The following is a 144,179-nucleotide window of genomic DNA, read 5'->3' as shown; positions in this document are numbered from 1 at the left end:
CAAATAAACAAACCAACCAAGCAGCAAACATCAGCAGTGACTTAGACTTTAATCCACTAGAGACACAAATCAACCAATTAAAACTCAACGTGCCTGAAACAGCAGTTTGACAAGTAGAAGATCGATATCTCTCATTTCCTGTGGTAAATATGAACAGATCTGCAAGATGTGATGGTTTCAGTGTTAATCTCAAAGACGTCTATAATCTAATTTTGTGATATTCTCTGTCCGGACTACACTGACAGGATGGATCCACGCTGCAAACAGCAGAGGTTCTGCACCGTCAGACATTACCTAAAGCAAAGTTATCTGTTAATGCATTCGTTGGCCAAAGGGAACACAACAGAGAAGTGTGTGAGTCAGAAACACATCTTCAACTTGCTGTTTCCTGCTTGTTGAAGCTGAGCATGTTCAGATCAATCTGCTCATGGAACTCTGCTACTTGCTGATTGGTTTCTCATGAACAGAAACATTAACCTGGATCCCGGGTCACTGATCTATATGCAGGGCTGCCCTTGTTCTTCACTTCATACTCAGTCCTTCCTATGTGAACTGAACTTAGTCGACATCACAACATGACCGAATGTTTTCTCAACACAAGCCTGTGGTGTCACAAGTGAGGACGGCTCAGAGGCTCAATAGAGATTCATCAGGGAGGCGATAGTCTTCCCACCATGCATGAACACGGCCGGGGCTTTTTACGCGTTGAGCTGATTGGACTTGACAGTTGCCTCTCGACAGCACAAATATCACATGAGCGAATCTTAAGGCGAGTGATAGCGGCTGAGAGTTCACATCCTCCACGGAGGCTGCAGCCGCTCGCTGCTGTCCCAACTTATGGCTTCTGCTTTGAAACCAGATATTATAAATATAGTAATAAGAAAAACTAGGGTCGATCTGCATTTTCCTCTCGACTAAACCTGAATGAAAATGTATTCCATGTGTTCCTGAGGCTTTTTGAGATGTCTTTGATTTGGGTCCAGAGTCATAACGACAACAAAGCCTGTAATCGTGTCTCGTCGTTAATAAGAATATCACTGGAACAACAAGAATTTGCAGGGATTGAAAATGGACTCATTCACCTCCAGGGATGATTTTAGATTGGTTACTAATACTCAATAGTTGTTTACACCAATTATCCATCTGCTGCCTCGTCACATGAGCAGATTTTATCCGTTCTGAAACAGCTTAAGAAGAATTATTGTCTTTGTCAGACACATGGCGCCTGGAAGGAAGCACGGCTGCAGTTTAAATCCCTGCAGTAATGATATTATTCAGAATTAAAAACTCAAATGTGAAGCTTCCAACTTACTGTGCTTCCTCATGTGGAAGCGTTGGGTCTGTTTCAATCAATCAATCAATAAAATGATATTTGTATAGATCTTAACGAGGTGCGACATCCTCTGTCCTTATTAATACGGTAATGAGCCCAGGTCCTGACCTGCTCTATATAAAAAAATGCCTTCAGATAACGTGGTTGTATTTGTCGCTGTATAAAAGAAAACTGACTGCACTTGGAAGTTGTGGAACTAGTCACAGAGGTGGACGGGGATAGAAAACGTTTTCACAACATGAACTAATGATATAAAGTGTTTTATCACAAAAGGCTTCGTGCACATATGAAGCACTTTCAAGTTTTCAAGAGAGTAGCAGTTCTACATAGTTTTAACACCAGGAAGTGTTCAGCCCGTAGCCTCGACTGTCTGCTAAATGAAATGATTTTCAGTTTCCTCTAAACTGTGTTGAGCTCTATAGTCAATTCCCCTTAAACTCACCTGCCTCAGATCGGTGGGAAGGACCCAGCGGAGCCGGAGCCTTCCCACCGACCGTCAGCAGGAAGCAGAGCTGAGAACTTTCTTCTGCAGCACCGGGCTTGTTCCTCAGCACTAAAGGCTTTATCAGACAGAAGTGTACATTTTTAATTAGGCTTGATCCACTGTGAGATGTTGAATAGGGTTATAAGCTGCATGCTGGCAGCCGGTATCACGCCGTTTTAATTACTCTATCTCTTGTTTACAAAGCTCAACAGATAAGCTAATTAGAAACCGTTTCTTTCTACAGTAGCATCGCTGCCAAACAACGAGGGACCACATCATTAAAACCAACGCAAATCATTTAAATTAAAGTTTGTGTTTCCCTCCTGCAAAACAACGGGAGTGTACAAATTAAAGAAAACGGTAGATTTGAAAATGAGCACAGGTTTCCAGATTCACACTCGCTGGTGGCCGGGAGCGGCTCACCTATAATTACAGGGTGTAAACCTATAGACACATAAAGATCATGAGGTAGAGACGTCCCCAGCAGTTGACGCTACAGAAGCATCGACCCCGCGAGGTGCAAGAACACGAGCTTGTGTCGTGAGACAAGTTCAACCCATTAATGTCTGTGGGTTTTTATAAATTTAGTGACAAAATCTGATATTCAAACCAGCATTTAAATATTTGATCAAATAATGATGCGATATAATTCAGTTTTCAGCTCCTTTAAGCGCCTCATGTGCAACACAGAACAGGCTTTCAGTTTCTCATTGGAGTCGTTCTTTCAGATTTAATGAAATCTGGCTCCTGTTTCATGCACTTATTCTACGTTGCTAAGGACAAAAGCGTCTTCATGCAGCAAATTACATCGCATCACGTCACATTCATTTTGCAGAAGGGGAGGGAAGTAGGAAAAGTTTCTCCGTGCTCTCACGAGAAGTTTTCTCAGGGCATCTCGCAACCGGTCTGGATGTGAATCACAATCTGCATTATGCAACGGACACAAGTGTGATGTGGAAATCTCCAGCACGCAGCTCACTCTGAGTGAGGAACACAAATGGCTCCATTAGTAAAACCTACCATTTTCTGCTGCGGTGGGGACGATAACAATTCGACAGTTCAGCGATGTCAACAAATGGAAAAAGGTATCTTCAACACTGATGCAATCAGAAATCCCTCCAGGGTTCTGTTGTTCTGGAGCTTTTAATCATGTGAAGGGCTTTCCCTCGAGCCAGTGTTTAGTTTGACCTTTCCCGGCTTCTGTCAAAACACGGAGGGGCAACATGGTGGGGCCCCTTTCGAAAGAGAAGCACTTACATTCCACATAATGGGAACAAGACCCACCCCTACCCTGCCTCTGATTGGCTTACCCTGGTGTCCTTCCCTAACCCATCATCACTCCTCATTCCTGTGGAGATACGAAAGGTTCATTCCAGTTCTAATCTGATTATACCAGTTCCAGGTGAATATACGCCAATGAATACATACGTAAGAATATTACATTGTATTTATGGCAATTGATGGACACTGGTCCTTTAACTGGGAGCTACAAGCACGACAGTCACAGCAGCACTTGTCAAATCTGAGCCGAGAACCAGAGACTCCGGGGAATCAGGGCGGAGGCGAGAGAGGCTGCAGCACAACGCGCCGCATGAAAGACTCCAACAGGAGAAAAAAGACCTGCTGGTGTCACATGAAATCAAAATTGAACTCACTCAGCTGTAACGCAAAAACCACTGCGTCTTTCATAAACAGGGCCACGCTCGTCTGTGAATGAGCCTCTTTCTATGCAGCGCTCGTCCGTGGCGGCGTCGGGAACATTTGACCGGGGGGGGAGATGCTGGTGATTGGATGCAAGTCACAGGGACAAGCGTTTGTTCATTATTGGTTTTCAGTGTCTGGAAGAAAAGGTGATTTAACTGACATTTCTTTTAGGGATAGAACGCACCACTGGTTCTTAATTAAAGAACATGTACAGTGAGCGCAGCCTAAACGCTCTGCAATCAATGAGATGATGGTAGAGTCATCCGTGCTCAGCCATGGTCACATCCCATTACCATCATCTCTGTTGGCTGGCTGGTTTGGTCAGAACACCCACTAACGTCTTATTTCTCCGATGGGAATAGACACAGTAATCGGTCCCTCCCGGTACAAATGACTCGCTCCAGTAGACGGTTATCAGCTCCTGCTCCGATCGGCAGTAATGGACATGACGCCGGGCAGAGGGGGACAATTTCAGTCTGCAGCCACGAAGCTGATGCGACACGTTTACCAAAGTTGAGACACACATTTAACTCTTGGGCGTAGGTGTGTAGAAAGCCAGGATCGTTTGTGCACTTAGGAACCATGTCTAACAACGATTTTTAGCGAGACAGCGAGGTGAGAGAGCTTCTCAGATTCCAGTGTGGTCTCGATGAAGACCAGGGGGAAAATAACAGACTCCTCTACTGGCAACGGGTAAAAGGAGTCTATCACCTTTAATTAGGGAGTTTTAAAAACCTGCGTATGCCTGCTCAGTTTGGTGTAGACGTGCAGTCTACTGAGGTCTATCCTAGTTTCTTATTGTCCAGTGTGACGGAAGGAGTTGGCCTGATTCACTCGGATAGTCACCACAGCCCCGAGCAGCACAGATGGAGAAGATGGCAGCTCTGCTAATGACTGACAGCTCTTCACCAATAATGAGAAATCCACACGCAGCCCCGTGTGGCCGTGTGACTCGAGCCTCTCGTCGGTGTGGACGACTGGAATCTGACACGGCCTCAGAGGAAGCTTTCATCTCCTGCTCCATTAGGATGTTGACGGCCCTTCAGTCAACAAGGCTTTAGATGAGGGAGCTTTTCCTGGGCGCTGGTAATTTGTGAATCCAGTGACAGATGCATCACAACGAGGAGATGAAAGTGTCATCAAACCATCTTGTCTGCATCTGTCTAACAATGTTTATTATCAAGATAATGTCGGTAACAGCAGCTACACTACATCATTATTATTAGTATTATAGTAATTAGTGTGGTCTGGTCCCTATGAAGATATTTCTCAAAGTCCCTCTTCTCTTTTTGTAGGTTTCAGTTTTAACAAAGCTGTTTCCCTTCCAACACCAGTGCACATAAAGGAGGAAAGTGTGTTGACAGGAAACAAAATGTTAGAAGAGAAAGTGTAAAATGAGTGGTTTGAAAAGGAGCAGCTGACATTTGAGTTTACTGTCACTGTCACCGTGCTTTTGTGAAGTGCATTCATTATTTCCACTCAACAGAACCAAGATCACAGCTGTTTTTTCGCAGCCTTCGCGAGGCTTCACCTGAGAAATTCTTCCTTCTGAAGGTCACACAGAGTTTCAACAACTGAGTGAACACACCACACAGAGCCCCTGAAGTCCCAAAAGAGGATTTCTTTCTAATCTTGTGCTCACAAGATATTTATTTTAAGATGTTTGTGTTTTAAATCACTCAGATGAACACACATTTGTTCCATAATATTATTCTCACAATGTCTCACAATGAAATTATTGTTGCTCGTTGTAATTTGCCTGCTGTCTCAGATCAGTGCTCAGTTTGAATGTCCATCTTGACGACTTCCAGCGAATTCTATTGCTTCCCAGAAAGTGACATCATAGACGTGGTCGGTCTCTGTCCTCTCAAGACGATGAGTCAAAGCTCTGATGTTGTCAACATGCGAACACAGCTGGTTGGAGAAGAGCTTTATGATCTGAAGCGCTTTTACTTTTCATCGACCTCTATAAGCAGCAGCTGGGGTCCACGGACTGTGAAGTCTTGCTGCGTCTTTCCGTCCTCGCTGCATGAATGCCGTCTTTGGAACGTCTCTGTAACTTGACGGCTGAGAAGTGACTCATCGCGCTCTGTGCTCTGGCGTTAGATATCCTTGAAACCTCGACATTTCCATTTAAAAAGACCAACCTTCAAAGTTTGGAGTCACCTCATTGGCTCTTTGGATCGGCACTTGTAGAGACATCAAATAATTAGAACAGATGATGTCTGATCTGAGGCCAGTTGATGGAGAACCTTTATAGCAAAGCTCAGGACTGATCATTAAGTAGAAAACCTACAACAGATTATTAACTGAAAGGAAAAGGTATTCACATGCAGGAGCTCTGCACACACGCAAACTAGGTTTTAACTTTAATTAGTGAAGCCAAATCACAAGTTTACTAGAAATTAGTTCGAGGTAAACATCTTTCTTTTGTGTTGCTTCAGGCCACCGACCAAAATATTATATCACCACAAAAAGGCAGAAACACGGAGCATTTTTACATTTGATTGTTTATCACCGTACGTCAGCCCTGCTGCGTTAAACCCCGCCTCCCGCCCGATGTCAGCTGTGATTGGCTAACAGGATAGACAGTGTAGAGAACGGATGAATGGATTTTAACGTTAATAAAACTAGATGACGTAAAATAATCCAGCAGAAAGAACTTGTTTCTGCAGTTCTGCTGGAGAGTCCCAGACGTTTAACTTATTACAGGGTCTTTAACACCAGTTCCTCTTACGAACTTTAAAAAGCTCCCTTGAGTTGTTCCCACGCTGAGACAAACTCTTACCTAAAGTACAAATACGTTTTGTCTCGGTGACAATTAAAACTCACAGCTAGGAACTCCAGAAAGCTTCTTATTCTCACTCAACCTTTACTTCACAGGCTATGACAATTAAGCAGAAGTACAGATGGTGGAAGCGGGGGGGTTTACACCGAGGACAGCCTGCAGACAGTCACAATATGACACCTACACTCGCCCTGCAGCCCTGATTAAGCACTGCTAAAGAAGGGATTATTCCCTTTTAAGACACTCGGATACGACACTATTGCAAATCCCTTTAGCTGCGCCGCTGCCTCTCTCCGTGCACGCAGAGATATCGAATCCAACTTGTTTGTACTGTGTGTTTATCATGCTGTCTGTGTGAAGTGTCTCCGTCGTAAAATCAGCCCAATGCGTCTCTCCTGTCCAACAGGATGGCCCTTCGGAAGCCTGGTCTGCAAGATGAGTGGCATGGTTCAGGGGATCTCTGTGTCAGCATCCGTCTTCACCCTGGTGGCCATCGCTGTGGACAGGTACAGTGGCTGCGTTTTACCATCACTGCTGCATTAAACCTATTCTGTCCTTTTCCAATCTTTTCTCCTTGAACTGCAGCTGAAAGCACAGATTAATCAAGACAGAACTTTTAATTCATGTGATAAAATGCTGTTTAATTAAATGGTAAAAAGGTTCAGTTTCTGCCCTTTGCTAAGAGCTCTCCTCTGTTTCTCAGCCGTTTTCCGCAGCTGTCGAGATCCAATAACCTTTGTTCGTATTAATAGAATATGAAACACATACACTCATCCTAAGATGTTAATTGTCAGTGAGCCTGTAGCTAAACTGCATCTCTCTAATCACCAGCCGGAGGCGACGCCACTCGTTTTAGATTTAGACGTCTGTGAGAAAATTACTTCTCACTTGATTTATAACGAGTTTATGTCTCAATCTCTAGTTACAAAAAATAATTCTTCAATACAGCAGATTTAGTTCATTATGGTCAAATAGACCATAAAGCACTGTATGCATTGGGGCGTGGCTTCTTATATGATTGACAGCTGGTACTGTCCAATGGGTGCAGTTCACAGATGAAGGTAGATGCCCGACCAGAGGTCATCAGGACACTATAAGGTCGGATTTGGACAAACATATCTAAATGATAGTCAGCCCAGCCAGCGTCTCCTGACCGGAGCCTGACCGGAATCTGCTTCATCATTTACACTGCACTTTCTTGTAATAGGTGAAACACCAGGCTCCAAGATGTCTCTGGATAAACTGGAGGCTTCAGAACAACAGTTTGACTTGAATGAGTCCAATACAACAGTCCTGAAGGAGTTTGTTATTCAGCCTCCCCTCTCTGGTGGAGGCCTGTGGAGGACGTGAGGGAGGACAGGAGGGGGGGGCAGCTCTTCAAGCAGTAAAACCGACACTAGACGCACGGTGACGTCACCCTGTGGCCATTTGAAAATCCCTGGAGGGCGTCCGTGCCTCTGGAAAGGACAGATGGAGTTTGAAATGCTTTGACATCAGAAAGTCACCGCACTTATCCATCAGCCTCTTGATTAGAACCAGTGTGGAATGGGAGAGGAGATGGAGAGCTCTGTATCCCAGTGAGAGCCTGATGCCACCACACCATTCTCCTTTTAAAACCATTCAAAACACTGCGGCGTGGTGGGGAGACCTTTTAAAAACTATTGATTCAGGAGTAAACGATTGTTTGGCTCTTTGCTCCTCTGCAGTGAAACTAAGTGAGAGTTTGAATCGACCCTCTGTTGTCTGAGCTGTAATCACTTCTATCTGTTCTCTCCAGTGTTTCTGCTAATTCACATCACGCCACTTCAATGGAGCTCTGGAGTTTTCTTAGAGACGAGTGTTCACATTTCAAAAAGATATTGCACGAATCCTCGAGGTGGATCCACTGGTTTTCCTTCAGTGTTTCATAAAATATCTGCTGTATTTGCATGAATGTTTACCTGCTGCCACTCTATCAATTTTTACTTATGCACACAGTCTCCTTTACGCTGATCAGAACAACAAGGCCAATCAATTCATCTGTTTTTATTGGAAAACAGAGCAAAACCAATATTGATTTTTTGGGGCTGATACTGATATTAGAAGGTATTTCACATTTGGTACATGTATATGATAATTGGTCATGATTCCTAGGATGTTGGTGTTAAACCTTTACAACAAAGAAATGTCACTAAGGCTTGTTATTTTAAGATTTAACCATAAACCATATTATAAAATGAAGGCAGCTTTGTGCACAGTTTGCTGTGAACATTCAATCTTTTATAACTCACCACCCGTGGTCATTAATCAGTAGAATGTGATAAAGGGAGCTGGGTTAATTGGCTCTATCGTACATGTTGCTCTGTACAGCTGAGAAAGTGCAATGTTCAGACACCTAACACGCACATCAATCTTTCTTTATGGATTTGACCTTTTGTAAATTGCATTGCCTCCCATTATATAATGTGGCATTTAAATTAAATGTTCTAAATGAAATCAGGCTACATTCAAAACCCTCATTCCGTCTTTTTAAATCCTCCTCACAGGTTCCGATGCATCGTCTACCCGTTCAAGCAGAAGCTGACCATATCCACAGCCACCTTGATAATAGTCGTCATCTGGGTTCTGGCCATATCCATCATGTGTCCCTCTGGGGTGATGCTACAGGTGACCAGGGAGCAAACCATCCGGGTGCTGCTGGGCTACGACAACAAGACCAGTCCGTTCTATTGGTGCAGAGAGAACTGGCCCAACCAGGAGATGAGGAAGATTTACACCACCGTCCTGTTTGCAAACATCTACCTTGCTCCTCTTTCCCTCATCGTGATCATGTACGCCCGGATCGGCATCACGCTTTTCAAAACGGCGGTCACCTCGGAGGGGAAGCCGGGGCACAACAACCGCCACACCGTGTCCAAGAAAAAGCAGCGGGTGATTAAAATGCTTTTGATAGTTGCTCTGCTCTTCATCCTCTCCTGGCTGCCTCTGTGGACCCTCATGATGCTGAGCGACTACGCCAGCCTGACCGAGCAGCAGTACAGGATCATCAACATTTACATTTACCCCTTTGCCCACTGGCTGGCCTTCTTCAACAGCAGCGTCAATCCGATCATCTACGGTTTCTTCAACGAGAATTTCCGCAGCGGATTTCAAGCTGTGTTCAAGTTCAGCCTGTGCACGGCGGACGGACAGCTGAGGAAGACCTACTCGCACAGGCTGCAGGGGAACTCTGTGCTCCCAGCCAACAACGCACAATCCTCTCTGGAGCCTATCTCGCTCAACAGCCTGGACAAGAGCACCTCCAGGCGGCTCAACCACATCAACGAGCAGGACTTGGTCATGGAGGATCTGGAAAAGGCGTCTTGCAGCAGCGGGGGTGTGACTGCGGTGTCCATTTGAGCAGACACAGACTGTCTTAAAAAAGGTGAGGAGCAAAGTCCCCTGAGTGGACGTCGACTGCAGGTCTCCACTCGAAAGGTTTTAGAAACACACGTTTACATGTAACTTGTGCAAGGCTATTTTAATACTGTCAAGAAAAGCAGGAAGAACGCAAGAAAAAACATTTACGTCTAATTATTTTGACCGCTCTGCGCCACGTAGACAATTAACACAGCAGCGGGACTTCAGTGTTTGTCCCTGAAATACAGACAAAACATTTCTATCTGAAAGAAAAACACTGTATTAGTTTATTTGAGGCACAAAATGTGCCCAACTTTCAAAGCTCCAGTTGTTCAGTACATAATCAGTTAGGACTGGTGAACACGGCATTGATAAGCTACTGTCGGGCTCTTATGAAAACTCTTATGAAAACTCTTATGAAAACTTGTTTGTATAAATGTATAAAGATGCATCAAACACACGGATGTACTGAGACGTTTGCAGGGCAGATTTCAAAAGTAAAGTAACTCCTCTAATATTATTCTATGGATTAATTTCCTTGTATATTCGCACAATTGATGGAACAAAGAATATATTTTTAAACAAGGCTACAAGTCAAAAAGGGCTCAAACATCAAATCACAGCAAGAGATTGAGGTAAAACAAACCTTCAGGTAACTTTTATCGAGGCCGTTCAGAACAATGACTTTCAGCTGAAACTTTATTTCAAGAGATAGAACCTGAGGAGGATGCTGAACCAACCAAGTCTTTTGTTTTGGTGTTACATCTTTGTTGTTCTCCCTGATTCCAGAGGAGCAGCAGCTCGGCACCCCCCCAATCAACACAATGGAGCCTGATTACTTCACATTATTTCCTCTTCATTACTTTAGTGTGACCTTGGGTTTAAGTTTGCAGCTCTGTGGTTAACGGGGGGGATTCATTTGTTTTGATGATCGGTGAATAGGGACGAATCTGTCCTGCCAACATAGTTTTCAGTCGAGAGAGGAGCAGTTAACGTCACATTTGTGATGTCGCTTGAAGAAATGAGAGTTATTAGAAGTTATTTCTACAGCTACGTTAGACTCACAACAGCTCAGATCGGCTCAACTGGGATTTCAACCAATATCAACCTTTATTACAATGTTTGAGAAAAATGAAATCCTGAATCCAAACCTTGATCCGCAACGACCATTAAATGACTCAAATCCTTTTTAGTAGTTTCTGCGTACTCTTGATTACAAACCATGAAAAGATTTAATTAAAAAACAGTAACCCAGAGTCAATTAGTTGTTATCTCTGAGTTAAAATACTTGACTTTAAAACTGCAGTTTATTTAATAATAGAACACGCACAGCCTATATCAACTCAGAAACCAGATGAACTCAAAGGGTCAATTCTGCTGTGACACTACTCATTAGTATGTTTTTGTCTTTTTTTAAATCAGGCCTCAGAGACACGGAGACGAGACAGTGATTGTATGTGAATCCCTCCAGGCTTTTATTCTGAAATCTGCACTGTAAACTCGTACATAAAAAAGGTGTAACGATGCAGGAGTTAAACTTTTGTCTCTTCATGAATATGTCATGAGCTATGAATGTGCCACGTGCATCTCAGATGAACTGTTTCTGTTATCTTGTGTTTCTCTATGAACGGTGTCGTGCTGTCGACACAGGGTCCGCGTGTCGTCTGCTGTAAATATGTTCTACTGAGTCTCAAGCTTAGATTACAAGTGATGATGTGAATCTCTGTGTCTGTGTAACTATTTGGTAAATTCTGCCGTGTGTTCAAAGGAGTTTTACATTCTTTAAGTCTCTGCTGTTGGCGGCGTCTTACTTTTTATTTTGTTTTTTTTTAAAAAAGGTGCACGTGTTAAAAAACGTGCGTCGAAAAGACGTAAGAAAAAAGAAACGTGAGCAACATTATCGGCTAAATGTTTCAAACCACACTTTGGTACCTTGACAGATCGAAGGGGTGCAACGTCAGGAACACCCTGGACTCTGGACTGGATTAGTTATTGATTCATATTTAGGTTCTGATCGATCTGTACTGCTTCGTAAGGAAGAGGCCTTATATTAGGAAAATGAGTTGCACAGAATGAGGTCGTATTCAGTGACAAGAAGCAACAGGGCGATGACTTCAGTGGAGAGCTGCTCCAAAAAGAGCAAATAGACTCGGGGATGCAAGAATATAAAAAAATGTATATCAACACAAACAGATTTGAGTCAGATTTTGTTTGCCAAACTGTGGGAGTGCTAAATAATGTGTCATGCATCATGAATGATCCCCAAACATCCAGCTGGAAGTTGACTGCTGCCATATGGTTGCTGTACAGTTATCACATATTAATCTCAAGTCCACTTTTCCACGAGTCAGCTTGAAATGACCAACAGGAACATCCAGTCATACACAAAGGATTCTTTACCTCGTACCACAAAGTACCGACACTGTGCCAAACTACGTAGCATGTATTTTAAAAGTGGCGTTCTGGAAACTAAAAAGGCAGTGAAGCCTTTTCTACACCGCTGGATATTTCTGAAACCCATAATTTAAAAAAAAAAATCTCAATATCAACGACAACGATCTGTCAAACAGGCCCGAAGGTAGATACCAGAACATCAGCGAGGCCTGTGAATGTCAGTGACGCTTCATCTAGCTTCTAACTTGTAATCAGACACGGCAGTGGAGAAACAGATATGTTATCGTCGTAGTTACCGATCAGCAGCAAATGTTAGAAAAACCCATTGAAGCGTTTTGTGGTCCAGCAGCAGATTGTATCTGTGTGAGTTGCTGAGAGAAGTTCTGCTCTGAACTCACAAGCCGAGTCTGGAAAATACTCCACAACCGGCACTAGAGATGTGTCACCAGCATCAGTTTGTGACAAGGTGTCTCCAAAGTGTCTCCACGTCCAGGTCAGTGGACACACCTACACCTGGTCTGTCAAATCAAGTGGACTTCATATTTTGTCGTTGCACAAAAAAAACAAAACAATTTCCCACTTTTTCCAAATGGCTACTTCCTTTCTGCTGACTGGTGCAGAGCCGCAGGCGTTTCAATCCCGCTGAGATTCATGTTCTCTGGAATGAGTCACAAAACAGTCGCAGTAGTTTGAATTTAAAGCACCGCACGGATCACACAGCACATTTCCATCCGGGGACCTCCAAGATATTTACAGTTTCCCCAACACCCACCGCTCTTCACTCACACCCTTGTTCTTTGTGCTCAGAACTCATTCTGCTATGCAACGTCTCTGCGTCCGCCAACAGGGCCGTGACCTCCGCGGAGACGAGGGTTCGTGTCCCCAATTCGAGTGCAGCTATGTGACGTGTTAACATTTTCGGCAGCGACTCTGATTTGATCCCTTTCTGCAGAGTTCACGTCCTCTGAATACCGCTGCTCACTCAGGCTCGGAGTGTTGTAGTCTATTATTCGGGCAGAATTTACCATCCTGTGAATTTCTGGTTGACTGACCATCTGGAGACCTCGTTTACATATCCAGTTATAATTGGATTTAATTCCCCCTCCTGCCTCCGAACATACTGAGTGCATCTGTGAGGGTTGTGACGTCAGGCTGCAGAGCTGCGGGCCGCGGCTTATCGCTGGGGTTTGATGGCGTTTCACTGTAATCTGCATCGCTTCTGAATATTAAATCTAATGAACGCATAAACAGACCCCTGACGAGAACACGATTTAATCCCCTGGATCTGGACTTTTGTTTGGATCTGCACCAAATTACACACAATTATAAAAATCACTCGCACAATAAATACGCCTCATATTTGGCATCAAGATCCATGAATTATGTAAATCTGTTTTTTGTTTTTTGTGTTATCCTGCAAACAAACAAACAACAAACCGGATTAGATGGATAAATCGACCATTTGGCGTAAAAAATATCCGGTTATTTTACCAACTTCCTCATTCCATCAAATGTGTCAAACTGCATAATTCAGTCTTTTAGTCTCAAAGCAACACTTTGCAACTTTTACTTTCCACAAGTGGTGATTGATTCTGTTGGTCTCTCACGGAACGCTGGATATTACCCATGATCCTCTGCTTCCTGACCCAGAAGAGCTGCAGCTGTAACAAATCCACCAAACTCTGTTCAGAATTCTTCATGTTTTAACAGTTTCCTGCTGAATATTGGAGATAAACTCTGGTTTTTTAATAACGTCTGAGTCTTTTTAACTGATCGACAGTTCAGCTCCACTCTTCGACTTGCTGGAGCTGATTGTGACAGTTGAAGCTGTGACTCTCACGCTGCTTCCAGACACGACCTGAACTCCTGCAGAGCCTGTATGTGAGAACACAAATCTCCGAGTCAGTTGCTCAGTTGACATCTTTCTGACAGCCCCTTGGTCAAACGTCAGAATGAGCCCATTTGAGAATACAGCAGGAAGTCGTCTGGAAAATTCACAGCGAGCGAGTGGGCGTAAAGCTTTTTTACGTCCACATTGTCCTGTTGCAGCGTCTGACCCAGACTTTCTCCTGCTGCGTTTATGCAAAAGGCAAAATCACCGAGCAGACGCTCAGGGTGAGGAGTGGGAAAGAAAGAGGAAACATTCTCCATATTCACAGTCACTCAACCATCAGACTCGTTTTAATCGAGCTGCTGTTTCAGGTCAGAAGGTTGCATAGTGTTGCTTTAATGCTCAAGACATGTGCGTCGGTACTCGTCTAGTTTAAAAGGTTCAGGTCTGAGCTCTTCTCCCGACATCAGCATTTCCTACAACACAACTTCTAAAGCAAAGAGGAATAAAAGTGACGATAAGCAAAAGGTTCATTTTCACGACAAACGTTTGAACATCTTCACCCGTGTTCTCTTCATTCTCTCACCGGGCTCTCGACGACCTTCTCAGAAGTGCTTGTGACCTTCACCACCACAACAGAGACACTCAGCACAAACCACATGTTTAGCTGTGACACTTCAGTATTGAATGTAATGAATTTGTACTTTTTGTGCCTGTGGTGAAAAACACTTTTTGCTTCGTTCTTTTTTTATTTATTTTCTGAAGTATGACTGACGTATACTGTGAACTTTCCTTTCAGGGCCTCGAGACTCTCGGCACCTTTGTGTCGTCTGCATGTGAATAGCTCGTGTAACAGCATGTCTGGTTTTGGTGTCTGCACCTATATGTTCTTAAATGATGTTAAATGACGAGTTCAAAGATTTATTTGCTGGGACACAGATTACAGATAGTTTTTTTTATGGAAAATAACGACGTTAGCAGTGTCCTATTTAATTGTGAAGGGCTATTCATCACATTAAATCTATTACCTCCGTGATTGTCTGCACAAAATACATCTGCAAGGTTCATAGAAAAGGTTCTGAGCCACTGCTTTGTGGCTTTACTGGTATAAAGACTTTCCTGTGCACATGATGTCAAGTCATTAATTTGTACAAAAAGAGTGGATGAGAGTTTAATTAGATTTTAAAATGATGAAAGCTGAGCCTCCTATTTATTAAATCATTTTTCCAAAAGCTTTTGCACCAAATCTCTGATACACTGTGGGAAAAAAAAACTTTGCCTGATGGAAATAATTGGTACATGAATTATAATATTATATTCACCTGATAGAGGAAACACAAGTTTCTGACTTTATTGATATTATACATGTAAATCTGACTGCACGTCAACACATGTCCTGCCTCATTGGAGAAAGCAGCCCTCTGTTTAACATATTCATTTTAATATAATATGTCGAATTATATTAACATTCATAATTTTTAACGCCACAAAACTTTGCAATACAAACAAGATTTAATAACGTTAATGAACTTTTTACTCTGAACACAAGGCAAAACCCAGCTTTCATCTGTTACAGGAATCTAACCAGTGATGTGCAACAACAGTTTGTTAACCCGGTGTTGTGTTGAAGCCGTCTGCACTAAAGTGCGTCGACGAACTCGCTCCACAAATTAATAAGAGGGCTGCGTTTGTCTCATAGGACCGTAAATAAAAGATGGACGACGTGGTCGCCACCATCCTGGATACGAACGCTGCCGTCTTGGGCCAATGGTGACGCAGAACCGATCGGGGGATAGCGTCGCAATACCGTGAACACGCTTATACACGTTTGGCCCATGTCCCGTCCACCAACATGGAGGAGGTGGGATTATTGAGATGCTTTGGCTTTCACGTCGTCCATCTTGATTCACAGTCTGTTTTTTCTACACATTCAGAACGTGGCCTTGCTGTGTTTACTGACTTCAAAATAAAAAATAAAAAACGCCATAAAAAAAGTCGTTACAACGAGCAGAGAACATTTGGAGGAAGCCGTGACTTTGCGATGAAATGTAGACGTAACCATGACGTCAGCAACACACAGCGACGTGTTGTTATTCACGTGTAATAAAATAAAACTGAGAGGGGGGGGGGGCGACGCAGAGCGAAGCCGTTTCCTCCAACAGGCTCGTTGGGTTCCAGAGCAGGTCGGAGTCGATTTTCATACCTTAACTGGATTTTTTTTAAAGTGTGTTAGTACTTTCATTTTTTTGCTGGTGTTGCCATTTAGATAATAATATAATAACTTAGTCTTGGCATTTTCAGCTTAATGTTTCCTGCAAACTGATTTAAAACAGCTCAATAATCCAATTTCAATTAAAAATATGAATAGGAAACTAACCACAAACGAGTTTCTTCCACGGTCACAGTAATAATACTTATTAAAATCATGTACACTGGAATGTTAATGGGACGATTCAACAACAGCTTCATATAAATGTTTTATTAAGAATAAAGGTCACCGCTCCGATAATCACATCCATCTTAATGTCAGTGAATAATTCACCTGGGTCATGTGGAGGCGGAATAAAACATAATGTGCCCAGAGGAAACGCATTCAAGCCAGATCCTCTGTCGACCAAGTAGGAGGAGGACGACCCTGGAAATGGAGAATCTATTAATATCTGGTTGCGACTTTGAGGATGAGCAACTCTATAAAACATCTATTCTTCATTGAAATGTCCTTCAGCGATCACAAGTTTTACTCTTTAGCTTATTGTGACGCTCAAGACGAGGACAAACATGTTGTTTGGTGATGATGTGGATGGTGACAGTTGTCCTGACGTGCGCTTTCCTTTCCTAAAAGTTACTTCTCTCAAGATCTGTGAACCACTGAACTCCATCTTGCTTGTTTTAAACTAATACAGGGTTATTCTGAGACACTTTTCTGAATATTTTATGGATGAGAAAAGATGGGAATTTGTCATTTACCTCCACAGGGAGCAGAGGTAACAACGAGGCTGCGTCGGATTCAACATAGTCCAATAAAAAACGTAATTTCAACTCCAATCATGCACTGGGAATTACCTTATCTTATTTATAGTAAATTGATTATTTCTTATCAAAGCACAAACTGCCAAAACAGACCAGACGAGCAGTACAACCAAGAAACGTGTTTATTTAGTTTTATGGATTTAGTGATTTATACTCTGGAGGAGCCAAACTGCCAAAACCAACCAATCCATTAAACAGGCCCACCTTACTGACTTATGTTAAAGAGAAATGAATGAATGTAGAAATACATAAACATTTCAAAACCAGAGTTACAGCGCGAGTCACAAGAATAAATGCAATTTATCAAATCTTAAATCTGATAATTCTCAGCAATGTAATTAAGAGAAAAGAGCCAAAAATCAATAAAAGCCCCTTTATCACCAAACTCTATTCAAGTCTTTTATTCATATATTTAAATATTTATTTCTGCATCCATTTATGGATTTTATTGGGTCGGTGATAATACACTTTGGCAGTTTCGGTCCTCGACACCACACAGCCTGCACCGTAAGTGGAGAATCTGTGGTTTCTGACGCCATGTTTCATGTTCTCTGACTTCCTAACTGCTTCATTCTCCGTCTAACTGCAAAAGCTTGACGCTTGCCTTCCGTCTGTCTGCTCCGTGCACATTCAGTGACCAGAAGAAGAGAGCCAGACTCTGCTTAGTGTCACATTGAACCAAGTCTAACCCTCACAGACCTTGATTCTTTTTACATGAATACTCTTTGTACTGTGACAGGATTCATTGTTTTCTAGAAGAAGAGGTGACATCTCTTTTCGTTGCAAGTTAAACTCACGGCCGGATGTGTTAAAGCTGAATTCTGTGCCACTTTGTTTGAGTCCCGTGTGTGTTTCTATGTTTCTGTTCCGAGGGGCCTTGACGCCAGATTCCAACAGAGGCGTTAATTCTTTGTGGAAGTCTTTCATTCCTTCGGTGAACCACTCGTCCTTTGAGGCTGGCGGGGAGTCTGCAACATTTATTCATGATGTCGCACAATTCTAATGAGAAATTGAACTCTGGCACCGCCGGGCATTATGGGTATAAAAGTCACGCTCTGGCACATTCATCTACCAACTGCTCCCTAACACTCACACTTCAAATATTCATCTGTTCAGTAATTGGGTTTGTGTTTTTGCAGGAGCAGAGGCTGAGTATCGTCTGGTCACTGAGTGTACACGTTCTGAAAAATACCTTTTGTTTGGATATTGTGCAGAAAGTATCGGCTCTAAAAGCTGTGGTTGTGTTTATGCCTTTTGAAAAACTGTCGAGCTCATTTCTGTCTTGATATTTCAATGTGCCCAAACTGTGAGAGGGCGCGTTTGTGTCATTGTGAACAGCAAAAATGTCCGAACGGTCATTAATAAAGATATGGGTCTTAACTCATTAACAATAAAGTACTAAAATCTCTCTGTGGCCCAGTTATTGATTGAGAGAGAATGATTCCCCCCAAAAAAACAAATCCACGGAACAGGCTGAGTTCGGTGAAATGCAGTGTCCCGATGAACCTCCGGCAGCTGATGGAATCTGCAGATGAATCTTTGTTAAGCTCTTAAGTCCTGGAGTGTTTCCAGCGTTCGGCTCGGGGGGGATTTAAAGACAAGTGTGGTACCGACTGCAGACCTGCCAATCACCAGGAAAGACTTTGAGCTGAAGACTGTTCAGCCTATGAACATGCGTGGGGGTTATTTATTAAATGACAGCATACATCTTTCAATGAAATGACTTTCATATATTTTATTAATTACCAAATCTCAGAACATCTAACATTATGAGAGACAATACTGATGTAAAGGGCCACGGTGGATCCAGGACCCCCCACTGTTCCAAACGCCTGTGAACCAGGGATTAATTGCTCGATTTACATATTACTGTAAAGTACTGTCACCATCATTAATACTACAAGTCAATTTCAACCCAGAGCTGCAGGGAAATCAAAGCAGTTGTGTGCTCACGTGAGTTGTGTGTCGTGAGTTGTGTGTTGTGAGTTGTGTGTCGTGTGAGCTGGACATGTTTAAAGCAGTTGACTGTGAAAAGCCTCCAGCCTCATCTCAGCTTCCCTGTTAATGACGTAAAACCACAGACACGCTGTGGACACGGTGTAGACGCGCTTTCGACACGCTGTGGACACGGTGTGGACACGGTGTGGACACGGTGTGGACACGGTGCGGAGGATTTGACGATGATAACACATCCAGCCACACGGTCAAAGCCACGTCAGCCTCGTTTAACCGCAGCAGGATCAGCACCGAAGACCAGTGTTCCCCACAGAAATGATTCCATCTGTGGCCGGACCTCAGGTGCACGTCCATCAGAATCTGAATGACAGGTACACAGAGGAGAGAGCGAAACAAGTTCTGGCGTGTGAGAGAACAGCTGAAACTATCACCCCCGACGATAGCAACTTTAACCAAGAAATCTCGTATTCTGCGAGTTTCTTTGGTTCGTTAAGAAACAGCCGATCAACCGTGAGTTGTGTAATCGCTCGGAGACAAAACCTGAAAGATGTACTTGACAGAACCTGTGAGATGTTCAGATCGTGTCTGACGGCTCCCAATGGGTTGGGTTTAAATTACTGTTGGTTGAGTGTGAATGAAGAGGATCCTGAAGAGTTGTCATTTAAACTGAATGATCCTCTGAGTCATTTCATTCATCAAGGTTTTCTTTTTTAATTTCAATATTCATTTTTCCCCATTTCTATCCTAAGACCACTTCAAAACTCCCTGAGGCTGTTTTTTAAAAAAAAAAAACTGTGCTGAAAATGAAAGGTCATAAAAATATGAGGGTTATTGCATTTGTAAGCAGCAGTTTCTCTTTTATCCTCCAATAAAAAACACTGTAATAGTGTTTTTAGGCGAAAAAACTGTTTTTTTCTATAAAAGACCATTTCAATGTAGACAGGAAGGATTCTGCAGAAGTACTGAAATGTTTTGTTGTCAGAGACATTTTTATATAATGTCATTAAGGTGGTGGTCAGGTAGGATGACAATGTTCAAGAACAGAGAAAAGGCTTCAACCCTCTCACTGGCTGATAATGTGATATCAATATGTCAAATGTTGAAATCTGCATCGCACAATTTACAGGATTGAGACTCCATCTCTGTGTGTTCAATCTGTTCATTATGATGCCAAAGAAGCTTTTGTCCACGTCGTGTGGGAGGCTATGAAAACATCTTCCAATTTGGCATTTTATTACTTATTCCCTTTAAAGAAAAAGCTTCTCTGCAACATCTAAAACCCAAAAAATGAATCCCAACGGTCAATAAAAGGATCATTTCCTTTTTCATCTACTTTAAAAGTGTAAAGAAACATTTGCAGCCTCTCTCACTGATCACGATTTGTAAAAGGCAAAGAATAAAGAGCTGAATCCAACGTCTTCACTTGAAAAGACTTCATATCCAAAGATTAAAAAGAAACACGATGACGACACTGGATCATAATCTGGTCTCAACAGCTAACTGCAAAATAAGAAAACACCCCTCCCACCAACGGAGCTTTCACACGTTCATGATCTAGATTTCAGATTCTATCATTTTAAGGACCAGTGTGAAGCATTTAAAGAAATATTATGTTTTCATTATGTTTTCATTAGTGGAAAAGCACCTGAAAATAGAATCATTGGGTTTTAGAGATTAGATAAATGGGCTGAGAGGAACGGGTTCAGTTGGTTGCAATCTGCAGCCTGGCCCCTAGAGGCCACTAAAACCTGCACACTGGTCATTTGATCCCATAAGAGGCATCGACTTCAGTGATCTAGTTTATCACTTAGTTAATTAATCAATACACTGTTTATAATTGACAATATGTTTTGTTAATAATCATGTAAACCTTCTTTGTCAGTCGTCAGTCCATGCCCACAGTCCAGAGCGATGCTAGCGGCTTCGTTAGGCTGCAGCGTGAAACTGTCTTCATGCTAACATACTCAAAACGACGATGCTAACAAGCAGGTACAACTTTTTACCACGTTATCGATCTAAATTTAGCTTCAGTGTAATTAGCACGAAACACACAATAGAGCCGGGGCTAACGAGGATATCGTCTGACCTGAGGAAGGAGCTGTTTTGTTATTTCAGTCTGGATCAAATACCCTGTTGCCATGGTTACAGACAGCCAGTATTTGACACTTCCAGCTTTTAAATGTGAGCGTTTTAAATCACTAGGTGCTGACTTCAATCTGAGTTGGTGTATTGTAGAGAAAGACGCAGACATCTCACTGGTGCTCATCAATTTCACACAGTTTCTAAAACACAATGACTGTAATATGGGAAGATGGAACAAATGACACTAATTACCTCAGATGATTGTGACCGTTTGTCAGGAGCAGAGAAGGGAAATCAATTTGAATCTGTGTCGGGTTAAACCGTCCACATGTGTGAGAGAGACTGAACTGTGACGGTGAACTGTCCCAAGCTTTCACTGAGCAACGCTAAAGGGTGGAGCCCAGGAAAGCTGGTTTGGGTTTTTAGTCTCAAACTCCTGGACGCGTTAAAGGAGACATATCAAGCTTTTTCAGTGAGTCTGTCGTTTGGTGCGTTAGAGTTTTTTTGGAAATATAAAATGTCTGCAAGGTTGAAAAGTCCAACATTCACTCAGCAATATTCGTTTTGCATTGACACATAAAACCAGGTGTGATTGGTTTACGTAAGTAATATATTACACAAACGTTTGGAGCGTGATTACAAAAATAAAAGAGATGAGGCAAACCACAGAGGAAAGGATGCTGCTCAAATCACAGAAATAAATATAACAAAAAGAGGAGTTAACTAGGTTCAGAGGAACAAAAGGAATATATGATGTTGAATCTCTCAGTGGATACTGGTAAAGCCCCTTGACGTAAACCACCAATAAACCCAACGAAGAAGAAGAAGAAGAAGAAGAAGAAGAAGAGAGAAGAAGAAGAAGAAGAAGAAGAAATAACTAGTTACTAACAAAAAACAAATGGTTTGACTCTGCAGCCCCCAGCCACTTTTCTTGGTTGTTTTTTCATTAGTATATTTTTGTGCTCTGAGTAACTTCCGGCCTGAATAGTCTAAATAACAACACTTGTTAATTAATAGACCTGATGACAACTCCAGCGGGTAAACGCACAACACGGCTTTGCATTTTCAAAGGCAGCAAAGCAACAGATAACTAATTGCCAGTTCTTTAGGCGGACATTGAAGAGGCTGTGACTTCAAATGGAAGCTGAGGAGTGTGAAGGGAGTTTTGTTTGTTGGATCCACATCTCGGCTTTATTCTTTCTTGTTTTACGAGACTGAGGCTCAGGACTGAGGCACAGAAGACCATCACAGCCACTTAGTTCACGAGTCACAGAACAGCTTCAGCGAACACGTCTGCACGGAGCCTCAAAACACAACTGCCAAGAGATATGTCAGAGACATTTGGCCAGTCAGCCGTTGTGGTGCTGCTGTGGAGGAGAGAAAGCTGCTGCCTCGAGCCGACCGGGTTCCCGGGGGGGGGGACGTCGGGACAGAGCGGGAGCAGCTCATTGCTCTGGCAGATATTACTCAGCCAGAACCACAGACGCTGCACTGAGATGCCACAACAAAAAGGCATCATGCATCAACTACGGCACATCGAGTACAGAAATCACTATTTTACTCTGGAGAATAGTAAAATAACATTTTTTTCTGCAGAACTAACAATAAGGAATTGATTTTAAAAAACCCTGAGCTGGGATAAGAAAGCAAATATGTTCTTCTTTCTACAGTTGGATTTAAGGTAAAGATGAAAATTGGGCAGACTTTTCACAACTCGAATCTAAACTAACAACTCTCACAATTACCTGCAAGAAATTATCCGCATCTGAACATCTGAGTAATTTTCTGCAAATTATAAAGTTGAGGTACAAATAGTGGCTCCTTTAGCAGCTTGCTTATTAAATCTGACTGTTTGCAGCGGATAAATGACGGATGGTGGAGAACTGACTTCGTCGCTCACACAAATGAATGCAAAGCAAATATCGCAGCACATTGTTTGATCGGCGAATCAAATCAGCATGTGTGACCAGAGCGTTGAGCCATTTAGCCTGCGCCTCATCCCTCCGAGCCTGTGAAGAGATAAACTGAGCTCCAGTTTGCTCTGGTCACAAGAGGCTGGTTATAAGACCAGTGGGTTCCCCTTCAGGCATTCAGGGAGCACGAGTGTTAGCGGTGGAATCCCACAGACCGTTTGAAGACCACCCTGTAGCAGCAGATTCACCATTATCCTCAACTCAGAGACCAGTGTGCTTCCTCAGAGCTCGTAGGAAAGGAGACTTCCAGTTAGATGCTACAACTCGTCCCTGGTCTGGTCTTGATGCTGCAGCACCACAGAAAGCTTCTTCACCATTTGTTTAATGTCTGAAAGTGGCTTTGACCTTTGTTATTCAAATGTTAGCATTTACATTTAACACATGCATTTGTGTTTGAACTGAAACTCCCTTACTACAAACAGACTGTAATTATCTAGTTTAACGTTTCATATTATAATGGGAAAATTACAAATTGAAGCTTTGCCTCCGCTGTACTGAAGTATACTTCAACCAGGTTCCAGTCAGACACAGGCAACGCACAGAGCAGCACAATTAAAGAGGAGCGCTGCGATGCTTCAAAGAAAAATACTGACATTAACATTTCATTCAAGTGGAAGAGCGAGCGTGTTTCCATTATGCACCAGGAGTCCACATGTAAATATATAGACTCTGCAGGAGAGGGACAAGACATAATGTCTGGAATCAGGGCTGAGCAATAAGACTTCAAATCAATATCACGATTAATTCAAAGTTCGTTGTGGTCACTCGAACCCGGACGTCCTGGCTGCGCGTCACGTTACGTCTCGTGTTGTGATGTAAACTGACAAAATGTTAGGAGCGAATCAGACAAACAAAGTAAACATCCGTCCTGTACGTGTTCTAATTACTTCTGATTAGCGTTGGCGTTAATTGTTGAAGTGTAGAGCGAGCGCAGCGTCTTGGCTCGGAAGCTCCAGCATATTGGTTGTTGTCCCCAGAGGATAATTCATCGTCACATGACACTCAGTGATATGGAGATTCTGCTCCATATCACTAATGTGTCAAATATCCAGATGTGCAAGACACTGTTCACTGAACCCTAAACCTCAATTACTCTCAGCTGCCGTATCTGACAAGCTGTGAATACAATCCAGGGTTTCATCTGAACAATGTGCTTCTATATATATATATATATATAAATATTAATGATCTCTATTCTAACAGATAGAATTACAGTATGGTAGTTTCACAGGTTGTAAGTAGCATCGTTATTCTATCCATCACAGCACGGCTAACCTCTGGAGCGGTCACCTGCCGATTGGTCGGCCTGCCACGATGCATTATGGGTCCAAACACAAAAGCAAAACCAATTTTCACATAATCTCTCGCCTGTGAAGGACATTGACTCACGCAGCGATTTATTGAGAACACAACACCCACACTGGGAAGGTCGTCCGTTAACTTTGAAACTGGCCTCGGTTCCTCACACAGTCTTTATATAAAGATGGATGACGTGACAGCTCCCCACAAGTGAAGCTGAATCATCATGATCGCCCCCTGTAGGCCATAAAGCCCACCTCCTCCATGTTAGCAGATGGGACATGGACCAAACCATAAAGTCAAAGTACATCGTGAATAACTGTGCTCAAAGACGGTTTCTGTCCTTTTAGGTCGTTCTTATCTCACTGATGTTTGTTCAAGTGTTTCTGATCAGTTTGGTTTTAATTAGTTGCGACTTGAGACTTCATGATTGACGGACGTGACTCCTGATTGGTCGAGCACGAGCACCGGTGGGAACTCGCTAACGCAGCTTCACGATCGCTGCTGCACAGACTCTGGCTCCGAGCGGCATCAGAAGCACAAGATGACAGCACCGGCCTCCGAACAGAGGGAAGTGAAGAAACGTCCCTCACAGCTCTTCATGGTCAAAGATTCCACAAGATGTAAACCCTCTGGAGACTCTGCTCCATGTTGACTGTGGTTGCATCACATCTTCTCTGCAGATCCTCATCGAAAAAGACATTTCCACAGAACTGCTGCTCACTGGGTGTTTGTTGCATCATTCTGAATAAACCCTGTCATCATCAGCAGCAGCTTCAGATCAAACCGTCTCACAGCCACGATCACGCCACCTCCAGCGTCCCTGCAGCTCGCTGAGAACACCGACTGAAGCTGCTGACCTGTAATCAGCAGGAATCCTTTGTGCAGTGCGCTGCTGCAACACGGCCCGATGACTGGATAACTGCACCAATAAGCATTTGCTCAGGTGTTGGTAATAAAGTGCTCGGCGAGTGCACATTATCAATTCACCTCGTAGATTGCCACGGGAGCCGCACTGAACTGCTCTGACCAGTTGTGACGGTGAAAACCAATTTCACAGCAGAGAAATGGGATTTTTTTTCCTCTCTTTATTTCTTATTTATATCTTCAGTGTGGTCTTTCCATTTTAGAGCGGGAGTTACTGATTAAACGTTCAGATTATGTAAAATTGCTTTAACTCAAAACCCTGCGCTCACACCCTGAGACTTCCTGCGCTCGCGTGCCTGCCTGCACTCAGTTTGCCCGACCAATAGAACGCCAGCGTAATGAGGACAAGTGAAATGGTCCCTCCCTCGTTCTGTTGACGCTGTATTTAAAATAGAGGAGAAACAGGGCGACGTTTATTATGGACTCCTGCTCCTTGAAGGTGCTGTTTGTCCGGGGAGCAGGTGTAATAATAAAGTTTATGGGACCGTCGAAAACATAAAGCTAACACACTCAGAACAAGGGCAGGACAATTTGGCTCGTCATCACCACACCTGGCGTTCTATTGGTTGAGGAATCCTTACAAACTTGATGAACATTAAAAAAGAAGAATCTCAGAAGAGCTGAGGAGAAATCTGTGAACGTAGAGAAGAGCTGAAGATCAGGAAATCCAAGCACAAGCAGAGTCTATTTGAGTGTGAGCTCAGGGTTTGAGTCAAAGCATTACAAGATCTGAACGTTGAAATCCATAAATCCTCTAAAACCACGTCCTTAAATGAGGGGGAAAACATAGACGGCAGTGAATCTGTACATTTGCAGCAGAGAAGAGAATTAGAGTCGGTGAAACTTCTTCAACTTTAAATAAGATTCATTTAAAACCCAGGCACGCACTCAGGGGTTTCTACTACTGCTGTGATGAGCTTGTAATCTCAGCTCAGTCAGGATGATGTATTACACGACCATGTAGGAGAAGTAGCTGCAGTGAGAGATAATTAGCTCCAGTTTGCCCAGATGTTCACTTCACTACAACCTGTGGAGCAGATGCATTAGTGTCATGCAGCTCCAGAGCCTGTGACGTGTCGTCTTCTCTCGTTCGGGGCATAAATCTCCTCTCTTCTGTTTGTCAGGTTGGTTTTTTTTTCCTCTTTCCATTTTGCATTTGTATTCTCCGCAGCCTCAGTCGCCCCCGCCCCCCCGCCCCCCCGCCTTATTGAATTCCGAGCTATGAGTGTGATGAATTATAAATGGATTGCTCTCTTATTAGATGCCATTCTGAATATACCGATTTGCAGCTACTTAGCAATGACCTCAGGAGGAGTAAAACAACATCAGACCCACTTCCTGGCGACGCTGCAGAGTTTTACAACAAATGATGAAATTCTAAGAGACGACGTCCTGATCGCCCCGAGACATCGAGTAACCCCATTCCATAAAATGGTTGTAATATTTCATGTTTCATTTCATAATTCTGCATTAGCGACAGTCTGTTAATGATCAAACCTCTTCCAGTAGAAATAAACAAACCAAACCTACACACTAACTGGAACTCACACAGCTAAGCCTCTAATCCATAGGAATTTCTATTGTGCAAACTTTTTGTCAGATTTACTGTGGCTTCCTTCAGATTCATTTTCACTTGATTCACAAAGACATACAAAGAGGAGAGGCTGTAGAATGAAGGCATCAGAATGTGCTCAGGGCAGAGGAGAGATTTTTACAAAAGACGATAAGGAAATTTAAATGAGGAAGCTACACATTTTGTGGGAAGAGACCTTTGATGACGAAAATCTGAAAAGTTCATCCTCGAGTCAAAGAACAAGAAGAGGACAGAAAAACAGTTCGCCACGATTTCCATCACACAAATTGTTTGTTTTTCTCTATTCACCAAGCACATGATTATTCTATCCATCAAATAATTCACACAACAACAACCAAGAGTAAACCTCTTCTCTCCCTCAGTGTTTGTAGAGTAAACTCCTCAACGTAGATTAGTGGAAACAGGATCCAGAACAGCAGCAGAACAGTGATATTACACCAGGTTTGTAAACGAATGTGCCTCCACAAGCAGCCACGGACCGAACTGAAACAAAACCACCAGACAGACAAACACACCCAGAAAGATAAAACGAGAAAGATGCAAAATGAGGGGAAATTAAATGGAGAAATTAAGAAGAGCTCCGAATCCACTGCAGATGTGTCAAACTGCATCGACTGACTCCATCTATAACGTGAGGAACCTGCACCCAGCTTCACCACAGACACAAGTAACCAGACAGGTTTGGAACAGACGCTGCACTTTGTGTCTGGAGTTCACCAAACCTTCGAGTCACTGATGTTTCAGTCAAACTCAAGCTACATTTATTCAAACCTCATGGAACGATCGGTCTTTAGTCGACTTCTGGAGCTGCAGAGGAACCGGATCAGGTCAGAGGAGCGGACAGTCACCTGCAAACACACAACTAGTCAGTCTAAGAACACACATCACAACCTGTGTCTGTACAAAGTGCCTGATGAGGGAAGACGGCCGCGCTGTGAACGGACTGACAGTGAAGCTAACGAGCTGCACCGGGGCCAACGGGAGGAAGTGCAGATTCCCTCGAGTGAGGCAGACACGACTTCTTCTTCTTCTTCTTCTTCTTCTTCTTCTTCTGTCAGCGAGTTCTGTGTCAGACACGTTCACTGGAATCGTTTTCTTGTTCAGGGACAAGGCAGGAAACAGAACGAGAGGCTAAACGGTTCGCTGGGAGTTCAGAGACGGTTCAAATCGATCTTGATTCAGTTTCAGGAATAAATGTCACAGAGTGAATAATGAGTCTAAATTCCATTTGCTGTCAACTATTGAAAAGTAATAACCATCCTGAATCATGTGTGTGTATATTTGATCTGCAGATCAAGCTGAGTGGACTTTTAGTTTTTACATTAAAACCTTTTGTAAAACATTTTATTCTTTGAGTTTTATTTAGTTTTTCTTACTCTGTGACGTGTCCACAGGAGCTGGAGACACGTTATAGAAACTACTACTACCACTAATAGTAATAATAATTTAAGATTTCTCAATATACATACCTTCTCATATAAAATAATATATATATATATATAAATTAATTAATAAATGTACATATACATAATCATAATAATGAACCATGACCCAGAAGCTGAACTTACCAGTGATGATCCAGGGTCAGTGAAGGCTTCTCCTCCATGTTGGACACATGAATAAACCTCAGGTGTTAACTCAGTCTCTTCAGTCATGAACCAGGTTAACTAACAGCTGACTTGAGTTAGCATCACACACTCACATGCTAACAAGCTACACTAAACTAATTAGCTCAACACCTGCACTAAATGATCTTTAACTAAAAACCAGTATCAACTTCCTGATGAAGACAAATGACATCTGTTAACTGAACCTCTTCTTCTCAAAGGAATCAATGATTGTTGAATAAGCTTGAAAACACTGAAATGATCAAGAACAGGTGAGATCATCCACCTGTTCTTCTTCTTCTTCTTCTTCTTCTTCTTCTTCTTCTTCTTCTTCTTCTTCTTCTTCTTCTAACCTTTGGAGCACTACTGCCACCAGCTTCTATGGAGTGAGTCCTGCATTATAGACACACACACACACACACACACACACACACACACACACACACACACACACACACACACACGTATATAGGTAAATATTGTGTATAAAATATATATTTTTATTTTGTTGAAGGACGTTATATCCATGGCCTTGAAACTATATTAAAAAATCAGTATTCATAAGATTATCATTTGTATTAAAAAGATTAAGCAAATACAGTTGTCTGATATATGTAAGGAAGTATAAAGTACAACATCTCTCTCTTAAAGTTGTAAAAAGTCACATGAAGTACAAGTGAGTAAAGTTGTAAACTCTTTAACTTGAACCATCTCAGCATTAAGTCAAGTACAATGTGGGGGCACTTTTCTCAAGTATAATAAATTATACACTTCATAATCCTTCCGCATTTCTTTGACAGCGTCACTTACGAGTTACGGTTTCTCTGAGTCTCCTTCAATCAAACGATGAATTCATTAATAATATTATGATTTCGACTCTCGCTGCAGATCCTGGTTCCAACAGAAGAACCACGTCTGCAGAACCAAGTCGTTTCCTCAGCGAGCGAGCGGAGCTTCATCACACACAGGGTTCAGTGGCACGGCTCCCTGCAGTTTGTCTAATAAAGCAGATTAAAGAGGGGGCAGGTGAGGCAGAATTAATAAACCCAGTGAATAAGCACCAGCTCCAGTGGCGTGGAGTCAGAGCAGCCGTGCACACAGACTCCACAACAACACAGCTGATACTCCAGAACATGGACTGTGTCATTCAGGCCCAGTGGAGCTTCACGTCCCCGAAATGGAACCAGAGAGAAATGGCAGCAGTGGTTAAAAAAATCTTATCTTATCTTATCTTAGATAGTATTTAAATATCCACACTAAGCCTCATCGAGGTGCTGTTGCAGCAACATTTGCTAGTTTTCAAATCTCCTTTATTTCCAACCAAAACAAGTCAGTGTTTTTCAGTTTTTTAAGGTCTTGAAATGTCCTTTAATCGTCTTTTAAGTGGAAGAGATTGGATGAAGTGAGATAATGAGTCAGGATTCTGATAAGAGCAGGAAACAACACCACAAACGCATGGTACGATTTTCACCAAACTCGGTGTGAGTATTACATCTTCAGATGATTATCTCTTGTAGCTGATTGGTTGGCGACAGTAGAGAATTGTTTTCTCGTTGTAACAGCTCCACAGGTTTATGCTGGATCGTGCCTGCGTGCCTGCCAGGGACTTTCTCACATACATGGATGTTATAACCTTTGCTGCAGATGGGTAATGTGTCTGTGGTGGAGAGAAGCAAAGAGTCCTGATGCCGTTCGGTTTCAACTCCGAAAGATAAACTGTGGATCCTGTGATTTAGTCGGATGCTCATCTGTGGATGATTCTCTTCCTGCTCATGCTCAGCTCTCTCTCTCTCTCGGGAGGATGGCTGAGAGAGAATTGGCAGGTTATCGAGGGGGGGATTATTTTTGTTCAAAGGGGACAGCTTCCCCCTACAAATCATCCATGTCTACAAACACAGTGAAATGTAGTGACAACAGACCCGAACCACCAAACCACAGCAGAGTCCAGCGAGGGGGAGTCCAGGTTTTACAGGGAATCCAGGTCACAGAGGATCTGAGGGAGCCGAGAGTCACAGACTGCAGAGGAGACAAAGTAGAGCAGGAGGTTCAAAAGACAGATTCAACACTCGCATGAGCGTTTGATTGAAGCCACAGAACAAGAAGGTCAAGCAGGGACGGGAGTTAATGTGCTGGAGCAGGTGATTGGATGATCTGTGGAGTAATTGGCAGAGCAGCTCACCCACTGGCAGAGAATGGTCCTCACTCATCCTCATCATGATTCCACCACAGTCACTGATTTCCCTTCCCACTGAATGGATGATATGACTGGTTATTGACCGGTGAGGTGTGTGCGGCTGCAGCCGGGCCGCGGTGAACTGGGACGACTCTCTGGAGAGTTTCACACGTCTGCACGGGAGATTTCTCTCTGTGAGACGGCTGGAAATGCAAAGTGGCTGCAAAGCGGTTCACAGAAGTCATCATCACCACGGTGATACACACAGAAATTCATTTTCAGCTTCTGTGAAATGTCTTTTATTAGCATCCCAAACATGTCCTGTGGTGCGTGGGGAGGATCCCAGATTAAATCCAGGGCTGGGAGACGATTGCTTTAGCGTGGTGAGGCAGAGAGAAAACGTTTAAAAATGTTTTGTAATGTTGGATTGCCAAAGTTCTGTGAGTTTAATATAAGTTCAGGTGAGTAAACACATTCAAAAGAGTAAACTGTAAATTTGTTTGGACGCATTACAAACCCTTGTCACTGCTCTTTCCAGCACACAAAGAAGAAAACAGTCAGATGTGCACAGATAACCACAGTTTCACCTCAGGTCAAACCAGTGCACGTCGTCCCAGTCGATCATCAGGAACATCTGTGACAAACTGATTCAGATGAACTCACACAATCGAAGACACTGTCATGCAGAGGTCCACAGGGACTGAGCCCGTCCCTCGGCAGCCGGCCACTGGGACGGATTCCTGCTTCGGGCTGAACACGCGGCAAATTCTGTCGATAGAAACAGTCACTGATTCCGCCCGACTGGACACAGAGTCGCCACGTCGATGAAATATGAAATCAGCCATAAAAGCTTCTTCTCTTTGTCAGGAGACAGCTGCTGTGTCGTGTTGCTGGTTCCAGAGCTTCATTTAATTATATTCATAAAAAGCTGTAACGTGTATTTAGATCCGTCAGGTCAGGTCGAACGTTCAGGACAGATTGGATGTGTGGTGAGTTCAGGGTTGAGTCCTGGATCTCCTCCCTGGTGGACGCACCCAGTAAACCTCCAGTTGAAGATGGGAGAGGACTCAGAGTCCGTCTGGCAACCAAACCCTCTTCTGAAAACCAGCAGGAACTCTTTGTGCAGCTCAACCCTGTGTCGCTGCCTGCTGCTGGATTCATAGTGTTTTATGTTGTAGCTTGTTTTTATCATTATCTGTTTTCATGGTGTATTTTTCTCTTCTCTTTACTCTACTGGTTGTTTGTCTCCGTATGTCGGGCCCTGTGATGCGAATGGATCATACTCTTTTAAAGTATAATATTTATAGTGGTGTATAAATATAAATTGGCTGAAGTGAGAATCACTCAGGTAAAGTGCGAGCTCTTCAAACCAGCACTTGATGAGAGTAAATGTGTTTCCCTCTCGTCACTGGTGTGGACGGAGCCACGAGACACGGAGTCGTTTGTCACAAAGTTCTTCCTCACGAGCTCTGTGTTGGTTCACAGCCCTGAACTCCAGCATCTGTAGATAGGTCAGGTGGTTCTGCAGCAGGTGGATCTACAGACTCATGGACTGAGACGTTGGATCTGACGGTCGGAGTCGTCACGTTTCTGCAGCGTCGCTGGAAGCCGCCACCCAAGTGCAGAGCAGTTTACAGTTCGTCAGCTCACAGGATGAAAGCTCATCAGTCACGCACAGCGGCTTCTGGCTGCGAGCGTCGTGAGCAACACAATGAGACCAATCTGACCTGTGGCTCTGACGTCACACTGCTGCTCCTCGTGTTCAGCTCCTCATGCACTGCTCCTCAGTTTAACTTGGTCAAGCTGCCGTCAGACCAATTAACGTCCACGTGGCTTTAATGAGACTGGACCCTGTCTGCCACTTCCTGGTTTCATCACGGAGCGTGGAGAGTCTCCGCTTGCGTTGGCGCTGTCTCGTGATATCTCCCGGAAGACGTCCGAGGCTCACATGAGCTGAAGTCTGCAGCCGTGGGACTTTCTCTGAGACGTCATGATTATCTGTGGAGAAGTTGCTGCTCCTGCTGCTGCTCTCGTCTCCTCGGTGAAGAGAAGCCCTGAGCGGGAATCAGAATCATTTCTGGAACAAAGTCGGCTTATAGCACAAATATTTGGGATTTTCTTTCCCCGTCACAATCGTCTCTGGTAGAAATCCGTTTTCCATCTAATCCCATTGAACTGAGAGAAAAGAGACTGCAGCAATAAAAAGGAAGAATTAAATGTCAGTGGCACATAATCTGGATCCTTATTGAGATTAGAGAAGCAAACGAGACTAATCCAGTATGAGTTATTGTTGTAGATATCATTTGTGCTGGTTTTATAACAGTTTGATGAGCTGTCGTTAACCCTGTAACAGACAGGGATCATGTGATCAGTCTCCACATGTCAGGGTTTGGTTGATTCTCTCACTCGACGTGTTTTAACTTTGTGTTTGTTGTGTGACTTCGTGGATTTTTGTCACTCATCAGTTTCACTCGCCACTTGGTTGACTCTCCAACAGGAAGTGTTGTTGCTGCCGTTTGTCTGAACTGTTCAAACGTTACGGAGGAAGCTTCTGGTGAAAGCTTGTAAATCCTCCTCTTCATCGTCACCATCTCCGGCCGACACGGAGGTGTCACATCCAGCCCCGGTGTTCGATTCCCTCCCTGATGTGTTGGACCTGAGCCTCATTATTGTTCCTGTTTCCAGTTTGTCTCGATCTCTTGTGACCAGCGCTCTTCCCTCATGTTGGTTTCTTTGTGAAAGAAGCTTCTCTCTGTTTCTGTTTGATGTATTTTTTTGACCTGAGGTTAAATCCTCCGTCAGTTTCCGACCCTCTGGTCCGGCAGGTCGATGCCGGACCACAGCCGCACGCCTCTGTTTGACCTCTTAGTGGCAGCTAGTGGATTAGAATTCAGACTGAGTCAAATTCCATTTCTGGATGATTAAGAAAGTAATAAGAGACGTTACTGAAGTGATTAGTTTAAATGTGGCTTCTCGTTGAAGCGGCTGCAGGGATTCACTCTGAGTGTCTTAACAGGAAGAATCACTGACGTAACCTCCGTGTCTCCGACTCTCCTCCTCACCCATCTGCCTTTCATTCATCCTTACGAGGACGTTTCATTATGTCTTATTGTGTTTCCTATATTCTGATGTATATTTGTACGAGGGTTTAACTCGTGCTATAATTATCGTAGCGTGTCATCGATGCCCGTGTGAGCAGCTGCATTTTCATTCACTGCAGTTTCACCTAATTGGAACAGGAAGACCTTACAGCTTTGAATCCATAAAGCCTGTTAATAACATGTAATAATGTGCGTGTGAGCCACAGAGGCTCAAACCCTGCGTCACAGTCCAGATGTTAATAAACGTGACTGAAGCTGTTTGGTCGGAGATGTGATTATTTCAGAAAAACCTCATTTATTGCAATCATGTGTAATATCTCAGGTTTCATTATTGTAATTAAATAACTTCACTACACACGTAAAACCCACTGTATTGATTATTATTAATCAATACGGCATCTTGTTAAATAGATCACACACGGCCTCCGCTGTAATAACATGGTGCTAAAGTGGATTAGAGATAATATCTATAAAACAGCTCAAAGGTCAGTCCACTTACATTCATAACAGCGACATCAGATTTCACACACTCATAAATACAAATACCTGAAATAAACCTGGTTTTCTCATCGAGACAGTGAAGAAAATTCTCCTTGTTTTGGATTAAATATCGTTTTTCTTCCCTGACGCCTCCTCCCGACGTCTTTCACCTGCGATGTGTCCTGGACCTGAAGGAAGGACGTTCTTTACTCAGCTGACGACCTCTGACCTGCTTCAGCTTCACAATAAAACTAAACGCTGTGTGTGAAGTACTTTCATTGTGAAGCTCCACACATTAATTCACTCAGCTCCTCCTCTCGCTCCGTCTCTTCACAACACACTCGTGACCTCAGGCTGAAAACAACATCATTCGCTCTTTGTGAACACAAATGAGGTTTATTGGTGCAATGAGCAGGAAACAGAGACATGCAAACACAAGTGGTCACTTCCAGGTCACTTCCAGGTCACTTCCAGGTCACTTCCAGGTCACTTCCAGGACACCACACATTGTGCATTGGCGTGGTTTGGTTTGATGTCCGATCAGCAGCGATGTGTATAAATGTTAAAGTTCTCCACAGATGTGGCAGCTGCAGTTTGGTGTGTGTGCAGCTGAAGATGTTGGAAGCAGCTGTTCCCTTTGAATATAAAGTATTTAAACTCGTGTCATCTGCTTTTTGAGTTTTCTTTTCACTAAAACCACCAAAGTTCATCCCGGTTTAAACCCAAATCTGTTGCAGACAACACAAAAACCTTGTCTAAAAAGCATCACGTCTCCTTTAAGGCGTCGGGACTGAACCTCCCCGACGCTGCAGATGGAATCAGGACAGAACTCCGAGTAGTTGATCATATCTTTTATTGCTATGTGCTCCCCATTACAACAAACAGTATCAGTAGTGTACACTTCAATCTACACAAATACATGGAAAAGCAGATAGAGCAGAGAGTGTGTGACAGTCGGGTTACATGGGCAGTACAGGGGGTATCGGTACAGTACATGGAGAATCCTATGCAGTAATATCTGTCTGAGGCTCAGGGATTGTCAATGAAACACCTACAACGATCCTACGTCTCCGCACAAGCGCTCTACGACGTCGGCACGTTGCAGAGGCAGCGAGTAACGGACGTGAAACTGGGGAGGGGAAATGTCCAACGGTTAGAAAAACTACACACAGCATAAAAAACAACTTCACTGCTTCTACACTAGTTATGTTTTACTGGTTATAATAAAGCACTCGTCTCGGTACGTGTCGCTGCGATGCGACAGCTGCGTTCACTTCTTCCTACGAAACAGCTGTGAGAAAACAGCTTTCTGACAAAAACATCTCAACGTTGAGCTTGTAAATTTACATCTAATTCTTTGCAGAAAAAACAATGTCATCTAGTCTATCGCGTGTTTTATTTAAAAAAAAAGAAATCCAGTTAAAATGAGAAAGTGTGGATGAAAAACAAGTCGATCAGGTTTCAATGGTTCATCGGCTGCAGCTTATTGATCAGTTCCTCACATGCTGTAAAAACAAAGCAGGACCTTTTCACTTTCAATAAATATTCATGTACTCAATGCTATATACATGTACTATACATTGGCACACAGGAGTGAGTGTGAGTAGTTGCGAAACTATTTCTGAAAACACAAATCTGTGTTTTGTTTTGCTATTGCAGTCAGATGCATGGTGGTTGTGAGGAAATCCTTTAAATAAATAGCTTTTCTCTTCGGAACCTTTCACCATTAAAAAAAGCCATTCAGTAAATACTTTGAAGAAAAACAACGTTCCACATACAGTAAAAAGTCTTGAAAGTCCAGCTTCTTGTCCCGGAAAACACAAAACGTACAACAGAGCCTTGTTCAGCCTGAGGACTGGAACAGGCCCAAAGCTCCATTAAGCAGATTTTTGATGTATAAATTATTTAAATAGGTGTGTGATGTGAAAATGTCTGAACCCCGGAGTTAAACAATCCACCTCTGCAGATCCACACGGCTTTTAACATTATTATAACATAGAACAGGTAACTGGTGAAAAAAACGGTGGAAAAATCCAGCAGCTGAAAAGCCGCAGATTCTTCCGAGCAGCTGGTGGAGACCAACTCCGGAGCTAAAAGTGAAACAAGTATCTGACAGAGATGTGAAATAGTGGGAAGTGCTTGTTTCCTCTGAGCAGGAAACAAGCAGATGCTTTCAGGTCTGTTTCCTTAGTGGTCAAAAATGGCTTAATGCAGCTTTATTGTGTGTTTGAATGTGTCGCTGTAGAAAATCCCATTTCAGGGATGTGTGTGTGTGTGTTTCCAGGTCACATCATGTGAAAGAGAAGCACACGTTAGATGAATGGGTAAATTCTCAGCTGAACAAGAGTCTACTGTAAGAAACATATAGCATTGAGAACAGTTCCCTAACGTAGTTCCCTTCTTTAACTCGACAGCTTCAGACCCTCTCAGCGAGAAGCAGGTCGACGACTGAAGCACCGAACTCCTCCGGTCGAAACGAGGCGAAGGCTCATCGGAAGCTTCGAAAAGGAAAAGTTCCACGTGTTCTGAAACCCTCATGTTGATATTCTGAATGTGAAGCTACAATCTTTGGAGTTTTTTTACTAATAAGTAAAACAAGAGGCATCAAACTTCAGTCGTCGTCTTTATGCTGATCTAGTCTTTAGCTTCATATTTAGTTTGCCCACACGAGTGGATTCGATCTTCTGCTCTGACTCTTCGTTAGTTAAAGAGAATATTTCCCAAAATGTTTTAAATATTCAGTCAAACAGCAGATTCGATTCATTCATCGTTTTGCTGCTGAAACATTCAGAAGAATTTCTGTTATTCTTGATTTAAAAAAAAAAACGGGTGTTTGAAAGTATCCTTAGCTTCTTTTTTTTTTTTTAAATAATACTGATATTTTCATGTACAGTATTTACAGGAACCTTTATAAATACCCATTTCCATAGAACATAAAGAGTGCCACTCAACAGACATCGCTGGATATAAAAACAACTATACAACTAAAGCCATTGTCCTACTGGTCTTCACTGGTGCATTCTGACGTCTGACTCTGGATGTGCAGCGACCACAGCAACGACTGGATCTGTGTATTTTGGCAAGAAAATGGCTGTTGCATTAGAGTGAAAGGGGATTTTCAGCTGTATCAGATGATTTGTTCTGGATCTTTGAGAAGAGAAATCACAGCGATGCAAATCCTGTCTTCGTCTCCCGGGTTGTGATCCACAGAGGGAATTCATCACTTTAGACAAAGTGTGCAGGGTGTTATTAAAAAGCTCTAAATGTGGGATTTAGCTTAAGAACCTGTCGAACGTAAGAATTAATGTTGTGTTGGGATTCGTTTTTACAAGAAGACAAGTGCGACACTTCACGCTCTGGTTCCCGAGTCTATTTCTGTCCTGGATTTTCTTTTTTGTGGTCGAGTCATTTTCCAAAAAGTGAATCTGCACCGACACCCGGGGGGGCTTCAATTTATAAAACGACAAGACCAGAGAAGAGGCCAATCAGAGAGTGACATTAAAAGGTGTCATGAAGGAAATCTTCATCACTCGTCGAGAGTCTGACCGGAATTAAGATTTTCATTATGATATAACGTGTGAGAGAGTTTGTAGCAGATTCAGGCGTCTTGTGAATATTAAACTGTCCTTTGGTTATTTTGTTTCCCTGCTTTCTCCTTCAGTTTTTCATCTGACACAGCGGAAAATTCCCTCCAGTCCTCGTGCCCCTTCACCTGAAATGATCTAAATATTTAGCGTGAGGGCGAAGTGACACACCAGCTTTGGTTCGAACCCTGTGGGAGCTCAGGGGTTCGGGGGCAGAAATGGAAAACTGTTAACAAAGTGAACCAGCACTTTTCTCTGTGGTGTTTTTGGCTTGAGAAGACTCAGGATGGAGCCGGAGGATCTTCTGTGCATAAGGAGTCCTGAGGGGAAGGTGTCACTTTCATCTCTCCACTTCAGAATACGCTGTTGGCCACCGGCGATCTGTGGAGCTGCTCAACCTTTGACCCTCGCCGAGATCTGCCAGGGGAGAGGGCGCCATGGCGGCCAGCTTCCTGCCGGTGAGGGCCATGTGTCGCGGGGCCCGTCTCAGCGCCGTGGTGATCTTTGACGGGGGTTTCTTGAGCGGAGCAGGGGTGGTGGTGTGTTTCGCAGCAGACGTGACGGATCCTTTGCCCTGTTTCCCGCTGCGAGTGGCGTTGGCTGCGACTGACGCTGTCAACGTCTCCAGCAGCTGGGAGGCCGATCCGAAGCGGACGTGCTCCTCCGTCTCTGTCGACATGGTCAGGGATCCGCTGCGCCTGCTGCAGGAGTCGCAGCACAGCTTGTTGTAGCCCGGAATCGAGCAGTAGCGTGCCAGGACCTCCATCTGGCAGAAGATGGACTTGTCCCCATTACACGGCTCATCTGAAAGTTGAAGAGCAAACAGTGTGAGCTGAGTGTGAGAAACGTCTGTGGACCTGGACACAGATCTAAGCGGAGGACGACAGCTGCTCTCCTCTCATCCCCAGAACCAGAAAACTCTGATCATAAAATGTGTTCGGCTGCTCAACTGAACCCAGTTTCAACCTGTTTCAACACGACTGTGTTCAGAATCTTAAAATGACAGCTGCTACTCTCCAACTGATTTCAACTCCACTGTAATGCTACAGATCTTTCGTCTGAAATTGTCAGACTTTAAATATTGAATACGAGCTCACGTTGTGTCACTTTAACATCGTCAATAGAGTTTTCAGAGCAGGTTTGATTTGTTGTTTGAGCTCTCAGAGCCACCGGACTTACAAACGTCTTCAAACTGCCCTTCGAGGAGATGGACTCGTCTCGCGGCACAAAGCTCCGTGTGAAGACAACACGGCTGCAGAGTGTTTCTAGCTAACCGACGTCCTGAAATAGACTCGGGAGCGATCAGGATAATTTCACAGCTCCTTTGATTTTCTTTTTTTAAAGAGCCTCACGTCGTCTTTCTCCTGCTGCCAAGCTTCAGATCGCACAGAATAATAAAAACACATCAGTGTGCAAGGAAAAATGTAAATGGTAAAGAGTGACTTGGTGACCACTGACACATGAGAGGCTCAGACTGGGAGCAGCTCTGAATGTGTGGCTCCGTCACAGTGGGACAGAGTCCAGGTTACATCAGGCAGTGTTCCAACCCACAGACACTTTGGTATCAAAGCCGTGGACAACAGAGAGACGCTTTCACGGGTCCAAAATAAAACCCTTTAAAGATCTGCTATTTGTCATTTGAGGAAAACTTACTAACAAACATACACTTATTCATTTCTCTTTGATAAGTTCCGTGGCTCAGCCTGATCCAATACAACACTAATGCACTTCTGAGTGCCTTCCTTTTAGCACAAGTGCTTTTACTCTGGAGGAGAAAAGAAACTGGAGAATGCATTTCTCCTGCTTCGGTTCTGACGTCCTCACCGTGACAGGGTCCAGGTCTGCAGGATCTCACGTTCTCAGGCTTCTCTCCGTTGCACTGGTCTCCGATCCGGCAGGTGACCAGACGCCTCTCCATCCCCTCGCCACAGGTCACGGAGCACTGAGGACGACAGCGGACACAGACTCACTCACGAGCATCAGGACAGAGGGAGGACCCAGAGGACATGATGCAGGCAGCTCACACAGGAAGGAGGGAATGTAACGTCACTGAATAAAGTCACTTTCTAACAGAACGTCTGGAGAACGTGGAGAAAACTCTGCTGTTGGTTCCTGACCTAAAACTGTGTTTGCTGCATCTGGTGCAAAGATTTCTGGACATTATCTACATCCTGTCTTTTGGGCTTTTGGCCGAACTTCTCCCCAATTTTCAACAAATTACAATCAGAGTTTCTACTAAAATAAAATCACAGACTTTTCACATGGATTTGTGAACTGTATCCAACAGTTTGAGTAAGTTTTTAATCAATCACATCCACTTTGTGCTGAGCAGGTCTGTGGAAGTGGAAAAGTTGTTTCTTATTAACGGGACTTGTGTTTTTATTTTGGGCACAAACATCTTGTATTTCTTGTTTAATTGCATCTCTCCGTGACAGCAGCCTTTTTAAGTGTGAGCCTTTGATAACAGGTGCAGTAGGAATATGTCTTTCCTCCAGACGTGACGGGACACTTTATACAAACTAGTCTGAAACAAGCTCAGCCTGGCCTCATTTAGAAATAGAAAAAAGATTAAATAAAACTTTGAATCGTGGGCGTTTGTGATGTGCAAACCCTGCAGCAACAATCACAGGATGGATGCTTTGGTGGAGCTGATACGTCCCAGACTGTTTTTAGACTCCGATCCCGGTGAATTTAAATATGGAGGGAAATCTGTTTCCTCCTGAACGGGACCACGTCGAGAGCTGAGGCCCAAACGCTCTCAGGGAAAACGTTCATCACGTCAACAGAAATTAAAAGTGTGAACCTAAAGTAAATATAATATAATATATATGTGGATACTGAACCTCAGACCAGGCGCCGCTCCTCCACTGCGCCGGACACGGGACCCGGTTGCACGGCCTCCGGCTCTCGGGCTTCTCGCCGCTGCAGTATTTGCTGTGCACTGAGCGGTTGGTGCTGTCGTGGAGCAGCTGCACGCAGCGGACGGTCCGGATCTGAAAACCCAGGCTGCTGCAGGTTTTGGTACAATACTCCCAGTCGTCTGAGTTCCACCTGCACACACATGAGGAGATCACTGAGGAGCCACAGGAAGTGATGCAAAGTGTGAATATTGTTATTGAGAAGAGCAGAAGAGGAAATACTCAAGAAGAAAGTACCAACAAAATCAAAATGAAGGCTACAGGAAGTTTTTCATACAAAAATACTCATTCTGCAGTCAGTAGGATCCAGTGGCTTCAGAATGTAAAGATGTGTTTCTTTTGATTTGACTTTTAAACAATCGCTCTTCTCTGGATGACGTCATCTGTCGTGAAGTATTCAAGAGGCTGCTGTCGACCAATCAGAGTCAAGTATCGTGATGACGACAGGACGTGCGTATGTCAGACAAAGTTCTTTAAACCCTAAATTACAAAGTGAAACCAAAACTAACAGATCAAATGAAACATGGGAACAAACACACGCAGCTCGTGAGTTCGTCTCTTCAGATCCAGTCTCTTCAGATCCAGTCTCTTCAGGTCCAGTCTCTTCAGGTCCAGTCTCTTCAGGTCCAGTCTCTTCAGGTCCAGTCTCTTCAGGTCCAGTCTCTTCAGTTCCAGTCTCTTCAGTTCCAGTCTCTTCAGGTCCAGTCTCTTCAGTTCCAGTCTCTTCAGTTCCAGTCTCTTCAGGTCCAGTCTCTTCAGATCCAGTCTCTTCAGGTCCAGTCTCTTCAGGTCCAGTCTCTTCAGTTCCAGTCTCTCCTTGTTCCAGTCTCTTCAGGTCCAGTCTCTTCAGTTCCAGTCTCTTCAGTTCCAGTCTCTTCAGGTCCAGTCTCTCCTTGTTCCAGTCTCTTCAGTTCAGTCTCTTCAGGTCCAGTCTCTCTTCAGTTCCAGTCTCTTCAGTTCCAGTCTCTTCAGTTCCAGTCTCTTCAGTTCCAGTCTCTTCAGTTCCAGTCTCTTCAGGTCCAGTCTCTTCAGTTCCAGTCTCTTCAGGTCCAGTCTCTTCAGTTCCAGTCTCTTCAGTTCCAGTCTCTTCAGTTCCAGTCTCTTCAGGTCCAGTCTCTTCAGATCCAGTCTCTTCAGTTCCAGTCTCTTCAGTTCCAGTCTCTCTTCAGTTCCAGTCTCTTCAGTTCCAGTCTCTTCAGTTCCAGTCTCTTCAGATCCAGTCTCTTCAGTTCCAGTCTCTCCTTGTTTCTTGTTCCTGACGTTTTCCTACATTCTGTTGCCTGAACTCTGAGTTTGGACTTTTCTTCACGCCTGTCCACCTTGGTTCCGTCAGCCTGTCTTTAGGATTAACTTCTCTGTTCTGCACCACCTCCCTTCCCCCGAGTTCTGTAATTCAGGTTCTGTGAAGCACACTCCCAGCAGCGAGGTCTAATCACTGAAGTTGGCCGCTCGCCTCCTGCAGCCGCCTCCTGCACATTTGAGATTTGGGGCGGAGGGTTCTGAACTCCCCTCTCATCTTCGGTGGTTTATATCCTCCACCTCTAATCAGCTTATATTCATCCATCTCCATTTCTCTCGCCCGCAGGTCTTTTCTGTCATGACCCTGCACTCAGGCTCCATCACCTCCGCCGACACGTTGATCTCATCACAACCTTCCTCTTCACCTTCCCACAGTTTGCAGGATCCCCCACAAGCAGCTGAGGTGTTATTCTCACTGTGTTTCTCTCCCACGTGATCTCGTCTCTTTTATTAAACCACTTGGTTGAATATAAAACCGATGAATCCCTGAACTCTCCCAACCCGCCACGCCGACAGGACGTATTGATAAAAGTGGACCTGTCCTCGGTGCAGGAGATTTCAGATTTCACGATGTATATTCCTCCCAGCGTGAGCCTCTTGTCATCGACCTCGTCTCAGCCTCTGGAGGTTTGAGTCGCTCTCACAAGCTAATGAAGCGTAGCAGTAAACATTAGAGACGAGAACGACTCAAGACGGAAACAGCTGCTGAATCTGAGCTTCTCTACGTTTGGTTTGACGGCCGCGTGTTCGAGGTGAAGCTGAAACCCAACAACACTCAACCAGAGCAGAATCATGATTTATCTGAATTAATGTCTGACTAATATCAGAGCTTCTGCAATTTATTCTTCCTGATATTTTTAATTGAATATTCATGTAGTTTACATGAATTTCTTGACTGGAGGAAAATTAAAAAAACAACACTTCTCAACTTATTCTACATGATCAGAATTGAACTATTAGTTGGAATAGACATTTATCGTCCAGTTAAAATAATTATAATAATAATAAACCACAAACATGGTTGCATTTATGAATCATCAGTATTGGGCTTGAAACGAGGAGGCGTTGTGAAATCTCTACACAGACACACAAAAATAATAATTATTCACTTCTTCCAAACTCAGGGAACAAATATTCTGGTGACAGAAAATACTTTGAGGGTTACAGCTCCTCAAGTTGGTTTCCTTTCAATAATTCATCTTGTGGAAATGTGATTGAATTAAATAACAGGGCCGGTGGGACGCAGGGATTTCTGATGCTTGACTTTGTGATGATAGAACGAGTTTTAAATCTTGGGAAACATTCACACTGACGTGATGATAAGAAGAACTGTGGACACGGTCTGAGCACCAGGTGGTTTAGTTTTTACTATTTCATATGAGGAAAATATGTTTTCCATTGTAGAGGTGTACACAACACACACACACACACACACACACACACACACACACACACACACACACTCTTCAGTGTAAGTAAATTGGCTGCTTAACACCAGAGAGCGTGCTATTTATATCAAGATATCCTGTTTCCTGCTGTTTCAATCCTCCTACCACCCTATTCAATGAATCCTTGAACACACACACACACACACACACACACACACACACACACACACACACACACACACACACACACACACACACACACACACACACACGTTGAGCTTTTGTTAATCACAAAGAGCAGATTTTGGGGCCGTCAGCTGCTTGTTTTCCATTTGGACTCAACCAGCGACTCTCCAGTGAGAAAGATGCTCATTTACATTCCGCTCATGCTGAGAGAGGAGACTTATCAGTTTGTCTTAATAGACTGCAGCTCAGTCCCAGAGGGAATCTGCTCAGTGCGCAGGCTGTACTCACTGCGGCTGCGTGCAGTCCTGGAGGTTACACATCCTGCGGATGGGCTTGGGCTTCTTGTTGGCGTCGCAGTAGCCTCGATGGACCATCTTGGTGTCGCCTTTCTTCCGACACCCGTACTTGGTGTACTGAAAACCTGTGAGGGCAGGGAACGCTCTTACATCAGGCAAGATATCACAATGAGTAAAGAGACATTCAGCTAAATTAAAGTAGAAATGATCTCGTCTGCACCGACGATCAAAAGCATCCGATGAATGCTCGTTCAGATTTGTGATATTTCGAGTTATTCTTTGATTCTTGTTGATTCTTACTGTGGCTGAAAACGAATTTGGCCACTTTCAGACTTGTGTTTGGACACATCAAGAGAAGTTTGGATTGTTTTGTTAATGAAAAAATAGTTTTAGTAAAAATATTTCTAATTCTTACACCCCTGCACAGAGCTCCCTGTGTGTGGTGATACCAACATTTAAAAGAACATCATTTCAATCGAGATCCTTCAGTTCTGTTTTGTATTAATTCTGAAAAATGACTCAAATAGAAAGTGTTGGATGTTTCTGTGACAGAATGTTTTCATCACCTTATTAAAAGCGTCTATCAGGTGATAAAAGCTTTAGTCTCCTGCTGTGAGGAAAAGAATCATTTCACTGGACATTGGGCTCGTGGTCGTCTGAGTGGAAACTGCGTGAACTTTTTTGTGCAACATATGGAAACGTGATCCAGCGAGAATCTGCAGCGCCCACTGAATTGAGTTTAATTAAAAGATAACACACGACTGTATCATTGTGTATTCACAGCACTTCTTCACTTCACAGGTACAAGAAACAACACGATCCCATTAACACAGCTCATTGAAAGGTAATTCATTTCCACACATCTGATTTAAGACCTGTGCAGGACCTCGATGCAATTAAATGCACATATATAATAATACAAACAAATCTAAGAATTATTCTATTTATGAAATGCAATATCATTTTATCTATATTGGTATACCATATTTGCTTACTTCCATTGAATTTCCATATTTTTTTTATTGATTTAATTGGATATAAAATGATTAGAGCTAAATCGCAGGTAGCTTGCTTATCGCACAGCAATTAACCGAGAACACGTTTTTCATCTACAGCTCTAAATCAACCACTGTTTGAAAAACACAAACATGAATAAAAGGAAATAATGAATAATAAATGAGTTTAAAATGGAAAAGTCTCAGTTTGAGGATGTTTGGAAATAGAATAAAAACAAGGACATTTGTACAGCAGGAGTTTAAAATACAGATAAATGTATTTGGAGAAGTAAAAATGAATTATTCCTTTCTACTGTCCCGATGCTAATCCGTCTCTTACCTCCGGCACAGGGCTTGGAGCACGGAGACCAGCTCTTCAGGGCCCACTCGTACGTCTCCTCCTGGATCACGTTGTTGGTGTTAACAGGCACCGAGTCCTCGTGGATGATGTACTTGTACATTAGAGTGGAGCGCGTTTCATTGTCCCTCGGTATTATCTGCAAACCACAGGAAGAAAGAGAGCAAATCAAATCCCAGTCCCATTATAGCATCATTCTGTGAGCGACGTCCCGCGTTTCAATGAAAGTACTCAAAGTGCAAATTTGTGCAAATTAAGAGCACAGTGTTTAATTCCAAGAGGCAGCGGTGGCAGGAAGAGAGTATTTCACACAGATAAGAGTGAGGGGACACGGCGTCAACACAGAGACAAGTGGACAAAGGTAGAAATGACATCAGGAACACTCTCTCCCTGATCTCCTCTCTCTCTCTGCCTCTGAGACACAGCTGGAATATATTCCCCAGGTGTACTCGCTGGGTGGATTAGAGAATTCAATTTGAAATGGAAGCTGCAGGCGGAAAAACAAGGGAACCACAAATAAAAAGAAGGAAACAGGAGTAGCTGTGGGTATTATAGGTTTGGGGGATTAACACGGATTAGACAGACACAGATTACTTCAGTTACATAACTGCTCATGTTGGCTGACAAAGACGGAATATTCCACATGTAAGAAGAGTAAAAGTCTTAATGTTCGTTCGCTCTAAGATATCATTTCATGGCGTGTGAGATTATATAATAAGGAATCAGAAATGCTCCTTTATGACTCAGTCGCTGGGGGAGTGTGTGAGTGACAGGAGCCGACGGAACAAAGAGGGAAGCTGCTGCCAAGCCGAGTGCGAATAAAGATCGTGATGATTCACCAAAGAAGTTTAAAAAAGTCCCGTTTAAGAGCTTTGTCTCCCGGAGCTCGATCACACCTCTGTGTGTCTCAAGCAGCGGGAAGAACACGAGGAACTTCTCTCCCGCCACATCAGATTGTTTTTGTCCACGGGGGGGGAAAGTGGAAATTAACTTCTGTCGGATCCTGTCGTCTCAACGCCGAGTCGGCAAAAGACTTCTGACCACGCAATTATTTCCCCTGTCAGAATATTCCTCTTTCTTCAAGTCAAACATGAACTGCAATCTACTGAACAAATACGAGAACCGGAGCCGTGAGTCCCTGGAGGAGAGAAACACAACAAACTGAGGGAAGCTCAACAAGAAAATGAAAGAAAATGTATTTTACGAGAAAACACAGAAATGACAGAGTTTAAGAAGACGTCATAATTAAAGCCTTAAGGTTATTTAAGTCTTTTAAGTTATTTATTTGGGTTGTCAGAAGACGTTTTATTTTACATTTCTATGATAAGAACTGCATGTTGAGCATGTCCCTGGATATTCATCATATTTTCATAGCATATGAAAACAACAGAGACTCATATGGCATTAGAAGAATCTAAGAGTTTCCTGGTTTATGAAACTGATTTGATTTTACTTTGCTCAGAAGTTGATCACGGACGAGGTGATAGATGTCAAACTGAGCATTCGTTCTCTGTCCTTGTGCCACTTTCACCTTCACATTAATATAAAGATTTTCATTTCAGACGTCTGCTGCACTGAAATAAAAGCAAGTCTGGCACCGAGACGTCAGAAAGAGATTTCTAATCTTTTCCTTTTTGAATAAAGGTTAAATAAGTTCACAGCGAGGACCAAGTCGGCAAGAAGCTTCTGAAAGAGCCAACGCTTTTCAACACACAGACACACACACACACACAGACACACACACACACACACATGATGTCTGCTGAGGAAAGAAACTCAAACATGAGGGAAGAAGCAGCAGATATAAAGAGTTTTACTTTATTATATTAATGTAAAACTAACAATATCTTAGCTGAACATTTCTGCTTCACACTCCAGAGTCTGAAGAACTTGACTTTGTTCCTCGTGTGAACTTTTCCTGCTCTGACGTTAAATTGAATCTGTTCTGACCCTGGAGGTCCGGCCTCAATTTAAGATTAAAATTATCTATTTATAGCAATACTACTAATAATAGTAATATCAAATGTAGAGTTTGACGTTTTAGGTAATTAGCTCATTTTCTTTTAGTATTATTAAATACTGTACAAAGGGGGAAGCTGTGACTCGGCTCTGTTAGAAAACGCAGCAGCTCAAACATTGTACACAAAGAAACTTTGTTCAATTATAAGATAATAATTCAGTTTTATTTTCTCCTTGACTTCAGCTCTGCCCTCGATGAAACAAGTCGATCTTTTTATTTAGAGAAACCTGGTTGGAATCAGTGATGTGGTTAAATTAGTTTTTATTTAGATAATAAGTCAATTCATCTTTGTTTTTCAAGCAGAAAGTCTCAAATAAACAGACACTTTAATAAGTAGTCAGGTAATTTACTTTTTATTATTTGATCTATTTTTAATTCTTCATTAAAGCCCTGGTAAAAAAATGGTATTTTTTTAATTGCCTTCTGTTTTGTTTTTGAAGAATACAAAATAAACAACTCATCAATATGTCACAGAGACGATCAGCTAATTAATCAGTTCCATGAAGTTTGTTCTTTTTTTGAACCAAAACCCCACAGAGACATAAAGAACTATTATTAACCACGAGAACAAGGAGTCCCACGGCAGATGGTCCGCCCCCAGGGTCTTAGATCTCGCCATGGAGTCAGTGAGGGACAACGGGACGAGACAATGAGACAGACTAAATAACACTGAGACAGACAGAGACAGACTAAATAACACTGAGGCTGCCGGGGAGGACAGATCGGTCCAGCAGCCGTGAGGGGCAGAGGTTAGCTGAGATGCTAACGTTGAAACCACCGCTGGTTCTCCTGATGCTGCTCCTGCTCCACGTCTCAGTCACCAGTGAATTGTCCTCTGATGATGAATGAGTGTGTGGATATGGTGTCTTACTGTGTTTCATACGTCCCCTCAGTCCCCAGCTCAGGCTGTTCACTGACTCTGAGGTCGACTCGGTGTTAAGTCCCCGATGTTTATTGAAGAATATAAATAAATTCTCTTCCTATTCCTGACTCTGGCATTTTAATGAGGTCATGTCTCGTCTGGGCATCGGACACAGATCTGTAATTAGATCTCCGAGTGAAGGAAGACGTGTTATTGACACGTGGTCGTAAAGCTCCGTCTCCTCGACCACACGTCCCCGGCTGCCTGTCGGCTCTGGGTCTGATTGACAGATGTTGACACTCCCTCACATCGTCCACCTCACCGTCCCGGTCAGTCAGTCACCTCAGGTAAATGGTCTGTGTTTATAAAGACGGTTTCTCTGTCACACGTCTCTCTGCCGGCTGTCGGGGGGGCCATTCAGGGCTCAGTATCTGATCCAGGCACGTTTAGTGTGGAGCGGGGGAGACGGGGAATCTGCTCCCCGAAGTTCCTCGAGTCTGTTAAACTCCTCAGTGACGGTTTGATTTCAATCTCCTCTGACATTCACTGATCCACGATAACAAGTGGATTAAAACGTGGTTTGACTCTCGGGCTGAACTGGGCTGACGTTCACAAAGTGTTCAAACAAGCATCATCTTGAAACAACACTAGTTGTTGTGTGTAGAGCAGGAGTTGTGTGTCTTACCAGAACCACCACGGGGTCGTGCAGAGGTCCGTCGGTGTGCAGGGTCTCCACGTCCTCCTCGATGATGTAATGCCACTCCACCCCCAGGTCGATGAAGCTCCTGGACTTCACATCCTCTCCTTTCCCGTTGAGGATGTAGTGCCCCGTCGCCTGGTTCTTGATGGCTGTAACCAGTCGTTTGTTACGTGCGACACAAAGTGAGAATCTCCACCAGTGACCAGCGTCTCTGTGCTGTTCACCGAGAGAAGAAACTCTTTCTGAAGAGCGACTCACAGAAGATTCAAACTGATTCACGCTGCCAGAAAACGAAGTCATTAACTTTCTCTTATTTTGTGTCTTCCAGCCGCTCGGAGGAAAATGAATAACAATTAATTAAAAGCTGCTCTTTCATAATGACTCTTGTTCCTGTCTCTCACACTGAGTCTGCGTTCTGCTGAGTGACAGCTGAGAAAGAGAAGCACCGTGAATCACTGGCTTGATTATAAGACTGATGGGATTCAGGAGTTTAGATTTTTATAGATTCTGATCTTAGATCAATGTTGATTTTAGGCTCGTGTGAGATTTGTGGCCACTTGTTGACCATCGAAACATTAAATTGTCATTTTAAGACGTTCTGCTGCTCCTCAGTTGATATACTAGTAAACAAGGTCTCAGATGAAGAGGGACGATAGTCACCATGAAGCTGCTCTCATCACTAGTGAAGACCTTTTATCAGACAAACAGGGTTTTGTCTTCTGTCCTCTCTGACTTTAGCTCAACACTCAGACTCATGTCGAGTTTTAACATCATGAATATACATAAGAAAACAGAGGGTTAACTAAGCTGGAAACAATATTGAGAGAAATGCAGAACTAACAGCAGCAAACTAACGATGGAAACAGAAGTCAGAGAATCGTCTTCACTGGGATCCATCAGCAACACGTCAGACAGCGACTGTGGGAACTACAGCAGCTGAACTACTGAAGCCACGAGTCAGAGCCACGAGTCAGAGCCCTTTTCAAGCGTAAGCTGCTGAAGTGTTCTCGAGGGGAGAAGCTTCATGAAAAGGCAGATGTGCAGACGAGATGTTTACAGAAGCTGTTAACCTGACTTCTGTCACCTCGCTCTCACCTTCCTGCAGGGGAGAGAGATCTGACTCGTTCACCGCTGCAGGCTGCGATCACGGTAAGTGGAATCACGTCTCGTAGGTGTATTGAGGTTTTTGTGTCTGGAAGCACAGAGTCACAGAGGAGTCTCTACCTTTCACACTGACCCTCTCACTTAGCTCTACATCCCCGGCCACTGCAGCTGAATGGAAACTGCAGGGTCGTCCTCCCAGGGACTGTTGGATCTGCACTAATGTCTTACTAATGGAGACATAAGAGCTGATTTCAGAGCTGCACTGACGTCTGGACTTCTCCCTGAGAGGTTATGTGAGAATAAAGAAGTCCGAGTCAGTTGCTCAGGATATTTTCCAGAACTTTTCTGCTGCTTCTTCTTTAGAGAAACACTAACTACAGAAAATCGTGTCTGTTGAGTTCATGATTGTTTGCTTCGTTCTCTCCCTGACGACAGCAGAGGACCTATTTTAATTCAGCTTCTCCTAAACCGAACCAAACCTGAACATCAGTGTCGACACATCAAAACTAATTTATTCCTCCACTGGGATTCTGTTTGTAGGTTTGTGCTGCACGGGCAAATGACGTCCTGAAATTATATGGTTTGCTCTTTTTTGCTTTTTCTTCCAATTCAAAGGTTTAACGGAGAAAATACATCAGTTTTGATTAAACGACATTAAATGTTTCAGGTTATTTGTGTTAATATTCATTGGCAAGAGACTGAAAGCCCAGGAAATCCTGTTTGTACAACAGCCTCTGTTAGAACAGCTGTGCACATCTGTACATTAGGCCCAGAAATTAATTTTAAAAAATCAGTGTCTCTGCTGCAGACACGGATCCAGACTGGAATCTCAGGTGAGAGTCTGTGATTGATTCTCTCTGGCTGATTATAGTCGCTGGTGCTCTTCAGCTTCATCAGGAAGAATCCCCTCTAGCTGCTCGGTGCTGACCCCCCCCTCTGTAATCAGTGGAGGTCAACACGTCAGAACGAGGCTTTGAAACATCTCCCTGAATGTTTGATTTATGCATCGTGTATGAAAATGGAATGGAGAGCGTCATTACAATTAGTCGGTGGATTAACGCTGGATTAACGCCGTCTCTCATAGATCCATCTCCAGCTATTATTATTCTGCTATAGGGGGAAAGAGGCTCTCTGGTTTGATTGGGTTTCTTTAACCGATCACGATCCTCTCAGGAAACAACGATAAGAATAGTCTCATTAAAATGTCATAACAATGGTTAATTAACGACAAAGAAGACGCCACAGAAACACGAAGAAGTACGTCGACTGTGACTCAAACTTCTCAGGGGGAAAGTTTCTGTTTTGTCGGTGGTTGTTCTTTCCTGCTTTGGGACGACAGATGTAAATTTGCATTCTCGCTGACTCCAGCATATTTGGTAATTTTATACTAATGTTCAACAATGAGTTCTGTCCCGAGGAAACAAATCAAAAATGTCTTAATCTTTTCTGAGGTTAAAATTCACTGAACTCTTGAGGTCAGATGAAGCAACTCGGAGCCGAGACTGCATCAGTTTTTGGATCTTCAGACTTTATCATCATCGCTTTATTGCAAAATCATATGAACCTCGAACTCAGGTCCATCTGATCCTGAGAGAACGGATCTGATCCTCTGGAGTCTTCACACTGAACTACTGATGATCTCACAGCAGCACGTGTGTTTTTCTACCATTTCTCTTTTTGATGAAAGAACTCCTTTCATGTTTTATATTTTCACGTTCTTCACATCATGCTTATGGCTTTGAAACAGTGTAACACTGATTATCTATCACCCGGCTCTTGTTATGCTGGAGACGTTGGACTTTCAGCTTCTCGTCTCATTAGATCAGAGACTGAAGAGTAAATGTTCATCGTGCTGAGCTCGTTGAATAACTGTGCTGCCTCCGGCTGAGGAGATGGACGCTGACCTGCTGAAGTTCTCTCAGGTGTTTATCTGAACTTAGATGCACGCTGATGTTTTTTAATTTTTAAAATTAGCATCAGATTAACTGACAAGTCGTTGTATATTAATCACAAACAGCACTGAGATCTAAATGAGGCCTTCGTCATTTTGTGTGGCGCCTTCTAAATCCATTACAAACCATTTCATTGAACTGAATAATCGAACTGAATGATGGATTGAATAATAATTGAATTCAAACATTGATGCTCAGATCAGAGCTTTGCTGCTTCTCCTCATCAGAATATTCTCTCTTGGGATCAAATGAGCAATTTGAAGATATGAAGACACACGCTGGGATATTGTGAGGATCATTCTTCACAGTTTATGTTATATTATCGACTATATATCAATTAAACGAGAACGGTTTATTCCAATTCAAACACCAAAGTGTTTTTCCTCTCTTTATTAAAGACGGAGGTCTTACAGATAAAGAGCAGGACTTGATTTCACTCACCGCTCGCACTCGAATAAACCTGCTTGTGCTCAGGTCTCCAGCGCTCCGAGAGGAGGAGAGCTGAAGCTGGAGTGCAGGAGATCTGAGCACAAGCAGGTATATTTGAGTATTTGAACATTACAAACTCTGAATGTAAAGTCGATAAATCCGGCTCTCGGGCTGAAAACCCTCCGTTTAATCCCACCCCCCTCTGAGGAACAGTCTCATTAGTTCTGACACAACTCCTGTGGCTGCTCGCTCTGCTCGACATGAACCTAAACATGTTCTCAGATCAGTGTTTAAACGTTTTCTCCTCTGACTCTGTGCTTCTGTTTCTAAATGGTCCGTGTTGAATAGGAAGATACTTTCATTTATTCCATGTTCCCTCTAAATGCAAAACTCAATTCACCTCATCACATAAATCTAGATCAATCTCCGGGTTAGATTGTACTGATGAATGATGAATGAGCAGCGAAGACTCATCTCGTCAGCCTGGAAAGTGACTAACTAGTGGAATAAACTGTGTGAAGTCTGTTATTTCTGATGCGACACTACAGGTGAGGAGATATTTCCAGGAATCCTCTGGTGTAACCACATGTGTTGGTGTCGTGAAGTCACACTTACCAAGAATTTGAGGGGAGGCCTCACTTTCTTGGATGATCACATGTCTAGCTCCAGGAGGAATGAGAAACATCTTAAGGTAGCCTTTGCCAAGTGTTGTAGCAGCAGCAGAAGCAGAAGGGGGGGGGGGGTTAGAGAAGATAAGACAGAGACAGGTAAGTTCAGCAGGTACAGAAATAAACCGTGTGTTTGCAGAGGTGGACATCGCGCGTCTTTCAGAAGCTGCGTTCACTTTGCTCTACGAAGATGTTGGAAGGAGCTGGAGAGGAACAGGAGAAGCCACTTCTCTCTCTCGCCAAGGAAAAAGCTTTTTTATTGAAACAGGCGTGAGAGGTTTATTTTTATCCATCTGCCGTTCACAGTGTCGATGTGCAGACGGGATGAAATCATGACAAGAACCTTCAGCCGTGTTTCAATAGGTGTTCAGACTACAGGGGCAGCAGAGTCGCCTTCTGTCACGGATGTCCACCACTTACAAACCTCTTGAGACTCACCCAGCACATTTCTAGAGTCTTCGGTTTCATTTAAAAACACATTTCGTGCTCCTTTGGGCAAAGAGAAGGCTCCTCTGGTCTTCCCTTCAAAATAAAATGAATCAGTTAGTGTCACAGGCAGTTTCTCCGCTCCATTTCCACTCTCTCTCTTTTTCCCTGCAGAACCGTCACCTAAGATGGAGGCATATCTCATCGAGGAGGAGGAGGAGGAGGAGGAGGAGGAGGAGGAGGCAAACTATTCTCCGCTGGCAGAGAGCACTTGAATAATCACCAGGACTGAACTGCAGCCATGCAAAATATGCCATTAGATTTGAGGGGCAGGTCCGACACTCTGGGTCGATGGATCGCCGGCGCCGCCTCTAACGTGATTAAGAATTGAACTAGCACACTGTCAGAGGGTCCAGGCGAGGGGGCAGGCGAGGGGGCAGAGCGGCGAGCACCGCTCCCTCTACAGTTTGTTACAGACATCCTGCCATGGCAGAAGATGCCCCCTCCCCTCTGAGACAAGGCACTCTGACGGCAGGCAATTTCAGAAACAACAGGCGCTCGAACGGTATCGCAATTTGAGTTTCTTTTCTGGCCTGATAGAAAACGCTGCTCGCAAGCTGGATGTGTAAATGGACCCCTCGAGCGAAGGGGCTCGTTTGGGTTCAATCAATCAGCTGCTAGACGACCGACCACGTCCTAGATTGCCTCCAACGGTCTGCAGGGTTGTTTAACGTGACACTCGGATCCGAACAAAGACTTTAAAGTTAGTTTGTTAGGCTGCTGAAGCTCGAGAGACACATTCACATGAGACGACCACACACAGGTATTTGTATACAGAGCTCTGAGAGACGTGACTGTACAACGAGCCTGTGATAGTCACTACAGCCGATTCAGACCTACACAGACACTTCATTAGTAACAAGGAGCAGAGGAAACGTCGGCTTGTATCACTCAGGTCTCTACGTGTCTACAGCGTTAGGCAGCCATCTGCACTACAAGCTGCACAGAAAGGGATTCAGTGGCGCTGGATACTTGCATATTGTGTTTTCCAACAAAGGGGTTTCTTTTTGGGCTCTCTTGCTTAACTGTTTTCCTGTTAAAGAAAGGTGGGTGGTTAAATGAGAGCGAGAGGAGACGACCACAGTTTCAACAGAGAACGTCCTGAGATGGTTTGATGAAGCAATCGTGTCCGAGCTCTTAGAAATCTTCATTTTCATATTTCTCAGAAGCCCTCGATTGACTTTTTCACATCATTTCCCCCCTCGGCTGAAAACTGGACGATAAATGATTCATGACAGATGAGGCTTGCGTCAGGTTTGAGGAGGCATCAGGAAAACCTTCCAGAGGATGTGCGGTCACTCGTGAGTTCGGCCGCTCATGCTGGTGGTTAACAAAAAGATAAATCCACCACTGAACTCACACTCATTATGCTTCACACCGCACAGAGGAGGAGTTTTATATTGGACCAATTTAAAGTGCACGTGTGTGTGTGCGTGTTCGAGATAACCTGAAGGGCTTTAATTAAAGAAGTTGGGATAAAGGGTTAGCAGCGTAAACAGCGAGGGAACCGATGCTATTTGATTCAAACAACAAAACACATTAACAAATAAATGAAAGTTTATCTCAATCATTTCTCTGCTCATTAGGAAAGTGATGAATCCAAATGAATGCGACGGCCTGGAGCGCCGGCCCCGGGTCTCCGGGCTCCGTCCCCTCGGACTCGTTCACTATCTGTGGATCTGAGAGCGAACAGACACGACTCAGATCTGCAGTTTCATTAACTCCTCGACGAGCTGATGCCAGTAGGGCTGCTTTATTCATTTAGAATAATAATAATAATAATAATATTCAGGATTAATATTACTGCTTAGTACTCAATACATCGTACCTGCAAGTATTTATGGCCACAGCTGCACATTTACTTAAATTCAATTTGCCGTCAACCTTTTTCCAAATTTCAATTACAGATATGAAATTATGTCAAAAAAACTGAAAACGAATCTCCATCACACTCAGTTTCTTTGGTCTGAAAACAATCAGCTGAAATAAAAATGTACAACACGACTGCAAAAACATGCAGTTTTCAAATGAGAAGCTGTATAGACGAAGCCTCAGGGCTGCACTGTGAAAAACTCAGTGCACGTTCCAAAGTGCACGGTGCCGATGCATTTAATGCATTTAGTTCCACTTTAGCCAGTTTAACAGAGGAAGACCAGGTCGCTGTGCCAGACACAGATAGTTTTTATTCATGGGAAGGTTTTATGTGTGACAGGCAAGAAACCGACCTCTAAAATCCAGGTTAAAAACATGACAGCTGGATATTAGAAGATTCACCAGGTTATAAGGAAGAGCGCTTCTCTGCAGAGTGAAAGTGCACGTGTGTGTGTGTTATGCATCTGATTTTAAAGGATTAATCATTTCAACGTTAGCACTGAAAACCTACAATAGTCTGAAACTGGCAAAAACCAACTAAGATGCAAATGTGAGAGTGTGAGGAGCCGTTCTCTTGTTTGTGTTTTAACTTATTCGTGTGTTTCTGTGACCACAAAGACCCAGAATACTCATAAACAGTATAAATACACAGTTCTGTACCAACTGCATCCACACACGAGAGAAAAAACAAGAAATCTCCTCAGGGCTCAATAGCTTCAGTCTCATATTTCCAGAATCAAGGATAAGTCTTCGAGCTAAACTCACAACCTGCTCAGAGTAAGTCTGCAGTGGAGTGAGAGCACGGAGAAACGGTACAAAGGCAGGACATCATCTGCAGCCTTGAGTTCTGCAACTGCTGGTGCATTCATATTAATATTCACTCTTTATTCAGTTTTCTATTAAACCAAATCATAAAAGGGCCATTTGCTTTATCCACCTCCTGTGGACAAATGATCACCAGCATCTTTTCTCAGTTGTCAGGATTCACTCGTGGTCCTGCTGCTGTGCGTGTGAATCACCGGGTGATGTTAGCGTTCAGATGGTAAATCAAATAAGAGCCAGGGAAAGGCCCAAATGAAACGTTAAAGTGTATTTTAATGAACATGGGTCGAATCCATCTGCTTATTAAGATGTGTTTTAAACAGAAGCCACTTTGCTGTTTGAATCGGAGCTTTAAGGATCGACTGCTTTCACTAACGCTGCGGAGGCCGTGAAGAACCGCACTTCACATCTAATTTCCTTCAAATGAAAAGCACGTATTTTAATGCAAGACATTCGACCCCAAGATATTTCCAACACTTGTATCCTCCTGAGATGAAAACAAGGAGCGGAGGAGGAAGAGGTCACGTTTATCATTCAGTCAGAAACATGCAGGTCTGACACTGGGACGAATCGTTCATGGAAACATGTCGATTCTTTCTAGATGGATTCTGTGAGCGGATGCTGTGGTCGTGGTGGTTTCAGTGGATTCTTACCGGCTTTCTTCGGCGTCCTGGTGAACGATCCTTTGACCGTGCGGCAGTGGGAGTTGTCTCCACCACAAACGCCGCATTTGTCCTCGACCTTGATTGAGCCAATTTCTCTGTCGCAGCCGACTTTCTGCAGAACGGAGACAAAGGGAGAAGAGAGAGGACCTGACTTTTCTGAGGATTTGAAGAGAGTCAAACCAGATACTTTTCACAGAAGGATATTTGTGTGAAATAAGCGAGAGATGTAAACTATTGTTAATGTTTAATCTTCAGAGCCCACACAGAGGAAGATCCAGTCGAGACGGAGAACCACACACACTTGGTTTTCTTCTAAATGGTGATTCTGGAAACTTGGACACTCTAGATTGGAAATAGCCGGATTATCCTCTAGTGTGCTTCAGTATTTAAGGGCTATACAAATAATTTGATGGATTGACTGAGTGTGCTTGGACGTTTTTGGGGGATTCATTTCCTTTTTTGTGCACAGGACGTGTTTCCTCATTCCTCTTCTTCAAATGTTTTGTCTTTCATATATTTAGATTATAATTTTCACACTGTGTTACTCATCGTATCCAGAGTGTCGCCCTGAGCGGCGGCAGCCCGGCTGTGTGTTGCTGCTCTGACTCAGGGGGAACGAGGACACACTGTCAGTAATGTTTTAATGAAGCTGCTTTATGAGAAATCCTGCTCCTTAAACAGCAGTGGGCGAGTAATCACAGCGTGTTCAGAGCTGAGCCCGGTGCTGACCGTGCGGTTCAGCAACATCTCACCGTGTAATTTAATAACGTTCCCTCAAAGCTTTCAAAATCTGAAACAGCCCCTGGACACTTACATGCATAATTATATCCAATGCAGCTGTTAATCTGGTGAGAAACGTGTAAATGAAACACTCACCACACATTCTCCACGCACACAGATACTGTAGGCATCCTTGTAGGAGCAGCGTGTCCCATCATGCACCAGCTGCTTCATGTACGCCACGTCCGAGCTCTCCTTGGACTGACAGTACAAGTGGCACCGCTTGTTGGCTACAGGAGAGAATCAGTAGATCATATTAATGGGTTCAGGCAACACCCTGGAACATGGACGTTCTCTGCAGCACGAGAACAAGCAGGACCTGAATGTTTCTACCGGCCGTGAGCTCTGCTGCTGGGTCCGAGAGAAGCTAACACAACTTTTAAACTGGTGAACACACCGGTGCTTGGTAAAGACAAATCACCAAACGAGAGGTAAAGAGGTAAAAACAGGGGACACACAGTTCATGCAGCTAAACTCAAAGTGTGAATATGATGAAAAATGAGTCGTTGACCCTCTTAACTTTAATCGTTCAAATTGACATGAGAAAGATAAAAATAAAAAACCTCTTATATCTCATTTGTTCAAAGACCCCTGAATAAAAGCTCATGAACTTTCTTTTGAGCGTTGGAGCTTATTGTCAGAGAGTCGCCGACCCTGCAGGCTCTCAGCAGGATTTCTTACTTTTATATCTTCACATGAGTGACTTTCAAAACCCAGACCAATTTAGCTGCAATACGTGGCAAACAAGCTCCATGGAGCGAGGCCAGATAAAAGCTATGTGATAAAGAGCGGAGTTGGAAATGGGATACGGGCTCAGCGTCTGCACAGAAGAGATCCACCACCTTTTATCAAAAGGGCTCATTTATGGCTTTAAACTCTTCAAACTGGCAGAGATGGAGAGAATTGGTCAGAAGGAAAAGAACTCAAGAACTACAGACGGCAAAAGAAAAACCAGACACACACTTGAAAAGACCAACTGTGAAGAGAAGTAGGTGGAAAGTGTGAAAGTAGAAACACCTTGATCCTCTGTCAGCTTTCATTGCTCCTGTTCGGCACAAAGGACCAGAAGCAGCCACGCGATGCGGTTAAGGACTGTCTTACCGTCCGGGTGCTCGTAGGGCAGCCAGTGGTGCTTGGCGCTCTGGAACTCGAAGTGGGAGTTGCGGAGCTGGCACTGCTGAGCCCGGAAGTCCTCGAAGTGCTTGGGGCAGTCGTCGCTGTTGCACAGCTGATACTCGTAGTTCACCCCGGGACAGTCCTGGCCCCCGTTGGACGGCCTGGGGGGGGGGGAGGAGACGGACAAACGTCAGGGGAGCTAATCAGACAGCGAACGTTTCTTTATAACCAAGGACAGGAAAACACATCACTATTATGAAACCTGCTTCAGTCTCTCGAAGGTCGTCTCCTTTTGATTTAAAAAGAAAAACAGCATAATGAGGATATTGTTCGTCAAGGTTTACAAAGATAATTGAGCATCGCTGCCATTAAACGTGAATATTACATCCAGCACATGTTCTTTTCTATGGTGTATTCACGGTATTTATCTGAACCCTCAAACCTTATGGATTAGAATGAGCTTAATTCGATCAGATTCAACATGTAATCATTTGACCAACAGGGATGTGAGCATCTTCAGGGGTCGTCCAGAGCAAGAAGCAGCTACACAATGTATTCAGTGAAGGTTGGGTAACGTTAATACATATTCATATATATGTATATTGTATTGAATAGGGGTGAAGTGGACTGATTCGAAGGGGCTGCACGTGCAGAACATAGAAATGATTTACACGTGGTTTTACCAGGTCGACCTTGTGCGAGAATGGGCGGCGCCGACAGAAGAGATACTGACACGGAGCTGAGACGTGGAGATCACCGAGGTCACGGATCGGAGGAGAGTTTAAATGTCTGTGCTAAGAGTGGGATGTATCCATGACGACGCCTTTTGTTTCACCGCCTGCCGGAGCGCCCTACGTTCTGCTGAGGAGAGACTGACATCCTGCTCTCAGTGGCACGGGAGTAAAAGGGCATCAGTATCCTGAGGTTTCTGAAAGCTGCACGGGAAGTTAGGTGTCACCTTTTATACAAAGAGGAAAGAGAACTCCACCATTTCCACACATTAAAGCCTGTTAACAGGGTTTTTCTTTTCAGCATTATTTGGAGAATCAGTTGTGAAACAGTTTGTGTGACTCATGAAGGAGTCGTGTGCAGTCTGATCGACATGAGAGACGTCTCAGGGGTCTGCAGAGAGACATCTGGGGGACGGGAGCTAGAGAGACGGGAGCTCACAGCAGTCTCACTCACATCTGCAGCCAAACTGCTGGCACCGGATTACGTGTCATGCAGGTGCCAGCGTTCTGACAAGGGAGAAGAATGACTTTGTTTATCAGAACAACAAGAACTTTCCCAGTGTGTGTGTCTTTTTCCTTCTCTCATCACAGCCTGTGATGAATTCCAAGTGTTCTGCAGGAATCAGTCAAGGCTGTGGACAGCTAGAAAAAGAAATATACTCTTATTCCCATTGTGTTTGTCTCAGTTGTGTGGGTCACTTACGCTGGGTTGGTGCAGAGACGCGTCCGGAAGCGAACGCCGGTGCCGCAGGAGCGCGAGCAGGAGCCATACTTGCTCCAGGAGACCCAGGCCCCGTCCTGCTTGACCTGATTCGGGTTCTTCCACATGCAGTGACCTTTGTAGCACCACTGCAGAGGACGACAGGGTCGGAGGAGGAAGAGACGTGAGCCAAACACAAAAGCCTCCTTTCTGGATCCAGCGAATGATAATACTGGGAAAAAATGTGAAGAGACTACATGGCCAAGAGAATGTGGAAAAGACCGTCTATGGTGAGGCTGTTTTTTAAGCTTCGGGCAACGTGCCTCATTTCCAGTTAAGGGAATTTTTAATTTTACATAATACAATGTTATTTTAGACAATAGTGTGCTTCCAACTTTGTGTCAACAGCTTGGGGAGGGCCCACTCCGGGTCCTGAAAGAAATCCTCTCTCCCCAGTGTGGGGTGGAAAAGTTGAGTGGCCTGCAGAGCTGTGACCTCGGCCCCGTCCAGCACCTCGGGGAGGAATCTGAACACCGACCGGGAGCCAGAGCTTCTCACCCAGCGGCGGACATCACCGATCCATCGTGTGGCTGAACGGGAGCTAACTCCTGCAGGCTCAAAGAAAGCCTTCTCCTTCAGAGGAGGTTTTTAAAAGCAGCAGATTGAGGATCAACTATCATATGTGGGTTATATTGATGCTGACTAATGAAACATGGGGTTATGGAATCTGATTATCAGAATTAGTTACTAAAGATGATGGAGACTAAACCCAGATGTTCACACTCTGGTGCATCTTGCTGTTGTTTTCCGGGTGTCCACATACTTTTGTCCACGTAGCATCGTGTGTGTAACAGACAAACTCACTTTCCCGGGGTTGCACTCCGTCCCGTCGAGCGGCGGGCCCTTCTTGGTTTTGCAGAAGTACGGGTTGTCCGGGTGACTGCACCACAGCTGTTTACACGGGTCGAATGTGCGGAACTGAAACACAGAGCAGAGGAAGATAGAGAAAGTGAAAGAGAGAAACAAGCCGAAGGCCGAGAGGAGGAGATGGACTCGGTTTGGAAAACGATCTCTTTAAACAACCTCCAGGAAACAGACTCAGATTTGTGTCAGTGCTTTAGGAAGAATTGCAGCAGTAAAGTTTTACACTATGAATATTTTATCTTCAGTGTTGTGGTTTATGAAGCTTTGAATGAGACATATGATCGTTGTTTCACAGTAATTCTCCAGACTGCGGCAGCCGGACACGTTCTAATGCGTCCCGGCACAGTTTGATAATGAACTAACCAAAACGCTCCGTTCTCATAGCGACACAATCGTTAAGTAAATGTTTCTGTTGATTCCTCTCTGAGCTGTTTGCAGTTTCCTCCTGCTCGCTTCGTCTCTCTCGTCCATAACGTTTTCACCATCCACGTAGACAGTGACTCAATCAGCAGGGACGTGTATATAAACCCTGCAGGATTAAACTCTCTAAATGCAGAAGCTGCTGTGGTGATGTTGGGAAACATGTTTGTTATAAGTACTTTACAATGAAGTTCTTTATTATGAGATTCCCCATGAGATTCCAAAGAATGGCTCAAGCTGCCATAGTAACAGTTAGTTAGTGTTCAACTCACAATGCTTCATTGTTAAAGAAATGTTTTGTCCAGGTTGAACACAACACAACACAACACAACACAACACAACACAACACAACACAACACAACACAACACACGATAGGAAAGAAAAACTAGAAAATGGAGTTTGATAGAAATAAAAGAAAGAAAAGATGTTCTCCAGTCTGACAGATGTTCTCCAGTCCCGCTCCTCAACATCGCCCTGCTGACGAAATCACTGTTTACAAGTGTTTCGAGCTTCGAGTGGATTTAAAAGGTTTCTCTATGGGAACAGTTTATTTGTAATAAATAAATAAATGCAGGAATAAATAATTAAGACATAAATAAATGACAATTATTACATTTCGGTGAGAAAAAAGGTTATTTATGCATTTAGTTCTGCATTCCTACATTTATTTAATTATTTACTCCTGCATTTATTTATTTATGACCTCATACGGAATCAGAGGAACTTGAGAGAGGATTCAGAAATTTGCCTCCGAGCTTGATTCACAAAGAGGTTTCGATTACTTCCAAGAGCCGTTCCTCCCAACCGGTTGAGATGTGTCTCTCAGGTCGTCACGTCCCTTCCTCCTCTGGCCGACTCGCTTCTGTCTGAACGTCTCTCACATCTGCAGTTAATTCACAACGCAGCTGTTTATGCTCCTGACTAGAACCAAGAGGCACCATTGAGGTATTTTCCCTGGAGGTGATCGATCAGATGAAGACGGACCTGCGGTCGTCAGTGGGCTGTCACTGACCTGTGGTTCCTTCAGTAAGAGCCACTGTTTACCTGAGCAGTGGAATATGAAACAATTAGCGCTGCTTCCTTTGTCCGATATTTATTTATTTAGAGTTGAAAGAAGTAAAAACACTTTAGTATTTAGACCCTGCAGAGATTAATTAACTGTGTGAACACGTCTGCCGAGTGTTTAACTGCTCGGTCGAGTGGATCTTCGTTCACTGAGGCGCACGAGAGACAATTCGATGGATTCAATAACTTTTTCTCAAACAAAAAACAAAAAGCACGTGTAGACACAAATAGTCCACGGACTCTAATCCAGAATTCACATTAATCCGAGTCAGCTCTGGGCATCTGTGCTCGTTCACCCTCCATGTCCCGTCTGTTAACATGGAGACGGAGGAGACGGGGACGGAGTCCTGCTGTATGTAAAGCACCTGTCTGCTCGGTCTGTGCTCGTTCACCCTCCATGTCCCGTCTGTTAACATGGAGACGGAGGAGACGGGGTTTGAGTCCTGCTGTATGTAAAGCACCTGTCTGCTCGGTCGCCCACAGAGGACGACAGACTCAGTCTCTACCTGTGATCACACACCTGACATGCCCACTTTCCTCCTGAGGTCTGGATACAAACCTGGACTCACGTCGTATGATTGTAACTCAGACTTCGTTTCACATTCGGTGCCTAGAAGCAAAGCGTCTATTGCACGTGTTTTTCTCAGCGTGATTCAACACCCGGTGCCTGTTCTCTGCTCGATGAATGAAAAGACGCCCTTGCACGCCGCAGCCCATTGAGAAGAATGGGTTCTGGAGTGTTGTATTTGAATGGTGCTTCAGACTCGTTCCCTCTGACGCTGCTCCTGAACACCAACCTCTGCTCTGAACTCCACGTGAACCCTCCTCCTGATCGTGGTCAGACGTTCTGCTTCTCAGACTCTATTGTATTAACTTCAACAGTTCACTGATACCATGTTCCCATGTTAACGGTTCAGCCTCATCCAGGAAGTGACTTCCACATGATTCACATCTGTTTGACTTTGTTCCTTATGACTTTGTTCCTTATGTTCCGAATGCATTTAGGGAGACAAGCAGGTCTGTTGTGCCTGGAGGTCACAGACTGAACGTAAAGAGCTCGTGAGCTGTGTCTCATGTGTGATACGTCTTATCTGCAGGGAGCCGTCTGAGCTCAGCATATTCATCTGTAGCTGGGTTTTAATCATGTGGAGATAAATATTAAAGCAGCGCTACAATCATCATGTTGTGTGCATGCTTTGAATCCTCCTGTGTGAGAAGAACATTCTCCAGGAGCATCTATCAGAGCTCTGACCTTCCACCCCACACACTCAGCCGACTCGTGTGATTGGACGCCTGCCTGCTCCCCCGCCTGACCTTCCCGGTAATTGGACCTGGACTCTGGACACGGGACCGGTGGGTCACTAATGGACTCATTCTGCCACCTCATTCATTCCCTGAAACATGTTTTGTATTTAAAAAACACGCCTGTCTCCAGTCCAGCTTTCATCTGAAAACCCAACACACACACAAAGCGTTGAATAGGAACCAGGTTGTGCGGTGCCACCGGCTGTTTCCCTCGTTGAGGTGGATCCTCAACGCTCATCAGACTACATCATCACAAAGTCTGTAAGGGAGGAATATTGAATTGGATGTACTGACGAACATAAACAGACTCGTATCTACGGTGTGACGACCTTTCAGTCCGGATTGAGTTGAGTTCTAATGAAATCTGAAGCTGTATCCTTTTTGCTTTAATCATGAGAAATTGCAACCTTATCCAGCTTTGCGTGGGCCCGGTGCTGCAGGGTGTTGGTGCACGTTTTTTAAAAGTGTCTTGTTTTTGCAGATGGGACATTTACAGCAGGAAGCTGGGGGGACCAGTGCTGCTGTGTCACAGGCTTCAGTCTCTGCTGCAGTGTTATCAAGATTTGAGGGAGGAGCACCGCACGGGATCCGAGACGTAATTGATTTCTGCTCCATAAAATCCAAGAAGACGTCCTCGTCAGGTTCCTGGTTGAAACGGGTCTGAACTAAGAGCACCTCAACTGCAGAGAGGTTTTTAAATCTCCTGCCATTGGTTGAATTTGCCCACACTCATATTCAAAGTGAGTCGTGTGATTTCCACTCGTGAAATCTGAACAGTCAGTCAGAGATGACGGCTGCGACACCGTGACTTCCTCCCTGATCTGCTGCTGCTGGTCTCTGACTCACAGGAAAGAGCAGAATCTGATATAAATATTATATGAAAGCAGAAGGATGAACCACTGACATTATGTCTTGTTGTTAACGCTGATATGTGAACGGCAAAGTCCAGAGAAAGGCTGGACCCCCCACTGTGCTGACATGCTCCAGAGTCCACGTCTAAATATGTGTGAAGCTGCTTGAAGTGTCTCTCACAGCTCGAACGCTCACAGAAAGTTGCATCACACGAACAAGTGAGTCTCCAGTGGAGCTGAGAGTGAAACACTGATTCTAGATCTGCCCCGTTCCACTCGATCTGCTCATTAACGGAGTTTAAACATTCTTGTTTTGCTTTGAGATCTTTACACTAATCCTCTGTTTCAACTCGAGTGTGAATCAATCAGTTATTGATTCACACTCGAGTTGTTAACAACTCTTCGGATCGGACACGTGAAGATCCCTCAGGGTGAAGACGGCTGCTATCGGCTGAATATTAGATTTTTAGCCACACGGCAGAATAAAAGAATGATGAATTCTCTTGGATTGAAGTCTTGTCTCTCAGCCGCTGATTAATGAGAGCTGAATATCCGCTCTCTTTGTTTTATGCTTCACTAACTCCTATGGGAGATGTATGTATATGTGGCTCTTAAGCTGCGATAAGCTCCAGTGTGTGAGCCCGTCTGTCAGCCGGTGGTTTGGTGTCGGGGCAGAAAGTGTGATATCAGAGTCGTTTCACTGAAAACAGCTGCTGCTGTGTCAGGAAACAGGTCCAATAAGAGGCGTGAGATCCGACCACAACACAGCAGGAGAAACCAGAGAAATGTGCTGAAAGACGCTGAAGCTAATGGTGATTCTTCTCCGTGGGTTTTTAACCCTTTACAGGGAACAGAGTCTTCTGATGCAAAGCTCTGATACAATATTGACGTAAGGATTTTTTATTATTCTTCCACCATTGGTGATGCATCTGAATAAAGCATCTGCTGAAGTTTTATAAAAAACCCTGAGCTGCCCGAGGGAAAGTGAATAAAGTTTATAATCTATTTATAAAGTTATGAAAGATACAACAAGTCAAATCCAAACAACTAACACTCAGGAGTAATCTGAGAAGTGCGACAAACACCCGGTGTGTAAACTGAGCGATAGACAGAAGCCTCCGATGGAGCCGACCTGATTCTCTCCTAAATGAGACGGTGAAGCCTTGTTGAGGGTTAAGGGCAGAGGATGTCACACCATGTTAAAGCCCTATGAGACAAATTGTGATTTGTGAATATGGGCTACACAAATAAAATTTGATTGATTGATTGATTCATTCATCCCTGGCGAGGCCGGAGAACCAGGGAGACACTGAAACTCAAAATGCCTTTAAAGAAAATGTCAACCTTGATTTAAAGTCAAGAGCTTACCATTTTCTGTACAACGACTACAATCAAAAATCAAAGACTTCCTACTTCTGTTCAATATTGAATCAACCATCAAATATTAAAACCTGTCACCAGTGACAAAAAGGAAATGATGAAAATAGAACTTTTCCAGTTTCTTTGAAGGATGAAAGAGAAACTTTTTTATTGGTATTAAAACATCTCGTCTCTAATTGGCGTCTTCCTTTGATAAAACAGGGACAGTAGTGATCTGAGCAGAGAAGAAGGAGAAGAAGAGTGGTGCAGATGACAGACTGTGTAAAGAAAGCAGATGTTTGTTTGAAACACATCAGAAGTCTGTCGATATGATTCATTAACCATCTCCCGCACGTCTTTCTCCTCGAAGCTCAACAGGGATTCTCACGACTGAGCCCCCGTGCAGCAACCCACCGCTGCACGGGAACCCCTGTACTCACCGAGGTGCAGATCTTGTAGCCCACTCCGAAGTCGAAGCGACACTGCTCGTCCATCGAGTAGTTGATGCCGGGGAGTTCGGGGAGTTGTGGCCAGTCGTGTTTGAAGGGGTCGTCCAGGAGACAGTCGTACGTGCTGACAGGAAATGAAAAGAAAAGGTTTGTGCATCTTTCCAAAGAGTCATATTTATGGATTTGGTTCGATTCGGACACGAGATATGTTTAGTATGAATAACCTTTGAGTAAACAGGTGCTCGGTAGCTCGGCGGCTGCGACTCATCCACGCGAGTTTGCTTTTTAATAAGTAATTAGTTCACATTACTTACATTGTCAGTGGAGCTAATATGATTTCAATAAAAAAAGCCTTGTAGGAGCCACAAAAAAGACGTCGGCTGTGAAATATCTGTTGAATTTATTTCATTCGTTTAATAAAAGGTCAGAAGCAGAGTCGACAGCAGACGGTGAACACGTCGGCTGCTTTGTGTTGCTGCGCTAATTGAATATGTTCAGTTGAAAAGCTGACAAAAGGCAGAATGAACCATACAGGTAATTCCTATTTAATTGAATTCAGGTTTTAACACTTATCTCTGCTGTTTATATTCAATCTGCCAGTGTTGAAGTGGCATCACAGACTTACAGTGAATGCACCTGACTTCATCATGTGACTTCAGCTCTAAGTGAGCAATCAATCATTTCTCCGCAGCAGCTTCCCCTCGCTCTCAGAACCGAAGCTCTCACGTGCGCGGCCCCACAATATCACTGTGCTGTTACACTTTCCACACTACATATAGATTTTCCACTGGGAGGGATCCACTGGCTGTGAGCTGCTCTCGAAGAACAACACAGTGCAACGTATGGGCCATTGATTGAAAACTGCCGTCGCCTCGTATACAGTCAGGGGCTTGGTTCCCGCTCCACTGAACATCCTGTGTCAGGGATCGATTCCGTTGCAGCCGAGTGAAAGAGTTGGATGTGTGTGCACGCGGCTGCGTGTGCATGAACTCACTGGATGTATCGCTTCAGCTCCTGCCCGCTGCACATGGACCAGTGGTATCGATGGAAGGCCGCCTGCACCAGTGGAGCCATCACGCTGCCCATCGTGGTTTCATCCCCGCAGCGGTTTCCTTGGCCGTCGTGCTCCATGCCCAACCTGTCCCCCCCCACGAGAGAAGACAGACGAGAAGAGGTTCAGTAAACAGGACTTTTAGAATTCATGAAACAAAACCTGCAGTTCTCATTTCAGAAGACAGATGATGTTACACTCAGTCAAACGATGTCATAAAGATTCACATCCAGTTCAACTCCACAGCAAACGAAGAACATCACAGCAGCTCTCTGTGTGTAAAGGTCACAGTTATTATCAGCCCTCTCCTCTCATTCCTCTTGTCCTCTTTCCGTTTCCTGGCCATGACATTTTGTTTCATTATATGAAAATATGACCTTCAGGTGATTCTTTGAGAGAAAATTCTCCTTTTGTTTTGTTCTCACCCATCGATCTTCGGCTAGAACTAAGCAAAGGTTTCCCACAATAGCTGCTGGGAGGATGGGGCATTCAGACGGGAAGGATCCAGGATTTCTTTTCATTGAGGGAGATCTGTGAAGATTTCCAGGCGACTGGATTTGCATTTGTTTCTTGAAGACGTTTCATATCTCATCCGAGAGGCCTAGTGGGAGGTTTCAGGTTCTGAACCTCAGCAGGTCTGAACCTATATGTCTCGAGCCGTGTGGTTTAACAGGCAGGGGGTTGAATCCTCCTGGGGAAAACCCTGTGAGAACTGAAGAAGCCTCTTGGATGAGAAGTGAAGAAAGCAAATCCAGTCTCCTGCCTGTGTACGTGTGCATCTCCTGAAGGAAACATGAGAAGTGGAGCACTTCTTGACATTTTCACCAGTTTCTCAAGGAACAACTCGTGGATATTGAGCTTTTCTTACTCAACAGAGGAATGATTTCATGATCTGTACTGTTCTGGTGGTTTGGTTATGAGGCTTGATTGAATTTAAGGGGAGTGTTTGACGTTGGCGGAGATGTGGCTTCTAGTTTGTGTCTGTTTTCTGCCACTTGAGGTTTTAAGTTCTGACTTAAATGTAAGAATATTGCATTCAGGAGTGTTTCAGGGGCCTCCAGGCAAAAAGACCTGGGGGCTACATCAACCCTATAGATACACGACAGACATTTCTCTCTTCAACCGAACCTCAATAATTAGGAAGCTCTTGGCAGAAGGACGGCGGCGTGGGGCTTCGTTAGGGGGGTTGTTGTTGTTGTTGTTGTTGTTGTTGTTGTCACCTGCAATCGGCCGATCTTTGACAAACTGCGGTTTTTAAAGTGGATCCACTGAGAATCCTCGTCTCTGTCTGGTGTGAAACTCCAGCTGAACATACACGGCACCAGTTGAGCCTGTTTGAGACACACGGCTCATTCCAGAGTCTGAATGAATCTCAGTTCCATCGTCGGGGCGTCTTGTTGAGTGACACGTGTGTGTGATGTTGCCAGACTCTCAATAGAATATCAATTTGAGCCTTTTATTGTTGAAACACTTCCTGTCACAGTTTCCTCATGAGACCGAATCGTCGCTGCTGCCGACGGAGACGATCAACTGGAGCGAGACAGGTCTATAAACACAGGGCCAGGGTGGAGAGGTACTGGAATCCCTCTTTTAAATAATCACGCACAGCCGAATACATGATACCGATCACTTGGGTGATTTCCAAACCAATTGGGGCGGACACATCAGAATTCGTTTAAACCCACGAAGACAGGTTCAGTTATGAAGGTTCCCTCAAACGAACCGATTCTTCCAGCTCGTTCTTTTCCGTCTGACATTTAAATCTCTAATGAACTGAAACCTAAACTTATATCGTCACCTCCATGACATTACTGAAAACTGTCATCACGGCTGCAGCGACCTTTTGGAATCATTATCTTCCTTTAAGCTTCATTTACTATTCATTTATCCAAAGTCTTTTGATTTGTTGGTAATTCTCAGCTCCAGGTTTTCAACAGACCGGAGTTCATGGTGATTCATTACAGACCTGAACCACCTGTGAGAGTGAGAAACTTTTAAAACCTTTTTCTCTGTGAGGGTCACATGCTAAAAAGAGAGGCCCCCCCCCGACCCAGAAAGTGTCGGTGACTTCTCTGAAAGGGTCGAGCAGAGGTTTATTAATGTGCCCTGATATGGAGCAGAGCAAGTGAAATGATAAGATTTAGATTTCATGCAAATTTAATAACTCATGAATAACAAAAAACTTTCTGCAAAAAATTCCCTTAAACATTTAAATAGTGGCAACTAACGCAGAGCAGGACATCTGGCATCTGCGCGTAATGAGGTCGAGGCCAGAAGGTTCTGCTGCTCACGGCCAACTGGAATCTAACAGAAGCACTGGGAGAAGCACTGGGAGAAGCACTGGGAGAAGCACTGGGAGAAGCACTGGTCCAAGTCCGACCCAGCAGAGAAAACTCTTCTCGAGCTTTGAGAGTTTGAACCAAATCTCATCCGTCTTTTCTAACGTGCTCTTCTGGACGTTCTGTTAGTTCAGAGCAGGACTGGAAACGAGAGGAGAGAGAGTTGAAGTTAGAATTGATGGTTGACGCCTCAAACTCTGAGCCGCATGTCGTCCATCACTGCAGCCGCGTGATATCGATCCCATTAAGACGTTAATATGATTGTGATTGAGACGAGCTGACGCACTTCACACGAGGAAAAGAAAAGTGGGAAGAAGTAGAATTTGAAATGTCGCCAAAAAACCGAACCTCTCGACTGAGAGATTGAATCACAAGTCCCATCACGACCACCTTCATCTCAACTTATTTGAATTCAATCACTGCAATAACTCTCATATTCGGCGTATGGCTCTGCTCTGGGAGCACGTGATGGCGAGGAGGGGGGCGGTGGACTGAGTTACAGCCTGAGCACCAAGTGTCGACAGCTCGAGCTGATTAAAGAGAGGAATGGAAGATGACGCACAGGATTGTGGGTAACATCTCGAACACTATGTCTCTGCAGCAGCACTATCTCCAATGTACAGGATAAATTCTCCTACGTTCACAAATTATAAAGCATGAAAGATAAATATTATAAAACTGTTTGGTCAGTGGACTTTGAAACATATTATAATATAATATAAAGTATTTTTAACTGAACAGACCCAGATCCCTTCAGCTTGTCCAAGAGTTACTAATATCACACAATCTACAACACACAGCCTCAGATTGAGGGAGGTGGCTGTGACTCAGCGGGTCGTCCACTAACCAGAGGGTCGGTGGTTCGATTCCCTGGCTCCTCAAGTCCTCATGCTGAATTGAAAAGTGCTGCAGAGTATGAACGGCCGAATGTGACACTGACTGATCAGTACGACTAGAAAAACTATTATTAGAGTCCATTTTCCAAATAGCTTTAAATAATTGTTTTACAGAGGAACTGGAGCTGATATCAGGAATGAATTCAACATGTACAGGAGGAGGAAGCTAAAGGGTGAATGGGTTTGCACTTCGTGCACCAGTGTACAGGCTGTTGTGTTGTTCGTGCACCAGTGTACAGGGTGTTGTGTTGTTCGTGCACCAGTGCACAGGGTGTTGTGTTGTTCGTGCACCAGTGTACAGGCTGTTGTGTTGTTCGTGCACCAGTGTACAGGCTGTTGTGTTGTTCGTGCACCAGTGTACAGGCTGTTGTGTTGTTCGTGCACCAGTGTACAGGCTGTTGTGTTGTTCGTGCACCAGTGTACAGGGTGTTGCATGTTCGTGCACCAGTGTACAGGCTGTTGTGTTGTTCGTGCACCAGTGTACAGGCTGTTGTGTTGTTCGTGCACCAGTGTACAGGCTGTTGTGTTGTTCGTGCACCAGTGTACAGGCTGTTGTGTTGTTCGTGCACCAGTGTACAGGCTGTTGTGTTGTTCGTGCACCAGTGTACAGGCTGTTGTGTTGTTCGTGCACCAGTGTACAGGCTGTTGTGTTGTTCGTGCACCAGTGTACAGGCTGATGTCCTTGCTCTGAATGTCACGTTTGCCACAAGCATCTATAAACACGTGTTTCAGCAGATGAAGTGTTGATAACGTACGTCACCAATGAAAAGTTCAGATTCAGTTATGTTTTGGAGGAAATGTTGAAGTGCTCCAGCAGCTTTTTCAGGCTTTTTTATTCACAAGTGCCTTCAGCCAAATTATTGAATTTTTTTGTCTGCACCTTGAATGTTCCTGTGTGTGTGAGAGGAGCTTTATAAATACATGTTTGTCAGCAGGATAAGACTCAGACTGTACTGGTAACAAGCAGCTGATCTGCAGCACTTCCCCAGGTTTTCTAACACACCCACTGTCTCTGCTTCATGTGCTGCCTCTGTCTGCTGGTTTCTGACGCCAGGACCTGAAGCTTTGCTGGGACCTATCCTTGGTTTTACTCCTGTATGAGATTTAGAAGGTGAATGGAAGCTTCCCTCGAACAAAGCAGAACAGGCTCATACGTCAATTCTAAACAAGTCGATTTAAGGTAACGATCAAAAGGCATCTGTACTTAGCCCGGCTGTCAGTTTGCCGTGTGGGTGAGTGCGTCGGACACCGGTTGTTCCTGATTTCCTCTTTGTTGGTTTTTCTTGCTGCATTTCTTCTGTGGCACCATGTTTCTTTTGTGCTGAATTAATCAATATCTGCTTTCCGCTGCAACAAAGACCCGGTGAGAAGGCTGCCGAGTCTCTGTGGGCTTTAATGCTCCACTCAGGCAGCATGATAATGTGTCTCAGTGTCATCTGGATGTACAGGGTGTTTTTAATCGATTAAAGTGCGATACCACCATCTTAAATATCTACGTTTCCTCTATCATGTGGTTCCTTTAGTTACCTGAAGAGGATGAGAGACTCTCTCTCCTCCTGACAAACACTGCACGTCATCTTTAACGAGTCGTATTAAATAAAAGGTCCTTATCTCCAACTGGTTCATTAAAACCAAAGAGCGGACGTGTAGCTCCTGGATGAAGGCGTCGCTCTGGGAGTCGGACGAGACAGGAGAGCCGATGCTTTTAGGATCCAAGAGCCTGTTTGAAACAGATATCTCACTCATGGGCAAACAGATGTGCTCCACAGCTGTTTATGAATAACTTAACAGGAGGAAGGTGAAAAAGCAACGAGTCAGACCTTTGAGAGCGGCGTGCCCATTTCTGTTTGAGAGGCACAGGGAGTTAACAAGTAGAACCAGCAGCAGAGGACAATCCAGAGAGGGATAGGTGGGCTAGTAGAACGGGCGCTGCACTAGTATTTAGAATTTCAAGAGGCAAAAAGGGGGAAAGATGGCAAAGCATGTCCACACAGCAACACACAGACTGTGATGCTGCAGGATAAAAAGACACTGCTGGAGTTTAAGTGGAGGAAACCTACAGACGAGCTGAAACAGACAAAGACTCGACGAACCAAATACAAGGTCTGTTTTATTTTAAAAAGCTCGAGCCTCATGTCGACCCTGTGGAAAAGCCTCAGGGTCTCGCAGACCTTCACAGGAGGCCGAACAAATCTGCAATTCAAATGTTACATTTAACCTCCTTCAATTAATAATTATTTTTCTTCTAATTGTAATTTAAATGAATATTCTATTCTTATTCTAGCCTTTTATCCATGAAGTTATATTCAGAAGTTAAAAGGGTTAATTGCCTTTTAACTTCTGAAAGTTAAGTGATTAAATGGAGTTTTCCAATCAGATCTTTTTTTCATTGTCTCAACAGAGGAGCTGACGTCACAGAACAGAACAGCTTGTGTGTTGTGTTTGGTCAGAAAGTGTCAGGTGACCCAGCCACACACCACCCTCGACACACGGAACAGTAATGACTGACGCTGTGGTGGAAGACAACACTTCAATTCCTGCAGGAACAACATCACCACCCGTCGTGTGTTTTCCAGGACTGACACGGACGCTTTGTACTGTTTCCCGTTAGTGGAATCCTTCCTCGATTGAATTTTCTCACAATTCAAGATCCTCTACATGCGCCTAACACACAGAATCACACACGACACGATGTTATCAGCCGACTGACGCACACTGGAAGAGGCCGGGTCGAGCTCGGCCCCATCGGCCGTCTCGCTGGAATCTTTTCTCATAATTGGCTCAACAGTCGTCTTCTTGTAAATGTCCTGGCTCTACGGAGTTCAGATGCTAATCACGAAGAGCAATGTCCCCAGTTTCAATTATCATTATCATTATTCTATTATTTGATTATCCCTTCCGTCCTCGTTAGGAGTTAACTGACTGAAAGTGCATATCTGTGGGGCTGACGTGTGATGTGCATCTCACACTGGAGGCAGCTGTGCACGCACACCCCTGGTTTCCCATTTCGTTTTATACCATTTCCTTTTCATGGCAGAGTCTATGTCTCCCTGAGGATGAGCCCTCGTCTCTCTCGTCTCCGGGCTCAGCTGCAGAGCATCAACCACCATCTCTGAGTCTGTGATGTCTCGCTCCAGGACATTTTCAGCAGGATGGTTACCTGCTGTCTCAGCTGGTCGCTTTTTCCATGGCGTCTCATTCCTCTACAACACCAGCCTGCGTCCAAGTCATTTCCATTCTCAACAGAAATCAGCAACAGATAAAACAACAGGTTTCAGTTGAATTAGGAACATTTTAAACCCAGAGTGACAAAACTTCACATGTGCTATCTGGTGCATCAAAAGCCCCAATTCTCTAACATCCTGGCATCAACCAGTTTAAACACAGAGTTTCCCTCTGAACCAGTCGCTGTGGACGGTTGATAAAACTACAAATGTCCTGTTTGTGGTCCTTTTCTCTCTGACGCCTGTTGTTCCCACTAAGCTTGTTTCAAGAGTTGAGTCCGGAGCATCAACACAGGAGATGTGATCGTCCTTTAGAGAGAGGAACGTTTTAAAGAAAAGCTGGAACAGACTCCAGGTTCTGATCTGAAATCTGAAGTATTTCTCCAGCTCTCTCTAAAAGCCACAGATGTAAAGTACGAGATCCTGAATGAAGGTTAAACTAGTTGTTCCCATAGAGAGCATGTAACGACGACACGACGGCACCAGAAAGTGACGCCAAAGCGCTTCTATCGCCCCCTGGTGGCTGGCTGCCCTGTGGGTCACAAGCCCCGCCTCCTCCTATGATGGTGGCTGGAACATGGAACAAACTAAAAAGTTGAAATACATGTTACATTAATGTTTCTGACACGGTTTCTGTCATATTAAGATAAGATAATAAATCCCTAATTAGTCCCACAATGGGGACATTTTCAGTTTTGCTATTTTAGGTCGTTCTTATCTCCGAGTGTTGATGTTCCTGAAAGGTTTGGTTTTAATCTCTGATCCGATCAGCGAGCGCCTGACGATGAATCAGCCTGTGAAGCAAAGACTCATATTTCAGGGCCTGTGGTGTCCACAGCAGATATCTGGGTCTGGACTCTGTCTTCTGGTTTCACTGGTTCACAGACTGATTAGTTTCCTTCATCACACGAGCTGAAGGTTTGTCTTTGCTCTTTCTTGTCGTTCGGGTCGTAGGTCCAGACGACATGTTGGTTAATCCCTATCAACAGCAGAGTGATGAATGGATGTGGAGCTCTGTGGACACTCAGTGAAGCTGGACTCGTCCATCATTACGTGTTCATGATGTCCCTGGTGCTCGTTGTGTGCAGGATGCAGTAGGTTTCCCTGCTGTGTTTCTAAGTGAACGACCCGTGGTGACGGGGAAAGAGACAAGATAACAAACAGCGGCCGACTCCTTGTGCTGCTGGACACGCGCTCGGCAAGCAAACCATGAAATTCAATAAGGCTAACATGCTGGCTGTCAGAGCGCTGGAGGCCGGCGTCATGAAAGGTCCCCGGAGTCACTTATCATCGAGATCACAGAGGAAACAAAGAACCCTGGAAGACGTTCACTAAACATGTGCAGCTGTGGTCTTAAGGACGGTAATTTCCCTTTGCCCCACGTGTCGCTGGGAGGAGGAGCGAGGACAGAACAGGAGGAAGGAGATAAGAAGAGGAGCCTACACATGTCCCGTCTCGTGAGCCACGACGAAGGCAGAGGAGAAGCCGTCTTCGTGGTTGAGGGTGCAGCTCCGGACAGGGTGGCACATTCCAGTGACTGGAGCGTAACCTGATGGACACGGGGAGAAAAGAAGGACGGAGGTTATTCCCGCTGCTGAATGAGACAAGTGAGAATGAGCTCCTTTGAATGAAAGTGTCAGCGCTGAGAGATTCTCACTGTTTCCCTCAGACCATCTTATTTCATTTTGTAGTTTAGTTCTGGTTTTTACCTTCACACAACATTTCACTTCTGAGGACCTCGGCCCCCTTTTGTTGCATTAAAGGGTTTTGTTGAAGTTTGTGTTCATGAATTATTCAAAGAAATGTGAAAAACAAAAAGTTAAATCCGCTCTGGAAAGAATGATTCTCATGCAAATGAAGTTTAAATAACAAACACATGGAAAAACAACATGGACACATTTTACTGTCTGTGAATTTCTCTCATCTCTTAGTGTTAATTCTGCTTTCATCTTAGTTCTGTTATGTGTGAATGCATCTGGACTCCTGAGTATACGTCAATAGAAAAGTTGTTTATATTATTTTATATCCATGAGATGTAGCATAGAAGGGATCAGTAATTTGTAAATATTCAATATAAGATAATTTTCTCTCTAATTATCAGCATCATAAAAAAGTGACTCACCATAAAAGATGTTTCTTTGTTACGCTGATTAAAACCTGGCCAACATTATGTTCCAGACATGTTCTGACAAAGATGCTGCTGATGCAAATTAGTTATTATATTGTGAGTGTGATTGAATCAAACACGGAAAAATTACATTGACTATAATTATGATGATGCATGTGATGATGAGTTCTGCACGACAACAGGAACCGGATCAGAATGTCACACAGCGGCGCTGATTCCTCCGCCAACATCCAACACTTCCACTAATTCAATCAGTTTCACAGACTCGTAAATATCAGCTCCTTAAATACGTCTGATTATTTTCATCAAGAGTTATTTCCTGGGAAATTAGTAAATTATTAAACTGCTTCTTTCTTGACAAATGTGCCACAGTTTTGCATAATCATGCTGAGAAACAAACAAACCATCCAACAAACCTTCTCTCAAAGTCTTTTTTAATTATCAGCTTATTGATTATGACCTTTTGTCCAAATCCATCAATTATCCACTTATCCTTTGTCTGCAGGAGGCTGGAGCCATATTAGCTATTAAAAGAATTCATATGGCCACTACCAGCTACTGCTGCTATATTGTTGTGTTGCTGTGTTGTTGTGTTGTTGTGTCAGTGGCTGACAGAACGGCAGCTACAGATCACAGACGGACCTCGACTCTGAGAACAGACCCGTGTCTCCTGATTCAGCTCCTCCTCTGTGCTGCTGCTGTAGCTGCAGCTCAATGAATAAAGATGAAGCTCGGCTGTGATCGTGAAACTTTAAACCTCAAACGTTCGTAGATGTTTATGAGAAGTGAAGCTGAACACCGGGCAGAGGAGGGAGGAGAGATTCTGGCAGAACTGCTTGTGTACATCTGGAATAGAGCCACTGATAATTAAACTTCATGGATCAATATATGTTTCCTAGTTTGTCTCCAGGTTGTTTAAATTTACCGTCTAATTAAAATTCATGATAATAAATTTAACCGATACAAATGAAACAGCAAAAATATTAAAAATGTAAATAAAACTAAACTTTTTACTTATTTTCTCCCACAACTTTTGAAAATATAGGAGCATAACATGATTTTGAAATGATTAAAAATTAAAACACTCCTCCCCGACACTGGAGCATAAATGAAAAAATAAAAAATAAAAACCAGCGAGAAAGTAAACTAATGCTGAAGCTTAGGTAGAAAGTCTAAATATTAAACGTTAAAGCAAAAACTAAAATCCTGACACGACCCTGCTCAGCATCCAGGAGGAAACTCCCACTCATCAGATGCTGAACCAGTATGAATATAGGTTTTCTGATTCTCCCTGTGGAAACTGAAAGTTCCATCATAACAGTATGTGTGTCTGTACACATTCAAAAGGTTGATTTCAACAACTTGCTTTTTACTTTCTGTACAAAATAATAACTTTATTTGTTTAGTTTTATTTGCATGAGCACTCATCTAAACGAGGTCACAAAGTGCTTCACACTGACGTCCTTTAGCTCAATGAAGATTCCATTGTTGTGAAAGATATTCTGTTCAGTCCAAGGTCACGACCTTGAGTTTATAGAGAAACCAACAGTTCCACCCATGAGCAGCACTTTGGAGAAGAGAACAAACAACAAGACAATGAGACACAGACGAAGCATCAATAAAGTGTTTCTAATATCTGAGATCCATTAAGAACAAACATATATTGAAGTAGAAAAGTTAATGTGGTACTTGTTCTTTTCTTTTGGTACATTTTTGTCTGTTTACTTGTACTTTTTACTTTTTACTGGCGTCTCAGAACTTCCTCCGCCGCTGCTAACGAGGAGTCCAAAGAACAGAATGTCTGAAAAGTTTCATCCAGGTCGTAAAACTTTATAAAACCATTTGTCCCATAATCACAAAGGTTTTTAGATTGCAAACAAAAACACATGCAGATCTGGGGAAGAAGAATGAGAGGAAGAAGAAATCGTATCGGACGTGAAAGAAACGGTGAAGCTGGGTCAATGACAGGTGGAAAAAAGGAAATGAGGCGGAGAGGAGAGATGAGAAACTCAGACTCGAGGCTGATGAAGTATTCATATTTCATCTTTAGTGAAATAAATAAAAGTGTTGTTTCTCCAAATACAACAATAAATGGCAGAATCCCTCCAGTGGCTCCATGAATCCTCAAGGTGAATATGGTCTGTAGATTCTCTGCTGTTTTTCTAGAAGCTGCCTTTCTCTGAGATAACTGAGCTCATTCCACGTTTCTTTACATTTCATTTGGTGTCTTGAGTCTTTTGGCTGAGAGAGGTCGGGCTGATCTCTGGGGTGACAAACATATTAAAGAAGATGGAGCGGGATCAACACAGATTTCCAGCCGGGGTCACAGATAAACCAGGCTTTGGACCAGCGGGTCTTTAAATGTGGAGGGAATCGGTCACGTGTGATGTGTGGAGGCGACTTCTGCCGAACTGAAGCTGTTGGAGCGGAGAGGTTTAACATGACACAGCCAACAGGTCTGCAACATGCACACAACTCGACTTCTCCTCGTGTACTAACTGACCTGGTGTCAGACTCAAAGCTGATGTCAGGGGTGGAACCTTCAGGCTGAATTATAGAAAGTTTCATGGATTCCGTCATCGTGTCTCATTCCCGTCACGTTTAGAAAACAACGTGTGTCAGTAGCTGCAGCTTGTGTTATGACCTCCAGTTATAATAACTCTGATTTCTCAGGTCGCCACAGTGTTGTGTGTGTTTGTGTGTTTGATCGTCTGACGGATCCTCAACTGTCCAGAGACGTGTGTCCCGCTCATCTTTTGTTTTAATGAATCGGGGGAGTTTCCAATTCGGCCCTGAAGGTCCAGCTGCCAATCACAGCTCGTCTCCGCAGACTGAGGACGTTACCTGACTTCTTTATCTCTGGATCTGTTATTATTTCCTCTTTTATATTGATTTCTCTCACCTTGTGTCTCCTCCTCTCTTTGTGTGTGTCTGTCCCTGATGCGTCCAATCACCCTGCCTCCCTTGACGTGTCCCTGTGCGCCCAGTCCTCTGTTTGTCTCAGCTCAGGCTTCTGCTCAGTTTGCTCCTGCTGCTGTTCCCTCTGGTTTCTCTGAGTATTTTCTGAGTTTGGATTTTTCTCTTTGCCCGTTTACCTGCCAGCTGGAGGATCTGTACGCCTGTTTGATCACGTTTAATATTCATAACACCTCCAGGAGCCAGAAATAACTGCATCCAATGTGTTATGCACATAGAAGCTAATTTTGTTATTTAAAAAGAAAGCTGCTCTCCTCTTGACAAAATAATCTTTATTTTAACCAATTAAAAAACGAGATGCCTCTCCTTTGAATGTTTAGTTATCATTATCCTTTCAGCAGAGCTGGTCCAGCAGCCTGCACGTCGGCCACCTGCAGAATGGACAGAACTCTGGGAGGATGCTGTTGATGAAGCAAATGAGAGGAAGATATGCGGAGGCAGAACTACGAGGCTGCAGAGCAATAGTTCACCGAGTGGAGGTCGGCTGCCGGGGTTTTACTGCAACTTCCACCAGCAGGTTGCTCAAAGAACTGGGAATCCACCAACGAGCCCTGTGCCAAACCATTACAGAAACCCGAGGGCCTGCAGAGCGCTGCAGCCAGCGGCTCTGGATCAGGAGGAAAAGATCCCAACTGGGGCCCAAGAGGTTAAAGTCACACACAGGTCCGATCAGCCTGAGGTGGGCCGGCCTTAGAAGAGGGTGTGTTGTGATTAACAGGCCCAAACACAAGTTACACAACTGGAGATACTGTATGTCCCTAACTGGTGGTCCCTTACACCTGCTGGTGGTCCCTTACACCTGCTGTATGTCCCTAACATCTGCTGGTGGTCCCTAACATCTGCTGGTGGTCCCTAACATCTGCTGGTGGTCCCTAACACCTGCTGGTGGTCCCTAACATCTTCTGGTGGTCCCAAACATCTTCTGGTGGTCCCTTACACCTGCTGGTGGTCCCTAACACCTGCTGGTGGTCCCTACATCTGCTGGTGGTCCCTGACACCTCCTGATGCTCGGCAACTTAACATCAAACTAGTGCGTTCGGACGTAGAAGGACTATTCACCATCTTGTCCTAAGTTTAAAAGGTTTGGAGAGGACTGACTCCAGTTAATAAATTGCTTATGTTCACTGAAGGCTTAAAGGTTCAGTGTGTAGAACTTAGTGACATCTAGTGGTGAGGTGTCATGTTGCAGCTGAACACTGATAACAGATCCTTTTCACCTAAGATTTACTCACTGGAGCTTTAAGAGAAGCAGGAGAATCAACAGCTTTGAGAATCAACCCGACGTGATGGAGCAGATTTAGTTCGTCCTTCGTCGTCTGATTGATTCAATTTGTTATTTCAGGGAAACCCAAACCTGCATTTCCATCCCATCGTTACCATCAACTGTTTCTATCAACCTCTTATTGTCTGCTCTCCGGTTTATGAGGTGAACCCTGGTCAGTTTGTTTTTTTTCCCAGCCAATGACAATGATTCAATTTCGAATCATGTCACACTCTAACATCAGGCGTAATGACTTCTTGCCGACGGCGGTTATCAGAAATGTAGCAGCGGCGAAGGGAAGAGAGGGAGAAGTGATTGTACGATGTTTTCTCCAGACAATCATAAAATAATCCAGCCTTTCCCCCCCCGAGGCTCACATGGAGCCATTAGGTCCATCACGGTGTCGTGTTTTAATGGCATCAAAGAGAAGTGATGCTTCTCTGTGTGGGGACGGTCACGCTCCATTGATTTATAACCTACTGCTCTGAAACCGAGGGAACACATCTGCTCTCATCTCGTTAAAGAGAAACCTGGATTCGTGAATCCAAAGTGAAAGTGTCAACGAATAGAACAAATCAATTCCACAAATCTCTTTCTGCTCATTTTTGGTAAAGAACATTTAGCAAAGTGGGAATGGAAGCGTTTATCAGTTCTGCTGCTTCTTCTGCTCCACTTGGAAAAGAACGAAAGGAGCTGAAGTATATTTGGCTTTTGTAGAGAAATGAAAACAATGAAGAGAAACCTAAAATAAAAAATACGATGGTGCGATGCCTTTGTTTGTAAAAATCCAAGTCAGGTTTAAACGGACTGAAACAGTTTATTGTTTCTTGTTCCACAAAAGATTTTTCATTTCTTGATGCTTCATATAAAATCTGTACAACCTGAGCCAAACAGTCAGGAAATCATAATAAATGATAAAAGTACATTTTTTCATAGTATTTTGCGAAATAAATACAACAAACTGCTGCTCGCATCTTATTTTTCCAGTGAATCGTATATGAACAATTAAGAAAATAACGTTTCATTGTCTTTTCTCCTCCCACATTAACTTAACTCTGTGACTCAGAGTCTCCGGCGCTGCCAAAAGGCTTTTTGCCTCCAATTAGACACGTAAACACTTTGAATTAAATGTTAACATATAGTTCACTTTGTTCTCTGTGTTCGTGCAGTGCGCCGGCAGCTCATATTTCTAATTAGCACCGAACAAAGTGGTACGTCGACTAATTGGCAGAGTGTTAATCTGCTCATAATATGCTACTCTAGTCATAATTACATTTCATGAACACTAAACATAGCTAATAATATGATGATTTTATTTATGGTGTGTATATAGCTCTTTTATTCTGTACTTGACAAAAGCCATGAGAGGCGAGAAGCTTTTAAATTCACAACATGTGACCTTGTTCTAACACTGCATCCAAACGAGAGATTAAACATTTAGATAGAACTGAATCTCTGAAAATACAAGCTGCTTCTTCTTCTGCCCAATTATTACAGTTTCTGTCCTCGTGAAGGATTTAAAAACGATAAAACATAAAACATAAAACATGTGAAAGAGTAATTTAATTAAACACTTAATTAACATCAGGATTCAACCCTTTAAAGGCCAAAATTAATTCTTTTATTATTTTACGTTCTGTCACATTTAGAAATTAGAAAATCTCTCAGTGGAACACAAACAGTCCCTTTAATTCAGTCCAAACTACACACACTCAGAAATATAGGTTCCCCTAAATATGCCTGTTTCCTTTCCATCAACATCAAGGAAAATATTCTCTGGGGAAAATGTTGAATGACGTCCTCTCAATGTCAAAGAAAGTTAAAATGATTTCCTGAATCCACCTCCTGATTCAGATCCACAAGGGAACAAAACAAAACAATCCAACAGAGAAACGAACAGGGGCCGAGGGATTAGAAACTAAATCCCAGGTGCTGGCATCAAAGAAACAAACTTTCTGTTCTGTGACGAGGAAACTTTGCCTGAATGGTTCTAATCCTATAGGTGAAATGTTTTTAATGCAGCTCTGAACTCAATTTCACACGGGGAACACACTTCACTTCCTATTCCCACAGAACATCCTGTTTTATAATAAGTCCACAAGTCACCGGCTAATCTTCTCACTTTCATCGACGCTTCAATATTCAGAGAACCTTTTAGTATCGGGATCCTTCACGTACGAAACTCCACGATGCAGCGAAGATCAAGAAGATGAAAGGTCTCTTCTGTATGGAAAATATAATAAGCTGCTATCTTCACATACATTATGCAGACATGCAGTTATTGCTAATTAGACGTGGAGGGTGAAGTGTCCCTGAAACACGTCAGCGTGTTGTTCAAAGGATCCGACTCAGATCTCAGTGGGGGACACTTCATCCACCGCGACCGCACGGTGACATCATGCTTTGAATTCAACATCTCTTTGTTTTGTTGAATCCAGGGAAATATAAATATAAATCCCCCTCAATCTATTATTAAAGATGTTCTGCCTATTGATGCCCAGTCAAACACATTCAAGTGTTTTGCCTCCAGGCTGCAAAATATCCTCCTGAAGCTCTGTGGCCTCGTCCGGTCGTCATTAACAGGAGGTGTGAACTGAGGAGGCACCTGGGACCCGTTCCCTCCTCCGACCACATGGGGAGCTGCTCTGAAAACCATCTGACCACAGTGGTGGAGCTACGTCGATCTGGTTTGACCCTCAAACAGAGTGGGGACATTCGTGTCTGTCCTCACAACTTCACGTCATCACAGTGATGGTTTTGAACCAAATTGGACCTCACGAATATAGAGAGACAAGTACACACACACACAAGTTGTGAACAGAAAGGAAGTATGTGTGTATCTGCATACAGAGCAGGGAGATCTGATCACACACACTGTGTAGGAGGCCTCACTACGTTCACCAGCTGTTCTCTAACTGTGTCTATCTGCTGTTTACTGCTGAGCAGGAGTTTTATCTTTTAAAAACAACAGCCTGCTGCATGAAAGGGACGTGGACCTGAATGTTGAGGCTGAACACGCACGTGAAACGTGCACAGACTTCTGTAAAGGTGTTTACTACCTGCACACTCATTACTACGAGTGGCTCCAAGCATATCTATACATCTAAATATCTAAATATCTTTATATATATATATCCTGGGGTTCAGACCAGATGACGAGGGACCAAGTGACCGCTCCTCAAAAGTGAATCGAACGCCCCCTGGTGGCTGGCTACAGTACAGGTCATCAGCCAAAGTACACATCAATAACTTCACATTCAGGTTATTCGATGATACAAAACCTGGGTGAAGCATCATGATTGACAGCTGAGACTGACTCCTGATTGGTCGAGGGCCGTGACACTGCGGCTCCAGATCTCTCTCTCTCACTCTGGCTCCAGATGACGAGAGTTCGTATCCAGGATGTTTGAGCTCCAGTTTTGTTCAGTGGAAGGAAGTGGAGACGTGTCGTCCATCATTAAATGGAGAGATTCACATGTTCTATCTATGTACGTTGGCTTTTTTTTCCCACAATGCCCTGTTTCTGAAAGTTAACGGTCTTTAAGTTCTAGCTCAGCCGATCCAGACTGGAGCTCCTGCTAATTCTCACGTTTCAGGAGACGAGGCTGTTGTCAGGTCTCTGCACCGTTTCCCTTCAGCTGCTCACATGCGACTAAACCTTATTCTAAAACCGTCTCCACTTCATACGTGAACGCGCTAAATTGTCCCCACACGTACTGTGCAGCGTATTTCCTGTGGTCCACAAGAACATTGGAGGAATTACACACACGCTGCCCAATTAACTGTGCCCACTGCTTTGGGATGAAACTGTCACAATCTCACAGGAAGCTTGTTTATTGGAGCAAGTTTTAATAACCTGTCATCTCAGGAGTTCAGAGGGAAACCGCCCGGAGTTCCAAAGAGGTGGGAGTGATATAAAATAACGAGCTGCTTGGATGAGTTCTGTGAGAACCTGACTCACAGCACATAATGAATCCAGAGACTCCAGAGGAGGGACAGGGACCATATGTTATATGTTCCTCCATAGGCAGTGGGATATTCATAACACATCTGCTCTGCATGGGAAGTAGAGCGGCTCCTCCACTAACCAGAAAGCCGGGGGTTTGATACCTGGCAAGTGTATCTGGGCGAAATACTGGCTCCCAAATGGCCCCTGATGAAAAACGCTGTATGAATGTGTGCGTGAATGGGTGAATGCAACTTGTACTGTAAAGTGATTAAAAAGGTAAATCTGCTGATTGCACCTTGAGATGTAACACCCATGATATTTAATGTTCATCCTGTGCACGACTCATAACTCTGAAAAGATAAATTCCAACTTCCATCTCGTGAGCTGATATAAAACCGTCCCTGCTTATTGCACCTTATGAATCCACTCCCTACACACAGCGCTCGACTGCAAAGTGCAGAATAAACGCAGCTGCTGTTCAGAGGGAGATGATAAAAAGGCATTAAGCACCGAGAGCCTTTAATAGTGCCGGGTTCAGGGAGTTAGTGGCTCTGCTCGTTTCAGTTTGGCTGCTGTGGAGACAATAGGAGCGCGGCAGGCAGTCGATATCTGGCAGGCAGAGTAAATTGCCTTGAGACGCCAGGATTTCCACTTCTGCATCCACGAGAAGAGAAATGAAGGAAATTTGCCAAATATGAAGCGCGGAGGGGCCAGAGGGGAGTTTTCCTCTGAGCGGCAGTCCGGTTATTTGCACTTGATATTGGTGATAAAGGGCTTTTTGATTGTTCAGTGCTTTTCAACACACTTTACCTGAACCTCTTCTTTCTTTATTACCCCCCCACCAGGAGATGTTTGAATCTGTCTGTGTGATAGTTTGCAGCATTAAACTATAACTAGTGGAAGGAAGTGTGTTTTTTCACTTTCAACATTTTGAGATAAGACGTTTATTAACATTTCCGTTGATTTCTACAGTTAATTAAAACATATATTTGTATCTTTGTTTAGGGGACTGAGCTTTATGAGTGTGTGCAATTTGGTGCGGATCCAAGTAAAGAAACACATCTATTGAGTTTAAATGTAATTTCATAAGGAAACTGTTTCTACTTTTTCCATGTTTCAGCAGTTTGAACTGTAACATCTGACCTTGCAGCCCCTCATACTGTAACAAGCCATTCAGACATGAATGTAAACTCAACGGGGTCCAGAGTGTCTCCGGAGTTTGACTTTCACATATGAAAAACACAGCAGGAGCGTCAGCAGGAGTCGGGTCATAATGTATAAATTCTCATCGTCTTTCCAAGTTGGCATCTGCGTCCTCACAAGGCAAAGAAATGTGTTTGTGAGGCCACCAAAATCTAATCAGATCAAATTCAAAGACAATCCCTCATGGCATTCTTGAGATATGGCGTTCACGAGAATGGGACGGACAGAAAACATACAGCCACCGCGTCGACAGCTGTGTACTATGACAGATAACCTCATGTAAGCTCTACTCAGATCAGCAACACGAGTCAGGCAACTGCACATTCTGATTTGAACCACGCCAGTGAGTCATCGGGGGTCTTACCCTGCATCCCCGTGGGGCCGAAGCCTTGGCGAGTGAGGAAAATTGCGTGGTCGTGGTGTTCGGCGTGATCAGAGTCGCCTTTCTGCTGCACAAACGCCCAGCGGCACACGTTCTCCAGGCTCCGGGATGGGTTGCCTCTTTCAATGAGGCTGATGGACTGACAGGCAAAAGGGGGGGGGGGGGTAAATGACCACATTAGTATTCTATCACACAGATATTGATATTCATGACTTGTGATGATGAAAAGCTCTTTTGAAATCATTGGTTGGTTGTAATAACTCAGAGATGAATCGATAAGCTCCGGTTGCAGCTCCTTCCTGTGAAGCTGTTTTCAGCTCACTTCTCTGGGATGTGATCAAACTCTCTCAGGAGTGTGAAGAAGCATGTGTCAGGCTCTCAGCTGCCATTAGTCATTTTGCAGTCCTGAGTGCTGACGCTCTCCTGCCCGACTTTCTGTCATTTTCTACATTTCAAAGACACGGCACATGTTCACCAACCTTGGCGTAGCCCAGCATGATCATCCTCACCAGGACCACGTTGATGTGGACGCCCAGCGACTCGTCGTGGTAAATCTCGTTCACCTGAGGAGCAGAAGGAAGGATGTGATCAGTCAGAGGCCTCTCAACAGTGTTTCTGTAAACGCGTGTGGTTTCTACTTCCTTCTCATCAGCGAGCGAGAGCGAGAGCATTAAAACCTTTTCCTCAAGTCGCTCCATGAATGGCTGTAATCACAGAACCTGTGCAATCACTGTTTTGTTGCATTCTGAGAGCCGGTGGATACAGGAAGAGGGAACCTAATTAGACGTGTTCCTGGGGGGACACGGCTGCCGCACCAATATCCACAATCAGCAGATAAATAATACAGTCTGCAGTTTGTGCTGTCCCAACTTTTCAGGATGAAAACAAGTTATTTCAGGGTTGATTTGCACATCCAGGACTCGACATGTGAAAACCAAGGTATTTGTGACGCACGCAAACACCTTGTAGATACAACACGGTTGGATTTGCTTCATGGGGTCGGATAATTTCTCATATGTAGCAGGTAGAACCGCCTCAGAGATAATAATGATCTGACGCTGTGAAGAAGAAACAGACGCGTGCAACTACAGAGAAGTAAGGAAAGCAGCTTCTTGGTATTCAGGCCACCGGAGCTCCCTGCAGCGGTGGAGGTACAGAGATCCAGGTGAGTCGGACCAGCGAAGGCCGCTCCACAGGGAGTCGCACTCCCTTCAGGGCGAGGGGGATCGAGCCTCCTGCTGAGGCCCCGGTTTGAGCAGTGAAACCGTCTTTACACCCATGTTCCTTTTTTCTGCCTCAGACCTTGTGTGTTGTTAATCAGTCAGAGGATCAAATTTCCCCTTCAGGGATCAGTATCGTGTCCACGCAGATTCATATTCAACACACTGATGGATTGTTGAAATGACTCCATGTGCATGTTTCCTTATCGCCATGAATATGTGAATGTATCAGCCTGTCTAGTCATTTCCATTCTGTAGGAAAATCCATCAGGAACTAAACCTCGGTATGAAATTAATATACATATAGATACAGGAATTTAGAATCATGCATTAATAAGCTACAGCATTACTATAAATTATATTATATTATATTTCCAGTTGAAGAACTGAGTGACGATGAAGAGTTCAGTGCTCTATCTTAATTAATGCAAGGCTTTTAACTTCATATTGTATAATTTCATAGGTATTTGAATTTATTATAATAATTTTAAATAATTTTATATATTTTTTACATTTTCATTGTAAAAACACAACTGTTACTGTTGTTTTCTCTATTTTTACTCTATGGACACTGTGTTTATATTTTATATACTAAACACTATAATCACATTACTAAGTATGTTGTAGTTATCATTCATGCCCATAAAGTGTAGTTGAAGACAGATGACAAAGGGAGGTCGCCACCTGGTGTTTGGCTGTAGTATATCACCCTATTACCCCAACTATCGACCTCGCCTCATCCATGTTAGCAGATGGAACATCAACAAAGTGAAAAGTCAAATTAAATTCTCTCAAAGATGATTTCTGGTTTCTCTCGTTTCTTTAATCTGAGATTTGATCTTGTTGTTGTTGCCTTCAGAGAGTTCCCTGCTCTGGGATCAGTGAAGTCTCATCTTGTGTCTTCGCTCTCTAAACCTAATCTGTGCACCGCCGTGTGGGGTCAGGTAAAGTCTAACATTTGCTTTTTTGCCTCATCTGAGAAGATCAATAGCTGCATGTACCTTCTCCCTAAAATCACAAATACCCGAAGGGATTTAAGTGAATCTGCCGTTTCCTCTCATGCATCACACACTTGGAATGAGCTGCAACACACTCAGCTGCTGTCAGACCTGCACCGTGTGATGAGGTGTTTCTCCTGCCGCTCCCTGAGTGGAATCTCCGGAGAATGTCCTCCTCACTCTTCAGGTGAGAGGAGGAGCAGCCGGGTGCAGCAGACAGAGACAGGAAGTGATCAATTAACTGTGCTGCAGATTAGATTCCCCCCCCTGCTGTGTTCACATATCCACTATACACGTTGTTTTGTACATTCAGTTACAGGGATAAGATGCAGTGAGTTAATTAGTGAACTTTAGAGAAGCTGCTGTGGAGCACGCAGCCACACCAGCTGTTCCCACTGCTGCCAGTATTCATGCTCAGCCTGCAGGACCCCGAGCTCCCGCTGCAGAATCAGAAAACATTAGAAAGTGCTATTGATCTCATCGAACTCCTGACAGGAAAGCAAATGAGCTCATTTCCCAAAATGCAAACTAATCCTGTGATGAAGCAGCATGTGGTTCGCTCCCCGCTCCAGTCTGGAGTCGAGATCCATCACAACACAAGAGAGTAACTGCATGTTTTAAATTAGGTAATTAACTTAGATTGCTAGATTACAGACACCTGTATTCTGTATCGACAGCCGACCTTTGAAAGGCTCAGTTCTTCAGCGTTGCTGTTTTGCCGCTCGCTGATCGCATGGACACTGAGAACCAATCGAATCAGCGAGCAGATCAACATCTGGTCCAGCTCTCTGACAACATCTCATTAGCAACCAGGAGGACGAGGACTGAAGCGACAGGCTGCGTCACAGCGGCTCATTTTCTGTGGCCCACTGATTCCTCGCCGAGTTAATTCGCCTCGTTGCACAGGATGTCAGAGTTGTCCTCACAGAGCTGAGAGGAGGAGGGAGAGGAATATTCCAGCAGCATGTATTCACGTGCTAAATTGTCCTCAGAGCACCGTTTTACGTCCTTATCGACTTTTGTTCAGTTGCCGCGGAGCTGGAGGAGCAGTGAAGCTCCAAAGGGCTGCTTCACCCGAGGTCTGGTTGACCCCATTACTCACAGCTTCGGACTTTATGAAGCAACAATCTGACCGAACATGACCCACGACGCAAATGGGCGTTTCATTTAAAATATAAAAAGATAAACGCCTCTGACACTGAACTCCGATCCGATGGCAGAGCAGCGCTGGGCTGGCTGCATCGCGAGCCTCTCCTCCGGGGGTGGGGGGGTGAAATTACTCCATGTGTTATCTTTCTCCCAGGTTGGACATCGCAGGTTCCTTCATACTTTTACATCAGCACTCACCTCCTCTTAATGGGAGTTTTATTCATCCAGCTCACGGTCGCTGGGTCATAACTTCAAATGACCACAATACATCACTGGGAAGGGACGGGGAGGGTGGGGGGGGCCTGATGGGACTGATGGGCCTGATTGTTAGAGATCGATTCCTCCAACACGGCAGCTCCCACTGCAAAACCCTCCCTTGTAAAGTGTTGCCCTCTCGAGTGTTAAGACCTTAAAGTTTCAGAGTTAATAAACTTTAAACATGATCTGAGGAACGTGCAGCAGCAGGATTCACCTCAGATGAAACCGTCTCAGCGTCTCTGCAGGTTTTAACAAGAGGTTTACATGGGTTTATATGAAGGAATAACTGAAGATAACGTTCAGTAGGCGAGTAGAGAATAAACCTGGAAACAAGACGTGATCTCTCAGACGACAGACAGAGACAGACGGTATCCTGTTCTGTCCCAGAGACAAACCAAGGGAACTGAGATCAATTCATCAGTTACACCTTGGTCGTGTTTCTAGTTTGATTACATCAAGCTAACATCTACGAAGAACGCCTGCTTCCTGGACCACGTAGACGCGAAGGCTGAACCGAAACGAGACATTCTGGTCCAAAGAGTCTTCCTGTGATCGGAGTCACCGGCTCGTCCCGTCCCTTACCCCTGTTTCCCAGTTACCACATGTACCTGTTTGGTTTAGTTGAAGCCTGATACTCAAGGTATTTGTCGCTGAAGCTCAATGAATCCTGGGACAGGGTTGGGCCGGGAAGGATCCACCCGTTGGACCCTTCGTGTCTCGGGGACGGAGGGACACATTTGCAGGAGCCTGCGTGTTGGGACTTAGTTGTTCTGCTGTGACGCAGCCGGCAAAGGATTGTGTGTTTAATCTCTGTGCTCCTCGCTGCCAGGTCCTCTCATCAGCTTGTCTGGGAGTCTTCCAGTGTTTCTTCCTCTGATTCTTCCTTGTATGTTCGACCCACTGCCAGGTTTGTTCGATCTGTCCTTGTGATTCATCTGCATTTAGGTTCCTTAACGTGACAGATGCAACGTCCTGCTGTCCACACACTGCATAGATATGAATGCATGTGAATGGATGTATTGCATCACCTGTTCTGGTCCTAATGTGCACCACTTGAATTCTGTTTTGAGCTGCAGTGATATTTATTATTAGAAGAAGGGACCTGGGATCTACGTGATGAAATGTACCTTAGTAACAGTCATGTTTAATTGATGCTGCCACGGACTGTATTTTAGATGAGACAATATTAAAAACCCCTTGAATGTGATGCCGCCCAAATTAAAAAAACAGCCTCCAACTACAAACTAGACTAGAACTCAGGGTATTTACATGTAAGTGTTGTTGCAATAGCTACATGTGACCAACAGAGGTCCATAAAAGGCATGCAATACTCCGTGTCCCGTGAGGAGGAGCGTTCACTAATGAGGCAAAGTGGAGCCTCGGACTCCGGCAGCTCTTCAAGCCATCGCTGGTTTTCACTGTTATTCTTTCATTTCATGTGTTTTCACTGGTTTCGGTCCAGTGGAGTTTTGTTTGGATCCTTTCAATCAAACTGTGACTTTTTAACTTTCTCCTCTGACTCTGCAGAAAACTTCTGGTCATCATCTGGACAAGAAGAAAGCTCCACTCCTCCTGATCGTCTGTCGACACACTGATTCCATCTCGAGGTGACACATTTCTGGAGACAGCGGACCAGGCGAGATATAACTTTTCATGAGGCAACGTGTAATAGCTTCTGTCCAGCACTTCAATGACAGATGTGAAGCAAATATTGATCTCGGACATCCAGGGGAAGGAATTTCATCAGCCGGCTTTTCATGTGCACACAAAGGCCTGAAACTCATCCACCTGTGGACGCCAGAATCTTTATTCATGAGTGCAGGAAAGAAGATGGTGTGAAAACCTGAAAGGCACAAAAACCTCCTCACTCAACGTCCACGTCTCTCAGATGATCAAATCGAACCCCAGAAAAATGTGGAGAAAAAGGTTCTGAAATCAAAATCAATCAACACATTCTGAAATATCTAATAATAAGCTTTGAGTCTCACTAATTTCTAATGTGAACGTCACAGAAACGAACGAACGAACTCATAACTACATTGGATCACAGACTTCAGGTGAAGTGCAGACGGACAAAAACATCAAATCAACAAATCAAGCAGGAGGGAAAAACCTGGACGGATCAGAGCTCAGGTCACTGATTCAACGGAGACAAATGTCCCCCCCAAAAACAAAGTGTGTGAACGTCGCTGACAGTCGTGATAAGTAGGAGGATGAGGGTGTGTGTGTGTGTGTGTGTGTGTGTGTGTGTGTGTGTGTGTGTGTGTGTGTCTCTCACAGGATAAGCAGCGTAGATCATGGATTTTTCATTAAGGAGCAGCAGTGTAAATGAAAGCAGTCCGTCTTTAGTCTCAGTGATACGTGAGTCTGCCATGAATCTGAATCTCAGCTGCAGAGAGAGAGGAGGACGCAGACGATGCTGACTCATGTCTCTCTCTCTCTCTCTCTCTCTCTCTCTCTCTCTCTCTCTCTCTCTCTCTCTCTTTCTCTCAACCTCGGCCAGTAGTTTGATCTCAGGTTGATTGGATTTGATGTAAAGTTACTTTGATGTCAGATAACACCGGTGAAGTCAGATTCTCCACGTCCCGGCGACTGGAGACGAGAGGACGTTTGACAAAATAATCCAAACTCTCAGCGCTTGGTCCCTTTTGAATGGAATTAGTTTTGTTTAAGATTCGTCCCTTTCCCTGACAGACTCTCTAACCTGAACCCAGACTCCAGGACTCACGGGACCTGAGCATCCACGGCTCCACCAGCTCTGCCACTTCTCGCGGGGTCGCAGGGAGCTGGAGCCGATCCCAGCGAACAGAAGCGCGTCACACTCATCACAGCGCTGGCCAACAAACGGTTGAAATCCTTCCAGTCGGTGGAGCCTGCAGCTTTTAAACCTCCAGTCACTGCTACGTGATGCTGCTCAACCCAGGACATTCAATTCATCTCCTCTTCTAACCAAACTGCTTCCATTCCCAAAACACTAAAGCCTCAGTCTGTTTGTACATGGAGAACAAAGAACTGTCACCGGTACCGAAGCCGGTGAAGGCGATGGGGACGATCCTCATCTCCCCCACGTTCTCAGACAAACACAATGCAGACAAAAGCTAAAGGACGGCAGAGAAAAGAGCGGAGACAAAATGATGTGATCAATGCATCTGAAAGGAAAATCTCCTGCTGCGCTGTTTGAAAAGGATTATAACATATTTCTGGAGCAACACGTTCACAGGAAACGCACAACGAGCCCTTTTCTGTACTCGGCACACAAACCAGGATAAAACCTGTGACACTCTCAAAATCAACCTGACACAATCAGCAGCAGAACAATCCTGTTCATGGCTGACTCGTCATCCCACAACAGAACCTAACCTGCTTGTCAACGATTAGCTTTGTCTCTTTGAATTCTGCCGCTCGTTTCCAAAGTGCCTGCATGTTTTCAGTGTCGTTTTTCTGCCCCACGCCATCAGCAGCACAAAACAAACACGGCTATCAGGATTAGCGTGCATTTGCATATGTGATAAACTGTCATGTTCATCTCAGCCGCGCTCCCTCAGGGAGGCTCAGATCCCCAGCCGACGCGTTGCTGAAGATCAGCCTCCGCAGCAGCCTCTCTGCAGGAAGCATGAAATCGGTGGCGCTTCTCCGTCTGCATCCAAATGCTTCACTAGGGCAGCACCTCGGTCTGCAGCCAGCAAACGGTGGCGAGCACGGCCGACGTCTCCCGCCACTAGCGAAGCTTCTCTGTGGCCCCCTGATGATAAACACTGTCGTTCCACTGTGGCCCCCGAGGCAACCGACTGTCTGAACCGACTGAGTACAAGACCCCGCTGAGGTGAAGCTAACCCAGAGCAGAAGCTCGCAGAAGAAGGTGGTGCTGCAGGTTCAGCGGCGCAGCACTTTGAGTGTGAGCAGGAGTAATTGATCCTTCAGAGGCCACGTCTGGCTCGATGCTCCCAGCAGCTGAGAATATGAACAGTGAGACAACGCAGGGGAACCACAGGTGTAAACGCTGCTGGCTCGTAGATTGAGATCACACTGACTAAGTGATTGTTATGGCAGAGCAGAGCTGATCCTCCTCCGTATCGTTTCAGGCTCTGAGCTACAGAACTGAACCAAGTGCTGCCTGATCCTCACGTCTCATGAATAAACCAGAGAGACAACTGAAGGTTCGTTATTTCTGTTGCTCCTACACCTTAATGTTAAGATGGATGTTTTTACGGCCAAACAGTGGCAGAGAGAATATCTTGCTTGTACCTAATTCACTGAAATGCTTTCAGTAGAGGTGGAATCCACTAAGGGGAATGGAGCTGGTTGTTCAGCGCTCTATTTATTTATTTAAGTTTTTAAATTTCAGGGGAACGATGTTGAAGCAGATTACAGAAGAGCTTTGTTGACAGAAAACAATGATGAAGATTCAGACGCAGATGATGTCCCTGCTGACCTGGGAGACATGTTTGAGGAGGAGGAGGAGGAGGAGGAGGAAGAGGAGGGAGGAGGAGGAGGAGGAGGAGGAAGAGGAGGAGGAGGAGGAGGAGGAAGTGGGAGGATTTAGTTGAACCTTTTTTCTTGAACTTTAGGGGAAAATATAATGATTTCCAGTGTGAGACAAATGTAGAAGCAGCCAATTAGTTTTGTACGTCTCCGTCTGCTCCAGAGGCTGAGACATAACGGGCTCAGTAAAAGTCGCAGCTCTTTAGAAAACCCTCAGGTTTTAGGTGCTTGTTTTCAAACAAGTTTTTATTTGGCCCCTAAGGTCTTAATTAAAAAAAAAAAAAAAAAACTCACTCCACTAAAAAATTTATTTGAGAACATATCTTTGTCCAGACAAGAATGTGGCAATAAAGACAAAGATCTGTGGAGCAGCAGTGCAGGACACTGTGGTCCCAGTCAAACTGTTCTGGGCAGACGTCTCTCAATCAATTCCCAGAGCTTCGTTTCACAGATACACAGGAAGTTTTTTAAAATGCTGCTTTTTGGACTTCGTTAAAATCTCTGCTTGTTTGTGGACGACAGGAACAAACAAAGTGCGTTTTATGAAGCGTGTGAACATTTAAAACGACGTGAGGGTTTGTATGAATATTAACAAACAGAGAAAGTGGGGCAGTGACTTACTATGTTCATGAGGGTGAGCAGGTAGTTCTGCACATGCTCCTTGCCGTGGAATCGAACCACCGAGTCGTCGACCCCCAGCAGGATTTCGATGTTGTAGTCGTCCTCTCCGGCGTCTCGGCGGCGGCGGCGGCGGCTGATGGTGGCGTTGACCTGCTGGGCCACAGAGTCGAGCGTCCCGGGTACATCCAGCTGTGGTTCTGGACAGAGATCATACAGATGTTTTAGCAACTGTGTGTGTCAGAGGTTGAATTATATACATTCCTGCTCTGTTCCTGAAATCAGGAAACATCGTCTGATGATTAACTTTTAGAGTTAAGCTCAACTTCAACAAATATTCTGCATATTATAAAACAAAAGACACATCAAGCTTCGGTTTGAGGAGTAACTCATGATCATATGGGAATTACATCATCATGACATCATTATGAAATGATAGTTCTGCCTGATTGGATACGCACAGTTTGCATTAGACTTCAAACCCATCTGAAGTCTCCTCTCTGATCAGATTAGATATTATCTGATGTGCAGGGCGGAGTCAGGGTTTTGTTGACTGGAGTGATTCTAACACACGGTGAAGAAACGAGATGAAGGAGATGAAGGAGATGAAGGAGATGAAGGAGATGAAGGAGGTGAAGGAGATGAAGGAGGTGAAGGGGATGAAGGAGTGAGGAGCTTTCAAGCTAAGTGTGTTATGAATCAATCTCGTTTGAATAGATTTGGGTTTCTTTCAACAGTTGGTTGCAAAAATCGAAAAAAGTGATGATGACACTTTGGACTCAACTGTGAAGAGCATTATGTTCATTGATTATCAGTCAAATAATTCATACACTGATTGATTCAACGTGAAAATGTTTTTTTATTGGAGCAAAACAAAACTTGAAGTTTGAGATTCCATCAACGTGGCCCTGTAACACCTACAAGTTTATATATTTTAAATGTTGTCAGATTAGTATTAGTCTTTGCATATAAGTTGATTCCAGCTGGAAATAAGCAAAACTTTAATTAAAAACAATACTTTCATGAAAAGGATCTTTCACTCAGTCAGCACAGAATGAATCCTGCAGCAGTGAACGTGCCTGAGAGGCAGTAACACAACCAGTGAGATGTGTGAACATACAACCTGCTGCACGACACACAGCTAATGATACTTCATGTCCACATGCTGCTGCTCAATGAACCTGAGCAACAAGGACAACACGTGTGTGAGAGCAGCTCGTGCACGGCCGAGCGTGTTCAGGTCGTTCAAACTCTTCACTGTCATTCAGTCATGAATGACAGGTTTGTCTCTAAAGCAGCGTCCGTCTCCACTCGATATGAGAGTGAATAATCGGAGTTGTACAGAATCAGACCAATGAAACCGCTTCTCCTTTCTGATGAAGACACTAATGTCCCTTATTACAGCCGAGCTCTACACTCTGAGCGTCTCTGTCCAGCTTCCAGGGGACAACTGCTGGGATGAAAACCTTCATCTGGTCCCAGGGGTAATCCCCGACCAGAGGGTGGCCACAGAAATCCCTCGACACTCGCTCTGCAGATTTCATTTTCCACTATAATGACAGAATTAAGATGCTCGGGGCAGCAGCAGCAGCTCGGTTGGTCGTAACAGGCCGGAGAGACGCAGGTTCAAACCCCAGCGGGGACATTCTTGGCAGCGATGTGGATAAATGATCAGGGTGAGTTTCTCTGTGGCTGCTTGTGATTCTACCTCCATTATGTTTATATTTGTTTTGTACGTGCTTCACATTAATCTCAGATCATCTTTAAGTTGAGATCGGGTGTTTGTGAACCCTCCGTGTTTATCCAAGGTGCTCAGGCGGAGGAGGTTGTTTTCTGAGGCTGTCACTACAACATCGTTCAGAAACTTTTACTCCAAAGTTTGTTCAACTCTGAAACTCTTCGATAACAGAAGCGCTGCCATTCGACTCGTTAATGTTTCCATCAGAAACGAAAATTATCTACAATTTTCTGTCGACCGTCTGAATGTGAAAACCCTGCAATCATTTCTACAGCAAGCAAAGAATGACGTGAACCCTGTGACAGTCATCAGACCCCTGGACGAGCGACAACTGAATAAAATCTCCCTCTCTGGTCTCCAGCTGTGCATGTGATGGGTCCCTGTGCATTTCAACACCAGCAGATCTTCATTCTGACCATAATATTGAATATAAACCGGAGGCGAGGGAGGTCTTCTTCCGTGGTAATGTCCATAAACGTCTGCCCGTGGCCCTTCGGCAACACAGCGCCGGCCTTGAACAGAAAATTGGGTTCACGCAGGTTCACGCAGCCCATTTCCAAACAAGCCAGGGCTCGGTAAACAAAGGTCACAGGGACTCAAGAGTGGCCTGTGTATTAGAGACGTTTTGGTAAGCCATCATCCTGCCGTGTTAGAACATTTGGCAGCGGGGCGAGTCAAAACAAATCTCATTTCATGGGCTTCGGCTCAACCTGACGAATGTGTCGGAGCTCCAAACTGAAAGTGACCTTCGCTGCTCTTCAGTCCCGTTGGAAATATCCCATGGAGACGAATATAGGCATTTATTCATAACCGTTCAATCTCACGCTGGGATATTAACACTTCAGAACCCTTAGAAGCAGATAAAGACATTCCCAGGGGGTCTCAGCTGGAGATGTCCTCACTCGCATGTTCAAATTATCTGAATATTAAAAAAATAATCTCTCCAGTGCCTCCGAGATATCTGCACCCTGATAAATAATTTAATTTTGCAAAAATTCAAATTCTTGACATTTCATCAACAGCCTGTAGGTGTCTGGCACAAGCGTAGAAATCTCAGGCCATAAATAAAAGCACAAGCCATTTTTCATTTTTCCAGGGATGCTTAGCGCCGCAGACAGGGCCGGTGATTGAGTGGAGCGGGAGCTAAAATAAATAGTGAGAAATGGCTGCCACCTCAGCCGTGGCCCGTCTCCGACAGTGTTGGGATTGTGGAGCACATTCCTCCCCTCCGCCGCTCCCGTCATGACACAGGCATTCTTGTGCAGCGGGCCAGCTCCCCCCCCCTCCCCCCCTAGAGTAAACAGGCTTTCTGAGGTCCCTACTTCAAACGCACAGGACTTCCCCTCAGCAGCGCTCCTTAAGACCACTAGTGTGCTTCAGTCAGCGGCGAGCCCCCACCCATCGCCCTGTCCCCCGGGGGCCGCACCGTCAGCAGCAGCAGCAGCAGCAGCAGCCCAGGAGACGGGAGGGGCCCCCGGCCAGCTCCTGCCCACACGTGGCACGGAGCAAGGTGGCAACGAGGCCAGCCAGAGCCGCCCCAGGGCTAAAAATGGCCCAGAGGTAGGCGACAGGCAGCTCGCCATCAGCCTGGAGTGGAAATCTACTGTGTCTGCTGCGATGGCATAAATATCCATACTGCAGCCTTCACAGATGCTCGCACGTTCCGGCAACCCCGTTAATACGAGGAACACAGATGCATTGCAAGAGTGACACGTTATTTATAGTAAAACCAAAAGGGGAAATTTGCATTTGCTTGCCTATATTCAAATGCATAAACAAGTGGGACAAAGCTTCTGCAGATCTTCTAAACGTTAGTGCGGCTGACAAATAAGAAAAAAGGCATTCAGCGTCTCATCCGTGGAGAAATGCCCAACATGCATCCCGGGTATTACAGCAACATTAAGCAGCATTTCTGCATAAAATACGGCTCATAATCCTTTTATCTGTTTCTGCTATGTAGCGGGACGGCAGGATTGAAATGATACGGAAATGCACATTAAGATTGAGGCCGGGAATTTACATAAACTTCATTGTGTGAGCTGAAAGTCATTTGGCTCGTGGCAAAATTGGGAGTAAAAGCAGTGTGGGAGCAACTGAGGAGAAGCTTTAAAGTTCAAACTATAACAGTTACGTTAAGTTGGTGAGACTTGATGTTGAAAGGATCGTTTCAGACGTGAAATCATCAGACGCTCACGTCTCTGTCGTGAACTGTAACATCAATCAAACACTGCATTTCCTCCTCCAGCTTTCATGCGTTAGGCTGCAACATCAGCAGGTGCGAGCGGCACGGCTCCGCTTTCACACAGGCTTCCTGATGGAGGTTTAGGCTTAGTGTGAGCTCATGGGCCGTGGAAATAGCAAAGGATCATGGGTAGAGCGTCACCCTGAATGTGGCTGTTCTCAAAGGAGGCAATCTCAAAGGATTTCGCCAAACGAAGCAGGACACGGGACGCCTCATCAAAACGTGTGGGGGGGGGCCCTGACAGACAGACAGCCACATGTCACATGACTCAGCCGCAGAAAGTAATGATATCATTTGGGTAAAAGAACAGACGTCATTGTGGTCGTCTGGTAAATACTCGTTTTAAATGGTTCACTTGTTGTCAATTGGCGGTTTGAGGCCACAGAGCCACGGATCAGTGCTGGACCGGGAAACATCCGCTGCCAGGGCAGAACTCACTTCCTGCAGAAAGGATGAGTAATAATTATTCATGTTTTTGGTCTTTTTGTGCTTTAAAAAACGTTGAACTTTGTTGAACTTTCAACATTTTCAGACACATTGTCAGTGGAGCCCAGAATCAGGAGGTTTCTACACAATCACATTTTGGTATTTAGGGTTTTGAATCTACGCCTGGATTAGTCTTTAGATATTGATTTAAGATTTCTTACAACATTTGGATGAATATTTGCAGACATGTAGAAGTTAAAGAAAACCAGTTCAGTAGTTTTTGTATAATCCTGCTGACAGTTTGTTGAATGAAATGTCAAACAAATTATGAATGGGTAATTAGAAACGATGCAGATTAGATTAAACATGAGCTGCAGATGCACAGAGATGAAGCATCCTGGAGAAAGTTGTGATGCAAAGATACTGAGGTGACAGTGACGTGTGTTTGCAGTTTGGCTCATTTATCAACATATAATTTTATATATTTAAGGTAATTTCAGGATGTATTTTCAGGTAACACAATACTGATGATGAGGCCACTGCGACTCTGAACCCAGCCTCCATGGAGAGAAGCTGGCCTCGGCAGTATTAACGACAGCGTCTGCTGGGTCAGCTTGATTCTCTCCTTCTAAAGGCTCGAAGCTGTTTGCTGAACACGCTGCTGATCGGGCATTTTCTCTCTCGTCTCTTTCTCATCAGCTCCAGCTCCAAACGTCTCGAGCAGTACGGACCATAACAAACCAGTATGTGACCAGTGCCATTAGTGCTGCAAATCCTTCTTGGTTGACAACTTGTTTTTGTTTTAAGCAAAGTTACCGTCACTTATAGTTTCGCTACGTGCTGCCGGTGTGGTGGTCCTTGTGCCGAGGTGTTCTGGACCTGCACTGGATTTACTGCTGCCACTTTAATTGTCATGTGAGGGAATTGTCGGCTCCCTGGGGCACATAAACCCGGCATAATTACACAGGCCTTTATGACTGAGGTAATATTTTTTTAGCCCCTTTTCTCTCCCCCCCGCCTCAATACAGTTGAAAATGAGCGGTGACAGCAGCTACAACAGCAGTAATTACCAACAGTCCACCACAACAGGAGGAAAGATGCTGGCACAGCCACGTCTCACAGTGGAGGCCCCATGCAGGCCTGTGGTTCGGAGCTGGAGGGGAGGGGGGGGGTGTCTAAGTGCATTCTCCGTGGCCCACCTGAAGGTTCGGCTTCACTGTTAATAGGCTCACGGGGAGTTTGAGGCATGAGGTTGAAGCCAACACTCCTGCCCCCACTGGGCCTTATGTTAAAGCATCGCTAATGATTTCTAAGTCCCGGCTGCTTCGCCAGAGAAAGTAAACTTCGTAGCAAAAGCAAAGGAGCGTTAATGACAGACAGTGTCTTATTATCAGTTCTTGTGAGAGACAAGTGAAGGAGAACATCTGGGCCCAAGATGGACTCGAGGAACCCCGAGCCCCCGAAAGACGGTGGGAACAACGAAGCTCAGATCCTGAGGGACGTCAAGTTCCAGACTGACAAACAGCTGCTAAGCAACCAGCACAAACGTCCCAGGGACTTCGAGGGGCCCAAGCAAAAAGGGACCCTTCTGGGGGCCCTACGTCAAACCAAAACAACACTGTTGTTGCTGTTGACTAACGCAATCAGCCATTCTCCCCCCTTGCCTCAGGCAAGACAACGTAAATCAAGTGGATCAAAGTACCATTGTTGTTAAAGGCCAGTAGAGTTTGTAAATTACTACACTGAGCAGAACGTTGATTGATAACTTGCTGAATGATGAAGCCTTAAAAAGATTTAAGAGAAGATGCTCTGGGGCCATTAAGCTGCTCTAATGACGCCAATGATAACATGGTGTGGCTAACATGGTGTGGCTAACATGGTGTGGCTAACATGGTGTGGCTAACATGGTGTGGCTAACACGGTGTCGCTAACACGGTGTGGCTAACACGGTGTGGTTAACACTGACAAACCCACAGAGAGTTCCCAGGTGACTCTGCACTACCCGGGTGCTACGGAGGCGTTATTAGCTACTTTCATCTCATCATTGTCCAGAACTTTCCTTTATTCTCACTGATTTCATCACAAAACAAACAGGAACATCCTCAAGTCCAATTCACAAACGTGCACATACACACACATACAGAGACGTGACGCGAGCGCACATGAATAAAACATTAAAAATCTGCTCATTACAATAAAAATGTCCCTTTGAAAACATTTATCTCACCACCTGCTGGAGGATTTAACACCCGAGTCAATGTTTGTCGTCGGAATCAAAGCCATCTCCCCCCCCGGGGCTACTCTATTATCATGTTGCAATAAATCCCTGTTGTCATACCAGAATTAATGTCACATGTTGCATCTCCACAGGAGGTAATGCAGGCAGATAACATGAAAGACTCAAAACCTCCCTCCTGACATCAAACATACTTCACACTATGCAAACAGACCAGGGAGGGAAGCTGACTGACGGTTTCCCGACATGCTCGGCTCCGACAGATGGATCCTGAATGCATGTATGTGACAGAGAAACAAATCTCATGAAAGCTCTCGGTCACAGCAGAGAAGAACCATGACAACGTAAGAATTAAGAATCATATCTCAGCCTTGACGTTGAAAATGCTTCTGAGTCTCATATGTGCTGTAACCATGTGTTTGACTCCAGTCTTCAGGTGAACATGACATCAGCTCCGTGGCTCATTACTGTCAGGAGCACACGAACTGCTACGAAGACAAATTCTGCTCATATTCAGGCTCATGATTTTAATTATAGTGTATAGTGTAATTACTGTAAAGGGTTTGCTCTGATTGGCCGCCTGTGTGAGACTAGCTGCTGCGTGCACAGTATGTGAGAGGAACTTCCTTCACCACAGGCTTTCTGCTTTTTGACTTTCATGAACTTTAACATTTATAAATAACCTTTACAAGTGACTCGAGGAAAGAAACACAGCTAAAGCTTCGTGTGTCTCCTTGATTATGTGATTGTGAAGGAAAGCTTTTCACTGGCTCGGTCTCTGATGTGTCCCTCAAAGGCACGAGGACCTGCTCTGATCAGGTCAGATATCACCGTGAGTCCCTCAGGTCGACAGCTACTGCAGCTGAGTTTGTTCCACATCAACTCTTCAGAGCACGAGATCCATGCTTCACATTCATCTGATTGAGGTGAGAGGAATGAGACAATGGTGGAAAACTTTCTGAGTTTTGAATCTGATTCAAATCTTATCTCTTCACCTGGTCTTCAGTCTGAGATGAAGGGTTTTAATGAGATTTATTCATCTTGTTTTTTTCAGAGGAAACACTTGAAAACACAGATTATCTCTCAAGGCTCTTTACATCGTGAGGTTGAGACATTATCATATTACAGAGAAACATATTTACCACAGCGAGCAAGTACTTCCTAGCGAGAACAGACTCCTGTAGCAGAAATATCGACACATAAATATAAAAAAATTATGCCACTGGATAATATAAAACATTTATGTAAGTATTGATTTTTCTTTATGTATGAGTTGAAGAAAAACCTGAGCTGGTGAGAACAGATGTTTGATCGTCATACTTTTACTCGAGCCGTTTCTCTTGCTTCCAGTCTTAATGCTAAACCATGTGAGTAAATCTCCAAACCTGCAGGAAACACGAGAGACGACTCAACCTTCTCAACCCCCGAGTGCGTCGAGCGTTTCCTGTCACTCGAACCCGTCCACGCCCACACAAACTCTGAGTGTGTCTCTGTTGCTTGCTTATCTGTTGTCGAGTCGTAGTAGTTGGGGAAACAGAATCTCCAGCGTGTGCGGGGGTGTGTTTGTGTGCGAGCGCGGAGGGAGAGCCCAGCGAGCGCCGGGGGCCAGACAACGCCGGGCCTTGTTAGCGTCGGTCAGTTACAGCATGCTGCAAAACTTAGGCTTCATTCATGGGAGGGTGCGAACGGCCTCTGGGGAAGAAATGCTCACTGTATTTCCTTTCAGGGAGTTCAATATATTTTGGTGACCTGCATCCGTTATTTTTTTTCTCTCTTTCTCTTAAAAGAACAACCGGCCCAATGTCATCGCTGAAAAGGTCAAGTGACAAACACTTTCCACTCTCGGCCCAACACAAATGATTAAAAAACGCTGAAGTGAAATCCTGTGATGTGAATGGAACCGTTTTTTTTTAGTCCTGTTTGTTCTTTCATTGGCAGGAAAACTGAAACCGTGTGGAGGGTTGGGTCCCGGACCAAATGAGTGGGATTCCATCTTTAGTGCGGATACAGTTCCAAGTGGAGTTGCATTATATTTTAACCTTGTTTCAGTTCTTTCTCTCATGAACCACTATATTAATCGAGTATTTGAGTAAAATTAATGCTTGTAGCCTTGGCAGCGATCTGTAGTTTCTCTCGTCCGTATTAGTTTATCTTTTATCTTAATTTCAAAGATGTTTCGGTGCTTTAGATTCAAGATTCTATTCAAGATTCAAAACTTTATTGCCACACAACTCAGTTGTTTGGTAAAAACATAACTTACATCCGTGGATCTAAAATACAGATTAAATACAGAATAAAAATACAGTAAAATCTATTAAAAACAGAATAGGACGTCCGGTGCTTTAAGTTACAAAACACAGTAAAATTCAGTTTTGTAAAGTGCTGATGCAGGATCGAGGAGACGTTTAGTGACTTGATGGTTGTGCAGTCGGAGCTGCTGAGGAAACAGGAAGTCTTAGTTTTGATGGCCCTGAGTCTCTTCCCTGGGGGTATTAAGAGGGTTGGCAGGGTGCGTAGAGTCCTGCAGTATTTTTAGACCCCTGCGCTGAATGTGAGTTTCGTATATGTCAGAGTTTGCTATTGATGATTTTTTGAGGCAATGCAAACGATTCTGTTCGGCTGCTTTCTGTGTTGAGCTGTGGAGTCGCTGTACCTCGAAGACACAGAGAAGTGAGAGAACTTTTATTGCAGCTCTGGAGATCTGCAGTTTCTGGAAAGGAAGTTTTTTGATGCAGATGGAGTCGTCATCACATTTCAGAGAGGACGTGAAACTGTCCAGTCTTTCGACCTCCAGACCGTTGATGGTCAGAGGCGGGAGAGAGTTTTACTGTCTCTTCCAAAGTCGGCCACCAGCTCTTTGGTTTTGCAGACGCTCAGTTCTACGTTGTGGAGCGAGAGCACCAGTCAATCAGAGACATGACCTCATTCCTGTTGGCTGATTCATGAGATCCGCCCTGCAACTGTCAGCAAAACTTTAATTTAGTTTAATAATCCAATAAACTCTAACTGGTGTCAAAGACCTCTTTAGGCAGAAGTACAAAAATAAATAAATAAATACCATCTGATATATCATCTGTAGCTTTAAACCTGGTGAATAACACCTGAGTGCATCTGCTGATAAAGACTGAAATGCAGTGAAAAGAGAAAAGATCCTCCGATTATTCAGTCAAACTGAAAGAAGCATCACACTCCTACAAAGGATCAAGATCCGTCAATTTACTGCCAATAAAAAATTTAGAGGAAATAACTGGGCAGGAAATAACAAGTGAGTAAGATGATAAAATAGAGCAGTGAGATACAAACTCTGAAACTAGTCACAAACAACTCAGAGAGCAGGATCGTCATTCCTCGACTCACACATTGCGTTATCGAAGCTCTAACACAATGAAAAGACACTTTAATCAGGCAATGAGACGCAAACAACACACAAATCATTTGTTGTGTGTCACATGGACAGATGGAGTCATGCCTCTGCATCTGTATCTGTCAATGACACGGAGGATGTAGTATCACAACAAGCAACAAGAATGTTAAGTATTTGGCTGTTCCCAGCAGGCAGCGTGAATGGAAAGAAGAGCGAGATCCACACGAGCCCCGTCCAGCTGCCATCTGACTTCTGGAAAAGCGAATGGATGATTCACAGCGAGTCAGAGGAGTACACACAATCGGGTGTTTTTTTGGGTTCAAAATATTGCTCAACGATCCCAAGGTCTTTTCCATCCTGCCTCCAGATCCTTGGCTTGGGCCGGAGTAGCTAATTATCACCAGGTTTCAAATGGAAAGAACTCATCAGACGTACTCGGGGTTCGTACGTCTGAAGACGTGAGGCAATGTGGAAAATATCTCCCCAATCTGCTGCTTCATGGTGCAGACGGAGGAGGGCAGAGCTATCAGACGGAGCACGATCAGCTTCTTTAGAGACTGATTTACTCTGGTAACGGCGCTGCAGAGTGTCGTGCTCGGCCCGTTTCTTATCTCGGGATTTAACATGCATCCAATGTGAAGGTTGAGGATTTGCAGGAGACTTCATATCAAACGCACACTCACACACACACACACACACACTCCTGAGGAGGGAGGACACACTCCTGTTTACATCACACCAGTGGAACCATCCTCAGTAACAACACCCAAACAAACACCATAACCGCTCACGTTTCTGAATCACTGAAGGTAAATTGCTTTTCCCTGATCAACACACACATCTCACTGGCACACACTGTAATCTGAGTCACATGCGGCCGATAGCAATCAAAGGGTGATGTGTCTGTTTTATCCTCGTCATGCTTCATCAGGTGGGAGGTGCCGAGGATTCATTCGCTCTTATCAAGAGACATCAGGGCAAAAAGCTATTCATCCAAAAAACTCCATGAAATAGACACAGCAGTTACTTATATATATATATATATATATTTTGTTTTTTGTTTTCCAATTGCAGCATTGAGCTTTGTGCAGAGACTGAAAAACAACTTTTGTGAGGTCAAGACAAAATAAATGAGATCCCAGCCTCATCACACTCGCTGCAGTGGCTTGTCTGAACTGTGTTTTTTTTATTTTGTCTGCAAAGTCAAGATATCACAAAACTATCTGAAAACACAAAGCTGTTGTTGTGGAGCCTGAGTTTGAAGATGTCGAGTCTCAAATTGATGGTAAATAACTGCTGCTGCAAACAACACAACAGACTGAGTGAGGTTGTGTTAACGTTACCAAGTGGCACGGCAGCAAAAGGAATCAACATGTGCAGAGTACACGCTGCTGTTCACACAGTTTGATCCCACATCAGAACCGTGCTGGCAACAAATGGATCCCAACAAGACGGGGGAAGAAACTCAAACTGTGTCGACAGATGTTCAACCTTCGTTATCAACTGTTTGCTGGAGAAACTGTTAATTGGCGGCACAGCAGCAGAAAGAAGGTTCTGGTGGGTCTGCGTGGGCTTTTCTCCAGCTTCCTCCCACAGAGCGGAAATACACGATGGGGTTCGGAGAATTGAAGACTTTAAATGGGCCGACGGTGCGAATGTGGGAGTGAATGGTTGTTTGTCTCTGTGTCCTGTGAGACGCTGGTGAACCCCCGCCTCTCGCTCGGCGTCTGGATGGATCCAGCCGCCCCTGGCACCCTCAGGGGGAAGTGGGATGATGGATGGATGGAGAAGTCTTCAGGAGCTATCTCTTAATGAATAACGCTGGTCAGCTAAAGCTAAGCAGCCCCTGGTTAAAGATACTGATGATGGTCGGTCAATGTGATGTCTACACCATTTAATTATCTCTTTATCGACTTGGACCTAATATATGTTTGTGTAGTTTTTCTACATTAAGTGCAAAGACAGGTTCGTGCAGCTGAAGGAGGTTTGTTCTCACCACTGGGTCCAGACTTTCTCCAGAGGTTACAACACAGCAGGAGGTTCTTCTCTTTCCCAGAGAGAAATCTGGAGCTTCTCACTCAAACATTTGCTTTCATCTCTCACCAGAGTTTAGGAGATTCTCCAGAGTTCAGTGTGTGAAAGCAGCTTGTAGAGACGATAGAGGAGGTGTCACAGCAGACATGTGGATCTATGACTGGTGCATTACTGGAAATGGGTCGTTTATAAGGATGTTGGCTGTTTTACAAGCTGAAAGTTGAAAACTGCAGTGAATCCCACTGGGGATGAGCAAACACGAGGAGCGAACCGAAACCAACCCATCAACTCATCAGCTGCAGTAAATTATCTGGAGTCGACAGGAAGTTCACTGGAAGTCCTCAAAGGAAGTTCAAAGAAAAGAAAGTTTTAAATAGAGGTGACTTTTATCCTTCTGGTGCGCACTGTGCCACTTGGCCTTTGTGAACCTAGCAGCTGAGCCTCACAAGTTAACCACAGGGCTGGTGTCACCGTGCATCGTCCTCCAGCTCGTGACTCATCACAGTTCTCAGAATCACAGAGAATCATCTCTTACGAGTAACAAAATGTTCTGGTCCTCTTCCTCTCAGGCACCAGCTCCTGACAAAACCCTGTCTCAGAAAGAAGCTCCCTCTGCTTCACCTGGAAACACGTTGTGAAACTGCATCTTCCTCTGACACCACCGGCCTCATGCAGACCTCGGAAAGCCTCTGTGGAGCTGCGGCTGTTTTGGAAATCAAAGAAATCCTGAGGCCCGGCGAGGAGACATGACTCTGCAGATCCTCTCACTACAGACTGGAGCTGAAACGATTCATGAGTAACTCGAGTGAATCCACTACTAAAGATAATCGATTTAAAGTCTCTGAATGTGAGTAGACGAGCTCTTGTCCTGCTCAGTGGCCACTGTTTCACACGGACGACGATTACTGTCGCACAACGAGCGTGTTTCAAGACAGTAAGGAACCAAGACGACAGAAAGCGCCGTTTACGATGCAAACGACATTTAGCCCATAAGTTTCGTTACGGTGCTGCCTTCAGGTGCTGTCGGAAAAACCAAAACACTTCACAGAGTAGCAGCTGTGCACAGTTAGTTCAATTTACTGAAGCTGTTTACTGTTAATTAAAAATAATCATCAGTGTTGTGTTTAATTTTCAGCGTCGTCTGTTCACAGCTTTTGGGGAAATCCCTGCAAACAAGCAATACATATTTATTTCTACGTTATAGTAAACACTGAAATTATAGTGTGTGTGTGTGACAGGCTGCAGCCGGGAGGAGAAAGAAGGGGGCATCAACTCACACACACAAAAGTATTTCTTATCCGATTACTCGATGGAATAATCAATAGAAAACCAATAGAAGCCCATTGGACGATACTAGCTGTCAATCACATGACACCCTCGCCCCAACACTGTCTCTTTGACTCTAAATGATCATAACTTACTGAATGAACATCAGCTGTGTTGAAGAAGACTTGAAACTAGAGACTGAGACATAAATGTTTACTGACGTTATAAAGTGAGACTTCTATAGAAACGACCAGGGGAGTCGCCCCCTGCTGGTAGTTTGAGAGAAGACAGGGAGACAGGGAGAAGACTACGTCCATTTTTCTAAACAGTCTAAACTCTGGACCCGTCCGTCTCCTGGTTCTGTCGGAGGTTTCTTCACGTTACTGTTGCCAAGTATTTACTCATTTTGGTAGCTAACAGGTTTCTCTAGTATTCTAAGTATCTCGACCGTACTGTGTTACGTGTCCTTATGTGGAGTTTTAGGTATAAACAAAACTGAAATGAACTAAGAGTGTCTCTAACTAGTCCTGAGATGTGTGCTTCAGATGCACATGTGAGTTGTCTGCTCTCGTAGAGATCAGCTTCAGATCTGCAGCAGTGAAAACCTCGTGCTCCACTACAGACTATCCTCATTTACCTTTTTGTCTCTTCCTCCCTTGAATGTTTTTCATTCCTGCCAGCTCACCAAATTCCTCCTCCCTCCGCCAGCCCCCACTCTGCTTAACGCATCTGTGTGACAAATATAAATCACAACTTTCCTCCTCTGCAGCGATGATCTTTTTCTCCATCTCTTCTCTTCCCCGTCCCCGTCCCCCCCGTCCCCCTCACTCCACTTTCATTAGCATGTGAAAATGAAACCTAATATCCAAGTGCTGCTCGGGGTGAATCCTCGACCCGGGCGTCGGGCCAGATCACAGCAGATAAGATCTCAGGGGCACGCGGAGGAGTTCAGACATTTGCTCTTACTGTAATTCTCATTTCCCTGGCATCCTACACACCCATCTGTCGACATGAGCGGCTGTGTGTGTGTGTGTGTGTGTGTGTGTGTGTGTGTGTGTGTATAGTCATAAAGGCCAATTTTTGGTTCAATACATTTTGGCAGGTCCTCACTTTCACTTTCAAATGGCTGTTTGAGGGTTAAGACTTGGTTCCAGGGTTAGGGTTAGGTATTTAGTGGTGAAGGTTAAGGTCAAGGTCAAGGTTAAGGTAAGGGGCTATAGCTAATGCATTATGCCAATGAGTGTCCTCACAACTATAGTATATAGTCATGTTGTGGGGACCGAGATCTATTCACACATTCACATTATGGGGACTTGTCTCTTCCTTATGGGAACAAAAAGCATAAAGTAAATCTTTACGTTTGAGAGTGAAGACATGTTTTAAAGTCAGGTTAAGGTTAGTTTTAGGTTTAAGTAAAGGTTGGGATAAGGGTTAGGTTATAGGCAAGTCTCTGGATTAATGAAATACTTATTCACTTATTAATTAAAATATTAATTATGAACTACTGTCATATTTACAGTGATAATTTGGTATAACATTGCCTCAGGATATTACTTGCGCTAGTTTTTCCTGAATATTGCGTTGACAAAAGATAAGAAGAAAACAAAAAGAAGAAGCTATTTCTTTTATCATTTCATAAAATGTAAGCTCTGCAATGACTTAATGGAAGAGTGAAATAAAAAGAGTGACACAGGTTCACGTCCAGCCCTCTCCTCTCTGTGTGTATCTCCATTTGGATGCTACTAATAATAATAATAATAATAATAATAATAATAATAACACTCGTCCCTCGCTGGATGAGCACTTCCACCTGAGTTTCTTCTCTCACACAAACTGATCTGTTAACACTGGCTGTGTCACACACGCTGAGCTTCGTGGAGAAGACGGAGGATTCCCAGGAGCGATGATGACACACACGGCAGAAACTCAGAAACCTGGATGGATTGAAAGTTTCCCTCTTTTCCTCGGGTATACATTCTTAAAATCTTTCCGTGTGCGTGGGCGCACTCCGGAGAAATCGTTCTCATCTGCCGAGCAAAGAGCAGAATGAGCAGCGGCAACAATGACCAGGCGGGCGTGTCAATTTATCACCAGAACAATCAGCCCTGCTGCCGTTGTCATTCCAGGCACGTTTTCCATTTGTTTGTAACGGACTCATCTTCGCTCCAGAGAAGCACTTTGCTCACAGAGCTCGTCCCTGCTCTTTGAGTCGGGAGCTGAACCAGCAGCTCTCACTGGGAGAAGGTCTTCACCGGGGGGGGTCTAAACTTTTCAGGATAGATGAAGAACTGAGGTGGGATCGGGGGGGGGGGGGGGTTTGACTCACACAAGCTGCACAGCAGTGACCGTTCAGTCGTAATTCACAGAGAGTTCGATGGGATTATTTTTAGTAAATGAAATGAAATTAATTTGAAAAAAACAAGGTCCACTTCCTGATCCTGCATCATTATGGGCACATACAGTTAACTTTTCATTTTTCTTAAGGAATCTCTTGTACATGTTTGGCTTTAATCCTAGTGATGCAATCCGACTCCGTGTTGGAGTCAAACTCAGAAATCAGTCTGAACTCAAACTCACGGGATAAAATGATCTCTGACGTCTTTACAACACTTCAACAATTTCAGATCTCACCTGAGAGTCATATTCAGGTTTTTGTTCCTAAAAGTGAATTCAGGTAAAAGTGCAAACAAGAATTTATAATTGCTAATTATTATTATTGCAAATGGTCGAGCTCAGATGCAGGACAAATAGTCTGACCAACGTAAAAATTAAATATATGTCTGTCAAGAAACGCAGTGATGAACAGAATCAAAGAGAAAGAAGAGCAGGTTAAAGCTGAGGTACAAAGTTCACCCTTGACCTTGAGAAAACTGTTTTATCAGAAGTTCAATGTCACAGAGACGCTTTCAATCTGCTCTCGATCCAGAAAGAAACTTTAAGCTCAACTTGTTTTCTTAACATTTTCAGACAGTGTGAGGGGAAGTCCACTTTTATAAAAGATAAGATGTGATTTGTCAACTGTACTCTCACATGTTTGGAAGAAAAAAGTTTGGCCTCTTCAGCAAATAGGTTTTATGGGAAACTTACTAAGTTTCAAACATTCACAACTTTTCCAGTTCTTAGAAGATAAAAATCTCTTCCATGAATCACAGTGTTGATCCAGCCCGGCTCCGCAAAGACAAAATGTTCTGCATGATTATTAGCACCTTTCTGTGTGTGACTCCCCAGGCTCCTGTTTGCTTTCCTTGGCTTCTCCAATCACAGACATTTGTTTTGTAGGAAAGCAGAGAATGCTCGCGGCTGTTTGACTTGCAGGAGTGTCAGCAGAAATCCCCATTTCTACCAAGCCAATTGTTACAACTGAGAAATCAGGCAAAGAGCTGGTGAATTATTTATTCAGATTCTTGTTTCATAAACATCGGGATAATCTCCTGTTGTAGGTGAAGCTGCCACGGGCACGATTCCCACAGTCGAGGTGGAGAACTCTCCCACACCTTCAGCTGGAAGTCGTATCACACAGCAGATGAATGCACAGTGTGTGGACAGGAAAGGGTTTTCCCAGTTTGGTCTGGGAGAAGTTCACTGGCCTGCACGTCGCCCACAGCTAAACCGAATCTATCTCCTATCAGGGATATGAGAGCACATCCTGCAGATTACAGGCGATCATCTAGGGTCCCACATCCACAGCAAACTGTGTTTCCTGCAGATCTCACACTCTCTTCCTTGACTTTAGCCTCGGCAGCGCCTCCCCACAGACAACACACTGTAAGTGCCCAGTTCAATCTGCAGCAGGCCGGGGGACGAGTGCTGCCTGAAGCCCAAAACAAACCACTCAGTAAACCTGTGAGATCCACAACTGACAGAGATACAGAGTCTGACGCTGGGAGGAGAAGCATCTCCAGGAGGAGACGACTACAGACACAAACAAAGTGGGATGACGATGCTGCTGCTGCTGCATCATGGGAGGAGAGTGTGGATCAGACATCTTGTTTCAGTGGATCCTGTGACTGAAAATCTAAAAGGTTCTTCAGTAAAGACACCGTCAAACCTCTTTTACACCAAAATGAACAGATAGACGCAGGTTTTTGTAAACGTGGGTAAACCCACTTCCTTCCTCGTCACCAGTAGTGTGTTGCCCCCTGATTCTCTTTCCCCACCCATGTGGCCCCCCTGTGGCCCCCTGTGGCCCCCAGTTTAATGAGGAGCTGTTTACAGTCTGAATCCTCCCTGAAGGAGCAACAGGAGCAGATCACATCAATTATCTGTGAACAAAACAAGTCACAGCAGCGACTGGGAATCAATCAAAGTCACCGAGATCAAAGAGGCCCGAGGGTCTGCTGAAGACGACAGGAAGTCCAGATTCACCACATGAACAGCCCCCCCCCCCCACTGAGATCAGGATCCTGAGCAGCAGCAGCAGCACATCCTCTCGCTCCCTGAAGCCCATTCACTGATGTTGACTAATCTCACACTTCAGTATCACTTTCGATATGAAAGGCTGTTTTCCCATCAGCTCCCAGTGTGATGACCGGACCAACACACTTCTGCCTGTTCTCGTAAAACAATCGATACCAAAGCTCTCGTCTATTCAACTGTGTTTATTCAGCCGCTCCTGATGAGTCACTGAAGCGCTCGGTCATTTAAAGGGAGAAACACTAAATGCCTTTAAAAACATCAGTTTATAGAAACTATACATCTTGTGACCTTGTGATCAGTTTTTCAGACGGTGACCTTCACCGCCAACACGATCAATCTCACAATCCTCCCGTCTCGAGACCACGTCGGTTCAAGCCATGAAATCCAATCAACACAGCAGAGCCGAGAATCAAACAGCAGTGATGGTCTGTCCCTGCCCCCCCCCACGGTCCCTGTTCACCCTGTGTGTTTCTGTTGTTTCTCATCTCGTCTGAGTCTAAGAGCTCGTCCCACGGCCTGACGAACAGGAAGGTGAAGCTCCGATGTCGGGCAGCGGCAGATTAATGGAACCGCTGAGAGAGAATTAAACTCTTCATGTTGTTTTCATCTGGGGACGCTGGTCCCTGGGAAACACCGACCCCAAGAAGTAGAAAACACTTCAGGATGAATTCTTACAAGATGTATAAAGACGATAATAAAGTTCATCTCCAGCGTCTCTACAACTGCCCCCACTTCGGTTTAATAAACGTGAAACCTCACCATTTAAACTACAACGTTCCACTGAGGAACAAGCTTCATCACGGCCAAGTGGAGTGGAGCTACTATATGAAGACGTGGGTCTCGGTGGTTCGATCTCCAGCTTCACCTCCTCCGTCCTCCACCAGGAAGCATAAAGGACAAACTGTCCCTTTAACTTCAATCAAGCTGCACGAAATCGCTCACACATTTAAGTATCAAACCCAGGAAATGTGTTTTCTACTAGGAGGAGCAGCAACTAGTAACTAGTGGAAGTGATTTTCTCGAGGTTGCAGCAGCAGCAGGACACAAATCATCTGAAAGGGACAAATAAAACACAGACTCCTTGTTTCTCTCTTCTCATATTTCATCTCAGGCCTCAATGCGAGGAAGTGACCGTACAGTGCATTCACAGAAACTCATGAGAATACTGCACGGCCCCTTGTGATCAATGCAATCAGTCCAGCTTCATAATAAATCCTGCTCGTGACACCCTGGTTGGGTTTATTCCTCCCTGCTGCCTCCTGTTGCTTCCTTCCCCCCCGAGAGAGAGATGATCATTAACAGACAAACAGGACAATTAGAAGTGTGATACTTTAAAGTGAAATATTCATTAGTCAAATGAAGATTGAATGTAACAGGGTGTAAATTCAAAATAATCTAAATTATTCAAACTCGACTCATTATTACAACGTCTTATTTCCTCATCCAGCATGTGGGGAACTAGGGGCCGTGACTTCTTGTAATGTAACAGCTTACTCTGAACGATATTTCTCTTTTTCTTGATTGCTTTCTTACAGATATGGAGGAAATAATTGATGTGGGACCAAAAACTCAATCAAACTAAAGTGATCATACGTCTGTCGTGGTGTGATATGTTAATATACTGGTGTAGAGCGGAAGTAAAACAATACGCTTCAACATCCTCCTTAAATATGAAACTGCAGGATAAATACAAAACCATGAGCCAATTTAAATTCACATGCTGCAACAATTGTGTTGATGCTAATTCTTCTTTCAAATAGAAAACTCTATGAGGTCAACACTCACTTAAATTCAATCAAGCTGCGCAGCCTCATAAATATCTGTCATCTAAATCCATGAATCATCCGCTGAGATGTAAAAGAAACACAACTCTCACAACTTTAAATACAGTCAAAATAAATTCCCGTCTCCCCACCAACATTTCATCGGTTATTTCTTGGGAATGTTCCATCCTGGAAATGGACCTTTTTGCACAATACTGCAGACAAACTAACAAACAGTTGTTTAAATCAAAATGCAGAAGAACCAATAGAAAAGAAGCGTTCATTGATTCTCCGGTCAGCAGCAGATGGAAGGACCTGAGGAACTGGTCTCTGATGGTGAACAACAGCTTCCCAGCAACTCAATGACTGGTTCTGCTGCTACGTGGGGTTTCCCTGCTGTGACTCCGGCCTCCCACAGTCCAAAGACTCGGTTACTGGGTTAACTGGAGCCTCTCACTCGTCTGTGGGTGTGGATGTGAGTGGGTGTCTGTCACTTTACATTCAGGGGGTTCAACTGGCTCCAGTCTTGGACAACGTGAGGATAACTGGTGAAGTTTCAAAGCCGACCAGTCACGTCACCACATCAGCAACACTCTCTAACCCCTGTCAGACACTGGGTCGGTAAATATTCAATGTGCTCGTTGTTTCATATTCATGTATTTTAGACAATTTATTCACCTTCATAATATATTTTTCATACGACATGTTTCATATATTTATCTGACACTTATTAAATATTCAGAACCTGAGCAGTGATCGCTGCTCTTTGAAGTTCTGCAGCTATTTTGTCACATCAGTCAAAACTTTTCCCCGTTCATGAATACAGATCAAATCAATCATGTGATTACAGTTGCTGCCGCGATCCGACAAAAATCCAATCAGGATTTCCTTAAACTGTCGGGTAAATAATAAATGATCCCAATAATGAATAATCCTGCAGCGGCTTGTAGGACCTGTGTGTCAGCGAGGAGAAACTGAAACGCAGTTTGTGTGATTGCCTGAAAATACTTTGCTCTGTGAAAATCGTTCCATTACAGCATCAGGACAAATGTCTCCGATGTCAGATGAGAAAATGTAAAATGTAATGTTTGTTTGAAGCTGCAGAGAAAAGTCAAACCCAAAATGTTTTCTCACACATTGACAATAAAGGTATAACACCTGTGTGTGACCTTCAAATACAGGTGGATATACTGAGTATAAATGTATCTATATATATATATATATATATATATATATATATAGATACATTCACTTAGTCTTAAAGCTGATTAACTGTAATTAGTCACATGAAAGCTCAAGGACACAAGAGAAGGTTTCTCCTGGTGACTCATGAGCGTGAATCTCCTTCACAATGAACGTGACACATTCGACAGATGAAGAGTCCAAACTGGGTATTTACAGAAAACAGTCACAGCTTTAAGCATTAATAATCATAACGTTAATAATAGTAGGGGTGTGCTAATCGAAGACCACATGTGCGTAAACGATGCAACATTTACTGAACGTCATTCCCTGACTCTATTTCCCACACTTCCTTTTCATCGTCACTGTAGTAGTAGTAGTAGTAGTAGTAGTAGTAGTAGTAGTAGTAGTAGTAGTAGTAGTAGTAGTAGTAGTAATCCATAGAAGGAGCAGATGATGCTCGATCTTCACAGAGTTTTACATTAAATTCGAACGTGGTATTTCCCCCCACGTGCTTCGTCACATGAAGAAAACCTGCGGAGGCGACAGGAGCTTGTCTTTCATGAGCGACGCGGCACCAGGGAGTTTTTAGTTCCCATGAGAGAGACTTGGATGCTGCACCACGTGAAGACAGTGGAACTCTTTCACCACTTTTTGAAAACATGAGGAGCCGACACTGTCAGTACGACATCTCACAAGCTCGTTTGGGATGAGTTCCCCACTTGTAGCAGAAACAACCCAAGAGGAAGTCGCACAGTTACGAGCTTGTAACCTGCTTCACTCTGCTGCAGCGTGTCCTACCTTGCAGCTGGTAGTCCAGAGAAATGTCCGAGGGCCCCTGCAGCACGGCCGATCTGCGGTAAACCACGTGGACCCTGCCTCGGTCCTCCAGCTCCTGAGTTCCTCTCTCCAGAGGCTCGATGAAGTACTCATCGGAGTCGGTGCGGATCATCCCAGCCTGCGACACCAGACAAGGACAGATACAGAATCACAAAGTGTTTTACATCAGGTGAAAGGTGTTGAAAGGTACAGAAAGAAAAACAAGAATAAAACCTCTGAACACAGGTGAGGAAACAGACAGTTAAATGAGTTGAATAAGCAGCGAACCACGAGCGCTCATGGATCTCGGCGGTAAGCGGAGAGCATCTAACAAATTGGGTGCAACAGTTTGAAAGACACGGCCACGCAGGTTTTTCTATCGTGGGCTCGAGGAGCAGCCGGTAGTTTTTGTTCAGAAGAGCTGAGAGGCCGACTGGTCGTGTAACGCAGGAGGATGTCAGCGGCGTGACGAGTCTGAAGGTTGATGCCGGTGTTATAATACTGAAATCTGACTGTGATCCGGAGTCAGACAGAAAAAGGCAAAATAATTCTTAATGTCACATCATTCATGATCTATTCAGCGATGATGCTGAAGGTCACAGATTAAGAGAATTGTTGCATTTGGCTGTTTTTCCAAGGACGTTTTTTCTTTGTCAGTATTTAAATTGATGCAGCTTCATGTGAACTTCTCCAGTTCCAGTGACAAACATTGATACTATAATGATATATGGTATATCGTATATATTGTATATAACTATACAGCAACACAAACTAAGATCTGATCCAACGTAATATTTGTTCTGGAGCGAATCTGTTTCCTCGGACACTGATTTGTTTTGGGATCTCTCGATGTCGTTCTGATTCTTCACCTGAACCTTCGGTTGTGTTTACAATCACCGGCTGTTTACCGCGGCAGCCGCAGCCGCTGGTCAGGGAACTCTGTGTCATTAGCGACACATTGGGAGGAGATTGCTCTGTGTCGCTCCCTGCCAGACTCAGATTTCCTGCAATATGAAGCCAGTCATGTCCGTGGGTGACGGGGCGGGGGGGGATACGAGGCACGACGCCGCTAACACAATGAGACTCCAGCAGACTTAGTGTAAAGCTCATCATGTCTAAATGATGTGGTGAAGCCGGCGCCGCACGCCTGAAGCCTGCATCCAAACACACAGCCGCCGGTTGATGGAATTTCCACTTTGCTGAACCGTCTGCTGGTGTTTTCTGTCATTACGGAGCCGGTGGCCTCTGCAAACAACTGAGAGCCTCAGAGCTGTGTGAGTGTGAAAGGTAAATCTGGACAATCTGCTCATCTGGGCAGCGCGACACTCAGTTCGATCACCTGCAGCATCCAGTCGGACAGGAGCAGCGCTAATCAGTCTATGTTTAACAATCCCGTTGGTCCATTGGAGAGCGGGTTGCCTTGGCAGAAAGAAGCCGGTGTGCACCTGTGCAGAGACAGAGCCACCTCTCACTGGGCTCCAGAGGAATTTGTTCCAGCTCGTTTGGTCGCTCGCTCGCTGGAGTCCGGCTCCTCGGCTGCAGCCCACAGGCCGTCCCTCGCCCCGGCCTCCTCACTGACTCTCTGTTGCACTGAGCACATATGGTGCCGTGCAACCAACATGCACACTGAACTCTTTTCCAACTCCCACAGTCCCCGACGAACCAAACCCCCACACCCTGTCCTAGTTACATGCCCTGCTGCCCAGGCTACACTTTGAGCTCTGATTTAAGTTTACATGTCGTATTGAAATCCTGCTGCCATTAAAAACCCCACGTTCACTGATCGATCAGTCTGTCATCGGAATAAGAGTCAAAGCCTCAGCGTCCAGAAAAGACCTGCATCAGATTTCTCCTGGCTACACGACCAGTTTACATCCAGCCAACACGTTCTCACCAGGTTATATTTAAGGTCAACATTTTTACAGTGTGTGTAATTTCAAATTAATTTACGCATTTGAATAAATACACTTTACAACTGTCTCCAATTCATATTCTGACATAACACATGTAGAAGAAAGAATAAATAACCGTGGGACAGTTTGAGCAAAAACACAAGTGATGATTTTTCAATTTGCATTTAAATTGGAGGGCCCCTCTCGTCCCTGTGCGTCGCTTATCGACGGTATCTGGGCGTTTCACCTATGAAATAACATTTCTTCACAGTTGATATCTTCCGACAGGTAAATAAATTGGAAAATGGAACATGGCTGCACGGTGAAGGTTCCTGTGATCAAGCACATGTTGCTTTAGTGATGGAATCACGACGACGCTTTAAATGAACGTCAGCGGGGAGGAGAGAGAGAATCTGAATACTGGAGATAAGAGTAGATCAGAGTACAGCAGGACGCTCTGGTCATAGTCAATGAATCTGACAGCTGCAGGTTATCTGACAGCAAAGGGACGAGGAGCAGGAGGAGAGGAGGAGAGGAGGAGGAGAGGAGGAGAGACTGTTGACACGTCCTCCGTATCGAAGGGAACAGCGTCTCCTGCAAAGTGACAGATTCTATTGATTTGAATGGTTTCAGATCAATTACACAGTTACCATGAGACGGTGTTTGAGTTGTGTAACAGATAAACTGAACCAGTTGCATCAGCGATCTTTGCAATTGTGATTTTCATTGATTTCTGAGAGAAACGTTCATGGATGTTGATGAAGAATCATATTTAAGGATTGATATCTATGAGTGTGTGTAACTTTTAACGGACTGTTGGGCCTCGGTGGAGGTTGGAGCTCCGCTGAGTGACAGACTAGTTATAACGATAACGTACCGGCACCATGTTTTTCCTCCTCATCTTATCGTGCATCGTGTAATTCATCTAAAACCTGCCGACACAGCTCAGAGACAGATTTGAGATTTTCTATATGTCAGCATATGTGGGAGCTCTGCTACAGATTTTTTATTTCTAATGATCAATTCTTCACTGGCACCAGTATAAAAAGAGGAGCTCAGCAGATTACCCGTGTAAGGACATCCTGTCACTGTACCCCGAGCTGCTCTCCCGCCCCGTCGACTCCTCAGCTCACAGACAAACAACGTCGCCTCGGGAGACGAGTGACACGTCCACGAGCAAACCTGGAGGCAAACAGCGTTTTCAAATTAAACCGAAACGAGCAATGAACAACAGCCACGACGTGATTCACTGATCCCGTGAACGCAGGAGGAGACAGAGAGAAGAAAGCCGATCGCCTCAGACGTTAATGGAGTCACAAGCCGCAGATGTAAATCTTCAGGGAGGTCGTGCTTCAGTTAGGAAACGTTATTGTGAAACATCTCTTCTTGAATTAAAAAGAGCGGAGGTTTGACTCTCGTGGTAAATTAAGATGTAAGTCCATTAAAGGGCCTTCTGGCGTCGTGCATGAATGTAGGAGATGAGACATGTTGGTGTCACTCAAAGCTGCTCCACACAAAGACCCCTCACTTGGTTTGTAATGAAGATCTTCCTCAATACAACAACTGACACGGTCATTGCATTATGCAGATTTAAAAAAAAAACTGGGCCAGCAGCGCATAACGAATCAATATGGTCGAGATCAATGGTTTCCAGAATCTCTTTAAAAGATAAGACTTTGTTAATCCTGTAGAAAAGCATCATCCAGCAGAAACCTTTGTTACAATACAACGAAGGCTGCAACTAATTATTTGTTATAATTGATTAATAATCTAATACCGTCAATATAAGGTCTGAAAATAGAACAAATCCCCTGTTTCATTTAATCTAAAAACCACTGTGCCGTGTTCCTGTGATTGTAATTTGTCGTCTCGATAGAACCTGAAACCACGTTAATGATAAAACTCTCACGGTCTCTTTGTAATGGACATTGGACAAGAGGGGACATTTCATCCAATCGTGACCAAATCAACCCACAATCATTGAAAGAGTTTTTACTATATTTAGACGTCAGAGGTGCACGAGCTACACACTCTCACAAACACACTCTCAAACACACACTCACAAACACACACTCACAAACACACACTCACAAACACACTCTCACAAACACACTCTCACAAACACACTCTCACAAACACACACAGATTCTCTCCGACGTGAAGAGCAGAAAGGGAAACTGAAGTGTTTCTTGTCGTACTATGTTAACGATCAGAATCTAATTACCACAGCGAGAAAAACACACTTTCATTTGTTTGCGTTTTACTTTTGCCGCAGAAATATGACGAGTGGTATTTTTAGCTCTGCGGTCCCTCGGCTGTCTGGTGCTGCAGATCATTGTTGCTCTGAACAGAAGTCGAGGCCTCTGGGGGGGAAATGATCCAGATCTGCAGAAGGTTTCATTAGAGTCTGAACTCTGTAGCTTCTGGGGGGGAGGGTAGCAGCTGTAACGGACCGTCACCGTGACCTCACGTCCGTGACACAGTTCTTACGGATCCGTCTCCGGTCACTGTGGCTTTGAGCAGAGGACAGAGGAATGTCTCTGAAGCCTGGGCTGCACACATCTATTTTTGGGCTATTTTTTCTTTTGTTTTATTTTTTTCAATAATCAGACTCATACGGATCCAACTAAAGATTTTATCACTTTCACATTTCAATTCCTAATCACTCAGGGACGTTACATAAATCCACCAGTGGTATTAAAAGCTGCGAATCACCGGAGAAGAGTCTCAACGTCCTCGTCTGTGTGAGAAATGAAGACGAGACAATTGATGAAGGAATAAAGGAGTGAACTGTGGACTCCGTCTTTTCAAAAATGAAAATTCCTTCACTCAGGAAGAACCCGTCTCGTAAACAGAAGCGATGTGGACGACTGCTGCATGCGTCAGTGCAGGATGATGATTGTTTTACCTGCAGTGGTCTCATGTAATTATCTGTCACTGACAGAACTGTGCAGCCTGAGGAGGCCAGCGCTCAGCAGAGTGCAGGGACGGACCAGGTCTTTACAGGGCCCTGAGCAGCTTTTACTTTGAGGGGCCCCCAACACCTTAGTGCCAACAATACTACAGATAAAGTCGATGATTCATCATTCACACACCTAACGTCAATCAAACACACCTTTTATTGGTTTTATCAGTTGTGGCTGACGTGTGACGGCTGCAAAATAAACTAAATAAACAATAAGAACACGAAGACGCACACTCACGCGGAGATGTGAGGAGTCAGCAACGGTGTCAGGTGATGTAAACGTGATCACGTGGAGCTAATACGTCACTTCCTGTCTGCTGCGCCCGGCTGCTCCACCTCTCACCTGAAGAACGTGGAGGGTTTGATGCTGCTGTGAACGCGTCCGTGGAGAAAACCTTCCTGCTGCGACGTGCACGTGAGAGAAGAGAAACTCTGGAGAAACTCCGCAGCCAAGTCTCCGGATTTTACCCGCAGGTCAAGTCTGAAAACAGCTCATCGGTCAGTTCCCCCACGCTGCAATCGTTGAGGTAAGAAAGTTGCATGCTGTTCATCCAGTTCGTTAATCGTGTTTTTGTTCACATGTATGAGAACAAATCCCATTAAGTCTATTGTGGGGCGGCTCAAGCTCTCTTGGGGCCCCTCTAGTGGCCACTGGGGCTCTAAGCAGGCGATTCTTCTGTTTATGCCTCGGGCGGCTCTGCTCAGAGGAATCATCCAAAAATACAATAATGTAAATGTAATGAACCTCCTCCTCATTAGTGGGGTTTTACAAATCGAGTGATCCACCGATATATTTAAAATGAGCAGGAAAAGAGTTACTGAAAACACAAAAGAGCAGAATCTCTGTTAAAGTGTGAAGATCATTCAGAAAGTTCCTGTGCAGCTCGACCAGTTTAATAACTATTTTAGATTTATATTTTAAATGAGCGATTCGCTGCCACGCTGCTCCTGATGATGTTCTAAAGTCAAAATCTTAAAACTGGCAGCAGTGACTCCGTCGTCTCGTCGTGATTCTCACAAAACTCCCTGAGAGCAGATTCCTGACGCTGTTACTCAGGAACGTTTTTAATGTGTTCATTCAATAACTGAGTAAAGTTTCCGCTCCATTAAACTACTGAACGCGGCCGACAGATTAATTTCATCTGTAGCACTTGACGGACTTCACGTGTGTTTCAAGGCTCCAGAATCGATGCTCATCCCTGACCTTAACTCATCTGCTGCCGTTCGGCTCCACACGGAGTCCTGCTCCACCGTCTGTGACCGCTCCCGTCTGTTATTTAATCAATGATGCAGGTCATTTGCTTCAATATGATGGAAGGCGATGGCTTTAGAAACACTTGCAGTGGGCTGTGGGGCATCTGAGCTGCAGCGCTGGCATTGATTCCCGGCCACTTGCAGATTGACCTCTGTATTCCGGCCTCTGGCGCAGCCCACGGTGTCTGATGATGGACATCAGACACTTTCTGTAGGACAGAGCTGGAGGAAAACTGCACAGCTGCAATAAGAACAATCCAATGCACCATGCAAGTCAACATCGTCAAACCTTGACTCGCTGCCTCTGATCCATCCGCCCCCTGACAGACGATGGCCGAGCTGCCGTGCAAAGCACCGTCCTGACCGTTGGGAGCATTCTGGGCTTCACCGTCTTGCTCAAGGGCGACCGGACATGTGGACGTGAGGAGCTGAAAATCAACCCACCCACCCTGTGCCCTCTACCTGCTGAGCACACGCTGATGTCAGGACGACCTGGATGTAGTTTTTGTTTTAAAAGTTTCAGGACTAATTGAGTAATTGGGTAATAAAGTCCCGAGTGCTCCACACTGAATGAAAGGACGGAGATAAAGTCACAAGGTGCTGCAAGGTCGTTAAAATCTGATTCACTGCACATTTAATTAAAACTGCCTCAAAAAGAACCCACACACAAAACAGGTGAAAGTCCTAAAGTTTCACCTCAAAGGGATCTGCTTTCTCTATTGATTTAAGATTTCATTTGATCTGCGGCATAAAACAACAGTTCACTTTCAGGTGAGCTGATGCTCGGACCAGAGCATGCATGTGATTACCTGATGAACAGATGCACACAGAGAACTTCCCTTCAAACTTATTCAAACTCCTAGAACACAAATGACCATCCAGGCGTCTCTTCCTCAGACAGAGGAACATGCGTCTCCGGGCGGAGCGAAGGTGAAACGTCTCCAAGATGATTATCTGGCTTCGCTCCCGTAACGAGAGGGAGAACTGTGAAAACAGGCGAGTTCACGACGACACGTTTGTTTTGTCCCCCAGCGCTCGGGGGCCTCCGCTATCCAGAGCCGACAATGGCAGGTGTCTGATAGAGGCTCAGCCAGTTTGTACCTAAACACAACCCTCGAGAAAAGAGGGATCAAGAGTCCTGTGTTCCATCAGTTTAATATCCCCAACATCAGCCCCGGCCAAGCAGACAGCACTCGTCTGCCAACAAAAACATATGGGATTCAGCTGAAGGGCTCCAGTTTTTCAAAAACAGTCTCTTTCAGTCTAAACTTCTTAAGGAGGTCGGTATGAACGTGCTTTCGTTTAGAAAAAAAAAAAAAAAAGGCTGAGGTACTGCAACGTTGAAAAAAGGTCTGGATTCAGCCGGTACACTGCCACCTTTCACCCTCGGTGTTGTTCAAAGGTGTGTTTGCTTTCAGAAATGTGAGCAAACCTTCGTCATCGTTACCTGCCATTTTCATCCCCAGCCTCTAAGGAACTTTAAGGGGGAAAGAAACACACAAGTTAATTTCTTGCGCTTCGCAAACGGAGGCACTGAGAGGCTTCGCACCCTCGGAGAAGAAGTTCAGTGTAATTCAAGAGTGTTTAACTTCAATAAATAGAAGATTTCGAGGGTTAGAAAGTTAACGTGATAATAAATCTCTCACCTCCGATGTTAAACCCTCAGTGCGTTTCATTTTCTACACTCTTCAACCTCAGATGTGTTAAAAGCAGAGTTCAATTTTTTTTTAAAGAATAACATATTAGCGAGTGAAAAACAAAAGGTTCGAGGGACGATGAGGTGAAGGGGAGATTCTGCCGGGTGTCGAGGGCAGAGGAAGGTGAAACTGACTCAGAGTTCAGGAACAATTCGACAATTTATTTTCGGTCTGTCTTTTTGTGCTGCTTCACCGAACAGAGCAAACATTTACCGACGGCTTTGAGGAGGCGGCGAGGAGTCCGCGCTCCACCTAAAATAAAACCTCACGCCGCTGAATGGCTCTCAATGTCCACCTGAAACGACAACAGAAAATGTGGGCTCCTCTTGAGTTTATATAGGTCATGATTAAAAAGGTTTAAACACATAAATATCAATAAAAAGCTCCGGGACGGCGCACAGAGCTGAGCCCTGCGCTGCTGAGGGGAGAAGTTGGAAGGGAAAGCTTGGCTCTGCACTTCTCGCTGCGCCTCCCCTGCTGCACCTCAGACCATATACTAACAGCTCTGGGGTCAAGCCTCTGCAACAAGCCTTGGCTAAGTCAACAAGGAACATTAAGAACTATTAGTGAATAAAACTCTTGTGCGCGACTTCACTGCAAAGAGGAACTGGCTCACTTTCTTTTCCTAATCAAAAAGGATATTTTCTTTGCTTTTTTTTCTCCCGTCCGCTGCAGCTCAGATATGCGCTGCACTTCCAGAATGCGCTTTTATATCTGCGGGGCCGGAGGTTCAGGCCACTGAATGTTGTCACTCTGCATGAAGCTCCGCATTGTGAACCTTTCCTTCAGCGGAGGAGTCACACAAGTCAACGCTACGCAGCTGTTTGGACTCGCGGAGCGTTTTCGGTTCAAACGTCTCAAACAGGCAGAGTTCTGCTCGGGAACGATCATCTGACTGATGCATTACCCATCAGGCCTGCTGTGTGTTTACACTCGCGAGCTCCACACACCACAGACACAGCAGTGCCTCACCCTTTTGGCTGGCAGGGCCGATTATGCAACATGACACACATTACGAGGTGGCCAAGTTTCTGCAGAGCCGCTGGCGCGGCAAAGGTTAAAATCAGCAGTCAGACATCCAGTCTGTGCTGTTCCCAGGTCAGCGCGGTGTTTGTCTGAATCCATCAGTCCGTCGGACGCTCGTCGGTGCATCTGCCAAGACTCGCTGAAAAAACCCCTCAATCCTCCTCCTTCATGCAACAGAGAGTCAGAGGAGGTTTGTGTTCCAGCTGCTGCACGGAAACAGACGAGTGAGGCTAACGCTGCATTTCATGGCTGCTTGGAGGCATTTCCACGCAGCTTAGTTTGTTTGTCGTACTGAAATAAAAGCTGATACTTCAAGGCACGTAGACATGTACTGCACACTGCAGCTGAAAGGGCATAAAGTCAGATCCCCCTCTCACATGTGACACAGATCTCCTGTTCCAGTAATCAACAGGATTTGGAGAAAGCTTCAGATCTGGGCCACGTGGATAAATGGCTCCAAATCAAAACATTTCTCTGTTGGAGCAGTCAAATCACAATCTGTCAGCGGTGGAGAGACAATAACAGGAGGTGTCCCCACTGCTCATGTCCCTCGTCCACGTCAGACATCAGGACACTTTACTACACAATACCTGTCTTGACAAGGAGGAGTCTCACAATTACACGATATTTTCTGTGAGTTGAAAACTAGATACTCATGCCTGTGTGTGACTGTGAAGCAAATTACACCCGACCTTTCCTTTCACTACTTTTCGTGGTGCTTTGTACTTCCTCCTGAAGAGCGTCAGAAAGTTGTGTCTCATATTATTTTGAATAAGTTACTGTATGAGAAGACCGTGGGATGTCAGAGTGAGTCGGATTTAGCAGAGACGGGTCTTGGACATGTTTTGACAGCTTCTTGTCACCGATAGCATGAAAAGACAGTTTCCAGCAGCACTCTGGGGGTCGGCTTCACCACATGTCTTTCAGAAATAGGGAAAATGACTTACTTTTTATATTACAAGGAGCTTTCTCAACAGAAGCTTCAGGCAGATTTAGATTCCTCCTCATCAAACAATGCCACGAGGGAGGCGTCTGATTGGTCCCACACAATCTGCAGCAGGACAACCACCTCGCACACAGTGAAAGATCAAGGAGTCCTGCAGCAGACAGTGTGGCCCCCCCCACAGGGCCCCGGTCTGAACAGCATGGAGCCAGTGCACGAAGAGACAAAAGACACTGAGTCGGAGTGAATCTGTAAAGTTCTCCAAGATGCTCGGAGCGACCAAGTACCTGAAAATCCTGTGAGCCAGCGAGAACACAAGAGGGCCCAGGAATCTAGATGCTCTGTCAGCGGCAGCATCTTCAATGTGAAAGTGAGATCAGCCACAATTAAAGCTTTTGTCCAACTCAGAAAAGAACTCAAGGCTCAAATAAGCCGGAGGGAAAGTGAATTAAAAGCCAATAGGAAGGAATCAACAAACCAGCTGCGACAGATTGGAGGATATTGACCTGAGAGCCGCGGTGCGTTGATGGATTTACCACCTGAGGGACAGAGTTCATTGATGAACCAGCATCAATAAACAGCCGACAGGTTTTATTGAGGAACAAAAAGTCAATTCTCTCCCAAATTAACTGGTCATTGAGGAGAAGTGTCTGATCAGCGTTAATCAGGACAGTTGTGACAGAAGACTCATCCTGAGACAGTGGATGACCAGGAGGAGAACAAGCTGATTGGCCCATTCGACCTTCCATACATGAGTGAGCTGCACATCAATCTTCTATCGGGGTGTAATATGAACACGTGAATATTAATAAAATAAAGAGCAGACAACCAGAGCTCTGTAACAGCAGCGACGAGGACTCAAGGATTACAGCGACAGCACCGACAGCTGATTGTCCTGTTCGGGCTCCGACTACTGAGACGAGCTTCACTGAACAAACTCTGAACAAACTCTGAACAAACGTTGTGCAGCAGCAGTGACGCTGCTCCAGGGTCCTGACGAGTTCTTCTTCTCAATTAGTGCAGGTCACCTTCACAGGTTCAGACAGAAAGCACGGAACAAGACCTGGGATGTCAGATGTAAGAGGCATGAGGTGAAAGGCAGCAGGATAGAGTCTGTTTCTGTAATGTAAAGCAGCAGCAGGGCTCCAGAGAGCGACCAACAAACCTATGAAGTGTGACAAGAAATGTCCTCGGTGGCACCGGTGTGTCTTTGTCTGTTTCTTAATCTGATCGAGTTGTGTTTCCTGCTCATCTCTTCTCCTCTGGCTCCGCCCCCCCTCACTCACACTGACCTACAGACGGTGAACGAGGAGGTAAATGTTGAACTACTTCTGTTAACAGTGCCAGAGAGGCCATTTTATTAATTGTTCTAGTTGTGTGTTTTATTTATTTATTTATGTTTAATGTATTTAGGATATCTTCATATTTTTACTTCTAATTAAAGGTCAGACTGAATATTCTTTAGAAGTAATTTCATAAATGAAAAAGTCCGGCGCTCCGGTGCAGCCGATGTAAAAAGTTGAATTGATTCCAGTTTCATTTTCTGAAGATACATCAACATCGACTAAATAGCAGGAGAAGCAAATGGCCATGATTCTAATTCCCTTACTGCTGAGACGAGGAATATCACGCTTGTACATATCACTCGTGTTTCACCGTGAGTCAAAGGAACAAATATATAACCATATACTGAGCTGGATTATGTAACCACCAATCAACGCTGCGGAGAAGATTTAATATCTCACAGCTCCGGCAGAGGTTTGCCAAGGTTTTTCATCTGTGAGTTCATAATCATCACAGAGCTTGACTGATTGTCGACGTCATCGTTTGTGCCCAGATACACAAATCGCTGCGTGGGCGGACGCTCTGCGCTGCCAGGGATGATGGAATCACCCACACATCCTGGAGGTGGAAATAGAGTCGGGGAATTGGCTGTCGTCTCCTTTATGAAGCGGTCTGTCACGGTTGAGAAGCTGCAGCGGCTCCCTGTTGTCTTCCCCCGGAGGAGCGGCGAGGAGAAGGAGGGATGGTCGCTTTGTGCTCCACGGTCCAGGGGGGCGGGGCTAACCTTTGAGTCGTCCCTGGGAGGCGGGGACACTAACGAGATACGGGATAAAACTCCAAACTGAGCAGATTTATGGATGTTTATTTGTATTTATTGGTTTTCTCCTTTGGCTCCGTCCTGCTGAATGTGTGGTACAGATCATATCGTGCCACGCTCACGTCAATCTGGCTCATGGATTAACACATTTAATTAATCCCCTTTAACCAGAAACTAAATAAAGATGGACGTCTCCATCGCCACCTGGTGGCTAGCTGCAATACAGGTCCTAAACACTGTCTCCTCTGTGTAACCTGATGGGCCGAACTACAAAGTCAAAGTACACATCTGCTGTTCCTGTTCATGTTTCTGATCATTTTGGTTTTAATTAGTTATCTGAAGCTTTTGAAGTGAAATGTCATAACTGACAACTCTGGCTCCAGATGTGGAAGATGGCAGCTTCGTATCTTGGTTATTTTGGATGGTAGGATAGAGGGAGGAAGAGGGAGGAAGAGGAGGAAGAGTCCATCTTTATCTGCGGCCGATGTTTACAGCAACATGAGGGAGTTCGTCCATTAATGTCCTCAAACATCTTCCCTGTCCGGACACGAAACAGACCCAGAGTTAACGTCCAAAACTGCAGCTCGTCAGACATGAGAAGATTCTCCTCTTCGTCTTTCAGGAGATCGACTGTAACTTGTGAACTGTCAGCTCTGTGACACACACACACACACACACACACACACACACACACACACACACACACACACACACACACACACACACACACACACACACACACACACACACACACACACACACACACACACACACACACACACACACACACACACACACACACACACACACTTCTGACAGACCAGGTGTGTTTGAAGCATCGAACACTGTCATTATATCCTGTGGAGCCCGTTTGTCCACAGACATTGAAGAAGTTCATAGACCGTCCGTGTTTGAAAGATTTTAGACCAGCTCGTATATATATCTACGTTCTCATCTTTACATTCATATTCATTTATCTCATATTGTAGAAATACAAAAAAAGGGAAGTGATCTGATAACATAAATAATTCATCATAAAACATAGTTAAAAGTGAAAAGAATTCACAGATCTGCACCTTTATCCACATTCACGTAAAAAAAATCTGTGTTTTCTTCCCAGGATCCATCGATCCACCGAAGTTGGTGGAAGTTTTACGAACAACATTAAGACTGTGAATCCAGAAGAGACCTCAGATCCAGTGTTTAAATGCAAATTTAGAAATAATTTATATTTACTAATTCAACATTTATCAATATTTCACCAAAGCCTTCAGGGCCATCGCTTCTCATTACACTCCGGATTAGTTTGACCACGTTGTTCAGCACCGTCTTAAACTTTCCTGGACGTCCAGTTTCATAAAAGGTTACATGAATATGAAAATATAATAAAAGTCTGCCTGTAACTTCTTCTCCTCCTCCTCTTCTTCTCCTCCTCCTCCTCTTCTTCTCTTCTTCTTCTTCTCTCTGCTCTGACCCTGACAGATTCATTTCTGGTCCACGCATTAAACAGACAGAAACCAGAGCTCAGCACTGGTTTGTGTCATCAGAGCTTATCAAGACATCCCTCCCAGTGGTCGTTCCTCTGACATTCATTCAACATGAAGGCTGTCTCCCACACAGGCCACTCGGCCGGGCTTCACCCCCACGCTGCCGCCGACGCTGCTGCTGCTGCTGAGGCAGAGGAAGTATCTGCCTCATAAGCGTTCTGCAGGCGGGCTGCATGCTGCCTTGCTCGCCTGCCGGCTGCAGTAAAGGCTTCCAGACAGCAGCCTGGCTATAATTAAGAAACAGTAAAACACACACCTAGTGAGGGCGAGGGCGAGCACTGAAGATCAAAGACCTCTGGCCCTCGACGAAACAGGCGTTTGCATCAGCAGCCGCTGCTCCGCTGAGTGTTTGATGTGGAGCGATGCAGCGTGCACGCTCCACATTCAGGCTGCCGACGAGACAAAAGATGATAATGTCCTGCACAGCCGCCACAGGACCAAACGCTTAGGCTGCAGAGTAAAGTGCAATCAGCAAAACATACTTCTGTAGTTCAGTGCAGGCTCATTACACTTTGGTTTTCAATCATTTGTTTTTGTAGTAAAAGCAGAAATTAGCTCTGTGAACAAAACATCCACTAACACATTCCTGGATTTCCATAAAAGTCTTTAAGTCTTCAACGAGTTTCATTTCACAATAATGTTTTTTTTAATAAAAGGCAAGAAAAATTAAACTCGACACTCAGAAATGTCATTTCAGTTCTTTACTTTTGTCTCATTACGTCCAACATGTGCAGCTTCCTGCAGCAGGACACCGATCACTGCAGTTCACAGTGAACTAACCCTCCGGTGGTGTAGAGAGCTCAGAAAGTGATTATGGTGAACGAGAGTAAAGAGAAAACTTAGGGAGAAAGATTAGATCCTGGCTTTTAGATGAATGAATATAGAATTAGAATGAATCTATCCACTGATAGTAGAGCACAGGATGACGCAGAGCTGTGCAGCAGCAGCCGGCTCAAATTATCCGTCCGCTGGGAAAAGCGAGTGACCAGTGACGCTCCTGGCATCTTCAAAGTGACATCCTGCCATAATAGTATTTACAAAGCAAAACTCTCACATCCTGTGTGCCCCCCCCCCTCAGGCCCGACTCTCCTGTGAGCTTCAACTATAAATGTCTCAGAGAAGAAAGACGGAATCTGTCCAAGTGACAAACGGCTTCCCGCCTGCTCGGAAACGGCCAAACCCTGCACGGCAGAGGACAAACTCAAGAGGTCTGAGGACCGGCCCCGTCTTTGTGTCTGTGTGCTTCACGGACATCGGGATATTTTTAGATTAGAGATTATATTTAGGATCCAGATTTTGGCAATGGCATAAATCCCGGCAAGGCATTAAATACATTTTTGAGCTAAATGTTAAACTTGGACTGTGTATAACTGATGTCTGTGAAGTGATGACTGTGAAGGACATGAACTGTCCTTACTGATACTACCAAAGAGTAATTTAATAAGCTGGTTGATTGTCTCCCTCATTAAATTAGTTATTGAACGAGTTAACAATCCGAGGGCCGAGGACTCTGAGGCCACAACTATTTAAATCTACATATTCTGCAGTTTAACATAAAGCAGAATTGGGTTCTGTCTCTCTCCGTAGTTTGTCTCCCACATGAAACCTGCCTCCGGAGAACGAGCTTTACAGAACATCAACACCGGGATCAGCTCTTATCACCAGAAGCTCTCTTCTTCAGCGGTGTCTTCCCCGTGTGTGGCGCCGTATCCTGAGATATTTTTTCCTTTTTGCTTCAGACACGTGTTGGAAACATCGTGATCTATTGATTGATATCCAGCCTCTCTGGAGAATATCAGGAGGATCTCCAGGGCTCAGTGCAGGTCTGAAAGCAGCTTTATACTTTATATCTGAATATAAAAATCATTTCACGGTCCTAACTGACAAACTGACAAAACTCACTTCAGATGAACGACAGCGAGCCAGAAATATTTTGGAACCTGATTTAAAATAATCTCACTGGGATGTTCTGCCAGGAATTTGAGTGTTTATCTCTTTCTTTATTTAATTTAATTAATTCAAATAAATAAACTGGTCACATTCTGCTGTTTGTAGAACTCAAACTATCAACAGAAAAGTAATCAGCAACTTTTTAAATGATTGATCAAACTTTCAATTAATTTACAAAATAAAAAGGGACAAATGTTCTAGTAATTGAATATCTTTGAAGTTTGTTTCTGCCTGATTCCTTCAACCACACAAAAGGTTTCTCATATATTTCATGTGGGGTTCAAATGAGTTTATTACTTAATATCTAGTTTATATTTAGATTGGAGTCATGTTATCATTTCCACATGAATTCTACTTTTAGAATCGTGCTTCCTGAAGAACTCAAAATAGTGATGAACTTTAAAAACACATGTTTAAAAGACTAATAGTCATTAAAGATATGATGTTCAGGTGCATTTAGGTGTAGTAGACGACAGTTACTTCAAATACATTCACTTGTGATGTTTCTCACTTAGTGATTCTTTGACTTTTCATGTTTCACTGTATAAATAATCATCATAAATATGGTAATGTACAATAGCAGGAGGGTCAGTAGCTGCAGAACAAGTCCTTGCTTTTCTCCATATGTCTTAACATTAATCTTCATCTACAAATAAAACCTCCATGTTGTTCGTCTGACGTCACTTGATGCTTGAACCTTCGAGCAAAAACCCCAAAACACCTGTCGGCTTCCTTCTCCACCTCAACCAGTACAAACACGGGTCAGAACCAGACGCTCTCAGTTTGGGCTGAACAGCGAATCGGTGAAAGCCTCCGACTGCGTCACCGCCGGTGGGAATCTCTCCCAACATGTGCTGCCTCGTTACAAGTGTTTTAACGTGGAGAGAATAAAGTGAACCCCTGCAGAGCACCTTTCAGCCATGCACCGAGATCCAAGTGCTGAGCACACACACACACACAGACACACACAGACACACACACACACACACACACACACACACACACACACACACACACACACACACACACACACACACACACACACACACACACACACACACACACACACACACACAGGAGAATGAAGACAGCTCGGCTTTGCAGTCGTGTTTCACAGGGATTTAAACTCTGTGTTCCGTGAGGCACTTTCATTCACTGTCATCTTAACCACGGGTCGATCTGTCAGAGACCCTGAGGGGCCCAGCAGGCTGGTGCTGGAGCCAGACTGGTTCACACAACCAGCACCAGTACGATCTGACACTCCAGCTCTAACAGACGACGTTACCACTGAGGTGCGGTAAATTCACACCTGAAGACGAATCATTACAGAGACAAGTCCGGGGGTCACTTTCTGTTCTGAATCACGATCAAACCTTTGCCCTGAGGAAACAGGAAACATGTACTAATCTGACCAGGTGCTGCCTGATGTCACTCACACTCCGGCACTGTTAGTGTTGGCAGCCATGTTAACGGCTCTGTGAGGCGGTGGGTCACATGGATGCTCGTATATCTTTAAAACCAAAACCATCTCTGTTCAGGCGAGCATCAGAGACAATCTCCGTCCATGCTAACACACCTGAAAACATGTTATCATTGATAAGTGTAATTTCATCAGAAACAACTCAGAGGCTGTATTTCTGATTGCAGTCGTCATCCGAGCACATGTGTTACACTGCGAGTTTGACAAGATGAGAGGAGACAACGATCCGATGAAGACTTTACCCTGGAACACAGATCAAACTGTTCCCTCCATCATTAGCAGCTCTCGCCCTTCAGGGGGAAACGAACACTGCAGCTCAGCAGATCCTCACAGCAGGCCGACCACACCTGGTTCCTCTTAAGGAGTAAAGAGCACCAAAGCAATATCTCACCACAGCTCCACAGACTGTACTTGTTAACAGGACGGTTTCCTCAGAAGAACTGTTTTCATAATGAAAAGATAAAACAACAGCAGCTTGATCTTTTCAGCGTGTTGATTCCGATGTTCCTATCAGTAAATCGGGAGTTACGGTAAATCCTTTGTTTTGATTTTCAAACATCTGCAGAAGAAAACTTTGTTTGAAGAGCTTTGCTTTTGGCCGACTGAGATTCTGCTTGGTTTCTCTGGACTAATCTAAGAGATGTTGGCCCAGGTCATTTCCCAATGGCCGTTCAAGTGTTTTATGAGGGGTGATGGGGAGGATAGGACTTCAGACTTTTGTGGAGCACAAAAGGAGACTTGTGTTTTATGTTGGGAAGAGGTTGGGGGGGGAAAAACCCGTTTGTGGGAGCAATGGATGGCCACTCACCCGTGACAAACTCCTGTACAAAAAACCTATTCCGTCTGCTCGCCGGAAGAATATGTCCAAGAACAAAGTGCTGACGTAAAGAAATGCTTAACTTTGGCGTTACAGACATCTCAAATTCCTGAGTGTCACTTGATAAGGTCATGGCACTTTTGCAATGAAAAGACAGGGTTGGAAGGGGGTGGGAGAGGAAGGAGCTTTATGGCCGAGGAGGACTTACCAGTCCGTCGCAGTTGTTAATGGCAACCGAGGCTCCGGGAACGTCTGAGATGTCTCCAATAAAGGTGCAGTCCGTCTTCAGCAGCTCGCGTCGCAGTATCCTCTCCGTCCCGCTGCTGGCGTCGGTGTTGTTGGCACCGTCACCTGCGCTGATATTCCCGGTTGCTTGAGTGTGGTCGTGCCACTCCACCATCGCGCCGGGGGCCACCAGCCGGTTGTTGGGGCGCAGGCGGAGGTGGAACTCCTTCCCGAAGGCGGTGATGTTGAAGAAAAGTTTCTGTTCGGGTTCAGCGGAGGGAAACGCCTCCCTCTTGACACGCTGCTTGTGAGAGGCCGACAGCAGGTGTGACAGGTAGTGTCCGTGGGAGTCGGTGCTGAAGGGAGTGACCAGGCCGTACTCCTTCAGGCGGCTCCTCCACTGGTCTGTGGAACACAACCATGACACTTTCAATGCTGCAGCAAACACACAAACATAACCTCCCACAACTGCACAACTTATTGTTTAGTTGAAATGTACAGGTGATGTGAAGAACATGAGATGTTGTGTACTTTATATCTGTAGTGGAATCCTACAAGGCTGCGCTGGTGCCATTATTTAAATTGCTTGTTGTCTCCCACCAACACTCAGAATCAAAGCATCACCAGTAGGACGTTTGAAATGATGAATGATGAATGATATGTATAAAATATTGATTGATTTCCCATCGTCCGGCACTGGTTCTACCACCACATCTTTCCTCCTGCTTCTTCCCATGATCACTGATGTCACCATCATCAATCACTGCCGTTACAGAGCGAGCAGCAGAAACACCAGCGTTCCAGAGGTAAATACTTTGCTCGGTATTCTGGATATTAATCATTATTAACTCTCGCAGGCCTTTGGCACATTTGAGGGTCAACTATTGGACGAGGGAAAAAAAAATCTGTGGGCTCAGTTTTAAAAGGAAACTTCCACCCGAGCTGTGTTTGCTTTCTGAGCTGCGGCTCATTCGAAACCTCTTCGGCTGGGAGATAATGCACCGTGAACATCGGAGCCGTGTAATTATCTTGTAAGGTTTTGACTGGAAGATGTTCGAGCATGTGTCAAAGCTGAAACTCAAATTATACGTCTTAGGAAATGACACGCTTGACAAATCATAGAGCACATGCTCCAGACATGTGATGTTAAAAAAAAAACACGGATTTGACAGGTTTTTGAGCAGAAATGTGCAGATGTCACAGACGATTCAGCGACGATATGAATAGAATTATAGAGTTTGAGGGATGGAAGCAGCTCGATCACACTGACTTCAGCAGATTGGAGCTCGTCTGTCGGAACGCCACAGCCGCAGCAGACTGCAGGCACGTGTCTGCTTCAGAAAACACATAAACACTCAACACTGGCTTTTACAGAGCAAATACCTCAGTTACATCATGTTAACTTAACTCCCTCTGCAGACGTGGAAGACACAGAGTCAGTTGTTTGATATCGTCACCTGAAAAGCTTGTGCAACACGTGATGTAACACTGTGCTTTCTGTGAGCAAGTTGGTGGAATAGATTTAAAAAAGGATGAAAAATATATATAGAGAGAGCCAAGGGTCAAAGAGAAGCCGAGAATTAGCCCAGGTCTAATAAAATCTCATTTCTGTACATTCACACCTGCAATCTCCTGAAAACTCTGACACCAAAAAGTTATGTCTCCTCAATAAGGGCACAACAACACGTTGATATCGAAGTTTGACTTTGGAAAAACCTCCCTCTACTTTTATTAAAGTTCTAATTTCATGAAATGTAAAAGACGAATCTCTATTCTGTGCTTTCATAGGTTCAGGTTTGGTTTATCTCATTAAATACATCTTCACAGTTTAGTTGTTAAACTCTTCACACGGTTTCATGAGTGTATGAAGTCAATGCTAAGGAAACTTCCTTCACATTAAAAGCATTCAACGGGCAAAAATAAAAGACCCCTGTTATTGTCTTGCAGCAGCATTCAAGAGATTTGCTCCTCGGGGGAAAAATGTAACATTTACAAACCTGAACCACGGATTGAAATCCTTTTATCTTGGTCAAATTAGAACCAGAGAATAACAGCGACTTCTCTCTGTGTCTGTGCCTGAAGCTAAGAAGAGAAAGAGGAAATACACTGAGTCCGCACACAGCACTCTCTAGTCCAACCTTCAAATTATTCTAAGAAGTTATTAACTCCGAGGCCCAGTGGCATGTCTTCATTGTCGCTGAGGGAAAAAAGAAAGCAACTGTTGCTCTTGCTTCAGAGTAGACTTTACTGTGCCTGTCATTTCCTCAGTCTTTTCACCATGACGTCTTTTGTCCAGGGAGAAAAGACGAGGCCACAGACTGTGGTTATTCACCGTCTCCGTGGCCATGGTTACAGACGCCACTGACAAGAAATCACATGTCGGAGGCTTCGCTCGCTGTTTGGAGAATTAACAGAATGTCATCTGAGACTAATTGAAAAAAGCAACTTCACCACTTTTTAACACTTAACAGGAGTTATGAGAACTTTTACCTTTATTAAAGTGTTACTGCATTTGCACTGAAAGGAAATGTTCATTTTGAATCTAATATAAAAGATTAAATTGTGTCTGAGATGCCCGTGAGCCACACGTCTATTTCCATTCCCAGTTCTTTGTTGCAGCTTGAAGACAGAACTCATAAGTAAAAATCCCTCCAGGTGTGAAGTAGCGTCTACAATAATAAAAGTTTATTTGTTTGTTTGCTTATTGGTGAAGGAGAATTCTGCCAAATTTGGTGGAACGTTGAGTCATAGGTGAGAAAATGTGTGCTTGCGCCACCATGTGGTCATTTATAAAGCGCTTTAACGTCTGTGGTGATCCGTGGTATAGACCCCGCCCACTTTCCCCTGAACAGACAATTCTATTTATTTATCTGGATTATTCTTCACTGTCCTCTGTCTCTTGTTCTCTGAGGTCTGACGAATGTGAAGCGCTTCATTAGATTGATTAAAAGCTGCGACTGCGACTCGTTTCTGGTCCATGATCCGTCTGTCCTCAGGCCCATCTGACCGCACTCAGCAGAGTGAGCAGAGACGCTTTACAAGCAAACAACACATTAGAAACTGTCGTCTGTCACTTCCGTTACAAGCGCTTGGAGGAGAAATTCGTCTCTCAGCCTCCGATGCGATGCATTTCTCCATCTGCATGACTGTTGAGCGTCAGTGCAAAATGGCAGCTCTCTCTTTTCAGACCTTAATCGATAAAATCCAACAACCACAAGACTGAAATCTACACAGCTGTGACACACACATCTGTCCTCAGACAACAGGAGTCAGTGATGCATCACCTCAACGTGATGGGAACCACAAAGACTTCACCCAGACGTCACCTGACCTCCAAGGATGAAGGTGTGTTTAGCTAAGTCTAAGTCTAACCTCTTTCTAACCTGAAAGAGAAAACCACAGTTTGTATCCCGGTCCACTTTCACACCTCTGCACATCTGGCCGGTCATTAAATGGCCTCGATTGGTCGATTGTCTGACTTATTCCACTGCGTGAAAAGTGGATTAAAAAACAAGACACATCGAACTTCATGATATAAGGACAGAATGATCCCAGAGAGTAAAAAGAGACGTTCAGAGCTCAGAGCGATGCTGCAGCCGAGCAGCAGACTTCATCATAACAAACGTGGCAGCGACAGTTGTTGTCTTGGGGACATGACAGTGTCTCCAGAGGACGGAGCGCTGTGCTGTGACAGACTTCAAGAGGGAATCGTTGGACGGGAAATTGGTGAGAAACATCTCTCAGTGTGACGCTACACACGTCGGCTGCTGCAGCACAGGACGGTCCACTGGGCACCGACCTGCAGACAGACCACGGAGCAGCTGAGGGAGTTTTCTTAACTGTGTAAACTGACATCTTTTCTCAAGTGTAATTGAGACGGAGGTTTATTTCATTATGGATCTAACACAGCTGGTGTTCTGGCTCCGGGGGGACAGACTCTCTGTGCAGGTTTTAAACAACAGGTTGGGACCAGTTGGGGATTTAGTTTGTACTCGAAGGAAACTTCAACACAAGCAGGAGAAAATATGTGAAAGACACAAATTCTCTTGTGGTGTTTTCAAACAGTTTAGTCAGGTTAAATCAGACCCCGACTGCAAATCATGTGTGGAGAGCACACCGAACACCGGCACAGACCACTGAGCTGACGCTTTTCTTTAGAGGAGGTGGTCCCAGTAGAAGAATGAATCAATTCTGGAGCGGTGTGCTTGTGGTGGGAACGGGATCCCAGGTCAATGTGGCCCAACTGAACTCCGGGGGTTAGAAACTGGTCAGTACGAACTTCCTCGGGACGTTTTTGCTCGATTTTTGGGGGAAATACCTCAAGTTTAGCAATTTGTCCACCGAGTCAGACCGGATGAAACTAACAACATCCACCTAAAGTCACAGAAATCGCTTCTTCTGACGGTTCTTACATAAGAAACACTGGCTTTAACTCGCAGAACAACAGAAAAACCACCCTGACTGGTGGAAGTGGCTGCTCTCCAGGGCTGATAACAGCCGACAGTGGCCGGCCGCAGGCGGCAGGAGACCGAAAAGTGCTCCACGGCCAAGTGTCATCTTCCTGCGTGGAGGCCCCCGAGGTGCTGGAGATAACGGCGGATGTAAAAGGATCCTACGTGGACACTGTAGCAGCTCACTTACTTCAGAGGCGCTCAATGGAGAACAGATGTGCGGGATTTAGAGGTGGAATTTTCTTTCCTGTATAACAAAGCCCTCGAAGCAGTTTGCTCGTGTAATATTTGTGTGTGTGTGTGTCTGTGTATGTGTGTGTGTGTGTGTCTGTGTGTGTGTGTGTGCAGGGGGAGTGGTGGGCTCCTCTCACACTCTCCCCTCCCACTTGGATGTCAGTGTCCTCCTGTACTTTCCAGGAGCAACGTTTTCTCACAACGTTGGGATGTGATAGCAAAGCCCCAGAGGGAGAAATGATCAACTCACCCTCTCGGTCAGCTTCACCAGCCTGTTGGGGTGGGGAGATGGGGAGAGGGGGGAGAAAGAGCCCGTTAGCTGGAGGAACAGCAGGAATCACAGTGTGAGGCTGAGGTGCGCAGCAGCATTAGCAGCAGCAGCAGCAGCAGCAGCTCACTTTACAACTTCAACAAAAATGCCTCTGGTTTGCACGTGTTACGTAACGCGCTGAACTCACGCGTCTCCACAGAGGAACGCACTGTGCGCCTCCTGGACGCAGGCAAACACAAAAAAAGTGAAAAGTCGTGCTCGCTCCGATTGCGCAGAGAGAAAGACGCGCACGCACGCACGCAAGGCGAAGTGCCACTCACCTTGTCAGCTGAAGTCCGGACGACGAGTCCCACGAGCAGCAGCGCGAGTGACAGCGCAGCCATCACGAGTCTTAACGGGACAGACGAACTTTGTCCCGACGTCACAGGTCAGAAGGAAGAGGAGAACGAAGTGGAGGGTGAGGGCGCGCGCGTTACCCGGCTCATTCAAAACTTCACGCGGACGTGGAGGCGGCGCGTCAAAGTTTCAAAAAGTTAAAAAACAAAGTCGTCTGGTTGGAGGTGAGGTGAAGCACACTGTTGTCACTCAGTGTTTTGTCTGGTTGGGTCAGAGAGCTGCTGCTGCTGGGGCCGAGTCAGTAGGACATCCCCTCTGCCTCTGGACAGAGCTACAGTGTGAAGCTCTGGCACTTTGACTCCTCTGTCTAATAAACGACAAGGCCAACCCTGTGTGACGTCAGCCTGCCCTCTCCTTCCTCCTGCCTGGACACATGGTGGGACAGAGGAGGAGGAGGAGGAGGAGGAGGAGGAGGGTCCCAAATCCCTAACTTCATCCCCTCAGGAGGAGATGGTCTGCTCAGTTTATACAGAACCACGTATAGTTACATCAATAATCCTGTGTCCTCAACCTGGAGGAGACATAGAGGGAGGGGAGGAGGAGGAGAGGGAGGAGGGAGGAGGAGGAGGAGGAGGGAAGGAGGAGGAGAGGGAGGAGGAGGAGGAGGAGGAGGAGGAAGGGTCCCAAATCCCTAACTTCATCCCCTCAGGATGAGATGGTCTGCTCAGTTTATACATAACCACATATAGTTACATCAATAATCATGTGTCCTTAACCTGGAGGAGACATAGAGGGAGGAGGAGGAGGAGGACAGGAGGATCCCAGACAGGCAGCTCAATATATACATAACCACACATTATTATATCAAATACCTAATTGATATCATCAATAATTCTATTCTTAACTCAAACACCTGAAGGGACGATGGAGAGGGAGGAGGAGGAGGAGGAGGAGGAGGATCATAACTACCCTCATCCCAGGACATGATGAGTAAGGCTGCTCAACATGAACGGTAAATTTAGTTATTTACCAATAACAGTAACACAATAATCCAATGTCCTGACATCGCTCTGTCCTTCATCTGAGGACCGGAGGAAACAGGCTGCTCCACATCACAACCAGTAACAACACATGTGTAACAAACCACAATCCACGTCAGCTGACAGTTAAAACTATCATTTCTTGTATAAATGCTTCACTTTTTTTATATTATACATCTAATCATATACAACAATATTAGATGACACCCAAACCTCTGTAAATTTGTCTATAAATTATAACCATGGTTGCGATTCACGAAAAAACATTTAAAATGTGTCTTTATTATGATGATGATCAGCTGAGTGAAAGTGTTCCAGATGTGGAACTTGTTCAATGTGCACTATTACCCCCCGTCAGCGTAATTACAAAGAATAAAAACTAAAACAGAAAATCCATTCTCCCGTTATTCTCTCACATTTCTAAAACACGTGCAACAGAGAAGAACGGTTTAAAATGTATTTATTCACAAAAATCTGCAAGAAGCTCGAGTGCGAGAAGCCGAGTTCCTCAAACTCTCCAGAGGGCGACAGCTGCCTGTAATATCAGGTTAGGGGGCGTAGCTGTCATTTGCAATAATGTGAACTGTTCTCTCCTGATCTCTCGCCTCATTACAGACAGCTCATCTCTCTCTCTCTCTCTCTCTCTCTCTCTCTCTCTCTCTCTCTCTCTCTCTCTCTCTCTCTCTCTCTCTCTCTCTCTCTCTCTCCGTCTTCTTCTTCTTCCATGTCAGGCTGCTCTCGGAGGACGAGAAGCCGTGACTCCAGATTTAAGAGGCGAGAACACCGGAGCAAGTGAGAGATAATAATACAGAAAAGTGAGAGCAGGCAGACAAAGCTGTGAAAGTTTGGAGGACTGCATGATGAACGTCTCCATCGAAGGTCAATGCAGAAGCAGGGATACGCTTCGTGCCCACACTGTGTGAATAGCAATGACGTTCATAAATATTGATGCCTTCACATGAAGCAGACATTAAACACCTCCAGCCGGCAAAACTGTAATTCAGACGGCAGCAGGAAGGAGGAGAGAGATCGGGTTGGACTCCAGCTTCTACAGGGGAAGGAGTCAGATCCTCAACTGAAAGGGCTGACACACACACACACACACACACACACACACACACACACACACACACACACACACACACACACACACACACACACACACTTATACACACAACTTTAAACATTAATATAGAAGCCTCCAGAAACTTTTAATGAAAACATAGAGATGTCGTCCTGAACAGAAAATGAAGTCTCACTCCCTCTATGACACACGGACCTGTTTCTCCCTTCTGTTCCCTCATGTTCCTTCTGTTCCCTCATGTTCCTTCATGTTCCCTCATGTTCCTTCTGTTCCCTCATGTTCCTTCTGTTCCCTCATGTTCCTTCATGTTCCCTCATGTTCCCTCGCTGTGAAACAGTCGGTCCTCCAGACACTTGCAGAAAGAGACGTCTCCAGCTCTGATCGTCAGTCATCCCAACATGAAACACGCTAACACTCGACCCCCTATTCCACGTCTCTAAGAAGAAACACCTGTCACCTGCTCACCATCGGGCTGTTAGACCAATAACACCCTGGCTAGGATGCTAGTCACGTTAGCTAGCGGCCATCTGCAAGTGTGAGGGCAGCCAGTCTGTGATTCAAAAACACAAATTTACCAACCTACGCATCTGACACAGACAACTGAGAACCACTGGTTGGTTAATGATGCTCAATGTAACACGTTACTGTAGTTGGTAAATAAAAGGTTATATATTTATATATACTATAAAAGGTTTAAAGTAACATTGTTCTTACTTCGTGAGTTTGACTTCTTTTTACTTTACCTTGAGCAAACCAGAGCCCCTGAGCCAAAAGCTTGTTTCTGTGGTGTTCAGGATGGTTTGACCTTTAGCTTCTCTGTTGACTGCTTGTGTTGACGTGAAGATAAACTTTTCCACCCACTGTCAATAACTCTGCAGCTTTTTCCCAGAGAGTTGCAGCGGCGCTTGACCTCCTCTCTGCAGCAGTCTCTTTGATTCCCCTGCACTGAGAGAGACAGATTTAGTTGTACTTCTCTGACTTTGGTGTTTTTCAACAGAGGCCTTTGTTCAGAGCTTAGAGGCCTTGCTCAGAGGCACAGGCATAAATTACTGTAAGAACATAAAAGGGATCAAACCCGTCTCACATCAGTTCTGAAGACAGAATATTTAGATGCTGATCAGAGCACCTTTTTATTCACAGTCCTCATTCTACATTTTGAAGTAAATGAAACAGATAAGACAGGCACGCAGATGGGTACTGAAGAATACAGATCACACGCTATAAAGATCAAGACAAGGCCTATATACTTTTAAAGTCACCGGATCGTGATGCAGTACACACGCTACACGACTTGCGGTCCTGTGATCCAGAGTCGTTTTGATCATACAACATGACAGGAGGCCACACCCTCCACCTTCTTCACCAGGAGAAACCATCAACTAGTTGGTCTGGTCTCTTTCATCCTGCGCTCTGATTAGCTGTCGCGCATGGAACTAAACCAAGACCATAGCAGCTGTGATTGGTCCATTGGGTAGCTTGTCTCATGCACGTCTCTCAGGAGACGACGGACAAGCTGCCCTCTCACTGCTGCCTCCGTCATTTAGATTGGACTCCCGGAAGATTTGACTTGACTTAACTTGACACTTGAAAGCAAAACGTACAGTTAAAGTTTTGACCTTGTTACTACTTTCATAGTTCTCACAGTTTGAAGATGTCTTCATTGGGCGTCTGCATTATGGAGCGGAACACGTCATTAACGCTGCTGAGTTATTTTCACAGTGAGCACTCCGGCAGCAGAACGACTGCGTTTGCCCGACAGGACTCGAGGTCGGATTTTCGATTTTGCTGCATGAGACTTGAAAACAGCTCTGACATCATCTCAATTTAAATATTCATGTGTATTTCAGACAAGATTCAAGTTAAAAAATAATGATTTCCAAACAAGGCTCATCAATATAGATGCCACGTTTTATCAAAAGCTGGAATATTTACCAGAGACTGGTCGACATGTTGGTATCAGTGTTTGCCGATATGCGTTTATACGAAGAAACACAATAAACAATGTAGAATAGATGCATACACTTCCAAGTTCTAAATATCTAATAGCATTTGTGTTTCCTTTTTTTAAAGTTATTCATAAAAAAGATTATATCAAGCCTCAATTATATTTCCTTGTCAGGAGGGTTTGATAACATCTTACTAATCATAACAATTTGTTTTTGTTGAATCCCTCCACTGATGTGTTGGTATGACAGATTTTTTTATTCCTAATATCTGCATCGTCTCCCAAAAATCCATATCTGATGAGCTCCAGTGACATTTTGTCAACAAGCCCGTTATCTACACATTCACCCGACACAAACTCAAACAGGAAACAGAAACATGCAGTTCCAAGTTGGGGTTGTTCCCCCCTCCCCCCCTCTGTGGCTCACACTGGGAGAATGAGCTGTCAGAGTGATGGGAGTCAGAATCACACCTGGAGGACACATGATCATATATCACAGCTTTTATTGGGCACAACGAAAGGGCCGTTACAGGTCTGTGTCGAGACATTCTGTTCATCTGCCTCCCTCCCTCCTCTCCCTCGCTCCGTGATGCCATGAAACCAACTTCTCGTGCAGCTGAAGGATTCATCCAATGACCCGATAAGAGCGAAGGACAGGCCCCGCCGCCATCGCTGCTGCTGTTTGTTTGTGTCTGTGGCCGTGTGTCTGCTTCACCGGCTCGCCTGTAGGTGAGCGGCCTGCAGATAAGGAAACCCCCGGATCGTTGGCACATGTGCACGCCTGATGGCTTCACCGCCGTGGGAGAGGAACAGCCAGGCAGGCGGAGACAGGTGAGAGTAACAAGGCAGGATGAGGGGAAAG

At 44.5% G+C, this 144,179-nt stretch overlaps 2 protein-coding genes across 2 annotated transcripts in view; one reads left to right on the top strand and one right to left on the bottom strand.

Moving 5' to 3' along the window:
• npffr2a (neuropeptide FF receptor 2a) overlaps window positions 1–18,350 on the top strand; it is a 25,439-nt gene extending 7,089 nt beyond the window's left edge. Inside the window, exons 3-4 of the mRNA XM_035166960.2 lie at window positions 6,716–6,815; window positions 8,835–18,350. Of these exons, the coding sequence (XP_035022851.1) occupies window positions 6,716–6,815; window positions 8,835–9,687 (953 nt within the window). The 3' untranslated portion in view covers window positions 9,688–18,350. The remainder of the gene's footprint in view (window positions 1–6,715; window positions 6,816–8,834) is intronic.
• Window positions 18,351–34,970: 16,620 nt separating this feature from the next.
• adamts3 (ADAM metallopeptidase with thrombospondin type 1 motif, 3) lies at window positions 34,971–139,657 on the bottom strand. The gene is made up of 22 exons (XM_035166136.2): window positions 139,233–139,657; window positions 138,892–138,913; window positions 133,940–134,361; window positions 116,042–116,198; window positions 94,577–94,773; window positions 86,328–86,411; window positions 85,831–85,987; window positions 75,393–75,498; window positions 67,434–67,577; window positions 66,431–66,563; window positions 60,930–61,043; window positions 60,069–60,214; window positions 58,620–58,795; window positions 57,615–57,748; window positions 56,727–56,850; window positions 52,841–52,921; window positions 48,726–48,889; window positions 45,141–45,297; window positions 43,798–43,930; window positions 40,562–40,769; window positions 39,543–39,660; window positions 34,971–38,522 (listed from the first exon to the last, which is right to left on the bottom strand). Exons 1-22 carry the CDS (start codon window positions 139,293–139,295, stop codon window positions 38,059–38,061), a joined length of 3,504 nt encoding a protein of 1,167 aa, XP_035022027.1. The 5' UTR covers window positions 139,296–139,657; the 3' UTR covers window positions 34,971–38,058.
• Between the last annotated feature and the right edge of the window lie 4,522 nt (window positions 139,658–144,179).

The sequence above is a fragment of the Hippoglossus stenolepis genome, chromosome 9 (assembly GCF_022539355.2).
Source record: "Hippoglossus stenolepis isolate QCI-W04-F060 chromosome 9, HSTE1.2, whole genome shotgun sequence".
NCBI lineage: Eukaryota > Metazoa > Chordata > Actinopteri > Pleuronectiformes > Pleuronectidae > Hippoglossus > Hippoglossus stenolepis.
Note: the sequence above shows the minus strand (reverse complement) of the source record. Positions and strands in the feature narration are given on the sequence as shown.

What these genes read in the sequence shown, in the direction of transcription:
- adamts3 (XM_035166136.2), bottom strand. Translation starts at nt 139,295, where the DNA reads ATGGCTGCGCTGTCACTCGCGCTGCTGCTCGTGGGACTCGTCGTCCGG. An exon ending in CGGAGTGCAACCCCGGGAAA is followed by an intron (nt 60,215 to 60,929) that starts GTGAGTTTGTCT and finishes CGTCCTCTGCAG; the next exon opens with TGGTGCTACAAAGGTCACTG. An exon ending in CAGGACTGCACGCAGCCGCA is followed by an intron (nt 40,770 to 43,797) that starts GTGAGTACAGCC and finishes ATGTGTGTGCAG; the next exon opens with GTGGAACTCAGACGACTGGG.